At 48.7% G+C, this 122,500-nt stretch overlaps 10 protein-coding genes across 11 annotated transcripts in view; 6 read left to right on the top strand and 4 right to left on the bottom strand.

Moving 5' to 3' along the window:
• LOC135811798 (1-phosphatidylinositol 4,5-bisphosphate phosphodiesterase delta-4-like) overlaps nt 1–7,969 on the top strand; it is a 31,376-nt gene extending 23,407 nt beyond the window's left edge. The window contains exons 17-19 of the mRNA XM_065325043.1: nt 3,682–3,828; nt 4,320–4,482; nt 5,974–7,969. Of these exons, the coding sequence (XP_065181115.1) occupies nt 3,682–3,828; nt 4,320–4,429 (257 nt within the window). The 3' untranslated portion in view covers nt 4,430–4,482; nt 5,974–7,969. The remainder of the gene's footprint in view (nt 1–3,681; nt 3,829–4,319; nt 4,483–5,973) is intronic.
• Nucleotides 7,970–8,762: 793 nt separating this feature from the next.
• LOC135811794 (microtubule-associated protein futsch-like) lies at nt 8,763–15,289 on the bottom strand. The gene has a single exon (XM_065325038.1). It carries the CDS (start codon nt 15,117–15,119, stop codon nt 8,847–8,849), a length of 6,273 nt encoding a protein of 2,090 aa, XP_065181110.1. The 5' UTR covers nt 15,120–15,289; the 3' UTR covers nt 8,763–8,846.
• A 4,952-nt stretch (nt 15,290–20,241) lies between these two features.
• Nucleotides 20,242–21,495, bottom strand: LOC135812939 (uncharacterized). The gene has a single exon (XM_065326157.1). It carries the CDS (start codon nt 21,493–21,495, stop codon nt 20,242–20,244), a length of 1,254 nt encoding a protein of 417 aa, XP_065182229.1.
• Nucleotides 21,496–39,336: 17,841 nt separating this feature from the next.
• On the top strand, nt 39,337–69,548 carry LOC135811797 (uncharacterized). 2 transcript variants are annotated; one of them, XM_065325041.1, is made up of 29 exons: nt 39,337–41,147; nt 41,709–41,840; nt 43,142–43,269; nt 43,867–43,994; nt 44,232–44,468; nt 45,672–45,815; nt 46,655–46,765; nt 48,005–48,330; nt 50,603–50,669; nt 51,436–51,644; nt 52,222–52,379; nt 52,557–52,687; nt 54,050–54,551; nt 55,231–55,413; nt 56,202–56,364; nt 57,428–57,626; nt 58,371–58,475; nt 58,765–58,917; nt 59,908–60,168; nt 60,737–60,994; nt 61,607–61,812; nt 62,362–62,529; nt 62,976–63,070; nt 64,761–64,918; nt 65,835–65,916; nt 66,419–66,561; nt 66,972–67,109; nt 67,669–67,899; nt 69,111–69,548. In XM_065325041.1, exons 1-29 carry the CDS (start codon nt 39,556–39,558, stop codon nt 69,210–69,212), a joined length of 6,510 nt encoding a protein of 2,169 aa, XP_065181113.1. In that variant the 5' UTR covers nt 39,337–39,555; the 3' UTR covers nt 69,213–69,548. The 2 variants fall into 2 exon arrangements, with proteins under 2 accessions (XP_065181113.1, XP_065181112.1); XM_065325040.1 differs by having other exon boundaries at nt 64,758–64,918.
• LOC135811799 (endonuclease V-like) lies at nt 68,780–78,667 on the bottom strand. Its single transcript, XM_065325044.1, has 8 exons — nt 78,428–78,667; nt 77,816–77,983; nt 74,181–74,352; nt 73,561–73,735; nt 72,811–72,920; nt 71,735–71,809; nt 71,388–71,513; nt 68,780–70,484 (listed from the first exon to the last, which is right to left on the bottom strand). The coding sequence occupies exons 2-8, from the start codon at nt 77,965–77,967 to the stop codon at nt 70,380–70,382; spliced, it is 915 nt and encodes a 304-aa protein (XP_065181116.1). The 5' UTR covers nt 77,968–77,983; nt 78,428–78,667; the 3' UTR covers nt 68,780–70,379.
• Nucleotides 78,668–84,101: 5,434 nt separating this feature from the next.
• LOC135811793 (phospholipase A2-like) lies at nt 84,102–86,430 on the top strand. Its single transcript, XM_065325037.1, has 2 exons — nt 84,102–84,862; nt 85,465–86,430. Exons 1-2 carry the CDS (start codon nt 84,316–84,318, stop codon nt 85,629–85,631), a joined length of 714 nt encoding a protein of 237 aa, XP_065181109.1. The 5' UTR covers nt 84,102–84,315; the 3' UTR covers nt 85,632–86,430.
• A 2,946-nt stretch (nt 86,431–89,376) lies between these two features.
• LOC135812593 (basic phospholipase A2 acanthin-2-like) lies at nt 89,377–90,701 on the top strand. Its single transcript, XM_065325909.1, has 2 exons — nt 89,377–90,066; nt 90,403–90,701. Exons 1-2 carry the CDS (start codon nt 89,661–89,663, stop codon nt 90,531–90,533), a joined length of 537 nt encoding a protein of 178 aa, XP_065181981.1. The 5' UTR covers nt 89,377–89,660; the 3' UTR covers nt 90,534–90,701.
• Nucleotides 90,702–92,853: 2,152 nt separating this feature from the next.
• LOC135811792 (basic phospholipase A2 acanthin-2-like) lies at nt 92,854–94,587 on the bottom strand. Its single transcript, XM_065325036.1, has 2 exons — nt 93,928–94,587; nt 92,854–93,601 (listed from the first exon to the last, which is right to left on the bottom strand). The coding sequence occupies exons 1-2, from the start codon at nt 94,331–94,333 to the stop codon at nt 93,471–93,473; spliced, it is 537 nt and encodes a 178-aa protein (XP_065181108.1). The 5' UTR covers nt 94,334–94,587; the 3' UTR covers nt 92,854–93,470.
• Nucleotides 94,588–97,142: 2,555 nt separating this feature from the next.
• On the top strand, nt 97,143–100,144 carry LOC135811791 (basic phospholipase A2 acanthin-2-like). The gene is made up of 2 exons (XM_065325035.1): nt 97,143–97,759; nt 99,197–100,144. The coding sequence occupies exons 1-2, from the start codon at nt 97,354–97,356 to the stop codon at nt 99,325–99,327; spliced, it is 537 nt and encodes a 178-aa protein (XP_065181107.1). The 5' UTR covers nt 97,143–97,353; the 3' UTR covers nt 99,328–100,144.
• A 10,456-nt stretch (nt 100,145–110,600) lies between these two features.
• Nucleotides 110,601–112,851, top strand: LOC135812592 (basic phospholipase A2 caudoxin-like). The gene is made up of 2 exons (XM_065325908.1): nt 110,601–111,278; nt 112,246–112,851. The coding sequence occupies exons 1-2, from the start codon at nt 110,885–110,887 to the stop codon at nt 112,377–112,379; spliced, it is 528 nt and encodes a 175-aa protein (XP_065181980.1). The 5' UTR covers nt 110,601–110,884; the 3' UTR covers nt 112,380–112,851.
• Nucleotides 112,852–122,500: the final 9,649 nt, after the last annotated feature.

Raw genomic sequence — 122,500 nt, 5'->3', positions numbered from 1 at the left:
AGCCTGGTACTACAGTAAAACCTGTAACTGAAGACCACCGTGACTAGCGACCAGCCTGGTACTACAGTAAAACCTGTACTAAAGACCACCGTGACTAGCGACCAGCCTGGTTCTACAGTAAAACCTGTAACTAAAGACCACCGTGACTAGCGACCAGCCTGGTACTACAGTAAAACCTGTAACTAAAGACCACCGTGACTAGCGACCAGCCTGGTACTACAGTAAAACCTGTAACTAAAGACCACCGTGACTAGCGACCAGCCTGGTACTACAGTAAAACCTGTAACTAAAGACCACCGTGACTAGCGACCAGCCTGGTACTACAGACCACTTCGCCAGGCACGGACGGTCTCACCTTCATATAATTATGGGTGTGCGGTGCAAACCTCTAGGGCTGTGTTTACATGAGAAATTTCAACCCGGGTCGAGTTCAGTCGGGGTTGAAAGTCTGTATGATAGACAAAAGAGGTGAGCGTCTACATGAAGACAGTTGACCTGGGTCAAATACTGATATGCCGCCAAAAGTCCACTTCTAGAATCCTGTATAGTCACGTGAATCCGTTCGCGCGAAATTTGCATGTGCAGTGCTGTTCAAACCTGGCGCGAGATACGCACAGAAGTACGTTTGTACGATTTTCTTGACCCGGGTTGATTCCCTTGGGGGGAGGGTTGAAATCAACCCGGGGCGAAATTTCAACCCGGGTCAAGCGCAATGCGTCATGTAAACGCGCCATTCACTTTGTGCACAAGGCGGGTTGAAATCTGACCCGGGTCGAACTCAACCCGGGTTGAAACGCCTCATGTAAACACAGCCTTACTAAAGACCACCTGCCACTAAAGACCACCTGCCACTATAGTCAGTTTCAAAAAGATTAGCAATCCTGGCGATCGCCCGGGGAGTTTGCCGTCTTACCGTATGACGGCTCGAACGCTGCCTGGAAAAACTCACTGTGAACTCGAAGAAATATTCCGCGCGAAAGCATGAAAAATGGCAACTCACTGACGTCGGTACTCGTACATGACTTTGTGTTCGTCTGGTTTACAACAAACGAGTTCTTCCTCGTATCGATAATGGAGTCAGAGAGGACATGTCGAAACTTCAAAGTGTGGTAAATTTTGACGAGCGGGATGCGTCCGTTTTGTGACCAAATAGATTCTTTGAGCTGCCGCGGATGCAATTATTTACTCTCACGATGTGACGAAAACGGCATCGACACAGACTCATTCCCAAGGCCTTGAAGTGGCAAAGCTATCTGTGTGACTTCGACGACATTTTGAGAAAAGCAGACGCCTGTGAAAGCTGATAGAAGACGGCGTTGACTCCTAAATTCAAATAAATTGGCGATCTTCAAATACTAAAATAATTCTCAAACAGAAATCGATCGATCGATGTGCCGGTGTATTCAACAACACGTAGCTACAGCGCAATGACTTCCCAGTTCCGTGTTCACTCACACGGTTTCAGTGTTGTGTGTGTTCACAACTTCACATGGCGTGAGCCAGTCAAGTGTCAGTCAGTTCGGCAGGAAACGCGAGCTCCAACAACAAGTCGTTTGGCGCAGCCACCTTCTTTGTCTTGTACCAGCGTGATCACCAAAACAATGAAAAAATGAAGAAAAAAATGTTTGACTTGAAGATTTGTTGGGATTTGAACTCACAACTTCATGGTCAGCAGACAGCATTCATAACCACAAGGCCAAAAAGGAAGGGATAAATCGTGGGTTTTGATAACAAATCGATACTGGCTTCCAGGGCAAATTATAAACCATGGGAAAAGGCCAGAAACCTGGCCGAAATACTAACTCCTTGATGGTTGGTCCAATTGTTCCGAAACCTTCACAGAACAATTTGCCGTGTCCTAACAAGCCGTTTTATGTACTTTGTTGTCCAAATTTCCCTTATCTTCATACTTTTTAAGACCCAAACTTGATTGCTAATCTTTTTGAAACAGACTGTAAAGACCACCTGCCACTAAAAACCACCTGCCACTAAAGACCGCTTTTTCTGGCCCCAAGGGGTGGTCGTTAGCTACAGGTTTTACTGTATTATTTGGAGAGCTGGAATGCAAAACCCGGCAAATCCATTTCATCACTTTCCGGAGGATGGCCAAACAAGTATTCATTTTACGTACTGTGTGTGTCTAAATCCGTATTTGGGTTCCAGTGTTGAAATGCTTCTAGTGAGATTTTGAATGTGAAATTTCGGCTCGTGGTGCCCGGAGACCATTTTGATTGCACTGAGCTGAGAATTTAATTTTCTCGAATTTGGCGCTTTATGGTGAAAAAAGGAGGACGAAATGTTACGAGTTATGACTAACTGTCCACCAACGTAACCAGATCTTTAATATACAGTCAGGACATTTTGTTCTCCTTTTTTTCACCATAATTTAATTGGCTCACCATCCGAGTTAAACATGGCGCTTTATAGTAGGATTTGCAGCTCCGCTCTGTACTTGTACAGGAGTGTGCGCATACAGGGATGTGTAGTTGCATGTACGGGGCAAAGTGGCAGACGGGCGGACACAGCAGACTATTTTTTGGCTGGCCAGCAGCCTCTGGCATACGTGGCTGACCAGCAGCCTCTGGCGTACGTGGCTGACCAGCATCAGACGACATACTGAAGTCTACAGACTTTCGGCACGTTTGAATTTCGGCCTTCCAGGGCTAAAACGCATTCCGGCCAAATAAAAAGTTCAGCCTGTACTGCTGCTGCCTATATACTACTAGTATACTGTCACATTGAACCTTGCAAAACCAAATTTCGGCCGCAACCAATTTTAGGCAAAAATGTCAACCGCCGAAAATATCCGAAAATAAGTACCGTAATGTCGCGTGTTAAAGCCGGGCTTATTCCTGTAGTAGCCGATGTCAGGGCTAGGCTTCTATTCACATCAGGCTTCTATTCAAACCAGGTATTTCTATGTGTGTCAACACTAAAACCAGGCTTATGTGCCGACAGTGAATCTTGAAAATCAGGTTTCTATTCAAAACAGGCTTCTATATGAGATAGGCTTTAATACAAGACACTACGGTATGCGCCGAATATTTGTTGACTGATACCCGTATTTTACTAGTTATAATAAGCCTACCCGTCGAACCCGTTGGATTTTTTAAATATTTTTTTAAAAAGCCTACCCCAGTTATAGGTCGACCCATATCCGGAGGTCTTAATTCTGTTTTCTTTTTTCACCCACCGAAGCACTGCTGACCACTCCCTGCTACTAACACATCAACAAATCACATAACCACTTCTCACTGGAGGGGGCAATGGGTGGGGGTTGGGGGTTGAAACGTCCAAATCCTGACATTTTCGGTATATTCTTGAAAGGGATGGTAGAAATAATAATGATGAAGAAAGGAAAAGGACAAAATGTTATGAGTTATGACAAACTGTCCACCAACGTAACCAACATGTTGTCCTTTTCCTTTCTTCATCATAATTATATGCATGGCTCACCATCCGAGTTCAACTTAGAAATAATAAGATTATTCATAATACTTGAAGTAAGATTATTCCGAAGGCTTTTCTGCTTTGGTTGTATGTCAAAAGAGGAGTCGAAAACTGACCGCATAAGGGCCATGCCTGCATCATTTGGTTTGTCAATGGAATGTGTGTGTGCGTGCATGCGTGTGTGCGTGCGTGTGTGTATATATTTTGTCCGTTGCTTGTTTGTATGTGCAGCCATCAATCCGGTTTGGTGCGAGACCCTGGATTTCACGGTCAGGTTCCCTGATGTCTGTATCTTTGAGTTCAAGGTGTATGACAAAGACACGGTCGGAAAGGACTTCCTTGGCCAGTACTTCATCCACTTCCGCTGTATCAAGGATGGTAAGTAGGGATGCCACTATCTATGTGTGTGTGTGTGTGTGCATGCGTGCGTGCGTGCATGCGTGCGTGTGTGTGTGTGTGTGCGTGTGTGTGTGTGTGTGCTTGTGTGTGTGTGTACGTGTGTGTGTGTACGTGTGTACATAAGTGTGTGTGTGTACGTGTACACATGTGTTTAGATTGGTGTTGTTATGTGGCATGTATGCGCATAAGGCTATACATCAATCATTGGCTTGTGTATCTCGTACATTTAGAGCAAGATCCTGAAGAATGTCAAAATACGTAATACTGAGCATTACTCTGCCTTACACTACCTTTGCGTGGCTAACAGTAACAAACATTTGTTCACCTGACAGGTCGGTCTTCTATGCTTTGCGTGGCTAAATCCGTGTCTGTGTCTCTCTCTCTCTCTCTCTCTCTCTCTCTCTCTCTCTCACACACACACACACACTCTCTCTCTCTCTCTCTCACTCTCATTCACTCCCTTCCTTCAGGCTATCACCTAGTATCGCTGGAAGACCGATCGCGCACACCGGTCAAGGATGCACGGCTATTTCTTCACGTGGAGATAACCGAGAAAGAAGCAGACAAGAAGTCTCGATGATGCACCGGAACGCGGTGGAGTCCCACCGGCATAACACACATGCAACAACATAGGTAAGTCTTCAGAGAACTGCTAGCTTGGCTTCACGTCCCCATACAGTACTGAGATGAGGAACGATGTGCTGAAGAACTTACAGGTTAGGATTCCATCAAGCACATGGTTTCACAGGGTTTCACATGGTTTCACAGGGTTTCACATGGTTTCGCAGGGTTTCACATGGTTTCGCAGGGTTTCACATGGTTTCACAGGGTTTCGCGTGATTTCACAGGGTGTCACAGGGTCGGTGCGCGAGTGCCCCACAACACGTCACACTCATACCGTGATCATCCAGACCCCGAAGTCCCGGGTACTGAGGTCTACCAGACAGGCACCCTTTGGCCCAGTTTCAGTCGAAAATATTACTACTCTGTGTCACATTTTGTGGAAATAGTGACGTCACGTCACAAGCCATATTTACGGTCTTTCCCCATCAACATGTGTGTGATCCGGAGTTACGGACATTTCAAAGTCACGGGCAGTGCCCGGTCCTGGACTGCCCGGATAAACGAGGTATGAGTGTAATTGTTGATATCACCTCCACCACTACACTGTACTCTCAGCCGACTAGACCCTCCTGCACACAACCATCACCACTGCGAGGACACTTCCGTTGACGATATTGATAGCTTGTATTCCTTCAGACAGCTGTTTCGCTAATACATAGCTCATCAGAGAAGTTAGATGTTGAAAGTAATTGACATGAGAAATAAGATCGACCCTGGCTACGACTCTGAAGAGGGCGAGAAGTTCTCTGGCACCCTGCAGCAGCACTGTACTGCGACCGGTCGACCTTGCATGCAGCCTTGTGCATGTGTTGCGTGTTCCCTCCATCCGTTCAAGATTTTGGACTGCATTGACGGGAAATCCCTTTAACTTGTGCCTTCCTAAAAAAATAAAAAGTAAATTATCGTATCCGTTCCCGAAGGGAACTCACGACGGCCGCTAACACCCGATAAACCCTAGCGGCAGATGCAGCGCCTAACGGTGGGGGTGAGTGGGCAAGTCTCACAACCACTGGCACAAGTGCCGAAAACGACCCCATTAGCTGCATCCATGTACCCCTTGTGCCTGGCCACAAGTTCCCAGTTGACTGTGGGTAGCAGCACGGCTGGAAAAACCGCTCCCAGGCAGGACTTGAACCAGGTACCTCTCGTATCTCAATCATGGTCTTTGACCAACCCACTATGCCTGCCTGTTTGACCAACCCACTATGCCTGCTGTGCCTTCCTAAATAGATGGAAAATCCTGGCAAGTTGTTACATCTCATTCAGGCGTCAAGTAAACCGTTTCAAGCAAAGAAGAGAATTGTATTCTGTATCTTTCCATCTAATTAATAAAAAGGATTTCTAGCAGTAACCGGCCTTGGCCCCAATACCAGTCAATTGTTTTCTTCATGCTTTGCTTTTTTTTTCACCTTCTTTGCGTCTGTGCGCGTGTGTGTGTGTGTGTGTGTGTGTGTGTGTGTGTGTGTGTGTGTGTGTGTGTGTGCATGCATGTGTTTGCAGAATTCACTCATTGTCATTCAAAGCTGCCATGCAGCGGCACCCCGTCATACAACTGAAAACTATTCCGGCATGCTAGTAAGAGTTTTAAACAACATCCGTGGGAAGAATTTAGGTGCGGCAGGGCACGCACAGAATTTCAGCCTTCTGCATTTTAGGCAAGAATACTTGTACGCACATGCATTCCCGCACTCATCCGTCGTTAAGAATTTCATCATTGTTTGTCTCATATCGCCATGGCATACATCATTAGTTTGGAAAAATTCCATGTGTCTAGTGGAACATAGTGCAAGATTATCAGCAGGTACCAGCAGCTCAGGCGTGATATTGTAATTTTAATATTTTTGCTTCTTTGATGTGTATTGCAATGATATTACTTTAGAGTGCTTGTATTGCTAGCGGCGAGCAATGTTATATAAAGTACTGGATTAACATTTTGGTGCATTTCCGCCCTTTTACATGCATTCCCTTTTTCTCTTCATTTTTTTGCTGCCAGTTCTATCTAGCTTTATTCTCAGTCCTCAGTGGCATTCCTAAACGGCCGTGGCCCTTTGCATTGCTGGCGCGATGCAGCTCAAGGCGTTTGAACGGCTGCGTCACCATCTCTCTCTCTTTCTCTCTCTCTCTCTCTCTCTCTCTCTCTCTCTCTCTCTCACACACACACACACACACACACACACACACACACACACACACACACACACACACACACACACACACACACACACACACACACACCAATAGTCCCATTTCAGAGCAGATGAAATCATGGGTGTGAGTAATTCAGTTACATTTTAGCCTACACAATGCATTTACTTCCTCCTTTTTTAAATTCCTTTTTACTTTAGCCCCGTAAACTACCATCTTTTTTTTTAAACCCTCTCCACTAGACTCCTAGCGTCACTATGGTAACCGGGAGTAGTAAAATGGCTACTAGCTGATGCTAACTAATTTCAACTTCTTATAGCTTTCCACAGCCCTACCTATACCTGGGTCCGTTTGTTATTTTAGCGGCAGTTTTCTTACTCAGTAGTTTAGGTACAATGTATTCTTACTAGCAGGGAGTCGTAAAATACCGGTATTTTCCGACTCCCTGCTTCCTATCAACAATGCTTGTGCTAGTAGTATTGTTTTTGACATTCTCTAGTCTAGACCACAGTACGTTTTATAGTCCATAACCCTTCCGGACTGCTGTAGCAATGGTGATGACACTGTCATGTTCTCTACCAGATCCGTCCCTGGTTGAAGTGTGTGTGCGTTGCGTGCATGTGTGTGTGCGTTGCGTGCATGTGTGTGTGTGTGTGTGTGTGTGTGTGTGTGTGTGTGTGTGTGTGTGTGTGTGTGTGTGCATGTGCATCTGTGGTTGTGACACACTGCTGGGATCGGTTGGCAGAGCATTGTTGAGTACACGATGGTTCGTAGCACAGAAAACCCTACATCATCATCAAAGCCAGTGGTCTCTTTGCTGCAATTCAATAATACCAATCATGGCCATGCTTCACCAACAAGAAGGCCAAGGCACTAAGCTTTCTCACCTGTCGTGGGCATGGACATCCGGTCGGAGTTCAAGCGCCCCAGGGCGCTGGGCCATGCAGCCGTGAGTGCGCATACGATCAAGACATGCACTGCAGGCAACGTTCAGTACGCACTGAGGGTGCCGGCCTCCCAAGTCATTCAAGCGCATTTCCATGCCCACAGCAGTATAACAAAGTTACCGTAGCAACATGGATCTATGAGTAACACAACCAGGACTATAGACAAATCCAGACAGTTCACAGTGAGAGCAAGACGCTGCACACACATGGTGCCAGCACAACGAAGCTAAAATAATTTAAAATCAAGTGTCTAAAATACAAAAGGCACTTTCTACAATGTGCAGGATCTAGCAGTAGTAGAATAACATCTTCCGAATATGTCACATGGCACAGACACCAATTTTGGCCAGCACAGTGCTAGGGGTAAAATGTAGTGGCTGAAGTTGAATAATAGAAGTGTAAAATAGCTTGCCCTATGCTTGTCTGAGTGTAATAGGAAACGGTGGCTCTGTGCAAAACAAACAAATATACAAACAAACTACAACGACGACGACCACCACCACCTCAACAACCACAACAAGCACGACAACAACGACAACAACAACAATAACAACAACAACAACGACAACGACAACAGAAAAGTAGACTCATAAATAGACACGAGGAGTGAGAGGAGAAACATAGCAGTTAGATATGACAAGGACCGGGCTTGAATTGACGCAGTACTCCAGCAGTCATGTGAGCAATAGTCATGTGAGCAGTAGTCATGTGAGCAGTAGTCATGTGAGCAGTAGTCATGTGAGCAGTAGTCATGTGAGCAGTAGGCATGTGAGCAGTAGGCATGTGAGCAGTAGTCATGTGAGCTGAAGTAGCAAGGGCAGTATACGAGACCCAAACTAACAAACACCCGGTGATAACATTGGAACAAGGCTCCGTGCTCAGACTGAAAGAGAGAGAGAGAGAGAGAGAGAGAGAGAGAGAGAGAGAGAGAGAGAGAGAGAGAGAGAGAGAGAGAGAGAGAGAGAGAGAGAGGGGGGAGAGGAGAGAGGAGAGAGAGAGAGAGAGGAGAGAGAGAGAGAGAGAGGAGAGAGAGAGAGAGAGGAGAGAGAGAGAGAGAGGAGAGAGAGAGAGAGAGAGAGAGAGAGAGAGAGAGAGAGAGAGAGAGAGAGAGAGAGAGAGAGAGAGAGAGAGAGAGAGAGAGAGAGAGAGAGAGAGAGAGAGAGAGAGAGAGAGAGAGAGAGAGAGAGAGAGAGAGAGAGAGAGAGAGATGACACTGACGTAAGCTCGACCAAGCGCCCAGGGTTTGGGCTACCTGGAAAGCACATAAAATTTGCACTGCAATCAGTGTTTCAGCGCTAGATGAGCGGCAGCATCTAATATTGCTTCAAGGCGTGCTAGCATCAAAAAGCCATGAGACTGACCATAACACCTGCCCCCCACCATGACCCGTACAGTGCACTTTTCTCCTGGGCTAGTTTCACTGGGGTCGACCTCCACGCACGGAGTCGTGTTGGTCTCACGCAGCAGCAGCTCCGCAAACTCACTGTCCAGGCATTCCAATTGGAGCGAGTCTGCCAGGAGCCCGGTTAAGCCGCCCACGAACCGCTTCTGTTGCAGTGCTACCGCCAGGTTTGGCGACTGGTAAAAGAGCAGTATCCGGGCCTGGTCCAGCTGCTCGTCGGTCAGGGCTACAGGGGCGACGGGGCCAGGGCCCCGTTTACCAGTTGGAGCCTGGACTGGCTTTGTGTTCTCACATTCCGCAGTTGGAATCCTGACTGCCCTGATGCTCCTTCCTTCTGCAATTGGAGGTAGGTCGAGCGGCATTTGATTACTAGCCTCGCGTGGTAAAGGCAATGGTTCGCTCTGCCTGAGACCCAGTGACGACGTATCCTGAGTAGCTGGCACAGATGTCAGCACTGCAGGAGTTTGCCACTTGCTGGAACAGTGGCTGCTGGCTGCAAACTGACCTGCTTGCCGATGGCCCCCCGATGAATTCACGTGGAGCGGCGGTGGCGGCGCCGTATGTCCACCGTCTGGTCTTGCTGCTGTTGCTGCTGCGTATGGCGGCGTGTCCAGCAACGGTACACTTGGCTGCTTGCCTAGCCCCGGGGGAGGCCGAGTGCCCAGCCCCGGTGGAGGGGGGTGCTTGCCCAGTCCCGGGGAAGGCTGCTTGCCCAACCCCGGCGAAAGCGTTGTGCCCCGCCCTTTTGGAGGGGGCTGGCCCAACCCCGGAGAAGGCTGCGTGCCCAGCAGCGGCGGTGGCTGCTTGCCGAGCACATGCGGGGGCCGCGGGTGTGCCTTGGTGTGGTCGAGAGCACCGCGGCCACGTGATGCAACGCCGTGCTCCTCTGAGGAATGCTTTAAGTTCTGCAAGACACCCAGTGGAGAGGCAGATGGGTAATGCTGCCGTTGCTGCTTCTGCTGCTGTGCTGACAATCCCGCTGCTGTGGTTTGTTGCTGCCAATGCACTGTCGATGCAGCTGCTGTGGCTTGCGGCTGATCCACTGACGATTCCCCTGCGGTGGCTTGCGCCTGATGCACTGGCGAATCCGTTGCAGTAGCTTGCGGCTGATCCACTGGTGATTCTGCTGCTGTGGCTTGCGTCTGATACACTGACGATGCCGCTGCAGTGGCTTGCGGCTGATCCACTGATGTTTCCGTTGCAGTAGCTTGCGGCTGATCCACTGGTGATTCCGCTGCTGTGGGTTGCGGCTGATGCACTGACGATTGCGCTGTAGTGGCTTGCGCCTCATACACTGACGATTCCACTGGAGTGGCTTGCGGCTGATCTACTGACGATTCCCCTGGAGTGGCTTTCAGCTGATCCACTGACGATTCCCCTGCAGTGGCTTGTGCCTGATCCACTGGTGATTCCGCTGGAGTGACTTGCGACTGATCCACTGGTGATTTCCCTGCAGTGGCTTGCGGCTGATCCACTGACGATTTCCCTGCAGTGGCTTGCGGCTGATCCACTGGTGATTCCGCAGCAGTAGCTTGCGCCTGATCCACTGGTAATTCCGCTGCAGTAGCTTGCGCCTGATCCACTGGTGATTCCGCTGCAGTAGCTTGTGCCTGATCCACTGATAATTCCGCTGCAGTACCTTGCGGCTGATCCACTGACGATTCCCCTGCAGTGGCTTGTAGCTGATCCACTGGTGATTCTCCTGCAGTAGCTTGCGGCTGATCCACTGGCGATTCCGCTGCAGTAGCTTGCGCCTGATCCACTGGTGATTCCGCTGCAGTAGCTTGCACCTGATCCACTGGTGATTCCGCTGCAGTACCTTGTGCCTGATCCACTGGTGATTCCGCTGCAGTACCTTGTGGCTGATCCACTGGTGATTCTGCTGCAGTAGCTTGCGCCTGATCCACTGGTGATTCCACTGCAGTAGCTTGCGCCTGATCCACTGGTGATTCCGCTGCAGTACCTTGCGCCTGATCCACTGACGATTCCCCTGCAGTGGCTTGTGGCTGATCCACTGGTGATTCTGCTGCAGTAGCTTGCGCCTGATCCACTGAAAATTCCGTTGCAGTGGCTTGCGGCTGATCCACGGGTGATTCAGCTGCAGTAGCTTGCGGCTGATCCACTGACAATTCTGCTGCAGTGGCTTGCGGCTGATGCACTGACGATTCCGCTGCAGTGGCTTGCAGCTGATCCACTGGCGATTCCCCTGCAGTGGCTTGTGGCGGATCCACTGGTGATTCCGTTGCAGTAGCTTGTAGCTGATTCTCTGGTGATTCCGTAGCAGTGGCTTGCGGCTGATGCACTGACGATTCCGCTGGAGTGGCTTGCGGCTGATCCACTGGCGATTCCGCTGGAGTGGCTTGCGGCTGCTCCACTGGTAATTCCCCTGCAGTGGCTTGCGGCTGATACACTGGTGATTCTGCTGCAATGGCTTGCGGCTGATCCACTGACGATTCCCCTGGAGTGGCTTTCAGCTGATCCACTGACGATTCCCCTGCAGTGGCTTGTGGCTGATCCACTGGTGATTCCGCTGCAGTGGCTTGCGGCTGATCCACTGACGATTTCCCTGCAGTGGCTTGTGGCTGATCCACTGGTGATTCCGCTCCAGTAGCTTGCGCCTGATTCACTGGTGATTCCGCTGCCGTAGCTTGCGCCTGATCCACTGGTGATTCCACTGCAGCAGCTTGCGCCTGATCCACTGGTGATTCCGCTGCAGTACCTTGCGCCTGATCCACTGACGATTCCCCTGCAGTGGCCTGTGGCTGATCCACTGGTGATTCTGCTGCAGTAGCTTGCGCCTGATCCACTGGTGATTCCACTGCAGTAGCTTGCGCCTGATCCACTGGTGATTCCGCTGCAGTACCTTGCGCCTGATCCACTGACGATTCCCCTGCAGTGGCTTGTGGCTGATCCACTGGTGATTCTGCTGCAGTAGCTTGCGGCTGATCCACTGGCGATTCTGCTGCAGTAGCTTGCGGCTGATCCACTGGCGATTCTGCTGCAGTAGCTTGCGCCTGATCCACTGGTGATTCGGCTAAAGTAGCTTGCAGCTGATCCACTGGTGATTCCGCTGCAGTAGCTTGCGGCTGATCCACTGGTGATTCCACTGCAGTAGCTAGCGCCTGATCCACTGGTGATTCCGCTGCAGTAGCTTGCGCCTGATCCACTGGTGATTCCGCTGCAGTAGCTTGCGCCTGATCCACTGGTGATTGCGCTGCAGTAGCTTGCACCTGATCCACTGATGATTCCCCTGCAGTACCTTGCGGCTGATCCACTGACAATTCCGTTGCAGTGGCTTGCGGCTGATCCATGGCTGATTCCGCTGCAGTAGCTTGCGGCTGATCCATTGACAATTCCGCTGCAGTGGCTTGCGGCTGATGCACTGACGATTCCACTGCAGTGGCCTGCGGCTGATCCACTGGTGATTCGGCTGCAGTGGCGTTTGGCTGATGCACTGACGATTCCGCTGCAGTGGCTTGCGGCTGATCCACTGGCGATTCCCCTGCAGTGGCTTGCGGCTGATCCACTGGTGCTTCCGCTGCAGTGGCTTGCGGCTGATCCACTGACGATTCCGCTGCAGTGGCTTGCGGCTGATCCACTGACGATTCCGCTGGAGCGGCTTGCGGCTGATCCACTGACGATTCCGCTGGAGCGGCTTTCCGCTGATCCACTGGCGATTCCGCTGGAGTGGCTTGCGGCTGATCCACTGACGATTCCACTGCAGAGGCTTGCGGCTGATCCACTGACGACTCCGACGATTCCACTGCAGCAGCTTGCGCCTGATCCACTGGTGATTCCGCTGCAGTACCTTGCGCCTGATCCACTGACGATTCCCCTGCAGTGGCTTGTGGCTGATCCACTGGTGATTCTGCTGCAGTAGCTTGCGCCTGATCCACTGGTGATTCCACTGCAGTAGCTTGCGCCTGATCCACTGGTGATTCTGCTGCAGTACCTTGCGCCTGATCCACTGACGATTCCCCTGCAGTGGCTTGTGGCTGATCCACTGGTGATTCTGCTGCAGTAGCTTGCGGCTGATCCACTGGCGATTCTGCTGCAGTAGCTTGCGGCTGATCCACTGGCGATTCTGCTGCAGTAGCTTGCGCCTGATCCACTGGTGATTCGGCTAAAGTAGCTTGCAGCTGATCCACTGGTGATTCCGCTGCAGTAGCTTGCGGCTGATCCACTGGTGATTCCACTGCAGTAGCTAGCGCCTGATCCACTGGTGATTCCGCTGCAGTAGCTTGCGCCTGATCCACTGGTGATTCCGCTGCAGTAGCTTGCGCCTGATCCACTGGTGATTGCGCTGCAGTAGCTTGCACCTGATCCACTGATGATTCCCCTGCAGTACCTTGCGGCTGATCCACTGACAATTCCGTTGCAGTGGCTTGCGGCTGATCCATGGCTGATTCCGCTGCAGTAGCTTGCGGCTGATCCATTGACAATTCCGCTGCAGTGGCTTGCGGCTGATGCACTGACGATTCCACTGCAGTGGCCTGCGGCTGATCCACTGGTGATTCGGCTGCAGTGGCGTTTGGCTGATGCACTGACGATTCCGCTGCAGTGGCTTGCGGCTGATCCACTGGCGATTCCCCTGCAGTGGCTTGCGGCTGATCCACTGGTGCTTCCGCTGCAGTGGCTTGCGGCTGATCCACTGACGATTCCGCTGCAGTGGCTTGCGGCTGATCCACTGACGATTCCGCTGGAGCGGCTTGCGGCTGATCCACTGACGATTCCGCTGGAGCGGCTTTCCGCTGATCCACTGGCGATTCCGCTGGAGTGGCTTGCGGCTGATCCACTGACGATTCCACTGCAGAGGCTTGCGGCTGATCCACTGACGACTCCGACGATTCCGCTGCAGTGGCTTGCGGCTGATCCACTGACGATTCCGCTGCAGTGGCTTGCGGCTGATCCACTGACGATATCGCTGGAGTGGCTTGCGGCTGATCCACTGGTGATTCCGCTGGAGTGGCTTGCGGCTGATCCACTGGTGATTCTGCTGCAGTGGCTTGTGGCTGATCCACTGATGATTCCCCTGCAGTGGCTCGTGGCTGATCCACTGGTGATTCTGCTGCAGTAGCTTGTGGCTGATGCACTGGTGATTCCATTGGAGTGGCTTGCAGCTGATCCACTGGTGATTCCACTGCAGTAGCTTGCAGCTGATCCACTGATGATTCAGCTGCAGTGGCTTGGGGCTGATGCATTGAGGATTCTGCTGCAGTGGCCTGCGGCTGATCCACTGGTGATTCTGCTGCAGTGGCGTGTGGCTGATGCACTGACGATTCCACTGCAGTGGCTTGTGGCTGCTGACAGGACGGGTACTGATGGTGGTCTATTGAACTGGTCACTCTGCTTTGAAGCTGACAGCTCCAGGACATGTCCTGTGGTGTGACATTGGCAGCACGGATATTATTACTGTTTGTATGATCGTCGTCATCACGCGTATCATCACCATTGTTGTTGTCATGTAACTCATCAGCCCCTGCTAGTTCTTCTTGCCATGCGGCAGCCATTTCATCGTCGCCCAATGGCGTTCCGCGAGACGCACCCGTTTCTGTCTCGTCGCGCTTGACACTCACTGCTGCTTGGCTGCAATGCGTGGGTACGGGTAGGTCTTGGGCGGGCTGTTCCTCAGTCTCATACTCGCCGTCACTATCCCGGTCACTAGTCATGCTGCTAGCGGCACTCACGAGCTTCTGTCGATATTTCTGTGCTAGCAGTACTTCAACTGTCGAGCCGCGTTCAATGACCTCGAACATGTCGGGCCGGGCCTTGAAGAACGCCTTGGATATTCGAATATCCCCCGCTGTGCTGTCGCTGACATGTTGTTGCAGACTCTTGCCGCAGAGGAGCGACCCTAACACCGACTTGAAGCCCTTGCGTCGCTGCAGTGTGGTCACACAGGCTTGCTCAAGAGAATTGAAGCTATTGTTCGTCTCCGGCAGGCTTAGGGACAAGATGCTGTCAGTGCCGGATGATATCGGCGAACACGAAAACAAGTGAGGGCGTCGGCGGAAGAAATCCTCGTCGAGTTTCGTGGTCACTTTGTTCGTGACTGCCAGCAACTCTGGGTCCTCGAGAAGTTGAGGTAATGGGACATTCTCGCCGCCAGCACGAAGAAGACCCGCTACGGCAACGGCGTCCAGGTTTGGCATTGTCGGATCAGGACAGGAGCATAGGCTATTGGCCCTGCCAAACACGCACCGAGCCGGAAGACAGGGAGCTACTGATACCGACTGTTGTTGCTACAGTGGATATACCGGTACTGATTCAAGTGATTTCGTCACCATCGGCGCTGCTTTCGGACATATTATAATATAATTATAGTGATTAGACGTGTGGCCCTCCTCAAGCAGGCAGTCGTATATAAACCGGTTTATACTGTACACGACTCCCTCTGCCCTCAAGCTGTGATACACGTGGGTGCATGTCAAGCCCACGCCACCAGCATAGCTTCCGCGCGCTGCATTCAAAGGTGTGTGCGCGTGTCACGTCAGGGCGACTCGGTCGGCCCGTCATCGTCCAGTTCACACTTACATGAGTTGGCGATGGTGGAGGGTCGGGCTTGGCACCGTTTCCTTGCCGTGATCTGTGGCAGCATCGCGCTCGTTTTATTTTTGGCTTTCGAATAATTATTAGAAAAGGACCAAGGAACTACTTGTACAAGACTTACGCTGTAATGTCCACTGACACCACCAGTTACTTGACAATCAGCTCATGCGATAATATCCCATGCGATAATATCGCACAAAACTGGTCGACCGACAGTAGAACTACTGTCGGTTCTACAACTACTTGAACTGGCTATCACTATCAGCTCTAACGTTAGCACATCTTGGGTGCGCACTCCAACAGCCTTCCAACTAACGTGTGTTACTTGAAAGGTTCTGAGTTATTATGAAACACAGGAGGGGAAGGTGAGCGCAACCAAGACAAGCACGAGCTGAAAGTCTCAGCTGTGGAGAAGCTAATTATTATTTGCTTGTCCTAGTTCTTGTCCATGTCATTGCACTGGTGGTTTCAGGATCAAAATCGCAGCACAGCCTGTTGCTGTTTCTGTTCAGCTGTGATAGTTCACAGTAAACTTTAGGCTCTGTTTTTCTTTGCCTTCATTGTTTTTTTGTTATGATGCTGGATAACGTAAAATGCATTGAAATTTGGACTTGGACAGATGATAGGTAGCCATTGGCGGACTATGCTCGGCCAATCGTCAAATTATGCTTTTGATTATGCCACAATTATGCCAACAAATATGCTGAATTATGCTGAATTATGCTCGGTTCCACTATGTATTCACGCTGTACATAGAGGAATGAGAAACCACGCATACACACACGGCCATGCCCTATTATTTTTGTCTAAACCGAAAGATTATGCCGACCTTACACGTTGGAATCCGTATATTATGCCGGAGCATAATAATTTGACGAAATCCCAAGATTATGCCAAATATTATGCCGGCATAAACCGCCAAGGGCTAATTATAGATGGTTTTTCTGGAGAAAAAAAGAAGCTTTCGCAAACTGAAAGGTCTCTAAGCACTGAGGCAGTAGTACAAACGGGGGGGGGGGGGGGCGCAGCTTCCCTGCTTCACCATTCAATTCGCCATCATATTATTAGGCAATGACCCCGTTTGACTTTGCGAAGTAAAAATAAAGAATACAATACAATTCCCCAGCCTTTGACAAATTGCCATGATTACATGTATGTACCCGCTACACAGCCAGCTGGGCTCGAGAGGTAGGCATTGGCGGATAATGCTCGAAAAGGTGGCAGATTCTAGGGCACCCTGTAAGAAGACCATAGGTCTGTGGGGACTGCCCTAGTAAAATATGAATAAATAATAATAATAATAATAATAATAAGATTCTGCTCGAAAAGCAGTCACCGATAGCCCTTTCCCAAAGGTGCTCGCCCTTTTTTCGCCCTTTTTGGCCCTTTTGGAAAAGCCCGTTTCTTTCGCCCCTTATTGCGTTTTTTGGTGAATATCGCCCCTTTTGACCTTTTTTTAGCTGAAAAAGTGCTAAAATCTGTTTGCTCATGCATGCGATCACAGTTTCCAAGTGCTCGATGGGCCTTGGCACGCCGCTTTTTTCTGGGGGGGGGCAACAAGTTGGTGAACCTTGTACCCGGTGTACACAATGCTGTAAAAAGTGGGTTTTTTTGAGTTTTACTTCCTGTTTTGCCTTTCGAAGAGTGCGTATTCATTTCTCAGCTTGGCCTTGGGTTCATATCTGAACATGTATCATGGGCCTTTCATGGCTATGCTTCACTGAAAAAAGAGCACTTTTTGCCTGTTTCCACTGAAAAAAGAGCACTTTTTCAGCATATTTTGAGGGACGCGAAAAGCACTAAGTGCGAATTAAAAGAGCACCTTTGGGAAAGGGCTAGTCACCGAAATTGGCAGAACCATACAAACCTTATGGCGGGCAGTTCTTCGAATTCTGCTCCATTTCTTTATCCACATACCAAACATGCATGACACTATTAGTATTACTTACCAGAAAAAGTACCGAATTCTGCCAATTTTTCTGCCGGCATTATCCGCAAAGGCCTACATGTAGCTCTCGAGGTTTTGTATAGTTACACTCTTGCCGTCTTGATCTTTGATCTTGGGGAGTCTTGCATATTCCTCTCATGGCGGGGGGTTAGTGACCTTGCTAATCTGGTCAATTCGGAATGTAAGAATGTAAGAAGAAGGTAGATTTTACATGATCTACATGTACCCAACTCGATTGGTGCATTGAACGAGATGATTGTATTCATAATTGCCCTCACTCGTCTTGTGTCTTGTGTCAGTTGTGATCGTCGAAGCCGAAGGTCTGCGTGCGCACTACCGGTATCCACACGGACCACACCACACTGTGAGTGTGACAGGCACAGGCATAGCTGGGTCGCGGACAAGTACAGTCCTGTAATGACTGTAGCTTAGGGCGCGTTCAGACTACCGTGAACCCCGTCAAACCGTGAATGCCGATAAACCGTGAAGGACATTCACACTACCGATAACAAACTAACGTTAGGCCACCCAGAATTAACGTTGTTTCGGGTCACCCGACCGACCGTCTTTTTTCACCCGACCGCAACATTTTTTTTGATTGTGCATGCAAATGTACGTACATGACTAACGTTAGGATACATGTACACACGCGACCCTAAAAATAATAGCAGTCCAGACGTCGATCTCAGAGTCAGAAGCAGCCAAATGACAGGTTGCATGCATGCAGTGCTTGGTGACGACGTTGTATTCTCCGATCCGCGATCGGTCCTGAAACAACATCAGCTCCGCCACCGCGTCCGCGGCTCATTGACAGAAGTTTTGGTGAGAGCTGCTCGTCAGACTCGTTTGCAGGCGAGGTCAAGATCTGGTCCTGGATGCTGGAGCTAGCTGGGGACCTACATTGTAGATCTGAAGGCGCTGGATCGTCTAGATTTGATCGACTGGCTTGATGATGGACAAAAGCTATTCGATAATAATAATGTATGCACATGGCCATGTATGGCGCGCATGGCAATAACCAAAATAAAAAATATTATAAAATAAAAAATAAACCCGACCGACCGACCCTGGTACGGATGAGTGAAGTGACCCGAAACAACGAATTAATTCTAGGTGGCCTTACCGTGAAGTTGCAGAATGGCTCAGACAACGCAGTGGTCGCCAGCTATTCTGGATTATATGAAGAATGTGATGTCGAACATATCAACGTGTTTGGCCTAATTCTCTAACTTGACAGCTAGTTTGTAGTGTATTTTACATGTTTTATGTGAATTTTGTGTTTTATTTTGTGCGCATGCCCTTTGGCATCTTGGAAAGCGCACATTTTTGTTGTTGTCGAAACTGTCCGTTCCACACTTGCTCTTCGGCCTTTGATAGCGAGCCTCTAACAAGTGCATTATCCCAATATCAACGTAGACGGGTGGGAGGGAAGGGACGTTGATATGTTCGACATCACATTCTTCATATAATCCAGAATAGCTGGCGACCACTGCGTGGTCTGAGCCATTCTGTAATTATATTTCAGAATGCTCTGTCTCCGGCTTGTAGTAGAACTTTTGGAAGATACTCTCACTGCTCCAATCTGCTGCAGAGAGGATAATGGATATCGGTCGTTGTGACCCCAGCGTCTGCTGCAGCTGAAGTTGCAGCACTTCGCACCGAGTGCGCTTTGAAGATATCCGTATCGATTCCGGCCTTCGCCAGAACTGTTTTAATCCATCTGGCTACGGTCGATGATGACACCGCTTTGTAGGGTTGTATTGTAGCAATCAGGAGTTGAGCTTGCTTTTCATCATCAGCTCGATTCGCCAAGGTCCTACTTTCGTAGTCCTTCAATGTTTGCACAGGACACAATAGTGCATTGTCCTTAAATGCTGGGAAGAAGAACTCTGTAATCTTCTTGTTCTGCCTGGACTGCTTGTGACCGTTAGTCACATAGCAATGAAGAGAGTGTTTGGACTCGATCGTACCACGCCCACTGAACTAGTTCTTCGCTTATATCACCTCTATTCTTTGGAACAGCGTATTAGCCTCAAGCTCTATGTTTTTGTGTACCGCTGCTTGGCCCAGCATCTTGCTAGTCTTCTTCTTCAGTCTTTGTACCAGCTTCGGGCAACTGCACCTGGTCACCAGGCATGCACCCGGGGCAAGGCACAAAGAGCCTTAGTTCTCCCACTCGTTTATACGCAGTATGGCATGCGCTCTATTTCTTTTCTGGCGGAAGGCAGGTGGAACTCTCTTCCAGCTGACTGTCGACAGGCCCACACTCTTGCTCTGTTCATTAATATGGTTAAACTTCACCTAGGGTTCCCAGTAAAAAGGCAGTAGCCTGTTGGGACTCCCCTAGTAAAATAATAAAAACTACTATTACTACTACTACTGCTTTGCCAGTTTTGTCGGGTGAAATGTTACGCCCTCCGGGCTAAACTGCCTGAACCTTGTATCAAGGTTCACAAGATCCACCGATCTCGATGGCCTAGTGAGGGCCAACAGCATCGTGATTTTGAACGTTATATCCTGGAGGGACATTTGCTCGTTCTGACCTAGTGAGATCAGGTATGTTGTGACCTTTGATACGTCCCACGTTGAGGAGTACCTAGGTTGGGGTGGTCTTTCATGGAAGACGCCCTTCAGTAGTCTGCTTACCATTGGGTGTGATCCCACTTCGTATCCATCAACTTTGTCGTGGATAGATGATATTGCAGATCGATAATTACACAAGGACCTATACTGGTACTTATTCTGATAAAGAGAAGCCAAGAAGTTAACCACGCCGGCTATATCTCCCGAAATGGGATCAATGTCCCTTTCGACACACCAGCATGCCCATTTCTTAAAGAGGGAATCATAAGTTTTTGCAGACTTCTGTCTCCAAGATGCGAGGAGAAGTTTTGAAGCCTCTCCCGAAAGGTTCTCTGCTGAGTATCTTGACCTGAGATATTCCACACGGCTAGGGGTGGGTTTATCTCCGGCTCGTTGACTGGGTGAGTTGGTTGGATCGGGCTTCTGGAGCTCGTTATGAGGCAAGGCTCTTGGATCAGCATGTCCAATAGCATTGGGTACCACACTTGGCCCGGCCATACCGGTGCCACAAGCACAATCTCTGCATTCTGTTGTTGGACTTGTTGCAGGACTTTGCCTATCAAGTTCCAAGGTGGGTTGGCATAGCCGTTCGAAACTTTCCAGTTCATTGTGAAGGCATCTGTGGCTATTGCTACTGGGTCGGGTCTCCAACTCACATACTGTGGGAGTTGATGGGACAGTCGAGAGGCAAAGAGGTCCACATCCAGTGGGCCGAATCTCGAGTTTATCCTTTGAAAGATTTTCGGGCATAGCATCCAGTCCGATCTGTCTTTCATCACTCGGGATTCCTCGTCGGCAATCACATTCAACGAACCCGCGAGATGAGAGGCTTTGAGAGTGATATTCCTCTGAAAGCACCACACCCAGAGCTCTTTCGTCAACCGGTTGAGTTCCGGTGATACGGTTCCTCCCAGTTTGTTGATGTAAGTCAGGGCAGTCGTGTTGTCCATCTTTAGATGGATCACAACATCTGTAGCATCCTTGGCATAGCTCTTGATCGCAAGGGATGCCGCCAGTAATTCCAGGCAGTTGATGTGCATGTGTCGTTCCTGTGGGGACCATGGTCCGCCTGTTCGAACATTGTTGAAAGATGCTCCCCAGCCTATTGTGGATGCATCTGTCTCTATCACCATGCCCGGTTTCGCCAACAGGAGTTGTTTCCCGTTCTTGTGAGACAGGTGACCCGTCCACCATGTCAGTTCCTCTCTGGCATCTGGTGACAGATGGCAAGGATGGGAGTACTCTTGATTCCCCTCCTCGAGAGACACTTGTAGACACCTCTGCAGGTGTCTGTAAAACAATGGTGCCGCAGCGATTGCTTGGGCCGCATGGTTCAGTTTGCCCAGAAATCTGGAAACTGCCAACGCCGTCAAGGCATCTGCTTGCAGTAGACTTTTCGCCTCGGACTTGATCTTCTTGATCTTGTCTGAGGGTAACTTCAGCTCCATCGTTGCGGAGTTCACTGTCAACCCGAGGAATTCTGTCTCCTGGGTTGGAATCACTTGGGATTTGGTTTGGTTTACTGTGAAACCCAAGTTTTCGAGTAGAAAGATCAGGCACATCGTGTGTTGACGAGCTTTCTCTTCGCTTTCTGCCAGAATCAGAATATCGTCTATGTAGATGATTGCTCTCAGTCCGAGTGTCCTGAGAAAAACCATTATTGGCTTCGTAGTCTTGGTAAAGACCCATGGAGCCGACGACAGACCGAAAGGTAGGCAGTTGAACCGGTACGTCTTTCCCATCCACTGAAATTTCAGGTAGAATGTGTGTTCCGGCGTTATCGGGATCGCAAAGTAAGGCGTCCTTTAGATCGACTTTCGTCATCCAGTCGCCCTGCTTTAGCAGGTCTTTGAGAGTGTGAATTCCTTCCATCTTGAAGGAAACTTTCCTCACAAAGGTGTTGAGACTCTTCAGATTTATTATTGGTCTCACACCCCCGTCCTTCTTCGGGACTGCAAACAACTGAGAAATGAATTCTTTCTCTTGTTTCTTCATCTGTACTTCCGTAACAGCATGTTTCTCTACCATCTTTTGCACTTCTAGTGAAAGACAGTTCATCTCTTCCCCGGAAAAGACTATTAATTTTCGTGGGGCGGTTTCACTTGATGGGGTTGAGCAATCCAATCTATTGCATACCCTTGCACACAATCCTGTACCCAACGGTCGGATGTGAGAACTTTCCAATTTTGAATGAAAAGTTGTATCTTCCCTGCAGGGGGAGGACTCTGTAAGGCTATGCTTTGAGCCATGTCCACAAAACCCAAGTCCTTCAGGCACACCATAAGCGGAGATTGAGACATATTTGGAAGAAATTTTATTTATTTCAAATGATTCATGAGGAGGCACTTCTGGTCCCGCTGATGCTCGTGTGCTGGGCTTGGACTTGTTGGAGCTGGATGTCACTTGGCAGAGTCCGAGGACTTCTTGCTGCTGCCGTGGCTGAAGCTCGAATTGCCGGCGTAAGGCTGGTACCGTCCTCGTCCCCTGAATCCTCCACGGGAATTGCGGGAGTCCCGGTGAAAAACCGGCTGGTGGCTCTTGAAACCGCTCGGTTTCTTGGCAGGAGCTGACTGGGTATGGGTCTTGCTGGCTGCAACGCTGTTCAGCACCCGCATCTCGTCATCACGCTCCTTCGCCTTCTTATAAAAGCCGTCGCCAAACAAATGTTGACGGGCTTCGGTAAAAATGGAGTCGTCCTCAGCCATATCCGCAATGCGGGGGTTCAGACTAGAGAGGGCAATTTGACGGCGTTCCCGATTACATTGGGCCGAAAAATTCCCGAGGAGTTTGACTGCTGACTGTACAGCCTCCAATATCTCGCAAGCAGAGATATCCCCACTCTCTGCTCCCTCCAACACTCTAGTTAGGGGACCAACGGCGTCCAGGCCCAAGCTTTGCAGGCGCGCCAATTGTTTGTCTCGAGACTTTGTCTCATTGGACATCCTGGACTTCATGACTTTGTCAAGTCCAGGACAAGCCGAGTGTGGACAGTTTGGGGCACCAAACTTGTCACGAATTTGTCGCCTGCTCGGATTCGGCAAGGCGGAACAAAAACTCGACTTCAACAAACCCATGGTTGAATCAGACACAGGAAAAAGTTTGACCCCTTTGGAGTCCAACTCTTCCGTCTCTTTCTCCATTTCCTCCATCACACTGCTATCATCCGGCCATGACTTGGAGCTTTGCTCCTTGTATGGTGTGGACGTGCCGAGGAATGAGACAGTCGAAGGATTTTGTCTTTGACTATCCTCGATTCTCGTTACACGATCAGCAATGCTTTGCATGCGGACGTGCCCTCGCACACATACTATACACACGTGCATGACCGCTCCCAGGGCATGTTGATGTGACATGTGTATGCAGGCATCTCCACTCATGCACATGAGTGTGCATATGCATGTGGGTGGGTACGCACACATGCGTGAATGTATGTGTGTGTACGCGCGCGTGTGTTCTATTGCGTGTGAGAGCATGCATGTGTGTGTGTGTGTGTGTGTGTGTGTGTGTGTGTGTGTGTGTTGATTTGCATATCAAGAGGTGTGTGTTTAATGCATGTGTGCTGTCGCTCCTCCTCTATGAGTCAGAGTGTTGGACACCATTGCAACACGATCTCAGACGTTTGTCAGTCTTTCATGTGCGGTGCATCCGTTCCATCCTGGGTGTGTCCCGCAGAGATTGCTGGAATAATCACACGACCAACGCCCAACTGTTGGAGATGTGGGGTGACTCTGATACCGTCTGCGTGAAGGTCGCACAGCGTCGCCTAGAGTGGCTGGGCCATGTTGCTCGAATGGACAGTAGCCGGATGCCGAGACAGATCCTGTTTGGCTCACTTCTCACACGTCGCCCAGCACATGGCCCTCGCAAGCGCTGGAAGGATTGCGTTGTCTCCGACTTAAGAGTTCGTGGCCTCACCAAGGAATGGTACCCTATCGCCTGTGAGTCCCGTGCTGACTGGCGGACTATGTACGCCGAGCCTGTGGAGAATGTGCCTCAGCCTGACCCAGTGGTATGTGCGGATTGCAATCGGTCATTCTCGCGCCCTGGAGATCGTGCTCACCACAAATGTGTGGTTGAGCGGGCAAAGCCGATTGCTGAGCAGCGAGGGGCTTGCCACTGTGGAGATTGTGGGCGTTGGTTTCGCAGCAAGGGTGGTCTAGCTGTTCACCGCTGTTCCGCACCTCAGCCTCAGCCTCCCGAGCCCCGGCAAGTCTATGTGCAGGATGCCTGCTGTGCTGCGCACTGTGCTGTGTGTGCCCGCTGCTTTCGGTCTGTGCAAGGCCGCGGTCGTCACCGGTGCTCGAGGACTGGCCCGCGCCCGACTGCCCAGCAGCGTAATTCGTTCAGCCATGTATGCGCGTGTTCTCGCCGGTTCCGTTTGCCCCACCATCTCCGGCGTCATCAGGCTGCGTGCTCCATCTTCCTCTCTGATGCCCCTCCGGGGCCCACGTGACCCCTGTGGCAGTGGCTCTACAGGACAGGACAGGTGTGTGTGTGTGTGTGTGTGTGTGTGTGTGTGTGTATGTGTGCACGGATGTGTGTGTCGATGGTGTGCATTTTTGTGATTGGTGAACACTCTGACCCGTAAACCGCGATACCGGAGCTCCCAAGCTACAGCCTCAGATTGATTTATAGTTCATCGTTGGGAATGAGTTCGCTGCTCATGATGCTGTTGCGGCCCTAGCTGAAATTGTCGAAGCTCGCCCTGATGCCAGTATCCTGTAGCACTCTGTCACTTTTGCATCAGCATGTTCGGCGATGGAGTTTGCAGAACATCAGCAAAAGCGGGTGGCCACCCTTCAACCGTTGGTCCAAGCAACGTGCTTCTCTAAGTCAGTTGCAGTGCGGGCAGCTGCCAGTGGGTTGGTGATGAAGCACTTTGTCTTGTCCTACAAACGAAGTGGTGAGCCAGCCATTTCCAGACTGATGAAGGAGCAAGTCGGAGGTAAGAAGCGGGTGACAATCTCAAGGAAGATTATATTAGCGGTGGCTGAACACCTAGCGAAGAACCAGCAGCAACCCAACTGTAAGGAACGCCCTGTGACACAGTGCTTCACTTGTTTGTGCGCACCGTAAAATACCATCATTTTTGCCAGCGTGGGGACACATTTTAGCTCGCATAGTTGAAGAACAAGAGGACTCAATGTTGTCTGATTCGTTCCAACATGTCAGCTTTCATTGTAGTTTGATATGGGGCAGTGCTAAGCGCTATCATAGCTGCATGTACATGTATCACAACCAAGTGCCAACAGGAGAGTAATCATGGAGAAAAGTACCTATCGATAATGCGTGCACCCAGGATTTTCCGGCAAATTTACGAGTTCAGCTATTCCATCCTTGTATTGTTCTGAACGCCGAGGGCTCTAGTGAGTTTATGCAACACCTAACAGCCAAAAATCCAATAAGTTATGACCAAAGCAGCAGCAGCAGAGAAGTACAAGCAATATAGAGACATTCGCAAATTGACGCGAAAAGCTGTAATGTCGAAAGTTATGAAAAAGTTTGCTCGTAAGGTGGCCTCCCCTCTCCACGCTGGCCGTGGAAGGGAAGGTTCGCCACCTAGTTCAGAGAGTGATATCACAGTAGATGCGTCTCCCCCTGCTCCAGGTACAAGCATTGGACAAAAACGTAGAGCTGAGAGCCCGACGGAGAGTCTCGCCCCGAGTGACACTGAAGTCAGACAAACAGGTGCAGAGAAATCCGTTAAGAAACAGCACGCCTGCACCGCTCCAAGTGCAGCCCTGTGCGTCGGGCCTGTGAACGCTGGTGGTGACGGCCAGAGCATCACTGTAGAGATGAGAGACATGTTTGAAAATTTCCGTCATGAACTTCGAACGGAGCTGAAGACAATCGTGACAGACAGCATTGCCGAGACCATCGGACAACGTCTGGACAGCCTCGAAGTCGTCGTGAACGAGCAGCGCCAGGACATCAACCGCCTGTCAGCGGAGAACCGGCGCTTGAAAGCCGCTATCGAAAAATGTACTGAAGATGTTGTAATCTCAGAGAATGGCGCCAAGTCCGCCATTGCGGAAGTAAAGCAGACAGTCGCCACCTTCACTGCCAGACATCCTGTCGCCAACCTCACCAGCCCAAATCCAGCTGGAAATGCCATACAGGGCACCTCGGAGGCGACACTGCTTGACCTCGTGGCTGAAGCCACGGATAAAAGCAGCAGAGTGAACAACATCGTGCTACGCGGCCTTTTGGAGAGCCCCTCCGAAGACCTACCTGCCATAATCAGCACCTTGGCTCCGCAAGTTGCCCCCGGGGACATCCTGTCTGCGACGCGCATCGGTCAGTTACACAGTAACAGCACTGGTGCTGTCACGACTTCAGCTCGTCTAGTGCGAGCTGTGCTGGCTCCCACCACCAAAGCTAATGCGCCACAAAACGCAGGCCAAGCACAAAGGCGAGAACGTCTATATTCAGCACGATTTAACCCGCCAGGAACAGGCAAGACGAAAAGAGCTGGTTCCCAAGTTCCGTGCTCTGAGAAGCAAAGGCGTCAAATGCCACCTTCCACGTGATGCCATTACACTGAACGGTAAACACTTGACATCCCAGGACATTGCCCGCCTCCTGACCACACAGAGCCAATAGGAAACAGCCCGGGCATCCCCAACACCACACAAGAGATCTGCAACTGCTACGGCTACCACTACTGCACCGTCTACCAGCACGATCAGTATTGCTCATTTATCACCAGCATCAACAGCTACAACTCGAAAGCTAAGTATTGCTCATATTAATGTATGTAGTCTTTATAATAAATTGCATGAGATCAAATCACTTCTACATGCTCATAATATTGATGTATTGACCCTCACTGAAACATGGTTGACCGACACTGTTCCTGATAACTGTATAAACATACCGAACTACACCGTGCACAGACAGGACAGGCAGACTGGGAGAGGAGGCGGTGTCTGCATGTATGTTAGAGATGAGTATGATAATCGGAGATTACACCACTCCTCAGACGTGGAAGTTCTTGCTGTGCAGATAAATGTATGCCAACAACCATTGACCATATTCGGCGTTTACCGAGCGCCAGCGGTACCTGTAAGCTTCTGGTCGATCCTCACTGACTTGATCGACGACTCGCTGAGACGTGCACCAGCCTCCACCTGCTCTATTGTTCTAGGAGATTTCAATGTGAATGTACAAGATCCTAATCATACACACTACTCTCATCTACAAACACTCTGTAGTGATTTCGACCTCCGAAATGTTGTCACCTCGCCAACCAGATATCCAAGCGGAACAACGATAGATCTAGTATTAGTACCCAACTCCACTTTCACCACACCACCTGCAGTACTCAGCGGGACTGATATTGTCTTCAGTAGTTCGACTGTAATTGCGTGTGATATTTCAGACCATAATCTGGTTCATGTTCATTTCACCGTCCATTCTGATGCTCAGCCACACCAGACGAGTAGACAAATACAGATACGTAAGCCACCAGTTCGGTCTCTGAATATCATAGATTTCCAAGAAACAGCCACTGAGAAAATGTTCAACCTGTCCCACCACGCTAGTGCCTCATCGCCAGAGTCTCTAAACACACGCATTGTACATTGGCAGACTGCAGTTCAGGGTGCACTAGACGAGCATTGCCCTGTTAAACGTGTGAATATCAAGAAAGCATACGCTCCAGCCCCATGGATGGATGATGAACTCCGCCTTCTATTGTTTAAGCGCAAACGGGCGCACCGTGCAATGCTCAGACACCCAGACCAGTCAGATCTCGTACAACAGTTTAGAGCACTTCGCAGGCAATGCAAATACCTAACTAGAAAGAAACGGTCGACATACTTCCAAGAACAACTTGTCTGCCACAGAGGCCACCCAAGAGAACAGTGGGGTATTATAAACAATCTACTTGGCAGAGCTAAAGCAAATCAGGAACCTGCTGCTAATGTCTCCGACATCACAAAGACATTTGCGAAAGTCGTGAACGATCCCTCGATTTCTGATAGTGCACCTTGCATGCCCCACGGCCCTCTACCTGAATACTCATTAGCTCAGTTTTCATCAGTCAGTGTTCCGGAAGTGCAATACTACATCCAACGCATGAAAAGCCGTAAAGCCACCGGACCAGACAATGTTCCAGTTGCTGCTTACAAGTTAATCAACGATGAGATCGCTCCCTCACTATCCAAGTTGTTATCTGAATCTCTGACGTCTGGTGAATTCCCAGCTCCGTACAAGTCAGCCCATGTTCGCCCCATCCACAAGCGCGGTGATAGGTCGGTCTCCTCCAACTACAGACCAATATCACTGCTCCCCCATATGTCAAAGTTACTTGAGCACATAGTGCATGATCAACTCATACGCTACATCCAGAATGCACCACCCGCACTGCAACATCTCCCTGCAGAGCAATTCGCCTACCGCAGAGGCCACTCCTGCGAAGACTTGCTGACTTGTGTTACCAACGATTGGATGCTTGCCTTGGACAAGGGTGACTACGTAGTGGCTGCCTTCCTTGATATGTCAAAGGCCTTTGACACTGTCAACCACAACATGTTACTTCAAGAACTACTTGAGATTGGTATTGGCGGAGTCGCTCTGCAATGGTTTCACAGCTACCTTACAAACAGACAACAGTGCGTGGTCACTAAGACTCAACAAGGGCAACCATACACAAGCAACAGAGGCGTTCCACAAGGCTCTGTTTTAGGGCCGTTTCTATTTAACTTGTCCGTGAGGAAACTCCCCGCTGTGCCCAAACACTGCAAAGCCCGTCAATACGCAGATCATGTGTCTTTATACAGGGCGGGGAAGAATGTCCAGAACTTATGCAAAGACCTCACAGAGGACATCATCAAAGTAAAGGAATTCTTGGCAACGAGAGGTCTTATGTTGAACTCCTCGAAAACCCAGCTTGTTGTGTTCAGGCCAAAGTCGAAACCTCTTGACCCCGATGTCAACGTTCAGATTGAAGATGTCACCATCACCCCTAGTGCACACGTGAAATACCTCGGTATAGTTCTTGACGAACATCTCTCCTTTGGAGTTCACATTGCACAATTAGAACGTAAAATAGGCTGTAAGTTAGGAATGTTTAGAAAGGTCCGAGACCATTTAACGATCGATGCTAAGAGGGCTTTCTACATCTGTTCCATTCAGTCCATACTTGAGTATGGGTCTAATTCCTTTGCTCACTGCCTTTCTGCCTCCCTCCATGACCGTGTTGTCCGACTTAGTAATAGAGCGCTGCGTATTGTATTTTGCATGCCCCGCCTATCTGATGTCTCCCTTGTTCTTGCCCGCTACCATATCATTCCCTTGTCTGTCAGGTACCAATTCAAGCTGTACGTTCTAACGTACCGTGCGCTTCATGATCTGGCTAGTGTCTTTGTTGCTAACTGTTTCTGTCTCCGCTCTAATTCTACCTGCACTAGTTCTCGCACCCGCTCTCAAGTGTCCTCTTCCCTTGCTCTTCCGACAGCCAAACGTCGCTATGGTTTATTTTCTGTCACTTTCCTTGGCTCTGACCGCTGGAATGCCCTCCCAGCGGAGGTCCGCTCAAGTTCTTCCTTGCATACCTTCCGTAATTCTGTTCTTCATTTTTTAGGGTACCCTGTCAAAAGGCCTTAGGCCTGTGGGGATTGCCCTATCAAAAATTTAATAATAATAATAATGTGGAAGAGAAAAGGACATATGGATACGAGTTAAGAGTAACTCTCCATCACTGTAACATGATACTATATACAGTCAGAAAGTGCAATAACTAGGCACAAAACTGACAGAGTACTGAAACATTCGACGTCCTGACACCTAGCTTCAACACATCTCCGTAGCGCTAACCGACAGCCTTCCAACTTGGAAGGTTCAAGGTTATGGAAAAGACCAAAGAGGGGAAGGCAAGCGCAACGAAAACGAGCAAAAGCTACAGTCCCAACGGAACAAAGAATGTCGATTGTTACTGGACGATGACGAGACCAGCACGATATTTGACAAAGCGGTCTAACTACAATTCGAAGCAGCAAAGCAGCACACCACCCAACTTGGGTGGGTCATAAATATCAAAGATAAGTAAAGAAAGGGCTTTTGCTCGTTTTCGTTGCGCTTGCCTTCCCCTCTTTGGTCTTTTCCATAACCTTGAACCTTCCAAGTTGGAAGGCTGTCGGTTAGCGCTACGGAGATGTGTTGAAGCTAGGTGTCAGGACGTCGAATGTTTCAGTACTCTGTCAGTTTTGTGCCTAGTTATTGCACTTTCTGACTGTATATAGTATCATGTTACAGTGATGGAGAGTTACTCTTAACTCGTATCCATATGTCCTTTTCTCTTCCACATTTATTTATGGCTCAACATCCGAGTTTCAAATAATAATAATAATAATAGAGACGTGAATTTACCAATTTTAGGCAAATTTTGACAGTTTTTTGGATTTTTCTCCAGAATATGCACGGTGACCTTTATTTTCGCCACGGTAAACCTGTTCCGACCCACTTATAGAACGTGTTTGAAGTATCCACATATGGGGCAAACTCAAAAATAAGCTTCAAAAAATATTCAAAGTTTCATTTTTTGCGTCTTTTTTGTTCTTCTCCAGGAAATGACGACCTGGATCCCATCGTCAACCATAGTGTACATTTTTCGGTGTTGATATCATCTTAGTCAATACCTCGAACAGTCTGTAAAATTTTATGTCATATTTTCTGTCCTAACTGATGTTATGGACGATTTCTCATCAATTTTGGGATTTTGTGTTATTTTGTGTCATCAAGGAAAATTGTGTTTTTGGCAAGACCTATTCTGGCAATTGAAAAACTGATGTTACTAAGCGAAAATAAAAGGCTGTACCTATTCAAACCTGATGTCAGATTGGGCTGATGTTTAAATTAAATTTTTGGGCCTAACTGTCCCGAACCCCCTTAACCTACATGTCACAGAGCCGCATCTCGCGCATGGAGATGCCGTCCGCGGACACGCCAAAACCGGCTAAGTCTCATACGAGCTCCGCTAAAGTCGTACGCACTGCCGGGCTCCCGCGTGGGGCCCCACGCAAGCATTTGCAACCGCGACGCGCGTACGGCATGCCGTATAAGCCACCTATCAGCCTGGGGCGCAAGCTCACCCAAGGCCACCCTCGCAAGGCAGGAACAAGTAAAGATATTCACCAGTTGTTTGTTGTGCCTGCCCGCCGCAGAAATTGTTTCCCACCCTCCCGCACCATTTAAAAGGCAGGAGGCACGGGTGCTGCCAATGGGCGCCGCATAGTGCACGCACATCGGCACCATTGAACTATTCATGTGTACTAAGATTTAGTGTTCCGCTGCCATAGCAACCTAGTAGTACACGTAGCCGTTCCGACGGCGCAGGACCCCGCGGGTCGCTTCTGCTGTCCTTGCCTCTCTGATGCGTGATATGTGTACATCATTTATAATCATGACCTGATACTGAGTACATGTACGTCATACTTGGTTACCGATCACAGGCTCATGATTATTCATGCTGGAATAAACGCTTGCGACACCCCACAGGCTCGTCTCTCTTGTGTGGCATGAGGGTTAAACAAAGTTACGGTAGCAACATGAATCTATGAGTTACACAATCCAGACAGTTCACAGTGAGAGCAAGACGCTGCACACACATGGTGCCAGCACAACGAAGCTAAAATAATTTAAAATCAAGACGTATAGTATCTAAAATACGAAAGGCACTTTCTACAATGAGCAGGGGTAGTAGGATATGTTGTTGTTGTTGTTGTATTCTTTTATTTCAATTCGCTCAGGGCACAGGCAATACTGCCTTCTCACCGAAGAAAGGATTCTCCGATGATCTTCCGAATATGTCACATGGCACAGGCACCAAGTTTGGCCAGCACAGTGCTAGGGGTATAATGTTGTGGCTGAAGTTGAATAATAAAAGTGTAAAATAGCTTGCCCTATGCTTGTGTGAGAGTGATAGGAAACGGTGGCTCTGTTCAAAACAAGCAACAACAACGACGACGACGACCACCACAACAACAACCACAACAACAGCAGCAACAACAACAACAACAGCGACAACAACAAGAACAACAGCAGCAACGACAACAACAAAACAACAACAACAACAGAAAAGTAGACTCAATCTGCGGACAGCATGCTGTTTCGTTCTTTTTGAACTCATCAGCGCAGCATAGAGAAAATGAGGCCGAACCTGATAGCCTCATAGATACGCGGAGTGAGAGGAGAAACACAGCAGTCAGATATGACAAGGACCGGGCTTGAATTGACGCAGTACTCCAGCAGTCATGTGAGCAGTAGTCATGTGAGTTGAAGTAGCAGTTGCAGTATACGAGACCCAAACTAACAAACACCATAATAGTGGAACAAGGCTCCGTGCTCAGACTGAAAGAGAGAGAGAGAGAGAGAGAGAGAGAGAGATAGAGAGAGAGGGAGAGAGGGAGAGAGAGATAGAGAGAGAGAGAGTAAGTTACATTTATAAAGACAGGTAAGTCTAACAAATAAGGACTGAGACCTCTACCACAGGGTTTTTACGCCTGAAAGCAGGTGCATGATTTAACAAGCAGGTTAGATTTATGCGCAGATGGAGAAAAAATGCGCAGAATTTTTGTAATGAGATGAAAAAGCAGAAATAATAAGAAATAATAAGAAAAGATGAAATGAAAGCCTGCTCACAACCCCGCCCAGCCTTGCGAACTGGGTATGGTGGATTAAGAACCCGGTTCAACGCTCGAGCAAGCGCTCTCCACTCAAGGTGTTCACAGCAACTGATAGGAACTCATATGGGGAAATTATAGAAGAGAATAAATTTCAACGCACCTCAATAAACGGAGCCCCACATACAGTACCTCAGAAAAGTGGATAGAGAGAGAGAGAGAGAGAGAGAGAGAGAGAGAGAGAGAGATGACACTGACGTAAGCTCGACCAAGCGCCCAGGGTTTGAGCTACCTGGCAAGCACATAAAATTTGCACAGCGACTAGTGTTTCAGCGCCAGACGAGCGGCAGCATCTATCATTGCTTCAAGGCGTGCTAGCCTCAAAGAGCCATGAGCCTGACCATAACACCTGCCCTTTATCATGACCCGTACAGTGTACTCTTCTCCTGGGCTATTGTCACTGTGCTCCTCCACCTCCACGCACAGACATGTATTGGTCTCACGCAGCTGCAGCTCTACAAGCTCACTGTGCAAGCGCGCCACTTGGAGCGCGTCCGCCACGAGCCCGGTCAAGCCGCCCACAAACCGCTTCCGATGCAGTGCTAACGCCAGGCTTGGCGCCCGGTTAAGGAGCAGTATCCCGGCCTGGTCCAGCTGCTCGTCGTTCAGGGCTACAGGGGCGACGGGGCCAGGGCCCCGTTTACCAGTCGGAGCCTGGACTGGCTTTGTGTTCTCACATTCCGCCGTTGGAATCCTGACTGACCTGATGCTCCTTCCTTCTGCAATTGGAATCAGGACTGACGTCAAGCCATTTTGTTCACCAGTCGGACGAGGTAGGTCGAGCGGCAATTGATTGCTAGCCTCACGTGGTAAAGGCCATGGTTCGCTCTGCTTGAGACCCAGTGACGACGTATCCCGAGTAGCTGGCACAGATGTCAGCACTGCAGGAGTTTGCCACTTGCTGGAACAGTGGCTGCTGGCTGCAAACTGACCTGCTTGCCAATGGCCCCCCGATGAATTCATGTGGAGCGGCGGTGGCGGCACCGTATGTCCACCGTCTGGTCTTGCTGCTGCTGCGTATGGCGACTTGGCCAGCAACGGTACACTGTGCTGCTTGCCTAGCCCCGGGGGAGGCCGAGTGCCCAGCCCCGGTGGAGGGAAGTGCTTGCCCAGCCCCTTGGAAGGCTTTGTGCCCCGCCCCGGTGGAGGGGGCTGGCCCAACCCCGGCGGTGGCTGCTTGCCGAGCACATGCGGGGGCCGCGGGCGTGGCTTGGTGTGGTCAGGAGCACCGCGGCCACGTGATGCAACGCTGTGCTCCTCTGAGAAATGCTTTAAGTTCTGCAAGACACCCGGTGGAGAGGCAGATGGGTAATGCTGCCGTTGCTGCTCCTGCTGCTGTGCTGACAATCCCGCTGCTGTGGTTTGTTGTTGCCAATGCAGAGTCGATGCAGCTGCTGTGGCTTGCGGCTGATGCACTGACGATTCCCCTGCGGCGGCTTGCGGCTGATGCACTGGTGATTCCGCTGCAGTGGCTTGCGGCTGATGCATTGACGATGCCGCTGCAGTGGCTTGCGGCTGATCCACTGACGATTCCGTTGCAGTAGCTTGCGGCTGATCTACTGGTGATTCCGCTGCTGTGGCTTGCGGCTGATCCACTGGTGATTCCGCTGGAGTGGCTTGCGGCTGATGCACTGACGATGCCGCTGCAGTGGCTTTCGGCTGGTCCACTGACGATTCCCCTGCAGTGGCTTGCGGCTGATGCACTGACGATTCCGCTGCGGTGGCTTGCGGCTGATGCACTGACGGCCTTGTGTTCTTGCATTCCGCAGTTGAAATCCTGAATGACCTGATGCTCCTTCCTTCTGCAATTGGAATCAGGACTGACGTCACGCTCTTTTGTCCACCAGTCGGACGAGGTAGGTCGAGCGGCAATTGATTGCTAGCCTCACCTGGTAAAGGCCATAGTTCGCTCAGCCTGAGACCCAGTGACGGCGTATCCTGAGTAGCCGTCACAGATGTCAGCACTGCAGGAGTTTGCCACTTGCTAGAACAGTGGCTGCTGGCCGCAAACTGACCTGCTTGCCGATGGCCCCCCGATGAATTCACGTGGAGCGGCGGTGGCGGCGCCGTATGTCCACCGTCTGGTCTTGCTGCTGCTGCTGCTGCTGCGTATGGCGGCGTGGCCAACCCCGCTGCTGTGGTTTGTTGCTGCCCATGCACTGTCGATGCAGATGCTGTGGCTTGCGGCTGATCCACTGACGATTCCCCTGCAGTGGCTTGCGGCTGATGCACTGGCGATTCCGCTGCAGTAGCTTGTGGCTGATCCACTGGTGATTCTGCTGCAGTAGCTTGCGTCTGATCCACTGGTGATTCTGCTGCAGTAGCTTGCGGCTGATCCACTGACGATTCCCCTGCAGTGGCTTGCAGCTGATCCACTGACAATTCCGCTGCAGTGGCCTGCGGCTGATCCACTGATGATTCCACTGCAATGGCGTGTGGCTGATGCACTGACGATTCCGCTGGAGTGGCTTGTGGCTGCCGACAGGACGGGTACTGATGGTGGTCTGTTGAACTGGTCACTCTGCTTTGAAGCTGACAGCTCCAGGACATGTCCTGTTGTATGACATTGGCAGCACGGATATTATTACTGTTTGTATGATCGTCGTCATCACGCGTATCATCACCATTGTTGTTGTCATGTAACTCATCAGCCCCTGCTAGTTCTTCTTGCCATGCGGCAGCTATTTCATCGTCGCCCAATGGCGTTCCGCGAGACGCACCCGTTTCTGTCTCGTCGCGCTTGACACTCACTGCTGCTTGGCTGCCATGCGTGGGCACGGGTAGGTCTTGGGCGGGCTGTTCCTCAGTCCCATACTCGCCGTCATTATCCCGGTCACTAGTCATGCTGCTAGCGGCACTCACGGGCTTCTGTTGATATTTCTGTGCTAGCAGTACTTCAACTGTCGAGCCGCGTTGAATGACCTCGAACATGTCGGGTCGGGCCATGAAGAACGCCTTGGATATTCGAATATCCACCGTTGTGCAGCCGCTGGCAAGTTGTTGCAGACTCTTGCTGCAGATGAGCGACCCTAACACCGACTTGAAGCCCTTGCATCGCTGCAGTGTGGTCACACAGGCTTGCTCAAGAGGATTGAAGCTATTGTTCGTCTCCGGCAGGCTTAGGGACAAGATGCCGTCAGTGGCGGATGATATCGGCGAACACGAAAACAAGTGAGGGCGTCGGCGGAAGAAACGCTCGTCGAGTTTCGTGGTCACGTTGTTCGTGACTGCCCCCAACTCTGGGTCCTCGAGAAGTTGAGTTAATGGGACATTCTCGCCGCCAGCACGAAGAAGACCCGCTACGGCAACGGCGTGCAGGTTTGGCATTGTCGGATCAGGACAGGAGCATAGGCTATTGGCCCTGCCAAACACGCACCGAGCCGGAGGAGTGGGAGCTACTGATACCGACTGTTGTTACTATAGTGAACATACCGGTACTGATTCAAGTGATTCTGTCACCATCGGCGCTGCTCTCGGACATCGTGATTAGTGGCCCTCAAGCAGGCAGTCGTATATAAACCGGTTTATACTGTACACGATTCCCTGCCCTCAAGCTGTGATACACGTGGGTGCATGTCAAGCCCACGCCACCAGCATAGCTTCCGCGCGCTGCATTCAAAGGTGTGTGTGCGTGTCACGTCAGGGCGACTCGGTCGGCCCGTCATCGTCCAGTTCACACTTTAAAATACATGAGTTGGCGATGGTGGAGGATCGGGCTGGCCACCGTTTCCTTGCCGTGATCTGTGGCAGCATCGCGCTCGTTTTATTTTTGGCTTTCGAATAATTATTAGAAAAAGACCAAGGAACTAGTACTAGTACAAGACTTACGCTGTAATGTCCACTGACACCACCAGTTACTTGACAATCAGCTCATGCGATAATATCCCATGCGATAATATCGCACAAAACTGGTCGACCGACAGTAGATCTACTGAGGTTCTAGAACTAACTGGCTATCACTATCAGCTCTAACGTTAGCACATCTTGGGTGCGTACTCCAACAGCCTTCCAACTACTTGCAAGGTTCTGAGTTATAATAATGAAACAATAGGAGGGGAAGGTGAGCGCAACCAAGACAAGCACGAGCTGAAAGTCTCAGCTGTGGAGAAGCTAATTTGCTTGTCCTAGTTCTTGTCCATGCACTGGTGGTTTCAGGATCAAAATCGCAGCTCAGCCTGTTGCTGTTTCTGTTCAGCTGTGATAGTTCACAGTAAACTTTAGTATAGGCTCTGTTTTTCTTTGCCTTCATCGTTTTTTTATTATTATGGATATGATGCTGGATAACGTAAAATGCAATGAAATATTTAAATAGTGCCCTGACTCCTGACTGCCCTGACTGCCCTGACTGCCCTCTCTTGAATAGCTCACCATGGACTTGTACTGATTATAGGTGGTTTTTCAGGTGAAAAAAGAAGCTTCGCAAACTGAAAGGTCTCTAAGCACAGAGGAAGTAGTACAACGGGGAGGGGGAGGGGGGCGGGGTTGCAGCTTCCCTGCTTCACCAGTCAATTAGCTATCACTATTATTAGGCAATGACCCCGTTTGACTTTGCGAAGTAAAAATAAAGAATACAATACAATTCCCCAGCCCTTGCCATAATTACATGTATGTTTTAATTTATACATGTATGTTTTAATTACATAAGAAAGGGTTTGCTCCCCACACCGGAGCTCGCGCTATTCCGCGCCGACGTTACTTGACACTTGACTGACTCACGACTGCCATCCAGAGCACACGAGAAGTCCATCGAACCTTCGACTCGGCAAACCGGCAAGAAAGCACCACTCCCTGCTCAATACACAGTGTTTCGGGGAATTCACCCCTCATCAGTTGAGCTTGAGTAGGCTGAGGAAGATTGTGCCTGAAGAGCACCACTTATAATTATATAGTGCTCTCCAGGCACAAACATCACCAGGGATACAAACTCACAGAGACGCTCCGTTTCCAGCGCGACAAACACCTCGTGAACACCACATAGCAGCGTGAGTCAGTGTCGCTCCTGGACGGTGAGACGGTGTGCCCAGCGCGGGCTTGCGACTAGTTGGTTTGGAGGTGACAGCGATGCGAATGACCGAGGGTTCTCGACGTCTGTCTCACCGTCCAGGAGCGACACTGACTCACGCTGCTGTTCACGAGGTGCTTGTCGCCCTGGAAACGGAGCGTCTCTGTACGTTTGTATCCCTGGTGATGTTTGTGCCTGGAGAGCACCATATAAGTGGTGCTCTTCAGGCACAATCTTCCTCAGCCTACTCAAGCTCAACTGATGAGGGGTGAATTCCCCGAAACACTGTGTATTGAGCAGGGAGTGGTGCTTTCTTGCAGGTTTGCCGAGTCGAAGGTTCGATGGACTTCTCGTGTGCTCTGGATGGCAGTCGTGAGTCAGTTTGAAAGTGTCAAGTAACGTCGGCGGCTGAATAGCGCGAGCTCCGGTGTGGGGAGCAAACCCTTTCTTACAAATCATCGCCGAAGTCGCAACCACTACTTCGTACTTTTAATTACATGTACAGTCAGACCTCGCTTATCCGGTCCTCGCTTATCCGGTCCTCGTTTATCCGGATCCCTCGCCATCCGGAAAAAAATAGTTGGTTACAAATGTACAGCATATGCCATGCTTACATACAGTATGTGTGTTCGATTATCCGGTTCCCTCGCCTATCCGGATATTTTTGTGGAAAACGGATGTGTGCGGTTATGCGAGGTCTGACTGTACATGTATGTACCCGCTACATAGCCAGCTGGGCTCTCCAGGTTTTTTTTAGTTGCGTTCTTTGCTTTGTACTACACCCTGCTATCATGTTAGGCTATTTCCTACAATATTTTACTGTTTCCATTCGCTTCCATGTAATTGGGCGACACCGCCCGTTTGGTTCTGCGAATTCAAATAAAAACGTACCTACCTACCTAGTTACACTACTGCCGTCTTGATCTTTGATCTTGGGGAGTTGGGGAGTCTTGCATGTTCCTCTCATGGCGGGGGATTAGTGACCCTGCTGATCTGGTCAATTCGGAATGTAAGAATGTAAGAAGAAGGTAGATTTTACATGATCTACATGTACAACTTGGTGCATTGAACGAGATGATCGCCATGACTAGTAATGTACTACCGGTAGTATTGTCTTGTGTCTTGTGATCGTCGAAGCCGAAGGTCTGCGTGCGCACACGGACCACACCACACTGACAGTCTGTGACAGGCACAGCTACAGGTACTGAGGTAGGCACAGGCATAGACTCGGTCGCGGACAAGTACAGAGTGTAATGACTTATTTTATTATTTTTATGTTATGTAGATCTACATGCGATTGTACCGGATATCTCCCAGTCCCAGGTGACGTTTGCAGCAGCAAAACACCTTCGCGGGTAGACGTCCCCCGGCGCGGCGGCCGACACTTACACCTACACGTATACAGACAGTACTCAGTAGATCTAGATGTGTTATGTGTGACGAATCAATGATCATTCGGTTGCCAACGAAGGAAACCAAACAACGACAGCACGCAATGGGAAACGGCTACGTAACTCATGGCATTTCGGAGTGTGGTGGATATTCGATTCATTCTAGCTTGGCTGTCACCGTCGCTACAGCCAACTCCCGGTCCGCGGTGCGGTGCGCTCTAGCTTTCCCGGAGAATCCTCTATCAGTATCAAACTGGCTGAGTGTGTGCCGGAGACCGAACGGTTGGAAATCTTGGCGGAAGGGAATGAATGTAGTTGGCGAACCCTGTATACGGCTCTAGTCTTCGATTCCCGACGAGCCGGTCAGCGAGGGTTGTTCGGGTATGCGTGTAAACTAGAGCTAGCTGTCAGTTTTCTATTTTATTCTGGATTATGGAGAGAAGCGAGAGCAGCCGACGCAGTCTCCTACAGCTGCACACTGCGGCTGGCGAGCATGAGGAGTCGTGGAGAGCCGTGCTGAATCACGCTGCACCCACGTCCGTCGATCAGTCCCATCTCACCGTGCAGCAGGTGAGCGCCGTGCAAAAACTCCTGCATGCTCGTCGTGTCGAACAAGACGATGTTCTGGAGTCGATGCGGAGCAGCGCCGCTGGTTCGGATGGCCAGCAGCGAAGACGGTTTCATCAGCGAAGTAGTCGAAGAGAGCTACAGCCAGGTACTAGTAGTAGTCGGGTGCTGGACGCAGCGGGGCAGGCCACTTGCTCGCCTGGGCAGCTGCCAGGGCTGATCAATACCATGGAGCTGCGCCACGACACCAGCCAGCGGCTGGCCTGGGATTTCCGTAGTCTGGACGTCGAGTGTACGGGTCGCTTGCCACTGCACCAATGTGTGGTGCTCTTCGCAGCCAACCTGGGCTCGAAGTTCAGCCGGCGGGTGTGGAACGACTTCCGGGCCCAGCAGGTGGCACGCATGGAGCAAATCGGAGACCTGGGTGGCGCGAGTCTGGAGGAAATCAGACAGGCACTGTTGCCGATAGCAACCACCAAACACACGGAGGTCGGAATGTCGGCGGAAGAGATGCGTGCACTACTGGGCCAAGAACTTCACGCCAGTCAGAGTCGTTCGATGGTCGAGTATCGCCAGCTGGAGGATGGTATCAGCGCCCTGGAAGAGGACGCGGAAAAGCAGGAGCGTGCGGCACGCGGCCGCGAGCTCCGCGCGGCCGCGCAGCGCAGGATTGCACGGTTCCGCGTGATGGCCATGTCGGAGGACGTGTCGGACGAAGAGAACGCTCTCGGCGGCGGTGGTGGTGGTGGTGGTGTGGATGCTAGAGACGGGAAACTCGCCGAATCCTTCGTATCCGCCAACCTTCAGGCCTCGTTCCTGAGCATGCAGTCCGCAGGTAGCGGGGACACTGCGGCATCGTCATCGCTAGTCAAGGAGCAACACAAACTCGACCAGGCGCAGTCGGTCTGGGACGTGCTCGAGCGGAAATACGACGCGCTCTCCGAGAAACTGCTGGCGACGACGGCACCGCCGCGGGAGAAGTCGTCGTCGCTGCTTGACGTGCGTCAGTTGCGCGGGAACGCGGTGCGTATGGTGCGCGCCGGTCGTCTGGACGAAGCCGAGAAAATGCTGTCGGAGCACGCTCGCGCTGGCAGCGTCATGTTGCTACTGGGTAGTACAGCAGCAGCAGTGTCAGCTGCGGGGAACAGCAGCACCGCATCGGGGAACAGCAGCACCGCATCGGGGAATGGTGCAGTGCTGGTGAAGACGAGTGACTTCATTCCGCTCAGCTCACCCGGACGTGCACTCGCCGAGTTGCGCCTGCGACAGAGCCAGGAACGCGACACGCTCAGCGAGCAAATGCATAAGGAAGGCGCTACTAGTAAAACGGCGGCGGGCAAAGCGAAACGTCGTCTTCAGCTGCAGATCTCAGCGTGCGAAGCGGAGAAGAGTTTCGACGCGGCCAGTCTATGTGTTGGTCTGTTTGAGCGTGCTCACCGGCCTGCCACTTTGGATAGGTAGGTGATACTGGTTGTTGCTTGTGTACACTGTACAGTTGGAGTGGGAATATGCTTCCCGCGCGGGAACGACAGCAACTCACAGCAGGCGTCCGGCGCGTTCGGCGCGACGCTTCATGGCATGCGACGAGTTACGTTCTGTGCGCACTGAGGGCGCCGGCCCAGGTCATCTTGACCGGATTTCCATGTCCAGGACAGTACAAGCGTGCATGCATGCGTGTGTGTGTGTGTGTGTGTGTGTGCGTGTGCGTGTGTGTGTGTGTGTGTGTGTGTGTGTGCCCTGGCATGAACACATGTATGTGAGCGTGTACTTGTACGTGTAAGTACAGTTCAGGCCGCAGAGAAATCCAACCTCATGAATAAAGAAGCGCCGCGTTTGAGCGCACAGACCTGCAGTGTTTCAACGTTTTTAGTGCTAGGGCTGTGCAGCGCCCGGTGCTATTTTATTCTTGAGGTTGGATTTCTTTGGCCAGTACTGTACTTGCGGACGAGCACACCTTCATGCACAAGTAGGATTCTGTTAACACTGTATCTTTGTGATCTTGTTCTCTCTCTCGACAGCCATCATCCGGACAGGGTGCGTTGCCAGGTGCTTGCGCATGCACGACTGCCTCAGCTGTTGAACAGCGCCGACCTGTTCCAGGACTTCGCCGTTCTTGCCAAACGTCTCGCCAGCGACACACTGCTGCCCAGGTGAGTGCGCTGTCGTGCTAGCATGCAATGCATGCTACTGTATAAGTACAAAGTTTCGTTTGGAATTAACTTTCGCTATATTCGTTAGGCGGAACAACATACCGGTACCTAACGTTTGTACTAAACTAAAGTGACCCCTTCTGAACGTTCGGGGTGACAGACCGCGACCGAAAACAAAATTTAGTACGTAACGAACCTGCTGGTGGAGTGATCTAACGAAAGATTTCCGGTGAACGAAAATTTGTACTTATACAGTAGGAAGAATACATAAACAAGAGTGTGCACCACCTAGCGTGAGCTGCGATGGGTTCAGCCATGGGAAATGTTTTTATTGCGTCATTCTTCACCAGTACGATGTAGTGTGCACGTTGCCTCGCCGCGTTTGTTTTGTGAGTACGGTGTGAGTTCATCAGATTCGGGACACGTTGATCTACAGCCTGTTGTCCTACATCCATCGACTACCGTAGCTGTGATGCACAATGCCGATCTCTGGCTACGCGTGATAGCATCAGTAAAACAAATAGCTGCGAAAGACCGATGTCATTCGACATTCCACCGTGGGCTAGGGGATCGTCGAGTAGCACACTCTTGGTTACGATTGCACTGTTGATGATGTATGCGTGTGTTATTCGTGACTACTACACACGGCACAGAGCACCACGCATCATTCGTTGTAACGCGTGGTGCTCTGCGCCGTGGTGTATGATAGCTCTATTCGAATGAATCTTGAGCACTCTACCGCCCTCGGAGCCGGAGGACTCTCTTTTGTTCATGACTACTATGTACCCACCGTTTAGGAGCCGCATCTGACGCCTGATCATGGGGTGGTGGCGTCCCACGGAAGCGGAAAGGTGGTTCTTGACCAGGGAGTCGTACGACTCCTTGTTCTTGACCTGCCCTGTACGCGAACCCGTCAAATTTATTTATGTACCAAGTAGTGACATGTATAGTGAGTGGGTAGGTCCTGTAACAATCTGTGATTACATGTACAACCCTCGTGATAACACACCCATGGTAGGTCTTGTAGCAATCTGTTACAACGTTCATCTTTAACTCAGCAGTCTGTTAGATTTTCTACGCCATGTCCTATGCATTGTGTCTCTTACCCTTCCGTGCTTATCCTTCATGTGTACATGTAACAGCACTTCCGACTATGAAGTCCCGCTCGACAGACCAGATGCCTTTGGAGAATTCTTGAAATATTAAAAAGTTTCGAACATATAGTGAAGCAGTTCTTTGTGTGTATGTGCATGTGTGTGTGTGTGTACGCGCGTGCGTGCCTGCATAATCGTGTTGTTTAGCGGCGTGGAGGAAGGTGGTGACCGCTTGTCGCTGGAACAGTCCATCTTGAAATTGCTACTTCACAGTCACGTCACCGAGCAGACTGTTCTTGTGTGGCTGCTGGAGGGAACCGGAACGGAGCATTCCGGTAAGCAATGAAACCTTCTTAACACACTGCACATCTACATCTCTTTTTTTCTCTTCCTCTCTCTCTCTCTCTCTCTCTCTCTCTCTCTCATCTGCTCGTAAATCCAGTGTCTCACAATAATGACAATCCAGCTCCCTCAATCCAGCAATTTTACGGGAGGAAATTTCTGATTCTTGAGAATAGCAACTCAACCTCATGATTGTGTCACACACGAATTCCAGAGTATTGCACAGTTATGCTGGCGGAGTATGAACAATGTCAAAGTAGTTTGCACGGGACTGATTGCTATTGTCATTTCCTTTAATAATCCCAATAAAGTGTTTTACAAGTCAGACCTTTGAAACTCCATTGTAGCCTTGTCGTATTTTCAGTACACCCAGCTCGCAACACACAAACAGTCCTCGGCTACACTACGTACAGTTGAAATTGTCCAAAGTTTCACCCAGGAGGGCATCATCACGGTAGCCGAGGACTGTTGGTGTGTTGCGAGAGTTGGGTGCACTGAAAATAATCCCAATAAAGAGTAAAACAAAATGAGCTCTGGTGTGCTTTAGTTGTATTCCGTGCTGCCACTTTTGCTTTGCTTCTTTACTCTAGATCCACCTCCTGCCGAGTCCCTGTCACAGCACATTGGTCAGCTGGAGTTTTCCCTGGGTGACCTCACTCGGCGCAGGGGAGCGTGGATAGCTGAGCGGCCGAACGACATGGAGACTGCAGTGGAAGAGGTATGCTGTTGCTGCTGGTGCGAGGGCTGGAAGTGATGGTGTTGAATGTTCTGCTTTTTCTGTGTTTTTTTTTCAAGTAATCTGGGGTGATATTTCAATTAAGGGAATGACATGTTTTTGTTTAGAATACTTCATCAGCAATCAAGTATTTATTAGGAAGCATTTCAATATGAATCAGTTTGTCATCAGGACCCTCATTTTGGTGTTCTTGGTCCATTGTGTGCATGTGCCCCACAGCACCAGAGCATACTGTGCAGTGCGGCGCAACTTGCCCGGGATTCGTCGTGGCGTTGGTACCAGGGAGACCTCACACCTCTGTCTGCGACCGCCGGCCCTTTGAAGCTCGACGGCGTGGATCAACAGGAGGCCGGAAGGACACGGTGTCCGCGGGGAGTTCTCGTTGAACTACTCGCTCAGTTGCAAGAAGTCCAGCTGGAGGAGATCGAGTCGACGATGGCCGAGATGGGACGCAAGGTGAGTGAGAGACACTGGCATAGTGGACTAGGCGCACATGTCAGGGAAATAACCAACAAATACCGTTGCACATAATTGTAGCAGCCCTGCTACCATGACCTGTACATGTGTTTTGTATCGTGATTCGTGATGTCCACAAACCCACTCTGTACTGTATTTGAACTCTGCTGTGACAGTTGTATCAGCTGTAGATTCGTGCTGAGCTCCGCACGTGCGGGATCACGCTGGGCCCTTGTTGTGTTGGGAGCCGGAGATGCTCGGTTGTTGACTTTTTCCTCTTGAGTTGTTTCCTTTGTAATTTGAATTATGTAACCCGAACCGAGCCCGCTGTTACATTAATTTGTGGGATAGAGACCTCAGGCCTGCAGCATAGCTGAATGCTGGTGTATATCGATTCTGGATGCAGAGAATATGAATCCAACACAGAGAGTTCCCGAAACGATGATTGCGAAAAGCGATTTCAAGATTGGCAAGCCACGGCATGCAATCGATTACCATTGAAGTCGAACACACAATCTCCGGCCGGCAGTGAAAGTCTAGTACTAGTACTTGCAACACTCTGTTTTCCATACTGTAGGAAATGAAACCCGGCAAGGCAATTGAACGTAACCGTAGATCATAGCACATGTCAGCGTTGGCGGAAGCAGGTTTTGATTGGTCTGACCATGCCATCATCTTGATACTTGAAGTACAATGGAACCTGTCTAAGACGACCGCTCGTTTGACCTTCAAAATGTGGTCTCTGTTACCAGGTGGTCTCCTTATCCAGGGTCATGTAACTGGAAATAGCATCCCTTGGTCCTGGTTGCAGTGGTCTTCTAGGACAGGTGGTCACCTTATCCGAGTGGTCGCCTTGACAGCTAGGTTTGACTGTACTGTGTGTATGGTATGGTGGGTACGCCTGACGTACTAAACCTGGGTTTGGTAGCCAAGCAGTTGGTCAGGCGCGGCGGAACCGGTCCGATTGGTCAGGCCATGGCCGGACCAACCTTTTAGCCACCAACGTGTGTTTACTGCTGAGGAGGTCATATGTGTACCCTCCATATCATACCCAACACATGGAAGGCTAGGGTAGGGCCGGAGCGATCTAAAACATCTTGCGTCGATCCTGTTGTTCTGCCCATGGCTTGACTAAGCGGACCGGTTCTAATCCCAATGCATGTGCAACTTCTTCTCGTGTTCTTCTTGCATTTCTCATGTCAGGATGAAGAAGCACTACGCAGCATCGTATCTCGTCTTCACCAATCACTGGTTGGTCTCCACGTGAATAATGTGGCTTCAGTGTTACTGCGACTACCGCCCAGCGAAGAACAGTGGAGAGACGCGCTTATTAGGACGTCCATACAGGTAACGTGTGTGTGTGTGTGTGTGTAAAAGTAAAAAAAGTACAGTGTGTGTGTATGCGTGTTTGTGTGTGTGTGTGGGGGGGGGGGTATGTATGTGTGTGTGTTTGGGGGGGGGGGGGGGTGGGGTGGGGGTCTCTGTGTGTGTGTGGGGGGGGGGGGGGGCTGGGGGCTTTGTGCTAGTTATAAGCCTATGGACCTTGGTAAGAGTAACAGGATAGCCAGCACTGTATGGCACCACACTCACCTCACAACTTTCATCTTTCCGGGTGCTCTGTACCCTACATACACACACGCAGCTCACTACAATAACTCACACTCTCACACTGTGGTATTGGTACAGCAGAGTGTTAGTCTCACAGCCTAGCACCCTATGAAAGCTGGTCGTAGTATATTTGATTGATTTCTCCGCGGTTTGCAGTGCTACGGAATATTTTGCTCCCTCAGTCGGTGGTTTGTTCTTAATTTGTATTAGCCATTCTACTTGAGAGATAATAATTGCCATGGCTTTTAGTGGCCCGCTATTGGGAATAAATCAACCACGTATGGTGCATGATGCGTTTTCCAGCAAGTCTTAAAAGGTTTGAAAGGGGCACATTCATTGTGGTTCTGTTTGCCCCTTCTTGAGCTTGAAGACATGGAGCCATTGGAGGTTCTACCGTTCCTATGCAGAAGCATTTCAGTTCCTCTGTGTTTGTTTGTTTGTGTGTGTGTGTGTGTGTGTGTGTGTGTGTGTGTGTGTGTGTGTGTGTGTGTGTGTATGTGCGTGCGTGCGTGTGCGCGCGTGTTTGTCATTGTTTGGTGTGTGTGTGTGTATGTGTATGTGTGTGTGTGTGTGTCCAGGCAAAGTTCCGAGCACTGCAGGATGTGTTGCTACACGAGTCGTTGGCATGCGGAGACGGCACTACGCTGTCACAAAAGGACTGGAATGCATTGCCGGTGCAACTCAAGCGGGTAAGGGTGAACCCAGCCTGGGTATGTGATATGACGTCTCTGTACCTAGCCCCGTCTCCATGCCAGTTACACCGGTCTCTTTGCCCATCCTATCTCGGGTGAATTCCTGACTGTAAAATGTCTTTTCTTTGTAAGGTCATGTCTCTACACACGCTGGACTAAGTAGCAGTATGGTGGTATAAAAAGCCTGCCCTGGACTGCCCTGGACTGCCCTGGACTGCCCTGGACTGCCCTGGACTTCCAAACGTACTCTAGATTTTTTCAGAAGTTCAGAGATTACGATGAATGTGGTTCCCACTATTCTGTGCCGTCATATTTACACTATTGTAGACTTTATTTTAAATGATTGTATTGTAACGCTGACTGGAGTAAATGTACCGTAAAGTACCATTGATCCGCCCCTGTGATGGCAATGGTCTTAGAGACTGCTTCTCCCATTCCCGTTGGCCTTCCAATCACATAATTATTACACTCTTTCTGCATGCTCTGTATGGTGATCCCCGAATTACTTATTATTATTCATGCATAATGGACAACTATTACTCTACACACTATCCACCTTGAGGAACGCACTTTATTTCTACACATCCGTATTCTACCTCCCACACCATACTCTGAACACAGCAGGGAGTCGAATATGACTCCCTGCATTTATTCTGAAATATGAAGCTGGCCACGACGAGGGTTTCCCCTCAGTTCTTGGTTAGTCCAGAAGGAGTGAGTTTGATTTGTTGTGTCGACTGGAGCTGCTAGTATGCTTCCTGTTACAGCCCCCCACGCCATGGCGTTTCCCAGCAGGTTTTTCGGCAGGGGGCAGGAATTAGATCAAGGCTGTCAAGTGCAGGACGATGTACAACAACTTGGAGGATCAGATCCGATGTGCTAAACTGTGCACATTTTCATCCTGGATTGGCACGTATTGTGTACAGCAGTGCAAACATCGGTTCAACATCGTATTTCGTTGTATACGCCGAAATCGCGTCACAGGTAGAAAATCGACAGGGGGCGGGAATTAGAGAGGGGGCGGATCAATGATACCTTACGGTACAGTCATGTATATATCAGACTCAGTTATTTGTCAACGTGTCTAAGGTGCTTGCTGCCTGAAGAGTCTTTCTAAACAACAAACCCCGAGGAGCAGAAGAAAACAGTGTTGATCTCTGTTTTGCCTTTGTATTCACAATTGGAAATAACTGTTACATGGATACTGCTCGCCGTTCTTTGCCCCCACACTCTCAGGAGGAGCTGGAAACGCTTCGCATCGACGAGAGAACGAATCGCTCCGAACCATCCCCAGCTGGAAAAGCGCTGAATAAGATGGTGCATAGTTCCGCCAGAGTTGCGCTTGCTGATCATTTGCCTGGGTCTGGCTCTCAGCAGAATGCATTTAAATCCGTACCCCAGCTGCTGGAGGAGATGTGCGCTAATGTGCTCAGTAAGAGGATGGACCAGTCGTCACTCCACCCTATCGACCGGCAAATGCCCGGTGCGGTTGTGACGTTGATCACTGGAGCACCATGCTTTGCCGATGCCGTCACACTGGCACTCTCCGGCAAGGACATCTGGTAAGCGTAGGTTAAAGGGAACCGTGTGTGTGTGTGTGTGTGTGTGTGTGTGTGTGCGCGTGAGTGCGTTATCCCGCCATGCTATGGGTTGTTTAACCACACGCTGTCGTTAGTACGCATGTTGAAGTCTTCATACGATGCTATGCGCGTGTTCAGCGCAAACACGCTGTGCTGTATATTCCCGTGACTCGCCACGTTGCCGTTTATCGTGTTACCCACAGCAACGAGATCGATCTGCCGATGTGCGTAGTCGGAGCCGCCGAACGAAATCCCGCTCTTTGCGCCCCCACTCCCCGGGTAGTCGTCGGGACCGAGGATGTTAGCAAGTACCGTGTTCTCATTTGTTCCCGACGGTCCATACAGACTGCCAAGGCATATCCCATTGCCGGCATTCTCCAAGCATGTGTTGTTGACGAGGACGTTGTACGATGCGCCCTCCTCCACGAATATACCGTGCCGGCTGTTGTTGTGGCAGCGGTTGTTGTAGGCGACCGACTTCGACGTCGCGCTGTCAAAGTCGATGCCGTCGGCTAGGTTGTCATGGAAATAGCCATCCCACACCACGACTCGACTGGACTGAGTCCACAAACCGCGGTTGTAAGACGAGTGACTCTCGACACCCACGACCGATGCTCCGAAGCAGTCGACTATGCGTATGTTCCCCGTCTGGTACATTGGTCGTGGCCCCGCCGGAACGCCCATGCCGCAATTTCGCACGACCACGTTGCGTACCCACGCGCCCAGGACACTCTGGAACCAGATGCCCGCCAGAGAGGATGTGTTGGTGGTGGAGTTAGTCGAGTTCCAGCCGCTGCAATCAAACAGTGCAAACAGTGCGCCGGTACCACTAGCCTCAACACCCACCATGTCAGCCTTGTAACTCAGCACCAGGGCAGCGACCAGGTTGCCCTGGGGCAGGTTGTCCCCTCCGGAGAGCTTCAGGGTCGGGGTGATGGACCCCTCCAGGTGCACGGTGGTGTAAGACGGCAGGATGAGAGTGGTGTCGGCTTGGTAGTCTCCGCTCAAGTGTACATCTCTCATCAGCAGTGTGCCGTTGATTAGAGGACTGGTCGGTTTGGGGACGGGAGGCAGTTTGTCGATGATTTCCGCCATGACGGTGCTGATCATGCCACCACCGCTGTGCTTCCAAATCAACTGTTGCTGCCGCTCCTGCTCCTGCTGTTGCTGCTGCTGCTGCTGCTGTTTGTTCTTCTCCGTGGATCCACGGTGTCTTGTGTGGAATGGCTGATGCTGTTGAGGGCCCTTCTGAGAGGAACTGGAGTCTTGGTGTTGTTGATGGTGCGGTGGAATCTCGTTGTCCATGTTCTGTCCCTCGTGGCGTAACTCATGCACTCTGAGCCAAGTATCTTCTTCCTCATTTCCCTGCTGCTGTTGCTGCTGTTGCTGCTGTACTTGGTGGTCAGCTGGGCGTCTCTCGTGATCTTCATTCATTGCACCCATGTCACCGAAATCCATTTCTGTCGCGCTCCTGTGCATTGAATGGTGCCTGCTAGCTGCAGACACACCAACTGGTCCCTGTTGAACATCCTGCACATTTCCCTGGCAGCTGTCGACGAGACCTAGCAGAAGCAACAGGCACACAGCTAAATACTTGTTGCAAGCCATTCTAGTTGCTGTCGTCCTTCCCTTCTTCACATACAGTCTTTCTGAGCTTGTTGGTGTGAGTATTGGCAATCAGACAGTTCCCAGCTGGTTGAGCTAGGCTTTGCCGCACAGTCAATCCTCAATCCGTTAGTTTGAAATCTCAGAACCTGTCAGTAATCTCTGGCACTTGTCTTCAGCAGGACCAGTGACCGTGTGTTGTTTTGTCTGAAAGCTGACAGCTGATAGTGCTGCCATCAGGTGTCACATGTCATCAGCAAGAACTGACATACATACTGAGTCTGTACTAGTCAGAGCTCCGAATCTGTCTTTTTTCCACAAGAGAAAATTAATTACATCAACTCCACTGCTGCTAGCTGTTGAGCACATTCCTTCGTTACGACGAGGATAGAGAAACCGAGAAAGTTGGCTAGAAATCAAAAGGCAGAATCATCCACAAAATCGATGAATGTATTTTTGCATTCCCACAAACTCACCAATGAGGGTATGACTCCTATGCTCATTCAACATATTTTGTTGATTCATTCTGTGCAGTTTGCAATAGCTCAGGGAAATTGTTCTTATTTTAAATCTTCTACGACCAGTCAGCTCTGTCGTTGTAAAACCTTACCAGTATCTGTTCGTTCCATGTGTTTCTGTATTTCTCCAGGAGTCCATTCCGCACCACGTTGCCATGGCAGCTGAGTTACCATGGCATGGAGAGATTTGAATTACTGGTGAGTGGGTGCTGCCAGGAAATCTATGACTGCAGTCTGGAGACTGAGAACATATTGGTAGCTAATAATACATCCTGTACAGTAACTCGTACAAACACTCATACATGCACGCACACATGCACAAACACACGTGTGTACACATGAGCATGCACACACGCACACACACACACACACACACACACACACACACACACACACACACACACACACACACACACACACACACACACACACACACTCATACATGCACGCACACATGCCCAAACACACGTGTGTACACACAGACACACACACACACACACACACACACACACACACACACACACACACACACACACACACACACACACACACACACACACACACACACACACACACACACACACACACACACACACACACACACACACACACACACACATGGTAGCAGGAAATCCATTCTCCAGTTCCCCTTCGCTCAGACCGTACCAATGCCGTCTTGGTGCATGTCGATCACCATACCTGAAATGCCTATGTATCCAACATGACCGTGACAGCAAGTTACAACATTTATATGTATAGAGCCATGCAGCTTCCATCAGCATTTGTTTTCACACGCATACATACATCGTGCAACTTCTCTTTCTTGAAGCCGGCGGTTGGATTATATTTACTCAGTTGGATTTCATTCACCACTACTGTCGTGTAGAAAAGGGGAAGGTCTGAAGAATTATTTTCCTGAAAATTGGCGTCCATTCTGCCCTGCCTTCTCCACGCACCGTCTCAGAATATTCACCCCAGCGCAAGTCTAGGTTGGAGCTACACGTGGCCGCTGCCAGTCGTCAAGGAGACGATGCTATCCGGAGCATTGCAAGCGCTAGCCTGCTGTCAGGTGATGGAACGTCAGATGCTGTGCACGTTGATCACAGCCGTGCTCAAACTGCGATTGGCCTGGCAGGAGGTTTCCACCATGGAAGAAGTTGAGCTGAAGGGAAGGTGAGCAACATGAGAGCAAGACCTGCTTGTAAGGAGTGTAGCACAAAGTGTAGTAATGCTACTCTGTGCCCTAGTCTTCCGGGGCGCCCTGGAGCACCATGGCATTCCATGGAGATGCAAATCCTGCCAAACTGTATTCAGTAAATATGCCATGTTCCTATGACCTCGTGCACAGTGCACCTAGAGTCCGACAGTTGTCATAGACAACGGGTACTTGCACACAGGAGCAAATTGACCGGCTTGTGTCTATGCCAGGCTAAGTTTCCAGTACAGGCAGACCTCGCTTATCCAGTCTTGTTTTATCCGGATCCCTCGCATCCGGAAGAAAATCGTTGAATACCGATTTACAGCGTATGCCATGCATACATACAGTATGTGTGTTCAATCATCCGGTTCCCTTGCCTATCCATATTTTTTTTTGTGTTAAGCGGGGTCTGACTGTATACCGGTCACATAGCAATATCAGAGTAGACATGTGTCAAAATCCTCAGGCTGAATAGAGTGCACTAGGTCCAGTGGACAGAACCAGAAATACACTGCTCTCTCGTTCTGCCTCTCTCTCTCTCCACCTTACCAGACTTCAAGAGCTGACGGGTGGTGCAGTGACATACTGGGAACAGGATGATAAAACACGAGAGCTGCTTCAGGAGCAGTACCAGCAGTGCGCGCAGGAGGCGGCTGTCATCAACTTGCAGCAGCTGCAGGATGAAAAGATCGATCCAACGGCAGCTGGTGGTAAGTGCACACGAGGTCATTTCAAGCCCCATCATAATGTAATTCGTTCTGTTTGGCCATGTACGTATTCCAGGTTAGAATATAAATCACTACATCACACCGATGTTTCTCCACCATACCTTTTCCTTGAGCTGTGTTTGTGTTGTTGCGAACCTTCCTGTTTGTCACGCCATACAGATGATGCTTACTCGGCCAGTCCAGTGTTGAGTCGCGGCAGGGCGATAGCAAAGCTGTGGCGGCGCTGCTTCGAGCTTCACTCACGTCAGCTCCAGCAGATCAGTGTCTATGTGGAGCAGCCGGATGTCACTGTGAGTGATGATGTCACTGATGATGTCATTGATGATGTCATCGATGATGTCATTACTGTGCTGTGAGGCAACGTTCACTGCTCTCACAGCCTGTGTGTGCATACATGTAACGTTAGCTGGCTAGTAGCTGCACCCGAGCAGTGTCCAGTGCCATGTGTACATGTAGAGAGACTTTGGGTGGGTTCACAGGTAGACAGTGTCCAGTGTCATAGGTGGATTTGGGCATGACCATAGGTAGATTTGGCAATGTCCGATGTGAACATAGCTAGATCTGAACAGAGTGCAATGGGAACATTCTGCATGGATCTGGACCATTCGAACCAGTGTTTCTCTGAAAATGAATAACACAAAGCCGTGATTAGGTGCCACGGATGAAGTGTGTTTTGTGTGCATGTGTGGACATATGCACATATGTATGTGTGTGCATGTGTGTATGTGTGTGCACGTGTGTATGTGTGTGCACGTGTGTATGTGTGTGCACGTGTGTATGTGTGTGCACGTGTGTATGTGTGTGCACGTGTGTATGTGTGTGCACGTGTGTATGTGTGTGCACGTGTGTATGTGTGTGCACGTGTGTATGTGTGTGCACGTGTGTATGTGTGTGCACGTGTGTATGTGTGTGCACGTGTGTGCACGTGTGTATGTGTGTGCATGTGTGTATGTGTGTGCACGTGTGTATGTGTGTGCACGTGTGTATGTGTGTGCACGTGTGTATGTGTGTGCACATGTGTATGTGTGTGCACGTGTGTATGTGTGTGCACGTGTGTATGTGTGTGCACGTGTGTGCACGTGTGTATGTGTGTGCACGTGTGTATGTGTGTGCACGTGTGTATGTGTGTGCACGTGTGTATGTGTGTGCACGTGTGTATGTGTGTGCACGTGTGTATGTGTGTGCACGTGTGTATGTGTGTGCACGTGTGTATGTGTGTGCACGTGTGTGCACGTGTGTATGTGTGTGCACGTGTGTATGTGTGTGCACGTGTGTATGTGTGTGCACGTGTGTATGTGTGTGCACGTGTGTATGTGTGTGCACGTGTGTATGTGTGTGCACGTGTGTATGTGTGTGCACGTGTGTATGTGTGTGCACGTGTGTATGTGTGTGCACGTGTGTATGTGTGTGCACGTGTGTATGTGTGTGCACGTGTGTATGTGTGTGCACGTGTGTATGTGTGTGCACGTGTGTATGTGTGTGCACGTGTGTATGTGTGTGCACGTGTGTATGTGTGTGCACGTGTGTATGTGTGTGCACGTGTGTATGTGTGTGCACGTGTGTATGTGTGTGCACGTGTGTTCATGAGTGCGTACATGATACTGTATACATTTTGCATCATAATGTATTACTTTTGTTCTTGTCATGTGCAGGCCAGTGCATGTACTGCACTACACAGCTGCTTCCAGCAAGGCCATTCTGGCATGCAGCTGCTACAGACCCTATCATCACCTCCATCTCATAGCAGCACGGTTACCTACATCGACACTCTTCTGTTCTCGCCGGCGCAAGACCCCACCGACCCGTACGCCGTTGCGATTTCACGACTCGAGACGCAAATCGAGTCTCCAGTCCTGACCCGCATGTTGGCCACAGGAGATTTCGAAGCGCTCACGGACATTGCCCGCCTGGTCAATGCATGCCCGCTGCGCAAGATCAAGATGCTGCGACGTCGCTTTCTTGCTCTGGTCAGTAAACAACACGAGCGTGACCGTCCATCATCGGCTGTCTCGTCATCAGCCTCGCCCTCGTCCTCCTCACCTAGACAATCCGTGATGGACACCGCTGAGGAGATCGTCATCTTCGAGCAAAGCCTGGATGGCGTCAGTTCGAAGGACTCGGATGAGCTCGCTGAGATCTTGGCCCTGCACCCCGGTGAGTTGTGTGCCGGGGAATACCCCTACTAATAACATGGCTTACATCATCAAGTCCGTTTACTTGAAGTGAAACCTACTTAGGCAACCACACATGAGACCTTCCAAATGTGGTCCCCCTTTGTAGGTGGTCTCCTTATCCATTTGACTATAAATAACATCCCCTGGTCCTGGTTGTATTGGTCCTCTAGGACAGGTGGTCAGCTTATCAGATTGGTCACCTTGACAAGTTTGACTGGATTCTGCCGGATAAACGTAGGTGTAGGGAAGGTGCATGGCGATTTTCTCCCTGTCCGTCTTGGATCCAGCTTTCTATGTCGTAACATATTGTTAGATAGTGGCGGGTAAAATGTGTAGTATGCTGCTGCTCTTGTCTAACTTGTCTCTGCCCGGTTGGACTGCCCTGATCATACACACATGCTAAAACTTCTCTATCACCGCGTATGGTGATGTTCAGTAAAACCTGTGTTTACCGGACCCTGTACCAAGCGGAATACTGTGCTGACCAGACAAATGTTCACCCACCAAAGTGCTGTTGATGGAACGTGGATCGCTGGACGAAGCGGAATCCTGTCATATCAGCACATGTTTGGCTGCACCAAGGGCATCCGGGTAGGGCAGGTTTTTACTGTACTTCAACAGTTCTTTAAGGTAAAGAATGTGTCTGTTCTTTGTTGCAGGTGGTGAGGACAGTTTCCAGGAGCTGTGCTGGCTCCTATCCGAGATGGGACTGCTACCTAAACAGGAGGAAAGGGCCGGTGAGATGGACAAGTCATCGGCGGCCGTCTCCATCATCCAGACGCTGGCAAAGCTTGGTCGGCAGCGCGCCAAGGCTATGCAGCAGTGGAGTAATGGCATTACCGGTAGGTGACTAACACAAAGCCATACTGTATGACACGATATTTTCGGTGTAACTTCAATTACGGTAATTTCAGTAGAGAAGCCAGCAGGGGCGTCACACACAGTACAGTCACTACGGTATTGACCGTACCACTATCTGCCCCAAGTACCCCGTGAATCAATAAAATGCACTGATTTGGCTGTAATTTTCCAAATTTGTCGGCTCAGCCACCCCTCCCCCATGAGTAAATTGTACTTCAGATGGTTGACCGTACCACACTAAATTACCTTCCGACGCCCCAGAGGTCCAGGCACCTATATTTAGATTCCCGCTACACCCAAAAGGCACTGGAGTATGCGTAGTTTGTATCCAATTTGTTTTGTCCATTTTCTTTAACTTATGTTCTGGAACACAGCCCCACGCTGTGTGTTGTGTTGAGCAGTATGCACTGTGTGTGTGAAGGAAACGCCGGTCACCTAATTCTACATTTCACCTGAAACCTGGCAGGTCCCCGATACCAAATATTTCATCACAGTCAGCTCCTCATGCCAGGGTACTAGTATGTCCTGACAGTGCCTCACAATTACATACATGTAGTTAGCCACATTGAACATCCAGGACTTTCTGGGACCGGGAGAATCCTGATTGGTGTCCACCAGGGAGCCGTAGCGGGCATGGACACGACAATGGACGACTCTAACGCTATAGAATGTAGGCTTTGCCCGTGGGGCAGGGCCGATTTAATATCTTGAATATGCGCCACATTGTGCCCGTGTTGTATGCGATGTCCCCCCCCCCCCCTTAATGCAGGATCTAGTGCTGGCAGCAGTGAAGCGTCACTACGTGAGAAGTCATCAATACTGCAGTGTGCTCTAGCGTATCAACTCTATGTACTCGATTGCCTGGGTGCTGAACATGACGACATCAATATGGCACTTCTTGTGCTGCTTATCAAGTCAATGATGTCATTGAGGTGAGTGATGATGTCATTGTGTGCAGCGCCTGATCTAGCTGTGCATAGGGTCTTGGTCGAGCGGAATCGGATCTTTGCGTCATAATGCCGTACACATCTGAGGGGAACCCGGGAAGTCGCGGGTACGCTCGGATCAAAAACAATGGTGCCCTGCCTCGAGACCGGCCTTGCGCTGGTGTGGAGTGTACGCATGACATCAGAAGATCCGATTCCGCTCGACCAAGACCCTGTATTCAGAGCTGGATCGGCGTTGCACACTCTGGGGGGGGGTTATGTACTCTTGATGCTACAAGACAGTGAATAATGACATTGCAAGAGAAGATACGTTACTAGTGTGTGCACTCCCAAAGTTGCTGGTTCAGGAAAAGTAGAGCATGCAGAAAATCGACCATTAGCAACAACTTACTTGCACAAAGAGCCACCTGTTTTGGTGGGACCAGTCATCTTAGACACTAGGCAGAGGGTTCTACCCAAAGGAAGATATGGGGGGGGGGGGGGGTAGTGGCCATCTACTCTGATGGCACACCACCCTACTCATGTTTCGAGTTTTGTGTTTATTCAGTTCACACAGCAAAATGCGGCCACAAATTTACCGTTCCAGGTGCACCGGCGCTCTGTGCGCCTGACCTTGCTCTTTTTGTTACAAGGCAATAGTGGAACATGGAAAGAATGGGTGAACTGTTTGTTTGCGCTACCCCTCCCCCTCTACATTTGTTTTCCTGGCTAGAATCTCGCTAAGCCATACCTTGTGCATTCCTACCTGCGGACAAAGAAAACTATGACCTGTCTATCAAGCGTTCTTTGTGTGTATGCCACCGGATCCCCAAGGACAAATTTAGCGGCACTTTCATACTGTCACGGTGATTGTGAGACGTATCCACTCACCCCAACCGTTAGGCACTGCATCTGAAGGTAGGGTTTACCGGGTGTTAGCGGCCGTCGTGAGTTCCCTTCGGGAACGGACACGATAATTATTTTTTTTAATTTTTAATTTTACTTCATACTGTTGTCACATGTTCCTTCACTGTTAGTATTCTTGTTATGACTGTACATGCACTCCTAGAATACCGCAAGGTCAAAACGTCGGCAGTATCACCTACTCGTCAGATTGGTACTATCACAATCAGCTGTTAGCCCAGCGGTGTGTGCAGGCGTGGCAGTCGCGTACCTGCGTGGCCATCACCTACGACTCTGAGCTCACCGTGCTAGTAGAGCGTGATCAGCGGCGCGTGGAGACATGTGTTACGTCGCCAGTGTGTCAGGTATGTTGTGTTGCAGTGGTGCAGTCCGTCGTTGTGTGTACAGTACTGTCCGGTGTTGAAGAATTCTTTGGGGGGGGGGGGGATTAAGAGTGTGGGGGGAGGGGGGATTCAGATTGGGGGGGGGGGGGGAGGGGGGATTCAGAGTGGGGGGGGGGGGGGAGGGGGGATTCAGAGTGTGGGGGGAGGGGGGGGGGTGTTCAGAGTGTGGGGGGAGGGGGGATTTAGAGTGGGGGGGGGGGGGGGAGGGGGGGGGGGTTCAGAGTCGTAGCCTACAGTACTGTCGGGTACCGAAGAACGACCAGGCTAGAATTTCATCAAGCACAGCATACCAATGCATACACGGTGACTCAAGGGTGCAAGGACTGTAATGCATGAAAATAAGAACGGTCCAGGCTAGGAGGTTGACCCCCCCCCCAGTGTTTCGGCGACCGACAGTAGCGCAGGTCATTTTTATCTTTCATGTAAAACTGTTAAACTTCTAGCCTGTTGTTCCTTGGCTCAACATTCTTCGGCAGTGCTGTGTATGTGGGGTAGACTCCAACAACTGGACATGTACGGAAGTGGGTTTCTTTATATCTGCGTCCTTTGCCCAGAAAGGTTCTTACCAAGGGGAATAATGTTGTGTACAGGTGTTTGTAATTTCTAATTAGACAAGTATAAAAAAGCCCATCAAATACAACCACCCACATTCTTTTTCCGAGTTTTGTTAATTGCTGTATGGGTCTGTACATGGTATTGATGCAGGCCAGTTATGGTGTGTCAAGTCGTGTCACAATGGTGCGAGAGTTGCTCAACCAACGGTGCAGCGTGAACAGACTGGAGGTTCAAATACTGCTGCTGTTGCTTCAGGTTAGTTGCCTCCTGTAGACCTGTGTGTCTCACATTGCTTTCTTCTTGCTTTCTCTCTCTATTTCACCCCCCCCCCCCACCTCTCTCTCTCTCTCTCTCTCTCTCTCTTCCTCTTTCTCTCTCCCCCCCCCCCCCCCCGCCGGTGTCCAACTGATGTGCTTCTCTTTGGTATCCGTATCTGCTGTTTTGAAACAATTTCTGCCTGTCGTTATGCGACTGTCTTCAAGCAAAACTTTAAGTTTCCTGTACATAATTCACGGTATCTTCTCCTTCTTTTGTTCTGCCACAGCTGTGCGATCTGGACCGTCCCGGGATGGAGGAGTTGACGGAGCAGTCACCCGAGGACTTGAAGAGTGAGCTACAACGCCGACATCAGGACTATGACAGCTGGCACGAGGAGCATGCTGACAACACATTGCACCAAGTCAACGAGGCACTCAAGGTAGGTCTGGCACACCTGTTACTGTGAAGCAATAAACTTCACAGTGCGCAGATTTTGCGTTTTCATGAATTGGGCTGGTTCGCGATGAGAAACCTTTGCCATTTTTCCTCTGCAGTTGGACCTTATACTGTCTACGATCAATGTACAGAGCAGTTTGCGGCGATTTATATTCACCAATGTGTCATGGTCGCGAAAAAAGCGAAATTTAATCTCCAGCGAAGTCTCTCACTTTACATTACTGTAATTTCACAAATTTTCGGTGTACTTTTATTTTCGGTACCTTCGGTGCGTCTGTTTCACACTTAAAATTTCAATACAACGAACAAACACTAACACACATAATCCAATAGGGAACTGCTTCTCTGTACCGAAAATTTCTGTTCACCTAACCTAGCCTGTTGCCCTCATACCGAAAATATTGAGCACCGAAAATTTCTGAAATTAGAGTATGTAGAAGTCACTAAGCACGCTGGCTCAACAATGTGTTTAGGATGGCGTTGTCCGTGGTACTGAAAATCACTACCAGTAGTAGTCTGTTGTTACAGCCGCTTGTGTTTTATTACTTTCCTAAGACCACTTACATGCCCAGCATGAAGTGCAGCAGCAGCAGCATGCATATATCAATGTATATCTGCAGAGCATGCCTCTAGTGAATCCTGTTTTACAAATGTCGTCATACTAAGTTCAAAAAATTGATATTCCCTGCTGCCAGCTGAGACATGTGGAGATGATGTAACGTTCCTAGAAATACCGAAACCACCAGAGATTCTCTTCCAAGACCGTGTATAACCTAGTGTTTGCATAGAGATTCTGAACGATGGACATGTCGTTCGTCGTTAGCTGTTGCGTACGTTCTTGGTCCTTGTTGGTGGTGGCGTTCCTAGGAATGCGGAAAAGTCGGTCTCTAGCCGAGTCTCGCACGAACTGTGATTTTTTAATCCATCCATTGGTTCACTCTCTGTACGTTAATAATCGTGTGTCTGTTGACAGATTGGCGAGTGCGGCGACGACTGGAAACCACTGGCACACGATGACGTCACCACCGGCCTGGGTATCCTTCACGACGCCACCGCCGTTCGTGCCGTGCTGACCATGTGGCAGTGTGACGAGCGCGAGGCCAGCGACGATCACGGCGTCGGTGGTGGCCAGTCACCGGAGGAGCAGGAACCCATGGCTGTGCTTATGCTGCGACAGCTTGTCTGTTGTCAGCAGCAGACCGAAGACAGGGTGCTGAGGGACTCTGTTGCCATGGTGAGTATTTGAAATTCTGAATTTCATTGACTACTTGCTGAAGAGACAGTTTGCCAGGTTGAACTTGAAGATAGGGCATTGAAAGATGCTGTTGCCATGGTGAGTTTTCGAATTTTTGAATCTCATAGATTACTTGCTGTAGAGACGGGTTGCCAGGTTGCAGATAGGGCACTGAAAGACTCTGTTGCCATGGGAGTGTTTGAAATTTTGAATCGCAGACACTATGTGCTGTAGCAACAGGATGCCCACTTCATGACTACTGGAGTTGCAGACGCATATCACCAAGGCTCAGGTGGATTTCACCGGGGTCTCGATCAAGACTTTGGGGGGAGCTACGTGTGTCAAAGTCTTCGTACAGGGCATACGGGTGCTGACAGTGTGTTGCCAGAATTGAAGTGACGCACACACTATGATTGCGGAGAGACGTTCATGGCTATTATTAAAGTGTTAGGTTTCATAGACTCTTTTCACCTGAAGCTCCGCATACTCATAACATAGCCTCTGCTGGGTTAATGGCTAGCGGCTGAAACGAGAGCGGACATGTCCTGTTCTTGATTTTGTCCTTTAGACACTGCCCAGTCTCCAAGACAAACTGGTTGAGTGCCTCGTCCAGCGTTCTTCTTGTCATTGGCAATCTCTTGTCGACACGATCTTCTCGGTGGAGGATTTCTCCAAGCCAACGACGGGAGGCGACAGCATGGCCTCCTCACAAGCAAAGAACATCAGTCACCAGTTTGGCATGCGACTGTATCGCCTGACCACCATGGACCTGTATGGAGCGCTGGACACCAAGCTGCAGGAGAAGCTCAAGCGAAAGAACAAGAAGGTCTGTACAGAGAAAGGTTGTGTACTGATTGTCCTGCTGCATGTGTGTTATTAAGTTATTGTCTATGTATGGGCATACATGCATGTGTGTTATTAAGTTATTGCCTATGTATGGGCATACATGCATGCGTATGTTCACGTGTTTTAGAGTGTTGTGGTTGTTACGGTAGTGAGTTTAGGCTAATTTCTGTTTTCAAATCTTGTAAACTGCACACCAGTTACGTAAACAGGCTCTGTAAAGACCATTTACGTCAGCCATAAACTAGATGATAACCCACGAGTCAACAAAATACGGTGGATGCAAAATTGGACGACGATCCCATAATTGCTGTTGGCCAATTCTCTCCTGGGTGTTGAATTTGTTCGAAAAAATGACAGCTTTCATGGAGTTATTTCAGTATCAATAGCTCAAAGACATCCTCACTTTGCACCCTGTACGAAGACCTCCTAGGATCTGTTGGGAATGCCCAAGTAAAATAATAAAATACAATACCAAAAAATACTTTGGTAGCAAGTGTGCACGTTGTGTTTATCCGCCGGTACGACAGTGCACCACTGAGTTCGGGTGAGTTAATTAATTTTGCTCTTCAACAATTCTGTCTTGTATCACCAGGTGCGTAAACGCAAGAGCAGCAACAAGCTGCCTGTACCGCTGGCTGAACCGGTAGTCGTCGACAACAACACACCCGCACTGGGTACCACGGAGAGAACAAAGGAGTTTGAGGACAAGCACCGGATGATGATGAGCGATCTGTTGACCACCTACAATCGCATGAGAGAAGACAAGCTCAAGAAACAGCAGGCACAGCGTGGTGATGGGTGAGCTAGGGGTTCCTATTATTATTATTTAAAAAGGCGACATGGAGACAATAATCTTTAAAAAAAATAATGCAATGAATACAACTATAGCCTTGGCGCACTCATATCGTGATAATAGCATACTATCTTCAGTCACGAGTTTCCATTGTTAATTGTGACGGGAAAAAGTTCTGGAACACTTTATTCGTTGCAATGATTGTGATATGAGTGCGCCTATAGTTTTATTCATTGCGTTTCATTATTTTTACTGAAGATGTAACCTACTCGTGAGAAGGGGGGGGGGGAGGAGGAGGGGGGGGGGGGGGGGGGGGAGAGAGAGAGAGTAGTAACTGGAACACAACAATGGGAAGAGCAGGGGCTCCAAGTAGGAACCTGTACTGGTGAGGCAAGCCAACGGTGCGGGGCGGGCGGGGTACACAGGTCCGTTGCCTGTGTATAGTCACCGTAGTCCGGTACGGTCACCACCAAGATTTTCCAGTGATTTTCCAGTGTTTTAAACCAGTCCATACTGTGCAACCCCTGTGCTATCGTGTTACCCACCCCACACAGAGGCGATGCAGAGCAGAGAAGAGTTCGTTTCAGTTCCTCCTCTACCAATGTCCTACGTCATGCCGAGGCTGCAGGGGAAGGTCAAGCGGTGGCGGGCACAGACCAGGGAGGACAGACGTCACGCAAAAGACGGCAATCTGCGGCCGTCAATGAACGCCTACGAAAACGGTGAGAATGATTAAACTTAGCGGGTGATGACAATACAAGATGAGCCATTGTCAATTCTAATCCTTGCGACAAGAACTGTTAGAGATGGGTTCATGAAGCTCGGTATGGGGTGGGGTGCTTATCTCCATTCCATCAATACCTCTGGATGCCTAAACGTTCTTCATTGGCCGTGATGGACTTGTAAATGTGACTCGCAGCAAGAGCATTTGCCATGCATATGGTGGTGGGAGTGATGGTGGAAGTGATTAGGGGAGTGGTGTGGATGAGAGTGTATGGTGGCGGGGGTGATAGCGGAATTTAGGTGAGAGTGTTGGAATAAGTGGTCTCCTTGATCAACGCTATGTTTTACTGACATACAAGATCTCCAGGTTATATGTGTGTGTGTGTGTGTGTGTGTGTGTGTGTGTGTGTGTGTGTGTGTGTGTGTGTGTGTGTGTATGATGCAGACGTGTGAGCCGAAGTCCACGACCCCCATCAGCAGAGACCGCTCAGCCCCATGGTGCTGGTGATGAGGCACAGGCAGATCTGGCAAAGCAGGAGGGTAGGTTTGATCCACGTTCATTGTCCATCCTCTCTTCAGGTCACTTCCATGGTCGTTCATGCATCTCCACCCTACGTGCTACGATGACGTCATCATTCCTATCATGAATAGCTAATCTCATGAATTTTCACACTGTTACACTGTATATGACCAGCATGACGCACGCCGCATTAAGCCATTACAGGCAGGCGCGTCCACCGGGTCAAAAAAGGTGGTTTCCAAAAATTTCGACCGCCATTTTGCAATAAGCTACCTGCAGATTCAGCAGTATTACACACATTACACACTGAAAGAAAGTTTTTTTGGCTGCCAGTCCCACCGAGCCATCAAAACAAATGTGGTACAAAGGCATTTTCCTGACACAGGATAAATGAATAGGCTAGTCGACGTTCTACAAGTAGTTCGAAGTAGTGAAGGAAGATTCAGACACTCTTGCAAGTAAGTGAGTCAAAGAAGCAGGTCTATCCATGTCACTGTCTGAGTCTGCAGTGGCACTATAGGCTAGCCCTGGGAAGACACGGGCAACCGGAAATTGAGACAATTCGCTAAGATCCATGGTATTTTTTTGTAGTATTCATCGTAGAGCGCTCCTTTCTTTTGTAGCTGACCGCTAAAGACCTGTGCCTGACGTCAAACGTGTCTATGCATGTCTGGACTGTCGTGCAATAAAGGAAAATATTTAGGACAAATAATGATTGCCACCCAAGTGCGGAAGTGAAAATTTGCAATGGAACGTAAAATACCTGTCGAGTGCCGTAACTCCACTATTCGACCTTGGATCGACTTCGGATTTGTTGGAGCCGACAGCTGAGCACTTTCTAATGCGAATAGACCTTTCGATTACTCAATTCCGTTCAGGAAAAGCCAAGTTACGAAATATTTGAGTGTTTGCAGAATGCACTTCATAGCGGCCGCGGATGCAAAAAGGTGGTTTCCGGGCTCCAAGAAAACCACGTGGTGCACGCGCCTGACAGGTGTTGAGTCTCAAAGGAGTCATAATCCCAGACACAAAGGAACAACTTGGGACAGGTACTAGTAGTGGGCAGGCATTTATTACGGAGACGGAGAGATGGAGAGAAAGACGAACGACTACATTATGAAAGAGAGAGAGAGAGAGAGAGAGAGAGAGAGAGAGAGAGAGAGAGAGTTTGAGAGAACGAGCACAAGATAAAGGGCCTGGGTAGCTATGGCAGAAAAAATATGGGCGCGCAAGTAGCTACCCAGGCCAACGGTACAAAAGGTGAGTATGTGAGGGTAAGTACGAGGTGCATACAGGTCAGCTTGGAAAAGGTTGTAGAAGGCAATATACATGTACAGGAGGAGGTACCTAACATAGGTATTGACAAGCGCATAGTGTGACAGTCCCCATATCCTTCCAGAACCCTCCTGCGTCTGTCGGCACTGCCTATTGGCTGTGAGCATCTTTCGGACACCGGGTTGACGAAACTGACCTCATTCTGAAACGGATTTTACGCAACAGAATGGAAATCGATTGGCGAACTTGTTCCCTTCTGCAGAATTACATTACTACCACACTCTGAGATGAGGCCCCATCTTCAGGAATACATGTACTTGAGATTGAGGCACGGATAGAGCTTCATAGTGCCAGGACACAGCGTCCTGTAATGATGCCTAAATGAAGATGTTACAAGTAGCTGCTGCTCTTCTTTGTCTTCTGTTCCAATAGCAGCATCTGGTGATGGCGAGGTGGACACCACCAATGCACCGGAGTATGGTGGTCAAGAATACGACGAGGAAGGTGATGACGTCCCACTGCCTGATGGACTCGGCGGGGACGAGGAGGAGGAAGAAGCTCAAAGCGAAGAAGAGGAAGAGGAGAGCGAAGAGGTACGTAGACGTACACAACTTTTTGGGATGAAGGTGCGTATCTGCCCCAGTCTTTTTCAAAGCGACCTTGTACGTGCGTTCGAATCTTCAAATTTCTCCAAAAACGTGACCGTATGTACGGGTCAGGAACTTTGCCTATTTGATGACACGACCACCTGTTTTGGATGTTTCACCGTAGACGTAGACATGAACGGGAATCAGAGAAAGTAGTGTGATGACGGCCCAAGCGCATATACGAATGTGTGCGGATGCGACATACGCTGATAAGACGTACAACTCGTGTATGGCGGATTTTTCAGCATGTCCCAACAGAGCTAGCCTCGCCTACTACAAACGTTTGGGTGTTTTCATACACCTTTGCGCATGTCAGATTCGCTTGACAGGTACTTCAGTATGTTGACAAAGCGGAGGAGGATGTTTGCAACCAGGGCTAGGGAAGCCCCGGTTGCTGGCACTAGCCTGTACATTTTCTGAGTGCAATAAATAATTTTGAAACTTTTTAACATAATACAAAAGAGAAAGACCAAGGAACTACAAGTTACGCTATACTGTCCACTAACACCACCAGTTACTAAACAATCAGCTCATGCGATAACATTGCACGGCACTGATCGACGGTCCTGTAGTTCCTTGGTCTTTCTCTTTTGTATAAATTAAACCTTGGCTCTCCATCTGAGTCCATTTTGACATACTGCACATATATCGTAAAAGTGGAGCCCCAGGAGTCAACTTTGGAGAAGAAGTAACTCGAATACTAGGTACTATTTCCACTCCCCGAGGGGGTACGTCTCATCCGCGTTTCACTGCATTTAATATTTTCCTTGGGAGTTCCCAAAGTACCCTAAGGTCTGCACTGTGACAGGTAATTTCAACTTGGTATGGCTGTATGTTGATTTGTGCGATGCGTCATGGACAGGAATTCCGACCACTGACATCCTGGGGTGCTAATCGACCTCGCACAGGCTTACTCCGAACACATGCATCAGCTGCTTCCGTTGGTGAGTACTAGTATGGATAGTTATAAGTCTTACGTGCACAGAACTTTGCACTGGCTTGCATAAGGAGTTTGCGCGCGGGTGGTTTTAGCAGTGACTGCTGTGAATAGCAGACATTGGAAATTGTACATGCAGCATGGTGTGCTGACTTACACCAGGAGTTTGAGAGCGGAATATTTTAGCAATGCTTGCTGTAAGGAGCAGAAACTAATCAGAAGTGTGCAGTGCAATGCTCTACCTCGTTTCACTAGCAAGGTATTGTGGATGGCGGGGTGTGAGTGCTTCAGTGACCATGCCCTGAACTTTCTATTATTGTTCTGTGCTCTCTCTCTCTCTCTCTCTCTCTCTCTCTCTCTCTCTCTCTCTCTCTCTCTCTCTCTCCCTCCCTCCCTCCCTCCCTCCCTCCCTCCCTCTCTCTATCTCTCTCTTTCTCGTTCTCTTTCTCGTTCTCTTTCTCCCCCCCCCCCTGCCCCCTGTCTCTGTTTCTCTCCCACTCTGTAAACAGCTGCTGGTGGTGCGCCAACCCGACCTCTCACACGCATGGAAGAGGACAAGCTGAACAAGCGATACAACAGCTCTGACAGTGATGAAGACACTACGCCAGGTCAGGAGAGGAAGACAAGCAAAGCTCAGGAAGAATTGCTGAAGGTGAGAATGACCTTTCTTGCATCAAAATAGTGTATAAAATAGTGTATAAAATAATGTATAAAACAGTGTATAAAATAGTGTATAATTCTGAGTGCGTTGACTACAGCACCACCACCATCATTGTGCTCTAAACAGTGTATGGGTTGAGTACACTTTGCAAGGGCTTGCCTGCAGTAGGATGCACCCAGTAGTAGCTCTTGCTTTTAACTTTATTGTAGTAGGAACATTTCTTCCCGAAAGAGAAACTTGTTACCTCGACAACCAAGGGTTCAAACTATGCCGTCGGCTGGGTTCTTGTAGTTGGCAAATCTGAGTTCGTTGTTCGTAAAGTTGACTGACTCTACATTCATGCCCCTGCAAAATATCGCATTCATGTTGTCCACAAACTATACTATGTCATTGCTATGCAGGCTAAACAGCAGTTACTGAGAGAGAAGACACTCAACACGACAGTGGATTTCGCGGACGGTGCCGATGGCAGAGCTGTACGCACGGCCACCGTCACCCAAGAACTGGCTAAGAAGGAGAAAGGACGGCAGCGGCAGGAGGTGAGAGCAAGGAGGAAGGCTGGTGATTGGATATTGGGCATACTGTAGTGTCGCGTGTAAAAGCATGACCTGTATCGAAGCATGACTCGAATAGAAGGCGATTTTTCGAAGTGCGCCGTGACACAGAAGCATGATTGTATAGAAGCTGCTCTCTGCAAAGTACTCGTGCCAGTACATGCGTGGTATGTTGACGTAGAAGCATAACTTGAATAGAAGCATAACTTGAATAGAAGCATGGTTTGAACCCCGGCTTATACGGCCGTAAACAATTGATTTCATACGCGACATTTACAGTAGTTGCCCTTGCTGCTGTGAAACAGTGATTGGTGAAATTGAGCCCTCATCAGTCTTCATTTTGTGTATGTGTGCGTGCGTACGTACGGCGGTGCATTTATATGTTGGGACAGGGGTTTACAACTTTACGTGCGTATATTATGCTGGGGAAAGGAGTGCATGTGCGTGCATGAATGTATCGTAACTCTCCCTCATTTCATTGCCAATCTTAAGCTCCACCATGCACGTGTTGTGTTGTTGCTGCTGCTGCTATTACTTGTACCAGGCACTGCGTCGCCACAAGGAGCGGCTCGCGGCCAAGAATGCCGCTGCTTCTGCTGGTTCATCCGTCTCCCCTGACTCCAAATCTCCCCTAGCAGCTCGCAAGGTTAGCGGCGGCCCCGTTTCCGTCTCTCCCAGAATTTCACGAACAAACGCCGACGGTGAGACCTCCGCTCCCACCGCCGACATTGACGAGATGGAACAGCTTCGCGGAACCATGGCAACGAGAATGCAGGTGAGGGTCGTTGGATTAGGGACTTTCCCCCCGGCGCCTTCCCCCGTCCCCAGACCCATTCGTAGTCATACTGGGGTGACGATGCACCTACGGCTCTGGCCGGAGAAATCCAACCTCGTGAATGATATAGCGCCGGGTGCTACGCAGACTTAGGCTTAGCACTACACGCCCCCCCCCCCCCCCCACACACAAACGTGCACACACACACAAACACACACACACACTGCTCTGTGCACTTTGACGCGGCGCAACTACACTCCCGATGATGGATTTCTCCGGCCAGACCTGTAGCACTAGGCAATACACTGTGCCCTCCCTGTGTGTGATTCAATGCGTGGATATTCGTGAGGAGTAGTATCACTAGTCAGCCCACCTCCCATCCAGCCACATGCCCGAGAGGGAGTATTCACGAGGCCCTAAAATATGCATACTCTGCACTCTGAGTTGCATGATGTGAGCATCAGCAGGAGTATGATATACTTTTGGTCATAGCCAGGTTGCATCCGTACACGTTTCGGTGGTTTTCCTTCACATCCACCGGTAGTGACTGGACCGGGCCATCCCGGGGCAGGGAACCACTTATGGTGCAGAAGTAATACGCATCCGCATGCATTATGAGGGATCTACCCATCATATACTTGCGCGTTTAGATGTCAAGCGGGCAGGCTGATCCCGGGTCGAGTCCAGCGCCCGGCCAAGCCAGCTTGCTATTTTCGCACATGCCAGAGATCCCGAATCCATGCTGCCGGCCTACCTGTCGCCAAGGCCGTACGTTGACCAGACCTGCCCTGCCCGGTTAAATTAAGCCCTGCCAGGGTGGTCAGGGTAGGGTTGGCCCGGGCAGGGGCACTCACTGGTGGTATTCTTTCGAAGGGTACAATAAAGCTCGTAAAATTGAACCTCAATTTTCAAATTATTCATAAGTTGAGGGAATGGAAAAGGGAAATATTTCACTCACATAATAAGCTGATCAGTAAGTAAAATCTTTGAAAAATGCTGGTTGATATGCTGAATGGATTCTTATCACGCATGAATAAAAAGTATACAGAGTAACTTTAGCAGGGGTCAAATAAGGACGAGAAATACAGCAATTTCTAAAGAAGAAAGATTAGAATTCTATGTGCCAATAATGTAACTACTACTACTGTTTGCTATCTTTAACAACACTCGCCTGTTTTGCACTCGCCTGTTGTTAAATGTGAAAATTGCAGGAGGAGAAAAACCGACAGCAAGAACGCATGCGCACAAGAGGTCAGCCGCAAACGGCAGCTCCGCCACTGGCAGCACACGAAAAACCTCGTGACGAGAGCTGAAGATTCGGCGCCACAGTTGCCTAGAATATTTATCTGCCTTTATAACCTTTCACGAACTCGTATCAGATAATCTGAATTGTCATAACAATTTCATATTTAAAATATTATTCAATGACAGAATGACCGTAGGAATATCTATAATAATTGATCGCAACTCTAGTACTATAATTATAATAATCTTTGCTTTGCTTCCAAGCATTCAGTCCAGGCTGTCTACGAAGCTTGCCATTTATTGCAAGCACACACCACGCTGTATATTGTACTATCTGCTTGTCCTGTGCACTCTTTCATTTGGGTAGCAGTGAGCAAGAAGTCTCCTCCGGGTAGCGGTGAGTAGTCTACTGTCGTTCGGATAGCAGTCAGAGACCAGTCAGTACCAAAGCAATCACACGCAACAACTGTGAGCGGCAGTGGAGCATTGAATTGGCCAAAATACGCAATACAGAACTTTTCGATCCCGGGTCGGCTAGTGGTCTCAATGTTGTTAGGCTCATTACAGGGGAAATTACTGCCACAGCGCACTGTTACACAAGACTGTGCCCAGCACTTTGGTGCTTTCCAAACTCAAGTTCACGATAGGTATCCGTTTACCTCTGCAGAATCCGTTCATAAACAATACAGTCAGAAGACGCACCTGTTCGCACATGCAGTGAGTTTGGTCGTAATCCAGCCCGAGCAGTGCACATACTGACACAGACCCTGTTGTAATTCAGTACGACATTAATTGCTGCAGCAGGCATAGTGACACGATCATAGGTCGAGGCGCGTAGGAGAAATCCAGTCCGAGCAGTGTACATACATCCGGCTGGAATTCAGTAGGACGTCGGTTGTAGCAGACAGTCGTATGATCATAGGTCGAGGCGTGTAGGAGCGACTGCAGTGCAGCGGACTGTAGCTCAACGCGCAATAGATTACGAATACTGCTGCATCGCACGCATGTAGGTCTAGACAGATGGGAAAAGGCTTGTGTCACGCGCATGCACAGTGTAGGTCAAGACAGATAGGAAAGGCCGATGCTATATGCATGTACAGTAGGTCAACACTCGTAGAAAAGGCTGCAGTACTCCTTACACCACGCACGCGTACAGCTCGACATTCGACGAGAATAGCGGGAAGGTTCCACAAGACGAATCCAGACTTGCACTGCGACACACTGACTGGACGTCTCTAGCGCTCGTTTGAATAAATACGCACGTCCCGTCCCTTGGGAGGCTCCAGCATCATCTGCTCCCCCAGGCGGTCACGTACCACAGAGCGAGAGTCCAGGTCGGCCTAAACCAGACACACACACGCAATGAAGGAGGAAAGAGAAGGAATTTGATATATAGGCAGAGATGGAGACAAAAGCAGGGGCAGGAAGGCAGACACACAGACACACGACAAAAGAAGGGGCAGGAAGGCAGACAAACAGACACGCATGCACACACAGACAGACACATACAGAGGCACATAGGAAACAGCATATTGTATTAGTTTTGAACGAACAGCCCTGGTGGTTGCAGACAGGTACAAGACAACATATACACACATATCCTATCCTGTCGCACATATACACACACACACACATATACACACACACACACACACACACACACACACTACTACTACTACTATTGACAGCTGCCAGAAATGGCCACGCCGCTCCCCAGAGGGAGACACACACACACACACACACACACACACACACACACACACACATACACATGTACACACACACACACATGTACACACGTACATGCACACACATACATGCACACTTGTACTTGTTGCTCACTGCCAAAACTGGTCACGTGGGTTCCCCGGGAGAGGGGAGAGAGACTCGAAAGGAATCTTGGAAAGATGACTCAATTCGCTATTGAACCGCCCAACGGCCGACACCCCCTGAAATCCCCAAAAACTCTGGGTGGACTTGAAAATGATCCCACTTATGGGCTCACCACACCTCAGTACGTGGGTGAGGACAAGGTGCAGAAACAGGATTGACAGCATCAGGGTATCCGTCCCGGGATCCAACTGCAGTCACCCCTCACATACACATACACATACACACACATGTACATACACACACATGTACATACACACACACACACATGTACACACATATACACACACACACACACACACACACACACACACACACACACACAAACGCAGAGGCAGTCGTGGTAAGCTTACCAGTCTAACTGGTTCTGGCACACGGTGCTTGCTGCATGCCTCCACTACAGCAACAGCAGTATCCAGACTGATACGATGACCAACAGAGATATAGACTGGTTTGCCAGAGTCAGAGTTCACGTATGCCTGCAGGAATTGTACACATACGCACACACATACTTTGAAGTACACACATGCAGATAAAAGCAGAATAATACGCCACTAATTTTAGCATGGGATCCACCACACAGCTGTTTGAAGTGGCTTTTTTCTGGCCAGTGAATCCCAATTTTCATTTTTCATTTCACACGCACGCACGCACACACACACACACACACACACACACACACACACACGATCAGACTCACCATTCCAACAGTACGACCATCATCATCCAGTATCGGGTGCTGATCTCCGCGGCGGGCAAGACGATCCTTGTGTTCCTGAAAACAACAGCAGACAACAGACACAGAGGAACTGTGATACATCCCACCTGAGACTAACCAACTCATTCTGTACACTATGTACAGGTCAAAGAGAGAGAGAGAGAGAGTGTGTGTGTGCGCGAGCGCGCACGCGCGTGTGTGTGTGTGGGGGTGTGTGCGCGTTTAACCCTTTCCCAGCCAAGCCTTGATCGGGGGTGCTGGCCACGTCATGGTGAACGCAAACTCACAATGCACTCACCTGCATGCTCAGGTTCAGAACTAAATTTATTTTATTGTCACTTCACATTGACGGATTTCCACGATCTATGGCTTGTTGGAAAGATCTGGATCTGACGAAGACACCATGATAGTTTCTAGATCAAAGGACATGCCAGGAAGACTGCTATATTCTCTCCAAGTCCCCCTACCATGCCTCAAAATTGCAAAACAACATCTCGCATTTTCTATCGTCTCCTTACTCACACTGAAAGGATTTTCACGATTCAAACTGCAAAGGAAAGCTGAGATTCAAGCGCTTCTTTTGATACCCAATACGCATGCATTGCGCTCAAGGGAAATCCCCAGCATGCACGTAGTGACGAGCAAAAAGTTTGAGTTGATCGCCGGCAGGTGAAATTTGAAATGTCCAGCTGTTCACATCGTCGGCGCTCAGTCATACATTGGCCCATCGCGAAGATCATTACATCAGTGGAAAGCGGAGTCCAATACCTTTCCAACGGTGGATCATTCGTGAGAATCCCTTGCCGTTTGAGTGAGTTACGATAGTTTGAACACTCGTCTATATGCCGTGATGTGTAGTGTACACTGTGCACTTTGGGTGCGTCGCGTAGACTCGACGCTGGCCATCCAGGGAACATTCTGAGTGTCGCGTATACGCGACGCTGGCGTGCAAAGGGTTAAGTATGCATGCATACGTATGTACACGTGTGCGAATGTGCACACGTGTGCATGTGTGTAAAATTACTAGCCACTTGCAGCGTACAAGGGACATTCCTAACCTGCCGGAAGGTCTTTTCCGTCACGTCCTGCGCAACAGACAGCAGATTCTTGGCAACACCTATGGTGGGGCAGTCAGCCACGACACCAAAGTGACTTGCAGACCCACAGCCTGCATGCAGAGAGACACACAGACACACACACACATACGAGACACACACACACACACGGGACACATGATCATGACATGTCATCAGCAGCAGATCTGGATTGACAAGATGAACTGCCATAATGGGTGGAGTAGTTGTGCTAACGTCGTCTAACGCAACAAGAGATCACCTGTGACATGTCATCTTGGACCCTAGCCATATACCGTTGCGCTCGGTGAAATCCGACCCGAAGTGCAAAGCTGTGGCCCTGGACTAGTTCCGATTACATCAATGTAGTTGTACAATCATGTGTACGTCCAGCCACATTCGTACCACTTCCAGGGCGTCAAGGGCCGTGCTACTTGAGGGCGCCAAATATGCACTCCGGGTCGGATTTCACCGAGCGCAACTGTACATGTATCAAAGTACATCCAGATCTAAACCTGATGATTTTCACGAGTCTCAATGTGAAGTTGTTTTTACTGTAGAGCGACAACGTGTGTGTGCTTCGATTGAGAAAATTGATGTGTACACGGTGGCAGTGGAGTTTTTGAATCCTTAAAAAAGATACTGGAGTTGAAGGTTGTTTTTCTTGAGCTTTCTTGCATTTTGTCTGCGAGAAAACTACTTACGTATAAATATTATCAGCAAGACGTAACTTACGTTTCGGGTGCAAGACCCCGTTGCCATCAACCAGCACCACCTGCGGCACCAGGTCGGGAAAGTCGCGCCGGGCTAGGTCCAGGAGGCGCACCATGAACGGCACCTCGCGAAAGCCGAGAAAGCCGCACTTGTACGGCTGCGTCAGCTCCACGTCCACTGCCAGCGTGTGCAAGTGCTGTGACCAGAGTGTGTGAGAAACCATGGCGGGTACAAGAAATAGAAAGACAGGTGTCGTGGACCGGTTTAGCCCCTCAAGTACAGCACACAATAGTCAATTGGGATCTGGGAAGGGGTGCCCCGGGTGTCTGGGCACTCCCGGGAAGGGGTGCCCCGGGTGTCTGGGCACCCCTCTTCTGGGGGAAAGGGTGCCACAAAGACTACGTTTGAAGAAAACCCGGCCTCAAGAGCGGATTCCATGCACCCTTCTCACATGCCAGGTTGTCCTACCCAGGGGTACACCAGAAGATGTGAGCCGCTTTCATTCGTACAAAGAAGAGAACAATCCGGCATGTTCTCTAAGTGACTGGCCACACGCCCGCACAAACGCACACGCAAACACAAGCACACACACACACACAGACACACACGCACACTTCCTCGCATAAACACGCCAGCCTAACCTCCAAGGATGGGAACTTGAGCAGGGCCAGCGCTGCCACGGCTTTCACATGACTGTCCTTGAAGAATGAGATATCAATGCCGGCCACCACACGTAGGCCTTCCAGCGTACTGCCATCCCAGCCAGGGAGATCATCCTGATCTAGAATTAGATCACGCATGCGTTCCTGCTCACTACACATGACACAGGATGTAGAGATAGAGATTGCACACATGCAGTTAGTTATACACGCATGAAAATAGTTACACACATGTCTAATTATGTAAAAAGGCGACGTGTATAACTATAATAATTATACATGTAATGAATACCACTATATGTGCACTCATATCACAACCATAGCGACGAATAAAGTATTCCAGAACGTTTTCTTGTCACAATTATCAACGGAATCCGTGACTAAAGAGAATGATGAAACTACAATAGGAGTTATACACTTGGAGTGAAAAAAACACGATACAAGAATTCAAAAGTAGCGACAACTTAACATTTGAAAATAAAAACTGAACCGTTCACCTCTCCACACTGCGCTCTTGGCCCACATTCACAACACCACACCATAGCGAGGAAGTTCGTTCTTGGGTAGATGTTCCATATCCTCCAGACAGCTGTTTCGCTCATTAAAAGCTCTTTAGTGGAGGTAGATAACGAATGAATAGCAGATAAAGGAATGAGTGTATTTATAGGGTAAAATTCTTTGGGTATGCCACTTTTCTATGTAGAAAATGCGTAGAAAGTGCGCAATTGCGCCACTTTTACCAATACCCTATAAATATACTTATTCCTTTATCTGCTATTCATTCGTTATCTACCTCCACTGAGGAGCTCTTTAAAATGAACGAAACAGCTGTCTGGAGGATATGGAACATCTACCCAAGAACGAACTTCCTCGCTATGGTGTGGTGTTGTGAATGTGGGCCAAGAGCGCAGCGTGGAGAGGTGGACGATACAAGAATAGTAAGAAAAATAGCACCAACTTCGGGGGATTATTGTCTCCACGTCGCCTTTTTACATATTTTAAGCGGAGATACACATGCGATCAGATCGAGTGTCTGAATAGGGCGCTGCGTATTTAAAGCGTTATGTCTGTATTAAAGTGTATTGCCTTGAATGTAACGTTTCTTCGGCAATGTCTGGATTGTGGTGTTTGCCCTAATGCCATCCAGAAGAGAGTACAGAAAGCCAAAGCGCACCAGTCGTTGGCCATCGAAAAAACATTCATTACAGATGACATTGCTAGGTCTACTGATACCTTGGGCAAGGTACGGTCACAATTCCGGCGGCTGTATCGTCAAGCCCGTGCATTTCTTTCGGAGCATGACTTTCTCCGCTTTTCCATGCTCAATTCTGAGAACAGCAGCGGGAGGAGGGATATGGAAGCGACATGTGCAGCGATGATGATGAACCCGGTGGTCAGTTGCTGGGAGAGTCGATGACAGGTGAAGGTGACAATGATGATTAAGAGGACGATGACGATGATGAGGACGAGGCGCCTGTTGCTCCATACCGGTCCTCCACACAGCCTCTGACCGTTGCGGGTGCGGAACAGCCTCACAACGTTCGGGGCTATTATCCCGGGTTGATTCTATCGTCATCTCTACCCGACGATTTCCGCCTAAATCCTGTACCACGGCCGGGGATCACTAGCCTGGATGACGCAGCCGGAGGCTCGGGCACCGATGTTATCCTTGATGCCATCGGGGCTGTTCGACAGCGGGCCCGTCAGTCACGTCAGCAGCGGCAAAAGAAACAGGAAGAAAGAGTGGCACAGTTGCGCCCCATGCTACCACCGGCGCAACAGCTTTTGTTTGGAAACGGCTGGTGAGAAGGGTGTTTCAAATTGGCTATCCTCCCCGCCGTCTTTCGTAACGCCCAGTTCAATCCTGAACAAATCGGATTTTCGTGATGCTGTTTGTATTCGATATGGTTTGTCATTGGAGGGAGTGTCCAGTTCCTGTATTTGTGGGCAGGACATGACAATAGATCATACCATGAGTTGCCCGGCGGGTGGTTATCCAATTGCAAGACATAACGAGATCCGGGACATTCTGTCGGAAGCTATTCGGGAAATACTGCCAGATGTGGAGAAGGAGCCTCTTCTCAAGCCGTTCGAAGGAGAAACACTACCACATCGAACTGCGAACCGGTCTTTGGAGGCGCGTCTGGATATCAGGGCGCGGGGCTTCTGGACCCGGCAGCAGGATGCCTTTTTTGATGTACGGGTAACGCACCCGAAGGCAAGCCTGCTGTCGCGTACAGACGTCCTGCGTCAGCTGAAGACCCATGAACAGGCCAAAAAGAGAGAATATTGTGCCCGTGTAAATATTGTAGAGAGAGCATTATTTACACCGTTAGTTTTTCAACTTCAGGCATGTGTGGGCCAGAGGGGTCTCGTTTTTTGAAAAATTTGGTATCGCTTGTTGTTGAGAAAAATCCTGAGTTACATTATTCTGTAGTCATGGGACAACTTCGATCTGCATTGTCGCTGTGTTTGCTCCGCTGGCGTATTACTTGCATACGTGGTACGCGGGCATCATACAAGCGCCAGCGCCACAGCTTTTTAAAAGCTGCCATACCCTTAGAGCACGTTGATGTGTACGGTCAAGAGTCCATAAACAACAAGAGTATGCAACTGTGATCTCTTTTCTATGGGCCAGATGCGCGGCGCGCTGCCTTCATTACATCATTCAGCTGCAGTCCGCGCACTGTGGAAAATCAAACACCGCGCTTTCCCTCTGGTTTGAAATGAATTTTCCTACGGAAGTGGAGTTCACGCGCCAAAATTTAGAGATTGCGTAGGTACTGGAATGAATCGAGCAAAAACGGATGGGCTCGTATGAGAAAATTGTGAGTTTGAATGCATGCTTTCAGAGCGTGATGAAGGCAAGTTACGTAATGCACTTACGCTATTCCAGTAAATTCGCACTCACACACACTTGCACATGCATGTACATTGTCACACTGCACTTCCTGAATTTCCTATCATTTCTCACCTGTATAGATTTTATTACCAGTGCAATTTTTCCAAAGCGTGTGCTATTTTTCTTACTATTCTTGTATCCTCGTGGGTTTTTTCACTCCAAGTGTATAAATCCTATTGTAGTTTCATCATTCTCTTTAGTCACGACTTTCCATTGATAATTGTGACAAGAAAACGCTCTGGGGGGGGGAAAGGGGGGGGGGGGGGGAATACTTTATTCGTCGCTATGGTTGTAATATGAGTGCACATACAGTTGTATTCATTACATGTAGAATTATTATAGTTATACACGCATGTACATAGGTATACACGCATGCAAGGAAGAATTTTTCCTTTAGCCAGCACAGAGTGCTCAACACAGTAACACTGGCGCACTATTCCACACAAAAGACACACACACACGCACCACACACACACACACACGCACACACACACACGCACACACACGCACACACACACACAAACGCACGCACCCACACACACGCACGCACGCACACACACGCACACACGCATGCACGCACACACGCGCGCGCGCGCGCACGCATGCACGCACACACACACACACGCACACACACACACACACGCACACACACACACGCACACACACACACATAAACGCGCACACACACACACGGTCACGGGGTACTAGTACACACCTTCTCCACTCTTCGAGCAGTTCAGCCGGAACGTCATCGCGAGCTTCATTCGCCCCAGCTCCTCCTGCTGCTGCTGCTTCTACTTGTGGTGGTGCTACTGTTGCTTCTGCTGCTGTTGCTGGTTCTAGTGGTGGCGCTGCTGCTTCTGCCATGTCTGTGATACCGGATCTGGGTAAGAGTTGGGGAGCAGAGTAGATAGTCTTGTTCTCAAGCTGCACATTTAACATCATTCACACCTACACACACACACACCCATACACAAACACGCACACGCGCGCGCGCGCGCGCGCGCACACACACACACACACACGCACACACACGCACGCACACACACGCACGCACACACACCCACACTGTCCCTCTAAACAGTACGGTCATTTAACTCTTCATTCTTTATTGATCTTGTGCTACGAATGCACAGAAAATGTCCTGCACATACACATGGTCATTCGCTTCAATTCACTTGCAGTGCTTCCACAACTCCTGAGCGGACAGAAAATAAAAGACAGCGATGCGAAGGAGACCACTGAGTCAGCAGGGGCGAGAATTCGGCAGTAAATAACTAGAAGGTCAGAAGAACACGGGACGCTGAACACCTACTCTACTGCTTACCGTGAGTGAGAAACAGAATTACAACATTGGCTCTGCGGCGCGAGTATTTCGTAGTTTGTCGCATTAGGTTTGGTAACTCATTGAACGGACTGAACAATTTAGGTTTCCAGGAATAAAAGACTTCAACAAGAAAGACAAGTGAACTCTACACGAGACAACGAACTCACAGAAAAACAAGACTGACTCTACACCAACGGACTGAACTGGAAATGAATGACAGTTTGTTCTGCAGCAAAGAGTTTTATTAGTTCTTTGAACGTGAAAGAGGATGTGTGACTTCTCACTCCCTCGAATAGCGTCGCGGACGCCGCTTTGGCGCTACTCGCAGCACGTGAGAACCAAGATCCAGTGCATGCGTCTGTGTACTGATCCCGGGAGCAGTGACACCCGGCCCGGTGTCCCGTGCCTGGCCTGGTCCACACAAGACTGTAAACCAAGCTTGCAAGGTATTTAAAGTATACCCTAAAATCAAATTTTCACCAGTTGTAGTCTTCTGGGTGCTGAGTCGAATGGTCTTGGTCCGAGGAAGCTGCGACGCTCCCTTCCTACTTGAATCCCAATCGAACTCGCGCACTTCCACCGAAACTGGGTGACTGCGCCCTACTAGATGGGGATTTGTATGCAAAATGTCACTAAAAGCGCCATATCGTTCTTATAAAAGCACGGATGACCGCGATTGGCCCATATGTTGTAGTCTTTTGGACGCTGAGTCGACTGGTTTTGGTCCGAAAAGGCTGCGATGCAGCGTTCCTCCTTTATTCCCAATCGAACATGGTTGCACAAGCGGTCACGTGCTCCTGGGTGCCCAAATCACCTGGTCACCACGCCAGCAGGCGACAAATTTCACACCAAGGTTCAACTCGAGTTCAACTCGAGTTCAACTCGAGTGACAGGAGTGCACCCAAAAAAGGTCAAACAGGCTAGTAAGTTGTACCCTGCAGGCACGGTGACCAGGTGACTGGTGTACGCAGGAGCACGTGACCGCTTGTTCAACCATGTTCGATTGGGAATAAAGGAGGAACGCTACATCGCAGCCTTTTCGGACCAAAACCAGTCGACTCAGCGTCCAAAAGACTACAACATATGGGCCAATCGCGGTCATCCGTGCTTTTATAAGAACGAAATGGCGCTTTTAGTGACATTTTGCATACAAATCCCCATCTAGTAGGGCGCAGTCACCCAGTTTCGGTGGAAGTGCGCGAGTTCGATTGGGATTCAAGTAGGAAGGGAGCGTCTCAGCTTCCTCGGACCAAGACCATTCGACTCAGCACCCCGAAGACTACAACTGGTGAAAATTTGATTTTAGGGTATACTTCCCCTTTAAAACGAACAATGAATTCGGTTTGAGATGACCCGGGAAGAGGACTCGATAGGTGGAGTCTCACTGGAGGCGGATACCGGTACAGTACATGTGACCACAATCAGGGTCCAGCGGAAAATGTTCGTATAATTCTAATCACAATGCTCCAAAAAACTACCTTGTAATGCTGATTATAATGCTTCAACAAGGCTAGCTATAATGCTCTTGGTTTGGAACAAAAATATAGAAGAAAGTCTGCTCATTGTCAAACTTCCAGGAAAGGATGCATTTACTTGTAGTCGATCTGCCTCTGAAGCTGCTACAATATTTCTCACGAGCTCCACCGCTTCTTACTAATCTTAGCACTATAAGACATGATCGCGTCTCCATAGGGCTTGAAAGTGCTACGTCACAGCATAGCAACAATTTCAAAAATACAAAAATTGGATCCACTTGGATCCAGTTTTTGTATGGATCCAAGCACATTTCAAGCCGTCTTACTCTCAGCAAGGTGATGTAACCAGTGAAACTGACTGATTTGGCTACTTGGGGCGGGGTTACAACTGGTGGCGAAATAAAAGTCACACCTGCATGCGACATGAGTGGGTTGCTATGCACCCACATACTTAGGCAATAGCAAAGTCACACCTTAGTGGATCCAAAATTAGAAATCTGATGTCAACTTACTACTCCCTGGCCGTTTTGACGTCATCACTTTCAAGCCCTATTGGCTGCTCTGCTCTCTATTGTAACTTTGATGCAGGGCTGTGGCTGAATAGTGGGTGCATCAAGTCTTTTCCCTTGCTTATCCATGAAGTGAGAGGTGAAACCATTATTGCTGGTGATCATTTGGATGCTGGAAGCTGGAGGCGAAATCGCCTGTTTGTGGTGCGACGTTAAATAAACTTCTACAACAACAACAACAACAACAACAACAACAAGCTGTCACTGCTTCCACTCTGTCAAAAATGTCGTCATCCGAAACAGCTCGCGCGAGGCCAGTTCCTGAGAGCCGATCTCAGATCGAGATCCCTCCCATTTCCGGAAATCCTGAAAACGTGTGGTCAGAAGTTATTTTGCCGCTCTATATCCTCCGCTTGCGCTGTCGTCTTCTCCGGAGGTTGCATTGAGACAAAATGGTTGGCCACAATACTCTTCTTTTCTGATGGCACTTGACTGTAGGCCTTGCATTACAATCGTCCACGACGAACTGGATGTGCTTCACCAGGAAAGTAAGACACGCGCTCCTGAGCACTCAAATCGACTTGGTACTGCGTCTATGAAAAATTCTAGTTCATTTCGAGCCTGGTGAGCTGGACTCAGCAAAGGCAGTTATTTGGAACAAGCTCTTTCTGTTTATAGCCGCTCCTTCATCCAGGTCCAAATTTATCAATGGATCAGTGTTTACTTCAGTATCGCTAGAGATGCTATGGCCAGAGCCTATGGCTTAGCAGGAAAACTCCTCTTTGTCTGTTTGATATTCACTTCGCGTACGTCTAGTCTCCTCCCTGGCTCTCCATGATTTCTAAAAAGAACTTCTCGTAAATCATCGTTACGGTTTTTGTGTAACAGCCTCAGTTGCAACGTTGTGCATGCTACATCACCTGACTACGTTGCTACAATCACAAAGACTTTATGTAGGAATGGCATTACACTGTACATGTAGTCAGGTCAATGTAGCATTGATGCTAAAGCCAGTGCATGGTGTTTGCACCTCATGGCTTTAGCCGATTGTTGCCAAAAACCTGAGATTTCCCGAATGATTATCTACTATGAAACTCGTTATGCCGCTCAAACCTCACATAATGCTCGTCTTATTCCTTGCTAGTGCTCCATACTGCTCTGATTCTCGGATAGTCTCATAATGCTGAATATAATGCAGGCATTATCCGCTGGACCCTAGCCACAATGTGGATCTTCTGTAAAAGTGATGATTGGTACCAACTGGCCAAAGTACTTCGCCGACCAAAATTTGTCACGGATGGAAATAATGCAACACGAGTCGTGTTTTGCCAGCTCAAACTTGGCAACTTTTGGTAGCCGTTGGCGATAACGTGGGCCGGATATTTGGCAGAAGTTGGTGCTTTTTCTGGTATGTTTCATTCATGTTTGGTGTAGGGATTAAGAAACGGAGCAGATTTCTAGGAAGTGCCTGCCATAAGGTTCGCATGGTTCTGCCAAATTCACTGCGTTTGAAGCAGAATTTGCCAACTTTTCGAGCATTGTCCGCCAAGGGCTAAATACAAAAACTGTACTGTTCCTTCGAGCGATTTTAGGCAAGTCCAAATCGGCGAAGTTACATCGTAGTTTGATGACTGCCAAAAGTTCGACATCGATCAAAGTCACTCACCGGCCAAACTGTTTGTTTAATTTTCTTGATACTCGTCGCAAAACCCAGAAAGACGGTTGTTCTACTTATATTTAAAGTCGCATCACAAGCAGGCAACTATGCCTTCTTACATGTGCGCGCACTGTGAGGCTATAAGAAGAAAATACTACTTATGCAGAAATGTGATAGGATGGCTGTTTAGTGTTGACCAGCAGAGGATGCTGTGATGATAAGTTACGAAAATTATCTCAATCAGCGTGAGTCTGGCTCACCGTGACTTGAAGCAAACCATGTTACGTTGAAGATATTGAAATGACTCTTCATACGAGTGAAATAAAACGCTGCAGAGGCCACTACTGGACGTAGGCTACTCAATGTGGTGAACAAAGAATCAATAAGCGGCATAAGTTGAACATGGAGTTGACCATTGACTATTATGATTGACATCACATGTTGTGCGTGCACTGTGAGCCAGTATAGCAGTGCGTGCTGTTCAGTTGTGGCACCCAGACTGAGTTTGTGCAGTTGGTTACCATCAGTAGATCTACTTAACGGCATTGGTAATTTGATATTCGGTAGCCCTGTCACATGTCTGTAAGGCTCAACATAAGAAGAACCGCCACTGCTTGTTTCCACGTGATGATGCACGCAAGAAGAGATACAGGATATATCCGTAACGTTCAACAACAACGTTAGCCAATAGCCAGCCGATTCCGAGTCCTTTTGTCATCGTGAAAGAAGACAACCGTGAAATCATCCGCATGGCAATACCGGCGATAAACCATGCATACACCTTCGATACTGCTAGTTTTACCTGTACCTGCCCTCGTGTGAAGCTTGCTACACCTGCACTGAGGGTGGGTGTATTCACAACACCAATCGTGTGAAACCCTAAAGTAAGTAGCAAAGGAAAAAGACAACCCACATTCGCCAATAAAATGGAACGCTCAACTGAAGATCTCAAACGAGTCCAAGACTCATAAACTGTCAACATTCCCTCAACCCTGGAACCTTTGGATCCGTTGCATCATTTTCATGAAACGCCTCATCAAATTCAAACTCATTACCTGTAGTACAATCCCTCTTTGATTTGTTTCCGGCTTCTCTTTGTGCTTTTTTCATGATTGTATTTTCCTCTTCCTCCTTTTCTTATCATTATCGCTATCTTCATCATTTTGCGAGAACTGTGGCAATACGGCCAGTGAGAAGGCAGATTTTGCCTGTGCTTCTGGTGAAGTAAAATAAAAAGCTAAACAAACAAACTGCAAGTGTAAGATTGAACACAAAAGCTTGACGAGAAGCTGTTACCGTTACCAACCTCCACTAGTATGCTTCTCGCATTAACCCTTTGAGAGCCGATTGAAAATTTCAAAATTCTGCATATGTTCATGTTCTTTGGGACGTAACTTCAGTTCTACTCACTCAATCTTCACAATCTTGGGCTTCCTGGAAAGGTCTCCGCGAGAGGAAGAGACTGAGGTCACGCATGATGACCAGGACGCCATATCTCCAGCGCCGGAGAGCAAGCATTGTGACTTTTCTGACTTTGATGGTTTGAGCCGGTTTAAAGAAAATGCTTTTATCCAGAAAACCTCATTACGATCAGTCAAGCATTGTGACGCTAGTGTTCGATTGCGCAGTGAAAACGTATCCTTGTTCATCTTTGCAATCCGATAATTACAGACGCAAGTGGCAAACACCTTCGCACAGTCTATCGGCAGATGTGCCCGCTTGCCTTTCAACCCTCCGGGCTCGCCAGAAGCAAGAAGGCGAGTACGATATTGCTGTTCCTCTTCTTTTGAAATCAAACACCGTGCAGCTAGCGTCGCTGATCGTCATAGTGCACACGTTCTCGAAGTACGAAAGAAATCAGGCTCTTCAAGCGTATCATGTTTGTCTCCTTCTTTCCACTCGCCGTAAACAAAACCATCTGCATGCAATACTGCACCTTTCTCACGTGTTGTCGTAGGTGGCATGCTCAAGCTAGAGTCCACCTACACAGACAGAAGTACGAGCAGTTGCTCCTATAAATTCCAAAAGCAAACCCGTGGGACCTCTCAGTCCAAGGTCTGGAATTCTGGGCGGAAGGCAGAAGAGAAAACAGTCACTGAGCCGACACTTTGCGTGTGTTGATAGCAAATCGTTTTCCCCACTTATTCGCAGACTCGACCGAATATTCGCCCATCGACCTTCAGCAATTATTATTGGTAGTATTTGATCGACGGCTTTCGTTTTCTTCGCCCAGCGAATCGCAGCATCATGGACGAAAGAAGGTCTTCCGTGGTCTGTTCCGTTCTTTATGGGCTAATGGTGCTGGTGCTGCTGGGTGTGTGCGCGATGGACGTCTGCACAGCGCAGATTCGGGCCAACAGTATTTCTCTCGTCTACATTCGGAACGGTCGTACGAGCACAAGACGTAGCTGGCTCGCCGGCCCGCGTCGTGAAACCTCCCGGCGCTCACCCATCGTGTCCCGGCAGATGGACCCCGGTAGCGCTGTGCAGTCCGGACTAGGCAAACGACAGGCCGTTCAGTTGGTGAACATGATGGGATCATCCGAGTGTGGCGTGGGGGGTCTCCGCGGCACGCTGGATGCTACTCTGAGTCTTTGGAACTACGGTTGCTACTGCGGCTTTGGAGGCCACGGCAGGCCTGTGGACGCGATCGATAGGTGCTGCCAACAGCACGACTGGTGCTACAGACGAACCTCGCGATCTGACGCTCACTGTATGCCCAAGATCAACCTCTACCGGTGGCAGTGCAAGGCTGGCATACCCGTGTGCACTCGTGATCGCCAGGGGATATCAGGTAAGGATGCCCTGCCCTCCCCGGCGTCCCTGCCAGGCTTCCATCTCCCCTGCTCTCCCCTCCCCGCCAGGCCTCCATCTCCCCTGCTCTCCCCTCCCCATCCACTCGCCAGGCTTCCCTCTCCCCTGCCCATGCCCTCCCCCGCCAGGCCTCCATCTCCCCTGAACTCTTCCACACTACGGAACAACCAGTAAAGGTGACCATGGTGACCATGGTGACCACGGTGACCATGGTGACCACTGTGGCAAGGTACTACTGCCTGCTTTATACTTATAGGACAACTACAGTGCTGGCAACTGAAATCCGACCCCTGAGCGGTGCGCCCACATCGCAAAGACTCAGCACGGGATTGTAACACTACGAAATACATGTAGAGACCGCTAGAATGTGAACTCACTGCTCAGGTGGTCGGATTTCAGTTGCCCCTGGTACGACCAGGCGGAACGGATGTGATTTCCAGTCAAATGAGTGCAGCGGTTGTTGTTGCATGCCCATGTGGGTCAGTTTTCTCCCAGATTACAGACGGAAATTGTTGCTTAGCACCATCACAAGCGTGCGGCAAGGTCTCCAATTATCTCTGCTACTTTATGTTGATGTTGCAGGATCAGCGGGGAACGACGCGTCGAGCCGGATCGCGGACTGCTCCGCCACGGCGTGTGCGTGCGACAGTGCGTTCGTGACGTGTCTCAACTCCGTCGACTTTCGCCACTCTTACAACACGTCCTATGTGCGGTACAGCCGCAAGACGGGAGCATGCCCTAGTAGATAGCAGTGTACTGCGGACAGCTACATGTACATGTACGGTGCTGGCAACAGAAACCCGACCCCTGGCGATTTCTGTTTTTCTTTTTCTGAAATTTCTGTGAATTTGTCTGTCGGTGTAGGATGTACTCTGTGAATAAACAGTCTTTTGACAAAACGTCGTTTTACGATCTGTCGTCGAAATATTTGTTTTCTGTGAACAGTCACAATCTCATTTTATATTAGGCCCAGTATACTAGCACAAGTGTTTTAACTCTGAGTTTCATGCACTAAGCGATCATCAGAAAACAGTAATTTTGATCGCTTAGTGCGTGAAACTCAGAGTTAATTAAAACACTTTCTCTGTCCTCTTATTGTTTGAATCAGCGATCTGCCTCTCGGTATTGAGCACTTTCTTGGACAGCCTGGAACCTCTCTGTTTTACTAGTACATGTACATGTACATGTAGTAACAGCATAGTAAAGAATGGGTCTGGGCTAACTTGATATCTGCCCATACCCGGCTCTTGTTCTCCTGTTCGTCACAGTTCCATTCTCTCCCTCTGATTTGTAACCATGTTGTTCGCAACTTACTTCATCCTGCGCCTTGATCCTCGAAGGGTGGTGGCGTTCCTGCGGATGCGGAAAACCCGGCCTCTAGCCGAGTCTGACGCGAGCTGTGAATTTTGTTTCCCAACTTCATGATCAAATGAACGTTCCTTCCTTTCTCTCTCTAGCCACACTACCTACTCTTCTCCCTTACGGTTACCTCGTTTATCAATTGTTTTATTTTGTTTATTATCTCAACTACTGTGCATTTGCACGGGACGGGTGTGTGTATTTCTGGTGGGCTTAAAGTTCTCTTCGTTCTTTCCCTTCACTTGGTGCGCAGTCTCGCACTACCAGTCATTTTCTCTCTTCTCTACTTTTCTCTTCACTTGCCGCACTGGGAATATAGTGCGGTCGAGTCCTCAGGTCGACTAAGTAGTCTCTGCCAGCTAAGCATACATGTATCAACAGCAGAATAGATCGTACTTCGTAGGCGATAGTCGGATGACATGATCCCAACCTTGGCCCTGGGACATGTACTTCAAAACTTAAAAGTATGCATCTCTTTTTAAGCAAAAAATGAACACTGCAAATAATACGCTCGGTACGTGAGTGTAATGTTGTCACATGCTATAGAGAGAAAAGGGAAAACAAGGAGGAGTCCAGGTAGAAAGGGAAAAGTCACTTGAAGGATTAGAACATTGAAAGGATCAGTCACGCAATACGGTTAAAATTCCCATCATGGATAGGATAATTATTCAATTGACATCCCTACGCAAGAAGTAGGTCGTTATTATTAATTTAACAAGGAAATATTGACTGATTTGAGGGAAAGAGACAAACGGGAAAAGTCTGAAGAAAAAATTGACTGTCACCACCAGGACTCGAACCAGGGACCCTCGCTTGTAGCCAGCGATGCTCTAACCACTGAGCTATGGTGTGGTCGTCATCCCAGCAGAGGCCGTTCAACATTTTCTTCAGACTTCGTAACTCACACTTCCTGTGAATCCACACAGGCGGGTGGGACGCAGCCCTCACTGTAACCCACACACTTCACGTACAAACTAGCACGCGGGGACAAGGAAAAATAATATTTTACCTAGCATGCCTGCAAACGACGCAGAACACACTATTATTGATGCAGCCAGCCTACAAATCATGCAAGCGGCATTGATGGAGAAATGATGAGCGTGCTCGGCGACGCAAATAGGAAGCCCTGCGTCCACGAAAAACACGTTACAAACCATTAAATTTTTAATAGCAAGAAAGAGATACAGCACCTCAATCTTGCCACAACGCTTGAATAATGTAAACACGATATAGACCGTGCTCTAGGCATTGGCGGATTCTGCTCGAAAAGGTGGCAGATGCTGCTCGAAAAGCAGTGAAATTGGCAGAGCCATACAAACCTTATGGCGGGCAATTCCTCGAATTCTGCTCCATTTCTTTATCCACATACCAATCATGCATGAAATTTCCCAGAAAAAGTACCGAATTCTGCCAATTTTTCTGCCGGCATTATCCGCATAATATGTCTACAGTGCTCTCATGCTTGACACGATCAAAACAAACACTTCTCAGTATTAGGATGGCAATAAACAGAATTAGCTGAAGCGTCATGTTGTTACGAAGGTTTTATTGAGATGTCACGACGCTTCAGCTGATTCTGCTTATTGGCAAATGCCCTCCCTCGAGATCCCTGCGCTCAGTATTTAAAGGGGGAAGTTCACCCTAACATGAACTTCACAACCCGTAGCGAAATGCACACTGATTCCAATGGTGAAAGTCTACATTGTAAGGCTGATCGGAGCAGCCGTTCCCAAATTACATTGTATACCAGCTTGAAGTTTGCACTAAATTTGGTGACATCATGATGATGACGTCATAAACTTGCCCAGACTAGACCAGGCCGGATTTATGACGTCAGAGAGACAGACTTTGTATGGGACTATTTTGTGTTTGTATTCTTTATTTTACTTCGCAAAGTCAAATATGATCGTTGCCCAATACCGTAGTTACATGTATGCTAGCGAAGGGTGGGGATAGGGAAATTTCAATATTCGGTTCTCCACTGTCCCAAAGAAGTCGGATCTTTTCAACCTTCGGTATGGGATATACATGTATGGCACTCTACCGGTATCCCGACTGGAAACATTCTACTTGAGTAGTATGAAATTCATTTTTGTAGAGGAACACGAAAGAAATTGGGTTTTCCCCATCTACTCCCATACAAAGTCTATGTCTCAGACGGAATGAAATAGGGAAAGTCATACAATAATGCTGCAGCCATAGCATTGCATGTACATGTATCTTCTGATGGAACAAAATGACAAGAACCTGTCATCACCCTACGATCTATTCTGCTGTTGATATGCTTAGCTGGCAGAGACTACCCCACTGAGCCGACCACATCAAAGGGCATAGCCACTTCTACCCCCTCCCCCCCCCCCCCTCCCGTCAAGTGCCCAGACAAAGTAGGCATATGGGGATAATACCGACAGAAAAATTGGCAGAACTCGGTACTTTTCTGGTAAGTTTCATGCCTGTTTGGTATGTGGATAAAGAAATGGAGCAGAATTCGAGGAATTGCCCGCCATAAGGTTTGTATGGTTCTCACTGCTTTTCGAGCAGAATCGGTCACCTTTTCGAGCATTTATCCGCACACCCCAACCAGACAGTGAATGCCGTGGTTGACAGTTTATCATAATCTATGTAGACGACGTGTGCGCGTCACGCGATCACGACACAAGACAGAGAGCATGGTGCTTTGTCAGTCTGTACACCTGTGTTTACATGTACATGACATTATAGTCATGTGCATTGTACATAACACAAAGTATTAGTTGTTTGATACTGTACTAGATAGCATTAATCAAATTTTGGACAATTCTCCTGTCGCAGCCCACTGCCCCCTATCCTTTTGTGACAGATACTGCTTTTCCAGCAGAATCTGTCACCTTTTCGAGCATTATCCGCACACCCGCACCAGACAGTGAATGCCATGGTTGACAGTTTATGTGGACGACGTGTGCGCGTCACGCGATCACGACACAAGACAGAGAGCATTGTGCTGTGTCAGTCAGTACACTAGGCTGTGTTTACATAGTCATGTACATGTATAGTCATGTACAATGTACATAATACAATGTTTGTTTGATACTAGATAGCACTAATCATTTGGACAATTCTCCTGTCGCGACCCACTGCCCCTATCCTTTTGTGCTAAACCTGACCTACATGTACAATGTAGCTTGCCGACCTTACATTTCCTCGCCCATTTCCCTATAAAAGCGAGTCGTGATCCGTGGTTCTATAGTTCCACTTGTTTTCTTTTTTTCTGAGAATTGCCTGGTAAGCACAGCGAGAGAATCATTGCTTCATTCCGTGCTACGAGCGTCTGTTCTCTCTCTCACGTATTATAAGCGGTTCTCTTCTCTCAGTATTCCATCACCTATCCCCTCCCTTACTCCTCACCCATCATCTGAGTTCGGCTGTTGCATAACATAACCATGGCAATCCGTACTGGAGTGTTCGTTCTCTGTATGCTGGTAGCTGCCATGTTCTGCACTGGCGACGTATCCGGTTCATCCGTAGCAGCGGGATCTTCGGCCGTGGAGGTCAAAAGCCGCAGCAAGCGTTCTCTGCTCAATTTCGGTGGTATGATCTCGTGTGTGATACCCCAAGCTGGTAACGCCCTCACTGCGGCGATACGCTATACGAACTACGGATGCTGGTGTGGAGTGGGTGGTTCCGGGTCAGTTGCGGACGAGATCGACGAGTGCTGCAAAGTGCACGATGCCTGCTATGACGAAGCCATTGCCAGCGGATGCTCTAATCCCAAGTTCGACCATTACCACTGGAACTGCGATGGTGGAGACCCGTCCTGTCGCAGCACGTGGTGGCAAGAACTCTTCGGTGAGTCGTCATAAGAACTACAGTGTAGGTGATCTGTACTACAGTACGTGCGGAAACAAAACAAAAATTATGCAAGTTCTTGAGACATAACCAGGCCTTGAACGTTTTTATTGTTTGAGCGGTTTTAAGGGGTCCGACTGCAGGGCAAGCAAGTATCGAGAGCCTGTTTTGAGGACTCCAGAGCAAGCTGTTGTAAGGACAATTCTATGGTGTACAACATGCGCTTGTCTAGCCCTCATGGCTGCATATTGTAGGAGGAATGACGAAGCGTCCCTGACTATTCTTTCTGTCTGTGGGTGCGTGTGTGTTTGGACTCATTGTGTGGCCTGATCTTAGGTGGTAGCAACAACCGCTGCGAGAAGAAGATCTGCAAGTGTGATCGGCACGCTGTGGCTTGTTTTAACAGGCACAACAGTGTCTACGACTCCGGTAACATTGCTTACATTGATCGCAGCCACTGCAACTGAGGGTTTACCGGGTGTTAGCGGCCGTCGTGAGTTCCCTTCGGGAACGGACCCGATAATTTACTTTACTTACTTACTGCAACTGAAGTTTCCAACCGTGAAGGCAATCATCTACATCTATACATTGCTGCACTGTCGCTACTCAGATGATAACATAACACTCTATTACTATTTACAGGGTACGGCTGGCCTTAACTAAATTAAGGCAAGGTAGTCTCCGTACCATTGTGTTTCATTATTCTTTTCGAGCTGGGTATGTGAATGTAGTAAAAAGAAAAGAAAAAAAGGAGCGGCAGTGATGGTCAAGTGCCTTGAGGTGTTTCAGCTATAGCACTTCAAACATGTCAGAAGCAATTCAGTTTGCACCTGAAATACATGTACATGTACATGTGCGAGTACATTTTTCTCAAGGTTTGGAGACTCCACTGTAGCCAATACTTGAATCCATACATCCTGTACACACACCTTGTACACACTCTCTCTAACGGTCTCTAGGCTACACTGCAATTGATATACATAAGATTAAATTTTCGGGCAAGGCCCATCCATCATCAGGACTATTCCTGATGATGGGCCTTGCCCGAAAATTTGATCTAATGTATATCAATTGCAGTGTAGCCTAGAGACCGTTAGAGAGAGTGTGTACAAGGTGTGTGTACAGGATGTATGGATTGTGCGAGTACATGTGCATGTTAATCAAAATAATAATTATTACTATTACGAAATAGAGGTTGCGACTTCGGTGATGATTATGTTTAGGAATGGGTTTGCTCCCACACTGGAGCTCGCGCTATTCCGCCGACGACTTGACACTTGACTGACTCACGACTGCCATCCAGAGCACACGAGAAGTCCATCGAACCTTCGACTCGGCAAACCTGCAAGAAAGCACCACTCCCTGCTCAATACACAGTGTTTTGGGGAATTCACCCCTCATCAGTTGAGCTTGAGTAGGCTGAGGAAGATTGTGCCCGAAGAGCACCACTTATATAGTGCTCTCCAGGCACAAACATCACCAGGGATACAAACTTACAGAGACACTCCGTTTCCAGCGCGACAAACACCTCGTGAACACCAGATATCAGCGTGAGTCAGAACATACCTTCGCAGAGCTGTTGGTGTTGGTGCGCCTTTCAGCTCTTCTCCGATAATTTCCGCGGGCTGTGCTGCCATATCAGCAGCAGGCTTGCTGGCTGCATTTGGTGGCATATGATTTTGCAATTAACCCAGTGTATTGACTCTGCAAGGGTATTCCCTGGTACTTTTGTCACTCAGATGTGGATGCGAACGCAATCACATCATGATACACTCTCTGCGAGAAGTTGTTCAGGTTTTGCCAATGCTTTAGAGTCTCGCAGCCAACTCGCAAGGGAGAAAATTTGCTAGGTTGAAACGGCATTTAGGCGGATAGAAATATTATGAGAAGCCCAGTGCATGTATAATTTCTCCCAGGGAGTACTAAAAAAACTGGTTTTAGTACTCCCTGGTTTCTCCCCTTGGTGTACCTGTGCAGCAAGCTATTCCGATATGCACCACAACTAGCTCGGACAATCGACTCGTCATGATCAGCCATGATGATGCTCCTCTCAGTCCTAACCCCTGCAATTGCTAATACTTAATAGTCTCATAGTTTCTCCTGCACACTCTCTGATGCCTTCCCTTCTTTTTGGTGCGTGTTTTTGGCCGTGATGCCCAGACCTCAGATCGGCTGAGCCACCAATGCCCCACCATCACTGCTGCGTCTCGGTGCAGCCCCTGCTCAATAGTTGTCACATTCGTCCTAGTCTCAGTACCATTGTCTTTCTTTTCCATTTTCGAATTTTTTTGGGAATATGAACATAGTTTAAAAAATCATCGTTCATCAGTTCACGTGTCTTCACAACGTCACCGGCGCAAGGAATTCGTGGGCAGTATTAGTATTAGTACAGTGAAACCTCGTTAGGAAGAACACTGATAGGACACATGTTTGCTTAAAAAGAACTAGTATTCGTAACTCCATTGGATAAATCACTGTGTATTCACTGGGTATACCATACGGATAAGAAAAACTCCCGTTATTGCGAACAAATATCATTGATCCCTTGGTGTTCGTCCTAAACTAAAGAGGTTTGACTGTACTTTCATTACACTTGAAGTACAAGTAAACTCCAATCAAAATCAACGCCTTGTGAATGTCTACGCGTGCATCAATGCAAGCACATACATGTACATGTACATACGCCAGCAATTGAGGCCATATCATAATTGTTATGTACTGTTATTGGGTTATTGTGTACAGGATGCACATGTATTGAACGTTTTCGTTTAATCCTTCTCAAAATACTACGTGGCATGGTTGAATTGAATTCTCCGGTGGTCTGCAACTGTAAAATTAAAAAAGGAAGATCAGAAATACAACACTCTGATAATGAACAATGAATAATCAGCGTGTAAGTACTAGAAGAGGTCGTGAGCGAATCTGAGGGATTTGGCATCAAGATTGGCGTGGTATTTCTCAGGAAGAGTGCGATGCATGTGTGATGCAAAGCGAATCAATTTTGCAGACCATGAATATGTACATGTACATGTACAATGTTTGTAGAAAAGCGGGTGATCAACTCCCAATACCACTGATGATGGATGCGAAATAAAATTGACGAATGACACAGTTGAATTTGTTGATTAAAATGGCGTAAACATGCATAATATTTAATATGTATTCGCACATGTACAATGTACTTCATGTGCAAGCTGAATTGCTTCTGACGGTTTGAAGTGCTATAGCCGAAACACCTCAAGGCACTTGATCATCACTGCGGCGGAGGATTAAAGCCAGGCTCCTTGCCTTGACTCGAGTTAAGGCCAGCCATACCATGTTTAAACATAATTCAGCGTTACGCTATAATCTGAGCAGACACAGTGCAGCAATGCATGGGTGCGTTTCCTTCACGGTTGGTAACTTCAGTTGCAGTGGCTGCGATCAATGTAAGCGATGTTGCTGGAGTCGTACACGCTGTTGTGCTTGTTGAAACAATCCACTGCTACGCGATCACAATTGCAGATCTTCTTCTCACAGCTGTTGTTACCGCCACCTAAGATCAGGCCACAAAATGAATCCAAAAACACGCGCACCCACAGACAGAACGAATAGTCAGAGACGCTTCGTCACAACTTCCTCCCCGAATACGCAGCCATGAGGGCTAGACAAGCAGCCGTTCTACACCATAGAATTGTCCTTACAACAGTTTGCTCTGGAGTCAACAAAGTGGTCTCTCGCTACTTGCCCCGTAAGGCTGTAGTCGGACCGCTTAAAACCACTCGAACAATAAAAACGTAGAAGTCCTCATATGTCACAAGAACAAATTACTTGCATAATCTTTTGTTTTGTCTCCGCACGTACAGATCACCTAGGACTCACCGAAGAGTTTTTGCCACCACGTGCTGCGACAGGACGGGTCTCCACCATCGCAGTTCCAGTGGTAATTGTCGAACTTCGGATTAGAGCATCCGCTGGCAATGGCGTCGTCATAGCAAGCATCGTGCACTTTGCAGCACGCGTCGATCTCGTCAGCAACTGGCCCCGCACCGCCCACTCCACACCAGCATCCGTAGTTCGTATAGCGTATCGCCGCAGTGACGGCGTTACCAGCTTGGGGTATCACGCACGAGATCATACCGCCGAAATTGAGCAGAGAACGCTTACTGCGACTTTTGACCTCCACCGCTGAAGATCCCGCTGCTACGGATGAACCGGATACGTAGCCGGTGCAGAACATGGCAGCTACCAGCATACAGAGAACGAACACTCCAGAACGGATTGCCATGGTTATGTTATGCAACGGCCGAAGTCAGATGATGGATGAGGAGCAAGGGAGTGAATAGTAGATGGAACACTGAGGGAAGAGAACCGCTTCTAATACGTGAGAGGGAGAGAGAGAACAGAAAGTCGTAGCACGGAAAGAAGCAATGATTCTCTCGCTGTGCTTGCCAGGCAATTCTCCGGCAAATAGAAAACAAGTGGAACTATAGAACCACGGATCACGACTTGCTCTTATAGGAAAATGGTCCAGGAAATTTGAGGGCGGCAATCTTGACTAGGTGTTCTGGGATAGCACAAAAAGATAGGGGCAGTGGGCTGTGACAGGAGAAGTGTCCAAATGATTAGTGCTATCAAATTAATATCAAACAAACATTGTGTACAATGTAAACATAGACTGACACAGCACAATGCTCTCTTGTGTCGTGATGCGCACACGTCATCCACATACACTGTCAACAACGACATTCACTGTCTCACTGTCTGGCCACTTGACGGGGGAGTAGAAGTGGGCCCCGGAGTGCTGTCAAACTTTCCCTACAACTGTGCATTCTAATGTCCATAGTTCGTGTGGTGGGATGCTGACGTGAGCGAGCGACTTGGCGACCAATTCAAATTATTGTGAGGAAGTTTGAAAGACGGTCACGGTAAGCCAAGGATTGGTAGCCACATGTAGATGTAGAATGTAGATTCACATCGTGTGCGACCACAGCCGATCTAATCAGGCAACACAGCTAGTGGAACTATTAGAAGAGAAGAATAACACACCAACACCTGCAGCCCAGAGCAAGTGTGAGCCCAACCACAATGCATACAGTGCATTTACGTCGCTAACCGAGAACATGAACACTGAAATCACAGGATTGGCTCGTACTTTCAATGTTGTCGTCATAATTACCGTTATGGGCCTCTCGTCCTTGAAACAACCAATACGAACACAACTCGGTACGCCTTTCATCACTAGTACTGTACTGCAAAGAAAGCAGACGGCATGCAGTGTATCAATTGACGCCGTCGCACTACATCATAATTATCAGGATCGTATCGAGTATTCGATTACAACATGTTCATCACATTCAAGATTGTTGGCATGATTCGAGAAAGAGAACTGTCCGGAACGCCAATGGCAATGGTGTGGTTGTTGCGTGTATGGACCTTCTATGGAGAAACAAGTGAGTGCATGACGTAGCTGTTAGTTACTTGTGCATTGTACACGTACACGTGGAAATGAACAACAGTGGGAGCACTCTGACTTGTTTGATGCACCGGGTCGGTTTAATTTGAAATTTTGTCACGTGTATTAGACTTCATTGCGATCGGCTCGGCCAGTAACTCTGCGCTCCACTGACGAGACCTAATAAGGTCGAAACGACTACTTGTACTTGTAGCTGTCCGGCGATTGAGTAAATGAACGCTATACGGAATTCAGAATGTGTTGCATGAATGGATAATAATATTATTTTGTTTGTCTGTTTGAAGTTTTATTTTACATCGCAAACCAAACGGGCATTGATGCATAATATCAACTAATACATCTACTACTAGTATGTACAATAAAACAATGTCGGAGTGCCCGCTGCCACTACCATTAACTAATTACTTACCACCCATGAGGGCCATGAGGGCGCACGGTCAAACATTGTCGAAGTGCCCGCGGCCCCTACCATTAAACTATTACTTACCACCCCGGATGATGAGAGTGCACGATCATCATCGACAACAATAACAACTGAGAAGTAAGTCTGAGGTATCTTGCAGCTTCATCCGTAGAGAGTAGTTGGGTGGACACACCCATTCCCAAAAGCACTGCAAATCGAACCAATTCCCTTACGTACGACAAAAACCACACAACAGTAAAATTGTCAGTTGTGCCGGGCAGTACATAGAGCGTCGTCTTCTGCATACTGATGTAGTATGCACGAGCATGTGCAGAATCTTCTCCACTCAGGACAGGTCGTGTTGTGATTGCGTAGTGACAGAGTTGGTGGAGGTGCAGTTGTACTATTTAATTACTACATGATTGTTAGCGAGTCGTGAGAGAACTCCAACTCGTTCCAATAACGTTACGTTACTCCCACCATGGTCATGACTCAACTGTGTACTGGCAGTGGGGCCTACACAAGTACAATGACTTATTTAAGTAACAGTTAGTTGTACTGGCCAGGCCATGTGCCAGTACAGTAGTCGGATTGCTGCTACAGTATTGGTTTACCTGCCCACCAACCTGGCCTGGCCACTATTACTATTACTATTAGTACTAGATTTACCTGATTCAGTCCGGACTATGAGTATGAAAGCAATACATGCGTGGTGCTGCTGCATACGCAATTACAGATTACCCAATCACGTTTGCGAAGCTCCTTTCTATCATGTAGAAATAATTGACCGTGGCAGTCCGTCAGAATACCTCGACAGGATTGTCACTGTACACGACAAGTCGAGAGCTCACGTCAGCGTCTCACAAGGAAAGCAGAAACGCGCAGCGTTGGCGAGCTCTCTTGGCAGCACTCAATCACTGCCCACTTCAACCCACCAGTCAAACGACGTAAACAGCGGCTTTGATGAATGGGCCTGATGACAGTTTATTATGCATAATGTACATGTGCAGGACGTCGTGTGCTGCACAACTACATGATGATTGGACAGCTGTACTTGGCCAATCAAGAACTTGAAATCACTGAAGACTTGGACATGCCCCCCGGCCCCGTTCTCCGAGTGCCTACGCATAATGGTCAAACAACTCATGATCGCTGTGAGCATTGTAAATTCTTCAACAAAAAAATTTCCTATAAAAGAAGATCATAATAGCTGAGGGAGCTTTAGTTCAGCCTGTTTTCGATTTGTCCTAGGGTTGCTCTGGAATCACAGCGAGTGGCTCAGTGATAACGGTACATTGTCCTAGTACTGCTGAATTTACATCCGTAGAACCTTCTCATTTTACTAGTACCTAATTTCGAGGCCGTTCTCTCGTCTAGTCTGTCACCTTCCGTGCTCCTCACGCGGTATCATCCCTTGCATAACATAACCATGGCAAAGCGTACTGGAGTGTTCGTTCTCTGTATGCTGGTAGCTGCCATGTTCTGCACTGGCGACGTGTCCGGTTCATCCGTAGCAGCGGGATCTTCGGCCATGGAGGTCAAAAGCCGCAGCAAGCGTTCACTGCTCAATTTCGGTGGTATGATCTCGTGCGTGATACCCCAAGCTGGTAACGCCATCACTGCGGCGATACGCTATACGAACTACGGATGCTGGTGTGGAGTGGGTGGTTCCGGGCCAGTTGCTGACGAGATCGACGAGTGCTGCAAAGTGCACGATGCCTGCTATGACGAAGCCATTGCCAGCGGATGCTCTGATCCCAAGTTCGACAATTACCACTGGAACTGCGATGGCGGAGACCCGTCCTGTCGCAGCACGTGGTGGCAAGAACTCTTCGGTGAGTCGTCAGTGTGATCTGAATGTTGCAGTGTGTGCGGAGAACAGTGAACAGACTAGATCATGCGCCCATATATGGGCCATGTATATGTATTATACGCGTAGTATCAAGAGTCCATAACCCAAGAGTATGCAACTGTGATCTCTTTTCTATGGGCCAGATGCGCGGCGCGCTGCCCTCATTACATCATTCAGCTGCAGTCCGCGCACTGCGGAAAATCAAACACCGCACTTTCCCTCCAGTTTGAAATGAACTTTCGTACGGAACTGGAGTTCACGCGCCAGAATTCAGAGATTGTGTAGGTACTGGAACGAATCGAGCAAAAACGGATGGGCTCGTGCGAGAAATTGAGAGTTTGAATGCATGCTTTCAGAGCGTGATGAAGGCAAGGTACGTAATGAAGGCAGCGCGCCACGCATGCACCCATAATCACAGTTGCATACTCTTGGGTTATGGACTCTTGGTAGTATGTATGTATGTATACTTTATTTGAATTCGCAAATCCAAACGAGCACAAATGCTCAATGACAAGGCAGCGAATATGTTATTATGTTACAGGGAAGGAGGGTTGGGGAGAAAATAAGGAGAAAAAAGAGAGAATGGTAGATATCTCAATGAAGAGCAAAGCGTTATCAAACTACAAGTAAGCCAGCGAACGATAAGTCGATAGTTCTGTAACCCGCCTAATAAACTGTATAGAACTTCTCGAAGCATATGCATGAGCATGGTAATGACTCATAACCTCTTGTGCTACTACTTTGAAACGCCTTTTGTGGTGTACATGTACTAGTATCCTAAAAATTAGTAAGAACAGTTCATATCAGGTGCTTTGTCAGCAACACATCTACATGCATTATTATACGCATTTCCGCGGCAGCGTCCACCAAGCAGTTATGCTTGATCCACAAGTTCGCTTATGCTGGACATTGGAACAGAGCAGATGTATATGTAGTTATCTCCTAGAGAATGGGGCTCTACAAACCAATGATCAAAGTTAATGCTTCAGTAACATGGAGTAACATGGAGCGTCATAAAATTGGTGTCATTGGGAAAAACGTCATCATTATTGTCTCTTCATATAGCATCATGGTCAATGGGTGGCCAGATAATAATAATTATACATCTACATGTACATGTACATTGAGAAAAGTAATGTGTAAAGAATGGATGCTGTAGAGGTTGCGAATCCTGCGAAAAGACAAGCAAACATTGTCATCCTGAAGTAATTATACCGTGATATTGCCAAACTGATAATGTCATTACCGTGTTGCTATGGGAGACCGATCTAATAAGGACTTACCAAAGTCTATGTAACTGATTTTTGCTTGCTATTGTAACCAATTATTGAATATTCTGACTATTCCGTCTGTGTGTGTGTGTGTGTGTCTGTGTATGTGTCTATCCTGTACATGTTATGTGTCCGTGCCATACATGTAGGTGGCGGTAACAACAGCTGTGAGAAGAAGATCTGCAATTGTGATCGCGTAGCAGTGGATTGTTTCCACAGGCACAACAGTGTGTACGACTCCAGCAACATCGCTTACATTGATCGAAGCCACTGCAAATGAGGTTTCAAACATTTCGTTTCAACCAAATGTAAATGGGAACAGCACTATCATCCTTTTACAGCCTCCAAAGTAAAGCAAAATGCTACTCAGCCTGCACCTGAAGTGTGATAATAGCACTCATATTCATTTTCATTCGTTTTCTTTTGCATCAGTAGTATCACGTGGCTTGTAATAGATTCGTCACTCGTGATTCCACAGTCCATACAGATCATTGTCAACAGAACTACATGTACATGAGTTTTCATTTGTACACTCCACTTATTCTACCCGAATATAGTTTTTTAGACCTAACCCGTTGTATGAATTCTTCAATAGTGAGGTCATTATTTCCGCCCCGCGTGCCCGCACTGGATACACAGTGGAAATCATTTTAGTGTTAAAGAAACGTTCAACACCAGAACAGTCGACAACATTCCAGGTTGTTGTTGCTCCGAGTGTTCGGCAGATACGTCAGTCAGGGGACCACGCCTGGGTGCTTCCCAGGGCCTAGGGGCCCAGCACCACCGGCCAGCTACCGCTAACCTCTCATCCACGACGTATACAATCATGATACACAAAGGTCAAAAAGAATGGTTCCACCAATAATTATTATATAATTATACATGTGCATACATGTATGTTGTAACGCTATAGGGAAGGCCTCTTTTACGGGCAAATCACAGCACAATCATCACCATGTATCAGTACAGTGAATAGTTGAACCCAACACGAATGAAAAATGTGAAATGGAATAAAACAAAACATTGTAACGCTGCGTTTCATGCACGTAGCTAAATGCTAAGGCAATCATCAGACAACTAATGCTTTTGTCGCGGGATAGCTTGTTCCTATTGTGGGGGATACGCATGGGCATGTAGAGGAGGTGTGAGTTATCAATGCAGGGCATGCATGGGAAGAGCGAGTGATAAGAATAGATGATATGCCAAATAGGCGCTCGAAAAGTTGAGAGGGCATGCGATTGATGCGCCCAGCCTAAGCTTGTCAAGTGCACATCACTGGGTGGGCATGTGCAGTAGGCGCGAACTATGCACGATCATGATACATGTACGCAGGGGTAGCCTACGCGAAGTACACGTACCAATTCTCTCCCTTTCTTGTATTGGCTATTTATTACTATGTGCCATGAAGTGGAGACGATAAATAAATAAATAAATAGATAAAATTCAATGCACTTGAAAACACCGCCATTCCGGCAACAGGCTCTCAGCTGCACCAAATAAATAACTTTGCCAATATTTCGCCCATTGGGCATCATCAGGGCATTGAGGAAGGGGAGGCCAAATTACGAAATATAAAGACGAATCTGGCAGATGAATGTTCTAGAACTAACACATCGTGGTGACACAATTGGCAAGGCCAGCAAACTAAACAATCATCACTTGTAAGGTGAATGAAGTTGAAGACACCACCACTGCAGCTGTACTTATGGTTGATAATAATTATGGTGGTAAAGACACACCTGGCAATATGGCGGTAAACACACGCCTGCCCACACACGCTCTCTAGGCTGCAAAGTTCTGGCACAGAGCTCTCCTTATCAACCATAAGTACAGCTGCAGTGGTGTCTTCAACTTCATTCTCCCGAGTCAAGCTCTGTATTAAGACATCCAAGAAGAAGATTGCCTGATGAGTCCAGCGGGGACGAAACGTACGTCGCAATCGAGCTATGTCGTTGCTGTGTCATCATCTATGTGCCATGCGCTACTTGATGTACCAGCCTGCTATGCCGGATACCGCCAGCCATGCATCGACCAGGCGCCAGGCGCGAACTGATGGTGGTGGTGGTGAGAAGGAGAGCTCTGTGCCAGAACTTTGCAGCCTAGAGAGCGTGTGTGGGCAGGCGTGTGTTTACCGCCATATTGCCAGGTGTGTCTTTACCACCATAATTATTATCAACCATAAGTACAGCTGCAGTGGTGTCTTCAACTTCATTCTCCCGAGTCAAGCTCCGTATGAAGACATCCAAGAAGAAGATTGCCTGATGAGTCCAGCGGGGACGAAACGTACGTCGCAATCGAGCTATGTCGTTGCTGTGTCATCATCTATGTGCCATGCGCTACTTGATGTACCAGCCTGCTATGCCGGATACCGCCAGCCATGCATCGACCATGCACCAGGCGCGAACTGATGGTGGTGGTGGTGAGAAGGAGAGCTCTGTGCCAGAACTTTGCAGCCTAGAGAGCGTGTGTGGGCAGGCGTGTGTTTACCGCCATATTGCCAGGTGTGTCTTTACCACCATAATTATTATCAACCACTTGTAAGGTGACCTAAACAAAACGAAAGATGAGAAAACTCACACATACACACAGACACAATTTGACAAGAAGGCAAGAAAACTAACACTAACACTAACACTAAAGTTTACAATCATCACCTGTAAGGTGACCTAACCAGAAGAAAGAAGACTAGTAAGACTATCACAGCACGTAGAAGAACACTTTCAAGTGTGGGAAAGCTAAAGGCGATCTATGTATATGACAGCGGTGTATGTGCAAAGTATGTGTATGTGCTGTGTCAGGTGGTAAAGTCCAGTGGTAGTTCGAGGAGATGGTTGTCGATTCCAGTGACGATCCGGTGACAACCAATCAGTCAATTAGGCGCCAGCCGTCATCGCAATTTATTTATTATAGATCCTTCACTGAGAGACGACGTCCCAGAGACGATGATCAAATTGCTGTCACGTGGGCCAAAATTTGTTCCAGGACAGAAGTGCACCGTGCGCACAGTCCGTATTGCTGAAGTTGCTGTTGAGAGGTTTGCTTTCGGATACCGCTGGCAGACGGCTATTGAAGAGAGAACGGAACAAGGGACGGCACAGCAAGTGGAGGAGACGGCGCAGGGTACACCGAGGGAGCAGGACAAACCAGAAGGAAAGGAGCAAGTCAGACCATGCAATATTACCCTAGACATCAACATCACCCTGAGGAAGCTCTGTGGGACAACACGTCAACCTCCATTGATGGGAAAGGAAGATGAACGCAAGCTACGGCGCATGAAGGATGACATTATGTCGCTCTATGATGAAGAAGCTAAGAGGAACCGCAAACAATCAACGTTCGCACCGCTGTCCCAAGAAGAGAAGGATGAGATTCAACAGCTTAGGGGAAACATAGTGTTGTCATAGAGGCATCAGACAAGGGAAAGGGATTCGTCTTGTTGCCCAGTACACAATATGATGAGAAAGCCGAAGCCATGCTGGACCAAGAAGCTGACTATGAGAAGGTGGCCATGACGGTGGACAAACTGGATGAGGAGACAAGACGTTTTGTCGACACTCATCTGAAGAACAAGCTCCCGGAGAAACTGGAGAAGGCAATCAAACCGAGGCACTCGCGGATGCCAAGGTTTTACGGTCTCCCCAAAGACCATAAGGCAGGATTTCCATTGCGTCCCGTGGTCAGTTCTTGCGACAGTCCTACAAGTAACCTTTCGTTGATTGTTGAATCAGTTACTGAATCAGTTCCTTATGTTCGTACCTGCTCATCTAGATACATGTAGCACCGAAGCCTGCATTGAAGACATCAAGAGGAATCGCCAGGTCCCGGATGGCTGCATCATCGCCTCATTCGATGTAGTGGGCCTCTATTCGAACATTCCTATAGATGAGAGCATTTCGGCCGCTATTACCAAGCTAGAGCAGCATAACAATGACGTCGACATGCTTGGATTGACGGTTGCGGATGTACAGCTGATGTTGCAGTATGTTCTGTCAAACAACTACTTCGAGTTTAATAGTAAACAGTACCATCAGAAGCGTGGAATTGCGATGAGGAACCATCTGGCACCTCCGCTGGCCATCCTCTTCATGTATGCTCTTGAGCAGAAAGCTCTCTCGACAGCTACAGTGACACCAGATCTCTTTTTTTTCTTTTTTTTCTTCTTTTTTTTAACTATTGAACACTCACTGCATGATGAACTAAAATGAGGAGAAGACCTCGACACAATGGTATATATCCAGCAGGACGGAGTGGGTGGGACCTGTGAAGCTCAGCCGACCAAGGGTCTCGGCATCACAGCTGCACATGTGCACCAAAGGAAACAAAAATGGGGAGTGGAAGGGCGGGGAGGGGAGCAGGAGAGCAAGAACTCTAAGGGTAGGAAACCAGGAAACTTGTTATTCCAAGATATGAGTGCAAACAAGTATGCAAACAAGTACAAATATAGCAGTATCAAGATCATGATGCTGAGGCGAAAGTAGAGGTTGATTGCCGTGCAGATTTGACGAAAGATTAGAGTTAGAATGGAGGAGAGTTAGAGAGAGATAAAGACAGATGGATTGGGAGTTTGATGAGAAGGGAGTGCTCCGAGAACATGAACAGGGTCGTACTGGCAGTAGCCTAGGGGGCGATGTCCGTGGCCAATGACCAACCCGACCGTTTCAGGTAGCGGTAGGTCTGAACCTTGAACTGCTGCATCCCTTTGGCAGACGGTGCATCGCGGAGGAGAGTGGCTGGCAGTTCATTCCAGGCTTCGATGAGGCACTCCGGGAAAGAGCGCAGCGCAACATTGCACGATCTGGCAGGTAGGGCTGTCTGGAGTTGAAGCTCGTGCGCAAGGTTGGCTGCCGAGCGGCGACGTGTGGCAGGCGCGATGGCGGGTGCGATGGCTCTGGCTGGGCGTGTCGCTGCAAGAGCTGGCGGGCTTGCGATGTAATGGAGCTTGTACAGAGTTGTGAGGCCGGCCACACGGCGCCGCAGGGACAGAGTGTCCATTGCAGCCCCTGTCCCAATCAGGGTGAGGGCACGATGCTGGACTCGGTCCAGCTGTGAGAGATGGGTAGCCGCAGCTCCCATCCATACAAGTGGACAGTACTCCATTAGAGGCCGAATGAACCCCCGGTATGCTGTGGCCCAGCCCGGTGGGTCCAGGACATGGCACGCCTTCCGGAAGAAACCCATTCGCTGTGTGGCACGCACTGCAGTTCCTCGAAGATGCTCCGAGTATGTTAGATGGGCATCAAACGTCACTCCAAGGAGCTTCAGCCGCGAGCATTCTGGGACCGCTGTGCCGTTGAACTTGATGGGTGGTGTCTCCCAGGGTCTGCGGTGGCGGGACACAGTCATGGCCTGTGATTTCGTTGGCTCAAAAGTGACGCGCCACTGAGCACCCCATTCAGCAAGTGCATCCACACCAGCTTGGAGGTTGCGGCACACTTCTGTCACAGCATGTGGCGATGGGATGTGGGCATAAAGCGTGGTGTCATCTGCGTAAACAGCCGGAGTGATCCCTTCCGGTAGGACGTCGCAGGCGTCATTCACGTACAGCAAAAACAGTGTGGGCAAAAGGATGCTCCCTTGTGGGACCCCAGCATCAATCTTGTATGGTTCTGAAGATGCTCCGCCGACTACTGCCTGCAACTTCCTGTCATACAGGTAGTCAGACAGCCAGTTGAGGAGGGGACCAGTGATGCCATATGACGCAGCCTTGTGGAGCACGCCTCGGTGTGAAACTTTGTCGAATGCTCCTGCTATGTCGACAGCCAGCACGCGGACTGCGCCACCACGGTTGGCTTCGGAGACCCAGGAGTGGTTGAGAGACGTGAGAAGGTCAGATGTGCTGAGCCCCTGCCGGAATCCGTACTGGTGGATGGACAGAGCCTTTTCATGCTCAAGATGATTGATTATGGCAGTGTTGACAATCTTCTCCATGACTTTGGAGACAACAGATAACAAGGACACAGGTCGGTAGTTCTTAACAGCAGAATGAGATTGCTTCTTGTGTATCGGGACCACACGGGCTACTTTCCAGAGAGAGGGCTGGACATGACACCGAAAACAGAGTGAGAACAGCTTGGCAAGTGGTGCAGCCAAAACTTTTGAGCACTGCTTCAGAACTCTGGCAGGGATGCCATCGGGTCCGGTAGCCTTGGTTGGATCCAGCTGGCGGAGCTGGCGCTGGACTGTCGCTTCCCGAAATCGGACAGTTGTCAGGGCAGATGTACACCTAGGAGGAAGGTCAGGAAGGTCGGAGTGCTGTAGATCTTGATCACCCAGACTGCATTTGCTCGCAAAGAATTCTCCAAAGCAAGTAGCCTTTTCCTGGTTGGTGACATATTCTCTACCCTGGGCATTGCGTAGGACAGTGATAGACGAGCTGCGGCCAGAGCCTGCAGCTTGCTTCAGGAGTGACCACCATTGCTTGTTTCGCAGTGATCCATGTTTGAGCCGATCTCGGATGCGGGCAGATTCTGCCTGCTTTGCGCGACGAAGGCAATTGGCAGAGGCTCGGACTTTGGCATTGTAGTCAATGAGTTGCTGGTGGCAGGTGGGGTGTCTCCTGAGACGGTTCCATGCATTCTTCTTTGCCTGGGTAGCGGCTGAGCATTCCGGCGTCCACCAGGATGGATCTGTTGGTTTCGTCGAAAGTTCTTTGTGTTGAATGAAGCGATTCATGCCTTCCATGACAACAGCGGTTACTGATCTGCACGACGCCTCGGGGTCTTCTGATATATCCCAGTTTGCTGTTGAGTAGAAGTGCCGAAGCCGGCCCCAGTCTGCCTGAGCATACCTCCAAACGCGCCGTTTAGTCGGTGGTTCGCGGAGTGGGGTGGCATCAAAAGTGGCCACAACGGTGGCATGGTCTGATGCTCCAATGGGGTCCAGTACATTTACCACCACTGAGGTCTCCGAGAAGTCGCTGAGTATGAGGTCCAGGGTGTTCTCACCACGTGTCGGTTGAGTAACGTGCTGGTGGAGCCCGTGGAACGCAGAGAGTTCTTCCATGTATTCACCAGCCGGTGTAGTCTTCGTGCTGCATAGCCAGCTTTCATTATGAACATTTAAGTCCCCGGCTATTACGACGCTGTTCCCGAGGGATCGAGCTTGATCCATGACTGAGTCAAGATACTCAAGCAGAGAGACATCTTGTCCAGGGCACGACCCGGGTCGGTACACTGCACATACAACTACTTTCTGGCCATTGTCCAGGTGCAGGCGAAGCCAGATGACCTCATGGCCATGGCAGTTGATGTCACTCAGGTGGTCAAAGGAGAGGGAGTCCCGGACCCAGACTGCAACTCCGCCACCTTGAGCAGATCGGTCAAGTCGGAGGGGTGGGTGGAAGCCCGGCATGGAGGAGTCAGATAGTGAGGCTTTCTCCGGGGTGAGTTTAGTCTCTGTTACGATGGCGATGTCAGATCTGCTCCGTGCAACAGCATGCTGGAAGGCTCCAAACTTTGACAGCAGCCCAAAAGCATTTGTCAGCAGGAGCTTCATTACTGGGTATGTCCTTGCGCAGCTGGTGTTCATTGGTGTTTGTGTGACTGAATCGCTCCAGCTGAGGCAGCCTCTTCCTCACTGTCCCTATCGCCTCTGCTGCCCACGTTGCCGGCGCCAGCTGCACCAGATGAGCTGTCACCCTGCGGCCGTTTGCGGTGTCGCCAGGCTCGAGCGTAAAGTGGTCGTGGCAAGAAGTTCGCAGCAGTGACTGTTTGTAATCCAGTGGCGTCGAGCGTCAATCGGGCTGAGACTTTCCCGTCTTCCGTGGTGTGCATGCTGCACTCATGGACTTTGACGGATTTGGCCACGGCCACAGATCGCTGCTGAGTGAACTCTGTCACTCGTTCCTCTGTGCAATCCGCGTGCAGATTTCCCACATACACGACTGCCTTCCTTGTTTGGTGGGGTTCTTTGGATACTAGTTTCCACGATTCATCAGCGATTGGGTCGAACGATGTTTTCTGGGGCTTGACTGGAGGGCGCCCAACAGTCTGAAAACTTTCGTCTTCCTCGCTCGAGATCTCACGATCACTGCCAGTGTCATCCACGTGTACGCGTTTGAAAGCGCTACGGTGTTCTCCTGCTGCTGCACCAGTGCACTTGGTGACCTGGTCTCTTCGCGTACGGCTACGAGATCCCTTCCGCCTCGCCGTACTCTGCATCTGGGGCTGTTGTTCAGCCGGAGGAGAGGTAACACTTGCCGTTGCAATGGCGGACTCCTTCATGGCGACAACTTCCTCTTTCAGTCCTGTTATCTGCATGACCAGTTCGTCAATCCTGTTTTTGAGACGGACCTCCCGGTTTGCAGATTCCGACACGAGCGCTGACAGCGTCTTGACCATTTCAAAGACGGACGATTCAATTTCAGGGATGGAGCTCAAAAGTTTTATTTCCGATTCCGTCAGGCTGCGAGTGGCAGTTCTGGCCGGCATAGCTACCTGTGTCTACCTACTAAGTACTAGTACTACCTAGACTATCTACTACTCACCACTCTTCTCTTCTACCCTGTAACTACCTCCAGACCGGCCTGGTGCCGGCTGGGCTGATACTACAAACGATATATCCACGACTGCATACTACTGTGGAGACACGGCTGGAAAGGTTTAACAGCACTTCTAGATCACTTCAACTGCCAGCACACTACTATCAAATTCACAATGGAACACTCGGTCAACGAAACTCAGTCAGTGAACTTCCTAGATCTAGCGCTGTCTGTGCGTGGAAACAGCATAGAGTGGGAGCTCTATGTTAAGCCTTCCCACAGTGGTGTCCACCTGTCTTATGAATCATGTCTCCCCTGGTCGTGTAAAAGAGCTGTTGCAACGAACCAATTCTCTCGAGCTATCCGTAACTCGTCAACACCGGAAGCGGAAGACAGGAGCATGTCCATAATTGAAGAGTTGCTCGAGAGAAATGACTATCCACGCACCGAGATAAACGCAGCACGACGAGCAGCCAAGGGGAAGAGACAAGATACACACCCGTCTCAACAACAGCAGCTTGACAGCAAGCGCAGACACAACCAATTCAAGTCAGTCATCAAACTGCCCTTCATCAACGACTCACTTGCCGCTCGTGTCTCACGACGTGTTCGAAAGTTCAGTCCGCATGTTCGTGTTGTCTTTGTGTCTGGTCCTTCTTTGAAGGATATGCTGGTCCGATCGTCGAGTGCTGTACGTGTGTGTCCCCGTGAGAAGCAGCGATCGGAGGTGAAGAGAGGGAGAGGTCGACCAAGGGAGTGTCGTGCATGTGATACGAGTATGGTGGATAGTCAGTGCTTAGTCAAAGGTGTTGTCTATTGTATGTCTTGCACGTTGTGTGCGGAATTGTACGTTGGTGAGACCGAGCGGTCTCATGTGTGAGTTTTCTCATCTTTCGTTTTGTTTAGGTCACCTTACAAGTGATGATTGTTTAGTTTTCTGGCCTTGCCAATTGTGTCACCACGATGTGTTAGTTCTAGAACATTCATCTGCCTGCATTATTCGTCTTCATATTTCCGATTATTTCGTAATTTGGCCTCCCCTTCCTAAATGCCCTGATGATGCCCAATGGGCGAAATATTTGCAAAGTTATTTATTTGGTGCAGCTGAGAGCCTGTTGCCGGAATGGCGGTGTTTTCAAGTGCAAGAAATACGCTGCAATGGAGTTTGGGAATTCTGAAGAAACGCTTTAAAATTCAATGCCTTGAACTAATCTTTTGTTAAAGAATTTCCCAGAAGTTACATGTATGAACTATCAAGGAGATCTCCTGATGCGATAGAAATAAACAGTGAGGACACTCTGTGCTACATAACGAGCAATGCAACATGCTTGTATGTATGTATGTAAATTTTTATTAATTTTTATTTCCATTGCTATCAGGTTCGGCCTCATTTCCTCTGTGCTGCGCTGACGAGTCCACAAAGGACGAAACAGTTCTGTCCGCAGATTGAGTATGTATGTATGTATGTATGTATGTATGTATAACTCATAATCACAAGGTGATCGTAGAGGCATTAATCAGCGAGAGAATTGTGAATGATGTCTCTGAATCCAACTCTATCGTGAGCTGCATGAGAGAGAGCATGCAAGGGAAGACCCGTCCAACTTTTAATGTTAGAAATCCATGATGTCGCGGGCCTTCCTCTCGGTCGAGATCCAGGAGTTGATCCTTGCAGGAAGGGCTTGGAGAAAACGTCATGTCTCGTAACATGGCCAAACCACATCAACTTAAATTTCTTGACTTCGTTCGCTAGCCGCATCCTTGCTCCGATGATGTCATTGATTTCTTCCAGGATAGATTGGTTGGTACGCCGGTCGTGGTATGTTACTCCTAAGAGTCGGTGGAAGCATTTCATCTCGAAGGATGAAATTCTTCTCATTGCTGAGGCAGATAATGTCCAAGATTGGCATCCGTATAAAACAGTCGCTAGCACAATAGACCTAACAAAACGAAATTTAGTAGGCAAAGAAAGTGATGGCGATTTCCAAATGAATTGAAGCTCAATGATCTTTTGCTTCCCTAGTGCTAAGCGTCTTCTTACATGTATCTCCACATCGGACTTGCCATCCAACGTGATTACGGCACCTAAGTATTTAAAACTGGGATACCTCTTCTATTCGCTCAATGCCTACTTGAATGCACCCCAGATCACCACCGCCCTCCGGCGCTGCCATTGACTTGGTCTTGGAAGCATTGATCTGCGTGCCTAGTCTAAAGATCTGCATGCCTAGTCTAAAGATCTGCATGCCTAGTCTACAAATGTTCCGAGGTATACCAAGACAGGAAAATTTATTAACTCTTCACGTGCCAGCGAAATTGCTGCTGGGATTTAGAAAGTGAATCCTCATCTCTACGCGTAGCGTATGGGACACTGGCAACGTGTCCTTCCCGCATGAATCCAGGATTAGAAGTCATACTACTATAGTATACAGCACTTCGGTGTATCCCAATCTCTTTGACCGAACCCTGTTGGCAACATCACGAAACGGATTTCCAAACGCACACTTCAGGCAACACCACAATCCAAGCGGTAGTAGCTTGTGATGAATCCGAACATACATAATACATGTACACGTACAATGCACTTCTGGTGAAGTTTGGGGGCAACGCAGTAGCAGTATTTCCGGTTTGAGCGAGTGCAGTGATATATTATTCGTTTTTTCTAAGTACTGTACGTAATTGCAGTGGAACCCGTCCTCCTTTCCACACCTGAACGCATCACACTCTTGAAGACAAAAATGTCATGCAAAGTCTTTGCCTAGCTACGCTAGTGGCTGCTCTTCGTCAACACTCACTGTGATTAGTACCTCCAGTGGTATTCTTTAGTGTCCATTCACACAATGCTTGCCTTCCACTAGGCTCGCACTGCACATAGACCAAGCCTCGCGGAGCAGGAAATAGATTGTTACAGCATTGCGTAGCAGATCTGCAGACAGAATACTAGTGAGAATCAAACTTTATACAAAAGAACGACAAACAACAGGGCGGTCGGTGTGGGACCGTACTGGTCCTGAAGATATCCGGACTAGATATCCCAAACACAGCACTCTGGCCAGATTATTCCCATCATGATATCGATTAGCAGCCTACAAGTATCGCCTGAACGTTCGGACTAAACACCACTAGCGCTAGCATTCACTGAGCCAAACCACTTTCAAGAGCCGCAGACAAACCTACGTAAAACAGGGAAGCGTTTACATTCTGCCTTCAGTGAGAGTGACGGGTCAGCCCTGGTGTATTTTATTGACATTCGGAGAGCTTCGGCAGCGCTTGAACATTAGGCCACCGTTCATTTCCTCTCCTCACCTTGTGAGTTTTCTTCTTTCACGTTGAATCCACGATCAGGCTACCGTCCACCATGGCAATGCGGGCAGGCGGTATTCTCTGCATTCTTGTCTTGGCTACGATCTGTATTGTGCTGGGTTCATCAATAGCCGCAGGATCTTCGGCGGTGGCCCAAAGTCGCAGCAAGCGTTCGCTGCTCGATTTCGGCACTATGATTTCGTGCGTCCTACCCAACGTGGGCGATGCGTTAAGCGCAGCGCTGCGCTACAATAACTACGGATGCTGGTGCGGTGTGGGAGGTGGCGGGCCCACGGTGGACAGCATTGACCAGTGTTGCAAGGTTCATGATGCGTGTTACGGCTCGGTGGAGACCCAAGGCTGTGGGGACCCCAAGTACGAGGACTACCACTGGCGATACAGTGGCGGAAGGGTGTTCTGCGAAGCAACGTTATGGCAGCGGCTCTTCGGTACGTAGGAGAACCGCGCCATGTGTTTGAGTTCATGCGCCTGCTAGTTTCTGTTAGCATTTTTCTTACCCGTGGTGGATAAAGAAAGCTGATAATTGGTAATTGTTCGAGACGACAGCTGAAAGTTTTATCTTCCTCCTACATATTTCGTTCTCTCCAAACAACTAGAATTGACCAAGTTATTGAAAATATTTGAAAAGTGTAGAATTAATCGATCACCGGTGATCCATGAAAGTATGTGCCGTCGTAAGTTATGCGTTAGAGTCGACCAACTAAACCAAGTTTTGAACAGCCAGACGTGCACAAGGTAGCACCGGACTGACGAGGAGTACTGAGACATTCCATGGCAAGGAAGTGAGCTTGAGCACTGCTCCATAGCGCTAACTAACAGCCTCCCAACTTGGAAGGTTCAAGGATATTAGTGATAATTCCAAAGAGGGGAAGGTAAGCGCCATCAAGCAGAACACAAGCTACATTCCAAGGCACAGTGGAATGATGGCTTGGTACAATAACGGGACGGTAAGACCATTGGACAATACGGTCTCACCACAATTCGACAACGCAAAGCAACAACCAACCAACTTGGGAGGCTGAATTATATCAAGGATGAGTAATGAAAGGGAAGCTTCCGCGGCGAGGACGACGGTGCACGTCTGACTGTTCAAAACCTGGTTTAGTTGGTGGACTCTAACGCATTACTTGTGCCCCACCGTTTTCCTTGTTTCAATTAAACTCAATCAGCCTACTAATAATAACAAGAATGCATACGAATATTATGGACTCTGGAAAACTTGTTAGCAAACTTTATTATCCATCTTTTATTTTTGTTCATTCCTGCGTCCAATGTCCGCTTCACTGATTCTGCTGATTGCCTTATTTTAAAGTTATTGTGTCCGCACCGCTTATTCTTGATAATACTTGTACTTAGTACTAAATTCACTTTCCTCTGTATCTTCACTCTTTGCAGGTGGCGGTAACAATGAATGCCAGAAAGCGATCTGTGAATGCGACAGAACAGCTGTGGTTTGTTTTGAAGCTCACAACCACATCTACAACTCCAATAACATCAACTACGACGACCGAAGCCACTGCGCAAAATAGCAACACCATAGGCTTTCATCCTTTCTCCTCGTCCGCTATGTCAATGAGAGTGAAATGCATGAAGCTGGCGTCTGCATACAGTACACGTGTAGCATGAGCATTCGGCTTTCTTCGTTGCCCTGGTTCCCGTTGCTATGGCGATACCAGTCAGAGTAGCCAGAATGGTCAATTGTGACTCCAAGTTTCACGCTGAGTGATCACTGCCACTGGGTGATGTTGCCTGTTCTGTTTTAGAGACCCCCCCCCCCCCCCCCAGTACCGCTGGGCGTAGCCAGCATTGTGTGGACCAGTGCAGGTCACCTACCGTTCTAATACGATTCATATTCTTTCCTCCATTTTTCTATTTCTCTTTTCTTGCTAGTATTTCGAGTATGATGCTTCCCTCAGATACCTACAGTAGCTCATTTCAGCACACACCACAGACATTTCACAATGATCCATTTCTTACTTTATACTTCATCTTCCGTCAGAACTGTTTCGCCCTTTGTGGACTCTCTCTCCTCCACGAAGGACCGAGAATATGAGGCCGAACCTGATGGGAAAATATTGGCAGCGCATGTACTTCTTTTGTCATAATTCCAGCATCATGACATGTAGCATAATCACTGGCATAATTTGGGCATACTGGAAGGCATAATTCAGCAATTTACGGAGCATAATCCGCCTAGGGCTACTGCTGGAATAAAAAAACCCAGTGAGCATTTGGAACATGAGTCAAGTAAGAACGTCAACAACACAACTATACCAAGGGAAACCCGCGAGCACAAGTGCTCACGGTTTTCCCTTGGTACGTCACTTGTAGTCTGTAAAAAGACTCCAAGTGACGTGAAGTGGCAGCTTCGGCAGCAACTAGTTAGGCAGAAACTAGGCTGGTGACGTTTTGTCTCAGCACTCACTTTGAGTAGTGGCTTCAATGGTATTCTTTAGTGTCCATTCACACAATACTTGCCTTCCACTAGGTTCACGCTGCACATAGACCAAACTTCGCGGAGCAGGAAATAGAAAAAGAACAACACAAAACAGGGTGGTCGGTGTGGCTCCGTACTGGTCGTAAAGACCTCTGGACTAGATATCCATGTACGGTACTCTGGCCAGAGTATTGCCATCATGATTAGCAGCTTACATGTATCGCCTGAACGTTCGAACTAACTTCAATAGCGCTAGCATTCACTAAGCCAAACCACTTTGAAGAGCTGCACACAAACCTATAAAACCGGGGAGGAGGTTACATTCTGGCTTCAGTGAGAGTGACTTGCCGGCTCAGGTGTGTTTTATTGAAGTTCAAACAGATTCAGGGTATTGCTGCAACACTAGGCACCTTGGTTTCCTTTTCTCTCATTCTGAGGAGGTAACTTGGTTCACATGTGCTGATCCTAGATCAACATCCAACATGGCAGTGCGGACAATCGCGTTCTTTTTCTCTGCATTCTTGTCTCCGCCACCCTCGATAGTGATGTGCTTGGTTCTTCAGTACCAGCAGGGTCTTCGGCGGTGGCCAAAGGTCGCAGCAAGCGTTCCATGGTTAATTTCCTCAATATGATTCGGTGCAAGTATGGTGAGGGCGTCACTGCGCTATGCTAACTACGGATGCTGGTGCGGTTTCGGCAGCCGTGGCGGTGCCACAGTGGTGGTCAGCATTGACCAATGTTGCAAGGCGTACAACGAGTGTTACCGCGCTCTGCAGGCGTGGTGCCCTAACCTAACGTTCCGGGAGTACTACTGGAGGTATAGTGGTGGCAGGGTGATCTGCGAAGCGCCGTTGTGGCAGCAGCAACACTTTACGTACAAGAACCGCGCCACATGTTTTTAAAAGTTCATGTCTTCTTACCCATGGTGGACACTGGAAATAGAAATGCTAATCTCACTGTAAATGGAAACAATGAAAACGATGGGGCACGAGTTATGCATTAGAGTCCACCAACTAAACCAGGTTTTGAACAGCCAGACGTGCACAAGGTAGCACCAGACTGACGAGGAGTACTGAGACATTCCAGGGCAAGGAAAGATGAAGTTGAGCCTCCCAAGTTGGGTGGTTGTTGCTTTGCGTTGTCGAATTGTGGTCAGGCCGTGTTGTCCAATGGTCTTACCGTCCCGTTATTGCACCAAGCCATCATTCGACTGTGCCTTGGAATGTAGCTTGTGTTTGGCTTGATGGCGCTTACCTTCCCCTCTTTGGAATTATCACTAGTATCCAGGAACCTTCCAAGCAGGAAGGCCGTTGGTTAGCGCTATCAAGCAGTGCTCAAGCTCACGTCCCTGCCGTGGAATATCTCAGCACCCCTCGTCAGTCTGGTGCTACCTTGTTCACGTCTGAGTGTTCAAGATCTGGTTTAGTTGGTGGACTCTAACGCATAACTTGTGCCCCATCGTTTTCCTTGTTTCAATTTTAATATTTTCCTTGGCTCACCATCTGAGTAGTTACTGACGAGCTCCCACTTTCCCAGCAAATCAGAGTGCAGAGAGATACAATGTACCGTAAAACCTGTGACTAACGACCACCCTTGGGGCCAGAAAGCGGTCTTTAGTGGCCGATGGTCTTTAGTTAGAGGTTTGCACCACACAACCATAATTACGTGAATGTGAGACCGTCCGTGCCTGGCGAAGTGGTCTGTAGTACCAGGCTGGTCGCTAGTCACGGTGGTCTTTAGTACCAGGCTGGTCGCTAGTCACGGTGGTCTTTAGTTACAGGTTTTACTGTATACATGTACCGCGAGTCTTATCAGTACCAGTCTGAAATTTCCCGTACATTATGTCATCACACATACGCACTCATACAAACACACACACACACGCACATACATGTACGCACGCACACAAGCAAATACCCACTCGCACGCTCACACACGTATCGCTGTATGGTTTTTCAAATCCCCATCGCGCAGCTCACCAAATCAAGCTGTGGGTCATCTTCACTCATTAGAGACGAGTCGAATGAGCTGTATTCCCGGTGCCGAAAGGCGGTGTCTCCCCCCCCCCCCCCCCCCCCTGCATGGCAACTTCCCCATGTCTAACCCCCAAGACGAAGTGAATACAGTAGTAGTCATACTAGCAGAAGTTAAAAAAAACAATAGATTAGTGTAATGGGTAGCCGAGTGGTAGGCGCGGTGAAATCAACAATAATTACTTTTATTCTACTTCTTTCAGGTACACACCTGAGATATAATTATTAGTGAAAAAAGAAGCGGCAAATAAATCTCTCCGGTACACACCTGGAGGTTGAATAGCTCGTTATTATCAAAGTCTCATCTTCATAAAAACAGAAATGCGCAGCCGCTTTTATGCAGCAGCTGCCGTACGCTTACATACGGAGATACACTAAATATACATCAGGCAAAGCTCCGTATTAGTTCCGTACTGCTTCCGTATTGGTCGGGCAGGGATACTACACCCTCACTTCCTACAGATAATCACGCCCTCGTGATTTTCAAAAAATTAGTGAAGAGTTATGAACACAGCGTCAACCGGAAGATGGCAAATTATATCGGAAATGATAACGTTTAGAGTAGACAGAAGAAATGAACTGATAACAAATCATAAAGTAGAAGCACACCAGGTTCACACGATCTCACTGGGTTAAAAGGGGAAAGAAATGTCCTCCAAATAGGACCTGAAAAACCACAGCACTCTTGCTGCACAACGCTGGCACAACCCGCCAGGAACATCGCAGGTCAAAAACCGAACTGAATACACTATACCTATAAGGGGCGTGTCACACACATTGTCCCACGTTAGCTGGGTAAGCCGTGGCTCACCATGATCAGACGCCTACCAAACTAAACTGGATTCACACACTCGCATAAAGGAAGACTGAAGAGAACAGGGAGACTGAAGGAAGACAGGAAAGAAAATGCCATACCTGGAATCAGCGTTAGTAACCACGGCGGCTGGAGCTATGGCGGAGGGCGAGCCAGGTTTTATCTTCGTCTTGGTTGAGCCGGGCACTCAGAGCGGCTAGCTCGGCGTCAGACAAATAACCTCCCTCCTCGTCTTGAATCGAGGTCTTCACATTGTCGATAGCATTGCTCTGCGCGACGTAAAGAGTGATGGTCTAGCCAGGAAGAGTGTCGACGAAAATCTGCATCCCACCACGGAGACGAAGTACCAAGTGAATAGTGGACTCCTGCTGAACGTTGTAGTCACTCAGGGTTCGGCCGTCTGCCAACTGCGTGCCGGCGAAAATCGAACGCTGCTGGTCTTGGGGAATACCCTCCTTGTCTTGGGTACCAGCCTGCCTGTTGTCGTCCTCATCAGCTTCGCCATCACCACCGGTAGTATACATGTAGGTAGCGGGTCGCTTGGAATCGCCATCGGAGTCTCCAGTGTGTGCCGTGTGGAGAGTAAGGTGATCCACGCTAGCACCCTGACTGAGCTGCAGGCTAATAAGCAGTGCCAGGCCGAGGAAGGCAAGAAACATGATTCGCATCTTGATTCGTCGCACGGAGCTGTAGCGGGTTGAGCCATCGGAGTCTGGGGTCGAATCACGTTGTTTTATTTAAAACTACACCGCTGCCACCAATGTAATGGGTAGCCGAGTGGTAGGCGCGGTGAAATCAACAATAATTACTTTTATTCTACTTCTTTCAGGTACACACCTGAGATATAATTATTAGTGAAAGAAGAAGCGGCAAATAAATAACTTTCTCTCCGGTACACACCTGGAGGTTGAATAGCTCGTTATTATCAAAGTCTCATCTTCATCAAAACAGAAATGCGCAGCCGCTTTTATGCAGCAGCTGCCGTACGCTTACATACGGAGATACACTAAATATACATCAGGCAAAGCTCCGTATTAGTTCCGTACTGCTTCCGTATTGGTCGGGCAGGGATACTACAATTAGCAAGGACTGGCATTGCATGCACAGCTTTTTCCATCCTCTGGTATTATGACGTCATTGGCATCAGTTCTATACAGAAATGTAAGCTTTTCTTCACACGATATTGTTAGAATTTTACACGCGGCGATTTATGTACACCAACTCCACCAGTCTATCGATAGCACTACAATCTTCTGCCTCAACATAGGGTAATCGTCTGCCTCTGTATCTTAATCCCATGCAGGTCTCAGTAATAGCCCCTGCGCGACGATAACGTGTGAATGCGATCGAAAAGCTGTACTTTGCTTAAAAACTCACAACAACGTCTACAACTCTGAAAACACCGGCCATAACAGCTGCAACAAATAGCAACACACACTTTGATCCTCCTCGTGACCTCGTCCGCTACGCCCATAAGAATGAAATAGCTAGCGTCTACATGTACATTCCGCTTGCTTCGTTGCCATGGTCCCTATTGCCATAGAGAGATACCTTTCAGACTAGTCCGAATGGTCGGTTGCAACTCCGATTTCACGCCGAATGTGCCATGGTCAATGTTGCATTGTTCTGTTTTAGAAGTCTACCTCTGGGTATAGCCAGCATTGTTCAGAGCAGTACATGCGCCTAAGTTGAATTGAATTGAATTCATTGTTTTCCATTGCTAGCCTAATCTTCATACTGCTCTCTCCAGGTTCCTATAGTACTCCTTTTGTTTTGTTTTCTTTTCTCTTCTTCTTCTCCTTCTTTTTCTCAGTTGTCCCCACCATGGCTGGTTAAAATCGCCCGCATCACATGCTTATTGGCACTATGTCATCGTGATTGTGAAATAATAATAATAATAATTTAAAGAGTCGGCGTGGAGAAAGCAATTTTATTAGTGCAATTAGGAGTATAATCGATGCAGACATGGCCAGACAACAACGAGTTCACGGAATTTTTAAGGATTTTTATGTTATTCAAAATCGATTTTCGTGTTCCGCTCATCAGTGAATAGTATCGGAACTGAGGGTACTGTGTACAAAAATAGAATAAATATCACCTCTTGCTTTGTGGCTGCACTCAGTTATATACGTTAGCACTATGTTTGACACCTATTATGTAATGCTGTAGCACTTCCTTTGTTGTTCACACTTTTAATTAATTATGCTGTTATAAAATGTTCTATTTTTGTACACAGTACCCTCAGTTCCGATACTATTCACTGATGAGCGGAACACGAAAATCGATTTTGAATAACATAAAAATCCTTAAAAATTCCATGAACTCGTTGTTGTCTGGCCATGTCTGCATCGATTATACTCCTAATTGCACTAATAATAATAATGTAAAAGTAACGTACTGTTAGAAATACAATTCAAAGACACGGTTGGCAAACCTCTCGTTCTTATGTGAATAGGAATATCATTCATATTCTCTCCTCCATTTTCTCATATTCCCTTTGCTTGCAAGTTGCAACTCTGTCTAGTATGATGACGTCACTGAGACGTCTACATTCTGTTAAGTCAACCAGACTACATACAGTCCCCAGGTCTACAGCCATTTCACAATGAATGAAACAGATTCATTGTGTACTACAAGTAGAGCTATCACCCGCGCATTACGTTTGCGGCAAATGTTTTCCTGTTCTCGCCTGGCTTCCCCATACACGTACAATGTATTAAAAAAAAGTAAAGCGAACTATTGGTGACGTCGACAACTAGCGTGTGCAGTGCCTGCTTCTGTTAGTGTTATCACTGTGGAAGTTTTTTTTTAATTGTTTTTAGGTGCTAGTAGCACATGCATTGGCTTCCTGATACATGTATCGCCACCGGGTTCTGGAACTCAAATTAATTCCCAGTGCAGGCCTCAACAGTGGGATTTGGGGGACGGGGGCGAGAGTGTCAGCTAAACAATTTGGTCGCCTGCATGCTGACTGTTACATCCGACAGGATGAAAGATCTGCTGTGTACATGTACATGTATAGGCTAAGGGTTTTTTTTGTTTTTGTTTTTTTTAGGCTATTAATTAAAGGTCGGTGTTCTCATCTTTGTCATGTGACTAAAGTCGTTTAGAAACTACTACAGTAAAAGTTACTTTGTTGAAAGTGATCATGGCATGTGGACTGAGTGTAGCCAGTACGGCCGACATCACGTGACCCATAGATGTAGGAGTTGAGTGGTATTGGAACCAACATGGCTGTCCTGTTTTGGTCGTGTGATAGGTGTCTTCGGTGCTCTGCGCCCTGCCTGTTGAGCACTGTTCCCGCAGTTTCCTGAAACGTTCCTTCGTGCAGTACAGCACTGTATACATGTATGTAGTACGAGGAGGAAAACTTCCTTCTGCCAGCGGAGAGGGCTCAACACAATAGTTTGGAGCACTATTACACACACAAGAGACTTTGAGTTGCGACAAATCTGTAAACCTCCGTTGTGCCTTTGTTGTTGTTGTTGTTTGGCTTTATTTAGAGTGCAGTTCCAAAACAGGCCTAAACCTAATGACAATGGTCCCACTGATAATAAGGCAAAAGAAAAAGAAAAAGAAATAAAAAATGAGCGGTTTGTGTGTACTTGTATGTACTATGATGTATTTCTTATCTATATTTTTTCAGTTTCCTCTGAGACAAAAATGCGATAATACTCATAAAAAGGACACACTTCAGGCTCATTACAAACATCTTGAAAGTTTTTGTCTTCACAAGTATACTTTCAAGCCTTCTCATCAGGTGAAATACAGGCAAGAGAAAAGGAACAGGAACAGTGGATTAAATACAGTAAGAAGGTGGTAAAACAGCGCAAAAAGAAAGAAAGAAAGAAAGAAGATAGCTAAAGTAAACAGCGAAAATTGCAATAATGACACAAAGGTGCAAATGCGAGAAAACTCAATAAGCGCGACATGTAGTGCGACAACAAGAGACAACCACTGGACATACATGTAACTAACGAGGTTTTGACGACCTACCTAACAGCCTAAGTGTGAATTTGATTTGTTTCTGTTTGCAAAGGTTGGGTTTCCTTGTGTGGATGTATACAGCTTCCAAAACATTCAGCAATCTAGCACTGCGTACACGTGACACAATCGAAAAACAATCATCCGAATACACAGCACGACAATCAGGATGCTCAAACAAATGACTAGCAATGGACGACTCATACTTATCAGAACTAACATCAGAACAATCAGCATGTGCGGTGGACACATCCGATTTCACATGGCTAGTCGAGTGGACCCTAGCCGTTGCCTCTGTCTGTGCTTTAGTCGCTGCCATCGCCGCCGTTGCCGATCTTGTTATTCTTCTGGTTGATGTGGTTCCTGTCACTGCCACGCACGTAGGTGTCTTGTCCGGTTGTTGCCTCTAAGTTTGTTAAGTTAGGTCCCGTCGAGTCACATGATCGTACCTCTATAATTGAAGATAAATTATGCGCCTTTCTTGATAGGTTGGTTGGGTCGAAGGAACTGATTGACTATGAGGCTAAGCTGCTTAAGCCTTTGGGTTCAGCTCGCCCTAGAATGTATGGCTTACCGAAGATTCATAAGAGGGATTGTCCTGTCCGGCCCATCCTTTCTATGTTAGGTTCTCCCCAGTATAAGATTTCTCGCTGGCTGTGTAGAATGTTGCAACCCGTTTTAGAATTATACAGTCGGTATGTAGTTCGCGATAGTTTTCAATTTGTCGATATTCTGCGCGACCACTCCTTCCCCGATACCTATGTTATGTGCTCTTACGATGTTGTTAGTCTGTTCACAAATGTCCCTTTGGATAAAGTCATTGATATTTGCTGCGAAACGCTATATCATCGCTCACTATGTCCGCCTGGCGAGTTACGTGAAGATTCGTTCCGCGAAATGATCCGCTTGGTAACGTCAGGTGTGGAGTTTTCCTTTGATGGTGTCATGTATCGACAGATTGATGGTGTTGCTATGGGTTCGCCCCTTGGTCCTGTTTTGGCAAATATATTTGTTGGTTATTACGAATGTCAGATTCCGGTTAGTTTGATGCCCCCATTGTATGTGAGATTTGTCGATGATTCTTTCTCGTATTTTCAGTCTGAGGCTCAGTGCCTCCAATTTCGTGATCTGCTGAGGAAGGTTGTTGATGGTATGTTGGATTTCACGTGTGAATTTGAGGAGTCAGATCGTCTACCTTTTCTTGATGTGCTCGTTGAGAAGTCAATTGATGGTGGTGTTGTCACGTCGGTCTATCGCAAGCCTACGTTCACTGGCTTGTACATTGTTTGGGATTCGTTTTGCGCGACACTGTATAAGATCAATTTGTTGCGTAATTTGGTGGATCGTGCACGTCGCCTTTGTTCGTCTTCAAGGTTGGAGCAGGAGTTGGAGAAGTTACGTGCGCTTTTTCGTCTCAATGGATACCCCGAGTCTGTTATTGTGAAGTATGTAACTGAGACCAGTCCAAAGAAGAATGCTGAAGTTTCCGCTAATCCAGTATACCTATGTTTACCGTGGAAGGGCGAGTCAGTATCACGTATGGTTCAGCGTCGGGTTAAGTCTGCCGTGGAGTCCAATTACCATAATGTTCATATTCGCTTCATCTACTCCACGGTGCGTGCGTTCACGGTGAGGAAGGACGTCCTACCTACAGGCCAATTATCCAAGTTGATTTATCACTTCGAGTGTCGGCAATGTGAGAGCCGATATGTGGGTAGGACTCTTCAACATCTGGACGCACGCATCCGACAACACGCACCGCTACACCTTATTCCACAACACGCACGATCCACTCGACCACGGAGGGGACGTCCAGCAAAGAATCATCCTGGTACAAGATGGTCCAACGCAGCGGCATCAACACCAAGGAACGTCACCTCACAATTAACTAGACCACCAGAAAAACAACCGGACAAGACACCTACGTGCGTGGCAGTGACAGGAACCACATCAACCAGAAGAATAACAAGATCGGCAACGGCGGCGATGGCAGCGACTAAAGCACAGACAGAGGCAACGGCTAGGGTCCACTCGACTAGCCATGTGAAATCGGATGTGTCCACCGCACATGCTGATTGTTCTGATGTTAGTTCTGATAAGTATGAGTCGTCCATTGCTAGTCATTTGTTTGAGCATCCTGATTGTCGTGCTGTGTATTCGGATGATTGTTTTTCGATTGTGTCACGTGTACGCAGTGCTAGATTGCTGAATGTTTTGGAAGCTGTATACATCCACACAAGGAAACCCAACCTTTGCAAACAGAAACAAATCAAATTCACACTTAGGCTGTTAGGTAGGTCGTCAAAACCTCGTTAGTTACATGTATGTCCAGTGGTTGTCTCTTGTTGTCGCACTACATGTCGCGCTTATTGAGTTTTCTCG

The sequence above is a fragment of the Sycon ciliatum genome, chromosome 3, assembly GCF_964019385.1.
Source record: "Sycon ciliatum chromosome 3, ocSycCili1.1, whole genome shotgun sequence".
In the NCBI taxonomy this organism is placed as follows: domain Eukaryota; kingdom Metazoa; phylum Porifera; class Calcarea; order Leucosolenida; family Sycettidae; genus Sycon; species Sycon ciliatum.
This window is presented reverse-complemented; position numbering and strand designations above follow the sequence as displayed.

What these genes read in the sequence shown, in the direction of transcription:
- LOC135811794 (XM_065325038.1), bottom strand. Translation starts at nt 15,119, where the DNA reads ATGCCAAACCTGGACGCCGTTGCCGTAGCGGGTCTTCTTCGTGCTGGC.
- LOC135812939 (XM_065326157.1), bottom strand. Translation starts at nt 21,495, where the DNA reads ATGGAGCTGAAGTTACCCTCAGACAAGATCAAGAAGATCAAGTCCGAG.
- LOC135811797 (XM_065325040.1), top strand. Translation starts at nt 39,556, where the DNA reads ATGGAGAGAAGCGAGAGCAGCCGACGCAGTCTCCTACAGCTGCACACT. An exon ending in CGGCCTGCCACTTTGGATAG is followed by an intron (nt 41,148 to 41,708) that starts GTAGGTGATACT and finishes CTCTCTCGACAG; the next exon opens with CCATCATCCGGACAGGGTGC. An exon ending in AGCGACACACTGCTGCCCAG is followed by an intron (nt 41,841 to 43,141) that starts GTGAGTGCGCTG and finishes CGTGTTGTTTAG; the next exon opens with CGGCGTGGAGGAAGGTGGTG.
- LOC135811799 (XM_065325044.1), bottom strand. Translation starts at nt 77,967, where the DNA reads ATGGCAGAAGCAGCAGCGCCACCACTAGAACCAGCAACAGCAGCAGAA. An exon ending in CTGCTCGAAGAGTGGAGAAG is followed by an intron (nt 74,353 to 77,815) that starts GTGTGTACTAGT and finishes TGTCATGTGTAG; the next exon opens with TGAGCAGGAACGCATGCGTG. An exon ending in CGGAAAAGACCTTCCGGCAG is followed by an intron (nt 71,810 to 72,810) that starts GTTAGGAATGTC and finishes TGTTGTTTTCAG; the next exon opens with GAACACAAGGATCGTCTTGC.
- LOC135811793 (XM_065325037.1), top strand. Translation starts at nt 84,316, where the DNA reads ATGGACGAAAGAAGGTCTTCCGTGGTCTGTTCCGTTCTTTATGGGCTA. An exon ending in TGATCGCCAGGGGATATCAG is followed by an intron (nt 84,863 to 85,464) that starts GTAAGGATGCCC and finishes TTGATGTTGCAG; the next exon opens with GATCAGCGGGGAACGACGCG.
- LOC135812593 (XM_065325909.1), top strand. Translation starts at nt 89,661, where the DNA reads ATGGCAATCCGTACTGGAGTGTTCGTTCTCTGTATGCTGGTAGCTGCC. An exon ending in GTGGTGGCAAGAACTCTTCG is followed by an intron (nt 90,067 to 90,402) that starts GTGAGTCGTCAT and finishes GCCTGATCTTAG; the next exon opens with GTGGTAGCAACAACCGCTGC.
- LOC135811792 (XM_065325036.1), bottom strand. Translation starts at nt 94,333, where the DNA reads ATGGCAATCCGTTCTGGAGTGTTCGTTCTCTGTATGCTGGTAGCTGCC. An exon ending in GTGGTGGCAAAAACTCTTCG is followed by an intron (nt 93,602 to 93,927) that starts GTGAGTCCTAGG and finishes GCCTGATCTTAG; the next exon opens with GTGGCGGTAACAACAGCTGT.
- LOC135811791 (XM_065325035.1), top strand. Translation starts at nt 97,354, where the DNA reads ATGGCAAAGCGTACTGGAGTGTTCGTTCTCTGTATGCTGGTAGCTGCC. An exon ending in GTGGTGGCAAGAACTCTTCG is followed by an intron (nt 97,760 to 99,196) that starts GTGAGTCGTCAG and finishes CCATACATGTAG; the next exon opens with GTGGCGGTAACAACAGCTGT.
- LOC135812592 (XM_065325908.1), top strand. Translation starts at nt 110,885, where the DNA reads ATGGCAATGCGGGCAGGCGGTATTCTCTGCATTCTTGTCTTGGCTACG. An exon ending in GTTATGGCAGCGGCTCTTCG is followed by an intron (nt 111,279 to 112,245) that starts GTACGTAGGAGA and finishes CACTCTTTGCAG; the next exon opens with GTGGCGGTAACAATGAATGC.